This window comes from Cyanistes caeruleus, chromosome 17 (assembly GCF_971803275.1).
Source record: "Cyanistes caeruleus chromosome 17, bCyaCae1.hap1.1, whole genome shotgun sequence".
In the NCBI taxonomy this organism is placed as follows: Eukaryota; Metazoa; Chordata; class Aves; order Passeriformes; family Paridae; genus Cyanistes; species Cyanistes caeruleus.
Genome location: NC_141717.1, coordinates 2469504 through 2609801, shown reverse-complemented (window position 1 = coordinate 2609801; position 140298 = coordinate 2469504). Strand labels below are relative to the sequence as shown.

The 140298-nt window shown below is 48.7% G+C and overlaps 4 protein-coding genes and 2 long non-coding RNA genes across 29 annotated transcripts in view; 3 read left to right on the top strand and 3 right to left on the bottom strand.

Annotated features, from left to right (window-relative positions):
- IFT38 (intraflagellar transport 38) overlaps positions 1–13088 on the bottom strand; it is a 55291-nt gene extending 42203 nt beyond the window's left edge. For both annotated transcript variants that reach the window (XM_086854257.1, XM_086854258.1), the window contains exons 1-5: positions 12955–13088; positions 12387–12498; positions 11107–11191; positions 6935–7114; positions 5757–5852 (exon numbers count right to left, since the gene is read on the bottom strand). In XM_086854257.1, coding sequence (XP_086710383.1) covers positions 5757–5852; positions 6935–7114; positions 11107–11191; positions 12387–12498; positions 12955–12976 — 495 coding nt within the window. In that variant the 5' untranslated portion in view covers positions 12977–13088. The remainder of the gene's footprint in view (positions 1–5756; positions 5853–6934; positions 7115–11106; positions 11192–12386; positions 12499–12954) is intronic.
- Positions 13031–16730, top strand: LOC147650006 (uncharacterized). The gene is made up of 2 exons (XR_015277323.1): positions 13031–15892; positions 16491–16730. It is a non-coding gene; the product is annotated as an uncharacterized LOC147650006 (long non-coding RNA).
- Positions 16731–24735: 8005 nt separating this feature from the next.
- LOC111935888 (glucagon receptor-like) lies at positions 24736–32588 on the top strand. 4 transcript variants are annotated; one of them, XM_086854247.1, is made up of 14 exons: positions 24736–25054; positions 25693–25821; positions 26247–26343; positions 26626–26733; positions 26977–27098; positions 27193–27299; positions 27367–27527; positions 28039–28194; positions 28382–28442; positions 30000–30069; positions 30453–30541; positions 30696–30834; positions 31084–31125; positions 31249–32588. In XM_086854247.1, exons 2-14 carry the CDS (start codon positions 25744–25746, stop codon positions 31318–31320), a joined length of 1302 nt encoding a protein of 433 aa, XP_086710373.1. In that variant the 5' UTR covers positions 24736–25054; positions 25693–25743; the 3' UTR covers positions 31321–32588. The 4 variants fall into 4 exon arrangements, with proteins under 4 accessions (XP_086710373.1, XP_086710374.1, XP_086710375.1 ...); XM_086854248.1 differs by having other exon boundaries at positions 24749–25168; XM_086854249.1 differs by lacking the exon at positions 25693–25821 and having other exon boundaries at positions 24749–25168.
- Positions 32589–34783: 2195 nt separating this feature from the next.
- On the bottom strand, positions 34784–50624 carry ANKS3 (ankyrin repeat and sterile alpha motif domain containing 3). Of its 6 annotated transcripts, none has more exons than XR_015277319.1 (19): positions 50447–50624; positions 45608–45708; positions 45303–45478; positions 44730–44928; positions 44416–44537; positions 43671–43752; positions 42867–43002; positions 42396–42554; positions 41224–41433; positions 40696–40814; positions 40233–40400; positions 39668–39792; positions 39268–39409; positions 38559–38731; positions 37477–37627; positions 37292–37401; positions 36292–36375; positions 35801–35896; positions 34784–35589 (listed from the first exon to the last, which is right to left on the bottom strand). XR_015277319.1 is itself a non-coding variant. In XM_086854244.1 (18 exons), exons 1-17 carry the CDS (start codon positions 50541–50543, stop codon positions 35814–35816), a joined length of 2286 nt encoding a protein of 761 aa, XP_086710370.1. In that variant the 5' UTR covers positions 50544–50624; the 3' UTR covers positions 34784–35589; positions 35801–35813. The 6 variants fall into 6 exon arrangements, 3 of the variants coding, with proteins under 3 accessions (XP_086710370.1, XP_086710371.1, XP_086710372.1); XR_015277320.1 differs by having other exon boundaries at positions 50154–50524; XR_015277321.1 differs by having other exon boundaries at positions 50242–50516.
- Positions 50246–138476, top strand: DNAAF8 (dynein axonemal assembly factor 8). Of its 15 annotated transcripts, none has more exons than XR_015277316.1 (32): positions 50246–50456; positions 52406–52565; positions 55664–55777; positions 56429–56911; positions 58849–58945; positions 59286–59424; positions 60276–60422; positions 60807–60875; positions 62458–62811; positions 64631–64790; positions 78241–78432; positions 80840–80995; positions 85333–85527; positions 93752–93868; positions 96187–96331; positions 98860–99082; positions 100895–101001; positions 103880–104034; positions 105275–105419; positions 108161–108289; positions 109830–110027; positions 111248–111571; positions 113175–113249; positions 114681–114734; positions 116664–116833; positions 121849–122044; positions 125300–125394; positions 126312–126432; positions 128868–129217; positions 130931–131016; positions 135247–135316; positions 138291–138476. XR_015277316.1 is itself a non-coding variant. In XM_086854238.1 (32 exons), the coding sequence occupies exons 2-32, from the start codon at positions 52419–52421 to the stop codon at positions 138366–138368; spliced, it is 4959 nt and encodes a 1652-aa protein (XP_086710364.1). In that variant the 5' UTR covers positions 50252–50456; positions 52406–52418; the 3' UTR covers positions 138369–138476. The 15 variants fall into 15 exon arrangements, 10 of the variants coding, with proteins under 10 accessions (XP_086710364.1, XP_086710361.1, XP_086710367.1 ...); XM_086854238.1 differs by having other exon boundaries at positions 50252–50456; positions 128868–129085; XR_015277314.1 differs by having other exon boundaries at positions 50253–50456; positions 111245–111571.
- LOC111935872 (uncharacterized) lies at positions 73601–75014 on the bottom strand. Its single transcript, XR_002867890.2, has 2 exons — positions 74919–75014; positions 73601–74836 (listed from the first exon to the last, which is right to left on the bottom strand). It is a non-coding gene; the product is annotated as an uncharacterized LOC111935872 (long non-coding RNA).
- Positions 138477–140298: the final 1822 nt, after the last annotated feature.

The window sequence follows — 140298 nt, the reverse complement described above, 5'->3', positions numbered from 1 at the left end:
GGAAAGGGAACTTCAAAGCTTTCTGAGAGGGATGAATTTACACTGCTCTGTTCCCTCCCTCACCAGGTCCATCCATCTTCTGGCTCTGGAGCTGATGCCAATGATTCACCCTCAGCTCACAAACCTCAGGATGTGCCTCCTGTGATCTTTCCACGCCTTCATAATCCTCACCTTTCATTTACTCTGTGTAAGATGTGAGGCACTGGAAAAGTTTCTATCAGTCCTCAGGACTTTAGGGGTCACTTCATGGCTCCCTGGCCAGGAGCTGGCCTGGGATGTCTCCTCCAGACTGTGGAAGACAAGGAACTTCTTGCTCCAGAACAGAAGCTCTAAGCTTGTGAGTCAAATTCCAAATACAATCAGCTAGAAATGGCCTTGCATAGACATTGCTGGTTGGTTTACAAAGGAAAAAAAGAGCAGGGTTGGAAGACACCTGCAAGCTCACCTCATTTCAACTCCCTGCCATGGGCAGGGATGCCTTCCACTGGACATAACCAGTCCCAAAAATTCCAGGAGAAATGTGCCAACCACTACTTTACAGCTGATACTTTTTCTTCAAGCTGAACACTCTTGGGAAGGTCATACAAAATAATTTCTGACTTTAAACAATACACACAACTGCAGTTCTGGTTAAAGCAATCTAATATTGATTCAACACTTGGATCACAGGTGCAAGGGTTAATTTTGGCTTCCCAATTTGCAATAAGCCCTCTTCCTCAAAGTGCTAGGGTTGGCTTGGGTTAGAAGCAGGACTGCTCAATAAAACTGAAGCAAACCAAGTAATTCTCTAGAGTTGTGGCAATTTTAAGTTACACATTTCCACTAGAAGTTCTACGTGTGGCAGTTCTGTAACCAAAGCCCAGGAAATGAGAGAAATTAATTTTTCAGCCTCCCCCAGGCAGTGTCTCGTATCCAGAAGTAACATTTGGCAGGCGGAAAAATGCCTCCAACATTCCCAATAAAATGATTTTTTGCAGTTAAGTTCCAAAGAGCAGGGAGTGCTGCAGCCATCTCTGAAATCACATCTCCCTCTCCCCCCGAGCAGCAGCGGCAGGAGGGGGAAGGAAGGGAGGAAGGGCACTTTGATCCAAAAGCTGGGAATAAAGAGATCTAAGTGAAATGTCCTTAGTGGCAAGGCTTTGTGCTGAACTAACACTGCCTCAGTTCCACAGCTGGGTATAAATGCCTTTGGCTCTCTGAAGAGTTTAATTCCAGCCTTTCCCAGCTGAGTTGGTAACGAGATTCTCGGTGACTCCCATCAGTTTGGGAACAAACTGGTGCTGTGGGCATCCATAACAATAACAGGGAGCAGTGCCCTGGACTTGCTGCAGAATTTATCCTCCACAGAGTGGCAAACACTTCATGTGGCTGTTAAAAGCTTTAATCTACCAAATTCAGCAATTCTTTTATTTACAGGAGCGGATACAGGGAATAAACACTTTGTTCAAGGGCACAGATGGGGTAAGTGCCAAGAGGAGCAATGGAAAACAAACCCACTGCATTGTCTATCTTCAGCACAAGCGAAAAGCCTTAAAAGAAAATATTATTTTCATTTTTCTTCAGTTTTACAGGGCTTCTAGTTAATTAAGAGGTAAATAAAATTAAAACAAGCCTGAGAAAGTCAGAAATCTTTCTGCCTGCCAGCAGCACAGAGGCAGTTTTCTTCTGGGTTTTTTTTTTTTCTCCATTATCTTCCCATGTCCAATAATTCAGCAAGTCTGAGCAGGGCAGCTCAGGACAGGCTCCTGCTAGTGTGGCCCAGGACCTCTGGCAGAAGCAGACTGGGAGGCACTCAGAGTTATAAACAGCCAGGAATTTTTCCTTTTGGATTTCCCTTGTAGGATAATTCAAGAGAACCCTTCCTCAGCTGAGGACAACTGCCTTTGAAAGTCTCATTACTGCTTTATTTTGAGCTGGAGAGTGACTTGGACCAGCTCATCACCCCTCCCTTCCCCCAAAGGTTAATCTGGCCATTTCCCCCCTTTCTTGCCAAGTTTTTAGGATACAGAGCACCACTGGCTTTTCCAACATCTTTTTCCATGTACAGAATGACAGCTGTGTCATCCCAGAAAAAGGAATGCATAGGGAAGCAATGCTGCATTTTGCCTGAGTGCTGACATCAATTCTCTTGCTATTTCTCTTGATTTGGGGTTTGACAGCCGTAATCACAGACTGGTATTTTCAACTTCTTCTTTTCTCCATTCATTAAGTACCGTGTGGGAAGACAGAGAAAGAAATCCAAACAAAATCTCTCATCCCCATTTCAAATCCAAATCAACCCCACCTTCCCTGTGGAAAAAAAACCACCCAGAACTCAACTTGCCTGGTTACTCTTCCAAAGGTAACTGTAAATATTCTGAAAATTAAAGTTACATGGCAATGAAATGCAGAGAAAGTGCCCCTGGCAGGAAGGGAAACAATAAAAATGAAGATATATTTCTCCATGCATGGAATTTGCATGGAATTGGCTTTTCATTTAGGGATCTCACTGTGCAGTACCAAACTCATTCATCAGCTCCACTAAACTACAAATCCCAATTGCAATTTCTGTACTCCAAGATTAGACCAGCAAGACTGGAAGCTGTAAATTACCTTCCAGATGTAATGCTTAAAAGTGTTTTAAAATACAAATTCTGTGTCTGCAGCACTGCCACAGGACACCAATAACCTGCACTGTGCTCATCCACAGCTGGGCTAGAAACAACACAGCTCCCATGGAACTCAGTAATTGTATTTGGGATTTATCTCTGGAAATACAGCTTTGGGGGTTGTTTGGAATATTTTCTCCCACATAACACCACCATAATCTGAATTCAGCACACCCTGTAGGTTTTGTTTCTTCCTCTCCTATTAATTAAAGATTCTTTTTCAGCATTATAGATTAACTTGGGAAGCAGTTTAAATATACAGAAGAACTGTATATTCAGTCAGGGAATAAGGTATTTGCAAGGGATTCAGAAAGGCACAGAACCACATTTCCAAGAAATCAGACTTCAACTCTTTCCCAAAAATATGTACATACATTTGCAGCACTCTCTACCTCCAATAAATCTAAAGGAACCATTCCCCCAAATTCTTCTTTAGCTGAAATTTGTTTTTATTCAGAAAGTAATTTATTAAAAAAAGTGTTTCATGACTTGGAGCAATGAAATTTTTTCTAGTATATGAAGTTTCTCTACACAGTTTCTATACAAATTATGTGAAAAAAGACTCCAACAGAGAAGGTAAAGGTTGTGGAGCAAATTAGAGTCAACATTTCCAAACAAAATAATGAGTTTTACTTCACTTTTCCCCAATGTTCTTTCCCCAAAAGCTGCTCAGACTATGAAAACAGATCTAGTCAACCCATTAGTGCCAAATGCTGGCATTTCCTTTAGAGTTCCTGGAAAATGAAGCCATCTTCACTTAAGAGAAATAAGATTTATCATCAGCTGGTTGAAGCTTAGGTAGGAAGGGCTTTTATTTAAATATTTGGAAATGAATGGATTGGAAAAAGAAAGAGAAAAGAGATTCAGGGAACATAAAAACTCCCATGGTTTCAAATTCCTTTAAAAACTATGACAGCTGTTGATAGATTTTAGCACATGTAACATGTTTCAGGAGATAGTGGAATAAAAAATTTAAACCACACTGCTCCCCTGCCCTTCAACAGCACAAACCCTCTGGCAGTGCCACTTAGTGTGAGCATTAATTAGCCAGGCACTGCCAGAAGAAAATAACCAATGGAAATCAATAATCTGCACATTAAAAAGCAATAGAAGTAATCTTGGTTTAATGGCAGCTAATTTGGTGCTTACCAGCAAAGCTCTACTCCCCACCCAAAGCCAGAATGAACTTCAGTTCTTTCCCACCTGGAATGGGGTGGGAAGGGCAGGCAGAGGATGCCATTCCTGAGGTCTCCTGAGCACCTCTCCCTGAAGGATCCAGGGAGGTTGTGTAGATGAGGAAGGGCAATTCCTGACTGCCCTCAGCACTGACAAGAACCCCAGACCCAACAGTGATGAAAAAACCCAGCAGTGTTTGGCTTGAAGCCTCTCCTGTGATAGGCAAATTTCATCCTTTGAGTGAAAGGCAAAGTTGGGGGCTGATAATTAAAAACTACAAATTCTGCTGCAAAACAGGCTCCTACGACCTCCTAACTTTTAACCCGTTTGCTTTGCTACATGCTTAAGTCTCAGGTTTGTTGCATGTACCAAACTTGACATTTAACATGCCAGCCAAAACTGGGTCCTTCAGATTTAACAAATCACTGAAAAACCTTGGAACCAGCCTCAGATCATAAGGAATAGAGCTCAAAAGCCTCTTCTTCAGCTCTTTGGAGGCTCCCCCTGTGCTGCCACTGTTACCTGCTGTCTTTAGGCAATGCACTCAGAGTCACCTTTCCCAGGACAGCATTTCCTAAAGATAACAAATTCCATCTGCCAAACCTTTTTGCAAAACACAACCTGTGCACCCACACAGGATTAGCTGGCCCCATCTTGGGTACTCAGCCACAAAGAACACGTGCTCACTGCTCTCTCTAAGAAATCAAATCCTTTTAGAAATGGCACCTCTAAGTAGGCTCCCACTCCAGAGTTCTTAATGGCCTCACTGAGAAGTGGCTGCACTGAAGCACTTTCTCATCTCTCCATTTTTCAGCCCATGCTTTCAGCACACTCCACTTGTGCTGGGCCCTTTGCCAGGGCCCAGTTCTAAACTCTGTGTACTAAAAAACCCTTGATTTCAAGTGGCTAAACAACACCCAATTCAAACCAATGCTTGAGTACTTTTAAAAATGTCTGAACTGATCTCTATTTGACTTTTAGCAGTTACAGGGATGGGGTACTCAGAGCAAAAGGGTGCAATGCTCCACTAAAACAAATATTAACATATCACACAACAGCTGTGTGAAAACTCCTTCAAAACCAAGAAATTAGGCAAGAGTGCAAGAGGAGAAGTAACTGATTAACAGTTGTGTGACACTGGTGCATGTTGAGTTAAAGTGGATTATCACTTCTCCCTCTCTTTTGAGGTACAAACACCCTGCACAGCACAGTGAAGTATGGATCCAGCAGGAAAGGCAGTGCTCCATGGAGGAACTTCCCAGGGTATCAGCCACCCTTTGAAACACCTGTACCCCATCAAACAAGGCTCTGGGAGCATTAATTGTTGAGGCTCAGAGTTTACAGCTCTTAAGGGTGCACTCCCTACAGCTCAGACATCTGAACATTTCCAACACCATGCAGGGTCTCCCTCCTTTGAAGTCTCTTCTCAGAAAGTGAAGAATCTCCAGCATTGCAGATAAAGACACTGAAAAAAATAATGGCAAGACTTCCTGGCAGCGTGCACTGACTTCATACAACAGCTTTTGATTTTCCTTCTCCAGCTAAGCTCAGGAACATGTACCCTGCAGGCTGTGATGCCTCCAGCTCCTGCCACAGAAATAATGAGCCTTGCCCTTGGAAAACTAACAGCATCAATCATTTATCTGTTAGAATATCCATCCCCACCACCACAGCCTGCACATGTGCTTCCAAACAGAGAGTATTTCAGTTTTCTGCTGAAGAGAAAATGCCAAGCTGTTCTCTCAGGCTGCCTGCAGTCCAGCCATGAATAGGAGTAGGAAGGAAATGCAAACTGCCAGGCCCATTCCTTCAAACTCACAGAATATTCATGTCAGATGCAGATGTTAATATGAACTGAGACTTTTTTCCCCTTTTTTCCTTTGAGGCACTCAATGGACACAAGTTTTTCCAGGCTCTCCAGCATGTACTTACCCTCAGTTCCACCTCTTTGCCAAGTAAGTCGTACAGGACTGCTCCTTTGGAGGTGATTTCAGAAGCAAGCTGTCTAGCTGCCTTCAAGTCAGCAATCTGAGAACACAGCAACAGCACTGAATAGCAGGAGAATCCCCAACATCACAAAGAATACCCATGGTATTTCTCATTTTGGTGTCAAAATTGCACTGGAGGGCAAAACTCTGCCAGAGGTTGTGCTCTAGAATAAGTGGACAGAGCCTCTCTTGGCTTTGAAACGGTTCAGGTGAGGCCCTGTTGGGTACAGGTTTCTGAGAGAAACCCCAGATACTTTAGGCCAAGGAAAAAAAAAACCCAAAAATCTCCTCAGAACTGTGGCTCAGGCAGTTGTTGGTTCATGTGCTGCCCAGGACAAAGGGAAATATCACCTTTTTCATAGACAGAAGTAAAAACTTCATATACCAAAAGGAATGGGATGAGCCTGCAATGTAAGTAATGAAATTTTGAGCATCTACCAAGTGGTTTTTCCTTGTTTTTTCAGAGAGACACATCAGACTAACCCAGAGGAGAATCACTTGTGGGTCTGCCATTTTCTCAAAAATCACAGGAACTGAGAATCACAGAATGGTTTGTGTGGGAAGAGACCCTAAAGCCCATCCACTCCCGCCCGTGCCATGGGCAGGGACATCTTTACTTACAAAAGTAGTAACAGAAATTCCTCTTATTTAGCAAAGTGCTGGGTTATTGTTTTTTTGAAGTATTTAGAGAAGGTGCTTCTAAAATATCTAGAGATGGCTTTTCTTTTAAGGGCTGAAACAGCTTTGATGTCTGTTAGGGTCACAGGAAGACTTTCTTTCAATGCAAATGGGCTGAAAATCAACTTTCAGTCAGTATTTTGGAAGCTCCTTCTGTTGCAAAAGTTTAGTAGACAGAAAATAATTTTTATTCCAATGTAATCCAATATTTCTATGGTGTCCAAAGCATTTCAATACAAACAGAACCAATTTTGTGCCACTGTTGCCTTGTATTATGCTTCTGATTGAGAATTCAGAGATTAAAACAAATCACAGAACCCCACCAACTGGAAGTCTGATATAAAACCCTGCATACTGCCTTGCCAGAACATTCTCCATTTAAATTTCAGCCAGAAAACAGATGAGTTTTTCCCAAGTGAACACAAGAGTGCCAGTTTTGCTTACTTTTGAGCCCAGATCAAACTTGAACTTGGTGCTGTCCTCCTCGGGGAGGTCTGCACGCTCCCCTCCCTGGGTGTTCATGGCCCCGTAGAGCACCGAGGTGACCTTGAGCAGCTCCTTCACCGCGTATCCATCGGCCTGGTACAGCTTCTTCGTGTTCAGCTTGATGTGAGCCTTGGTAGCCTTGGGCAAGAAAGAAAGAATTCAGCAGTCACAAAGAAAACAATCCTCAGTTATCTGCACTCAAAGATCTTTCTGGGGGCACCAGGCTCTGCTGAACAGAATAATTCCTCCTGTTTGGACACCCAGTTTGCCTCATCATAATACTGGCATTACTAGAAGAATTTTTTTCTGAAAGCTGTGCGCTTTTTGCATGTCAGAACATTTGCAGAAAAACCCTCAAACTATCATTATTTCTTCCCTGAATAAAGATCTGCAAAAACCCTATGCACCACTTAAATTCAAATTAAGTTTAAGTGGAAGGTAAGTGCTGCCCAGGTCTTGTGATGATGCTGCAGAGAGGTAAATTTCACCCTTAATGAGTTGCAAGAATAAGATCAGTTATCCTAATTTAACTGTCTTATCTTCCATCAGCACCTTCCAAATGTTTTCTTGTTTCTCTCAATTTTTCCCCTGCTATGATATTAGTGATTTCATTCCCTTGCCTCCCATCTCTGGAAGGTACAGACAGAACAAAAATGAAAAAAACATTAAAAATTCTAAGATTATCTTTTTGTGCTTCAGTATAATAAAGAGGGAAAATTACTGTCTGTTACAAAAAGGGCATAAATGTCATTATTGAAATTCCTGGTAAGTTTATATTATAAATGAATAGCCACAAGGAGCCAACCACAAATTTCAGATTAAACTTCGAGGGAGTCTTTGTGGTGGCATAAATAAAGAAGGAAGCAAGAAAAAAAAAATTATGATCACTAGTTACAGATCCAAAAATTAAGCTTAAAAATGACACATGAAGCACAAAAGTGACTTAACATCTTATTTTCAGTAGATTTTTAAGATGAAAGTTCTGCTGAAATGTTTCTCCTTTGGGAAAGCTGTAGCAGATAGAGCCTATCCATGAGTCACTGGTGGTATTACACAGCTTTGGTTTTGCAGTGTTCCTGGAAGGAATTCACATTCCCTCAGGCTCTGACAGAGTAGGATCTTCAAGCTGGGGAAAGAGACTCAGATATTACAATATTTGATACAATACAATTAAAAGCTCTGCAAAGAGCTTCACTGAACGATGGACTGAAGGAAAAAATCCTATGAAACTAAAGAGAGAAAGCAGCACACTTCAAACCATGGATTTGGGTCCAGCCTTTCCAAAGAAACAAAGCAAATCCATATTGGCCCATGTTTATTCAGGTGTATTTTGTCAAAACTTTGTGACTTTAAAATCAGATTTTATTTTCCAACAAATATTTCCCCAAAATCTCAGCCCAGCAGAGGAAAATGACTCTTTGTATGTGTTTGCAGAGAAAGGACCCAGGGATTGGCTGGAGTTGTGTTAGGAGAGGGTCAGGTGGGATCTCAGGAAAAGATCCGTCCCCCAAAGTGGGGGGCACTGCCCCAAGGCTGCCAGAGCTCAAGGTCCCAACTCTTCTGTGATTCCTGAAAATTGAAGCCCAAACTTCCAGAACAGGCTCCTGATGCTGTGCACCCTAAGCCAGGGGAAAATGCGACTCACAGCACAAAAGATCCCTAATTCCTTTTGAAATGCTGGTCTCAGAATGTCCTCCAGTGAGCCAAGACACAAAGTGAAAAGCCAGGTATGTTCACCTCCCTTCCCTTGCAGTAGAAGCAATCTCAAAAATTAATTGCAGAAACAGCAAGTATTCCATTTTAGGAGAAGTGGTCATTAAATTGACAGAGTCTATTAAACATCCCCTATCCAAAGGGGACTGATGCACTAAATTATAAAGGATGTTGTTAGAAACAGGAGTTCCAATTTCTGCTTCATTCACCCTCAAGAGAGTAAAATCAATGTCTAGTAAGAGAAAAAAAAAGAGTTTTCATTCGAAGGCTACTTAAAAAGAGAAAAAATACACAGACAAATTTATTTTTCAGACTGGCACAACAGCACTGTGGAGTCAAGAAGACAACTTCATGTTTGGAAATACACCTCCATCACTTCATGTTTGAGACACCCACCTATTTGATTTGTTTTATTTTATAATGTATTTTTTCTAGTTTTACAGAACCATTAGAAACCACAGCTATTTATTCTGAAGATCAGATGGTTAAATGCAACAAAAAACCATAAATATACAACAAGAACAGTAGCAACAGCCAGAAAATTTGCTTAACTTCACAATCTGCTTCATTAATATCAAGAAGTCAAATCTGTCTGTGATGTCTGACTCTTGCAAAAGGTTTTGTGCCCTTGAGTTGCTGAATTTGTTTTCCTGAATGAATTTCTATGAGATGAACTCATATTTGTTGCACTCTACTTCAAATTTGGATCCAAGTGGGCTCAAGCAGAAGCCAGATATTGAGCCCCACTGATCAGGGCAGCTCTAGGGAGGGAGCTGATTAAAACCCCACCTAAGGTGACCTTGCAGGCACTTCAGAACTTTTGGGTCTGGGAAGGAGACATTTGGTAAATTCTCCAGCTGTCAGGAACACAGAGCAGTATCTAATTTGTGTGGAAAATTAACACCTCCCTCACTCCTTGTTCAGTAAAGCAGAGCAAGGCTCCTGTTACATTCCCTGGTGATTGATCTGTCCTGACATTCTCTTCTGAGGCAATTCTGTCTCCATCACATCTGCCCACGGATACATAAAGCCATTAACTCCTGGGGAAGATAATTGTGGATTGCATGGACAGTGAATTATTAAGGAAATGTCTACAAGCTTCTCTCATCCTGAAAATGCTGAAAACCTACAATAATGCCCACATTAACTTGTAATATTAACTGAGACTAAGTACAGGATGATCAAAGTAATTTCCATTCATTTCATTTTCTGAATCATATTATATAATTCTCCAAAACCCCTGGGATTTCTGACATGAAATCAGCTAGTGAAAAGCATTACATTATTTCTGCTTCCAGACTTGTGCTTGGAGGGGGAAATCCTTCCAAACAAAACAGACCTGTTCACTCCATCTCATGAAGCTCCAGGGCTCAAAAGTACATTCTAATATGTACAGGAATGTACCCTGCTCTGAACATGACAAAATTAAGAATTAAGAGAATTTATGGTGCACACTAGTCACAGATGACAAGGGAAATATTGTTAAAATGACACTTTAATATGTCTTAAGTTCTTAAAAAAAGTGTTGCAATTCATCTTTGGTATTAGCATAAAAACTTCCATTACTTCCAGATCCACCTGCAGCCCCAGAAAGCTCTTTTCACATCATGAAGAGTGTTAATCTAAGTGTGTGATAACATCATAGGCTCACACTGCTTCAAAATAACATGAATTATATGAAGAACAGTGTTGTTTTATTCCACAAGACTAAAAAAATTGATATCCCAACCTAAATATGCTCATGCATAAAAAAATTGATCTGAGAGAAGAACACATGCCTTGATCTATGGGAAATCTCATACAACATATACCATATATGCTATATCATAATGAAAACATCAGAAATTAGGATTATTCAAGCACAGGGAAGAATCAGGCATCCAAAGTTACCAATAACCATGGTGGGACCTCTTCTAAAACAATTTAAATAGTTTAAAAACATTTCCCATCTACAGCTGCGTCTTCCACTGTTACCTTTTATTTATAAATAAGGAGAGATAAGGGTGAGTATTGGTTTAAATCCCAATTTAGATGCCAATATTTAATTTAGATCCCAGTTCTGCAGAGAGAAGTACAGAATGTCAGTAACAGCATGCCCTGTCCTCTTCAAATTTCCACCAGCACAAGACACAGGATCACAGAAGCATGGAAGGGTTTGGGTTGGAAGGGACCCTAAAGCTCATCCAGTTCCACCCCTGCCATGGGACACCTTTCACTGTCCCAGGCTGCTCCAAGTCCTGTCCATCCTGGCATTGGACACTTCCAGGGATAAAGCAGCACCAGAATGTAACACAAACTCAGCCACCCCTTGCAGGGAAACTCTGTGGGGTTAAGAGAGAAAGCTCTAAAGCTGCCATGGAACCAGGATTTCAGGTTTTCAGGATTTCAGCCCAAGCACAGCTCCTGGGCAGACTCACCATGAACTGAGCCACGGCTTTAATGAAGAAAACCCGGTCCTGCTCCGTCTCCACATCTGCAGGAATGTCACTCTGAGGTTCATACCTGTGCAAACAACAGCTGGAGATTAGAACAGAAGAGCCTGGTTCAGCTGTGAGGCAAAAATCAAACACAAAGTAAGCACGGACAAGACTGGAAAATAAATGTGTAAATTCCTGCTGCAGACTGGGGCATCCAGAGCCTGGAATGGACACAGAAGGGTTGTACAAACTGCAAGAGCTGTAAAACCTGACACACTGCACGAGCTCATAGCCAGACATCAGTTCAAACACACTCCTCTCACAAGTAAAGGAAACTTATGGAAAAACAAACTGAAATCTGTGAAATGCTTAAGAAAATCCATGAGTGAAATGTAGAAACTTCTAGAAGTGGCCAGTCTGCAGGAACCAGGGAAGAATAAAAGGAAATTCAGTGATTTGGACCCTCAGTGTAATAACAGCATTTTAGAGACCATTTAGGCAACTTAATCCAAGTAATTTTGAATGCTTGTGAGTATATCCCTATTTCATTACAACTGCAGGAGTACTCTGCAAATTTCTAATGACTTGGTAATTAAGTTAATAGATATTAATTATTAATCTGGGCCAAAAAATAGTGATCAGGCAAACTGGTCAATGTTGGTTTCAATTATAATGTTCTACTGCATCATCTTAAAAAAAAACTCCATAATTTTACACTTAAATGGGAGAGAGAAGTATAACAAATAATACTTCAAGACACAGGAATATTTAACCAAAGTCAGTCAATGGGTTGAGTGGGTGTAAAACTGCAACTAGACAGTAGCAGATTAGAACCAAACCATTTTATTTCTTTTAAACATGTTCTGGATGCAGGACAATACCACAGTGAGCCAACACCTGTAGCAACAAGGCAAGAACTAGCTGGGTTTTGGTGAAGCTCCTACAACAGATCACTCTGTTTGGATAAAAGGTCAGACATGGACAGCATGGCTGTGGAACCTGGAGAATATGGGAGAGAGATAAAGCTACTTTTGATTTGAGTGTGCCCACCGTCAGAGTGCAACCTCTGCCAGCACTGTGTCACTGGGTTTGCTACTCCAGGCTGTGTCATTAAGCTACAAACCTGCAAGCTACCACATTTCTATTTGGTATTTCGAAGAGCAGTGCTCAAAGGGTGACTAAATATCACTGAGTTCCCTAATTTCACAGCACACCATCAGTTCCAAGCACACTCCCCACATCCCAGCATCAGCCCAAAATCTGTTGGCCTCATCACCAACCTTTTCACCAGCCACAGCAGCACTTCTGACACAAGCATGAAGTTTGGGGTGTGGAAATTCTCCATGGATATAAGTCGAGGATACCCCAGCGCCCTCATCATCTCAGTAAAATCTGAAAAATGAGGAAGAGCAGGGATTCCTTCTTATATATCCAATAAGGGCTTTGCCAAGATTGCCATCTCCTACAGAGTTATAGTTGCTGCTTAGTTACCATGAGATATGCCCGGTGCAAAATTAAACCTCAATAATTAACATAAATCATCTAATTTCAACAGAAAACACGCCGAAGTGAAAACAGGCATTTTTAAGGAGATTCACTGAGCTGAAACAAGGCGGGCACAGCCTCTCCCTGCAAACCCAGTATTTAATTGTGTTCGCCAGGGGCGGGGGGAATCCCGCCCGTGCAGGGCTGTGCCGCCCCCCGGCAGCGGGGACCCCCGGGTTCAGCCCCGCACCCCCGCCCGCCGGCAGTTCCATGTGCGGCCGAGCGGAGGCCCCCGGGAGGCCCAGCCGGGGGTGCCCCATCCCGCCCGGCCCGGCCCGGCCCCGCCGCCCCGGCCGCGCTCACTGCGGAGGTCGCGGAACGACATCGCCGGGACCCGCGGCCGCCGCGGCTCTGAGGCAACGCGCTACGGCGGCGCGGCGGGGCCAAACCCCGCGGGAAGCGAAGCGTGCGGCCAGATGGACACGGCATCACGGAATGGCGGGATAAACTGGGCTGGAGGAGCGCGCTGAGATCGGCGACTCAGCTGTGACCGATCGCCACCGTGGCAACCAGACCACAGCACTGAGTGCCACGTCCAGGCTTTCCTTAAACGCTTCTTGCCACAGCGCATCCACCACACGCACGGGCAGCCCATTCTAGTATCACCATTTCAGGGAAGAAATTCTTCCTAGCGTCCAACCTAACCCTTGCCTGGCACACTTGAGACTGTGTCCTCTCGTCCTGTCCCTTATTCCCTGGGAGCAGAGCCAGCCCCACTTGGCTGCAGCCTCCTGGCACGCAGCTGCCAGAGTGAGATCTGTCCTCCCCAGCTCCAGCATGAGCCCCCGGGCTCCCTCAGGCGCTCCACACAGGACATGTGCCCCACACCCTTCCCCAGCTCCCTTCCCTGCCCTGCATCTTCCCCAGCCCCTCAATGTCCCTCAGCAATGGAGGAGCCCTCAGCTGGACACAGCACTGGAGCTGTGGCTCCCCAGCGGCCAGCCCAGGACACAAACACTGTCACTCCCTGCTCCCCCGGCCTGGCTCTGCCCCGGCACTCGGCGGGTCCGGGCCCGTGTGCCGGGGGCTGTGGGGAGAGGCGGCGGCTGTGCCATGGCTGCGTGCCCTGCGCTGGGGACACCCCCGGGCTAAGCTGGGATGGAGTTTGTGACTCAGAGGGGAGGGCTGGGAGCCATCCCCGGGGGATTCTGAGGAAGCCGGGCCGTGTGTGCGGTGTGAGGGGAGCCAGTTCTGAGCATGGCTGGAGTGCCCCTGAGGCCCTTCCATGGGGCTCCCGCTGTTTGTGTTGCAGAAGAGCCGGAGCTCCTCGGCCTCTGCACGGCCGTGCTGCCGGGGCCTTGGCTGCTCTGAGGAGCTGCTGCTGGAGAACCGGGCCTGGATGAGGCACTGCCTGCACCAGAGCCCCGGCAGAGGCCGGTGCCCAGGGGGAAGAGGCCAAGGAACCCTGGCACTGGGAAGAGGAGGAGATTCCACCTCTCGCCTCTCCTGTGACTCCCCAGCCCCAGCTCGGCTCTGGGCTTGCTGGACACGGCAGGAAATGTGTGACCGAGCCCGGGCACTGGGACATTCCCACCCATAGGTGTTAGGAACCCTTTGTGTTACTAGGAAAAATAGGTTTCCCAGGAGTCTTCAGCAGCCCCAGTTAAAGTTCTTCAAAGCATTCAAGTTTAGGATTTTTAGGTGTAGGTTTCATGTTCTCAGCCCTTAGCTGAAGCTGGGAAGAGTAGTTAGTTCAGTAAAGCTCGTGTTTTTGATACATCGCTGTGTAGACTTCTTGTTGCCTGTGAGCTGCAGGGACACGGTGATGGATGGTTCTGCACAAGGGCTTCAGGGTATGAGTAAAGTTGAGCCTGAGTGTCCCAGCAGGGTTTGAGTGAGTATTGAGGGTAGCTGGAAGTCAGAGTGTGGGTGATGCTCTCCTGCCTGCATCTTCCAAAGAAGCTTTTCTTTCCCCCAACTCTGCACTGTGCCATGGGCTCCACAAAGGCCCAGAGTGGTTTCTGGGTGGCCCCAGAAGGCTCTTGCAGCCCCCTGGGGCAGCAGAGAAGGTGCAGGAGCATCCCTGGGGTGCTCAGACAGATCCACGGAATTGCTGGGCTGCAGAAGCTGCCACTGAAGGCACCCGAGGCCAACCAACATGGCTTTTGCGTCTTCTCATCTCCCACCTGCGTCTGTTGGTGACTGATCCTGGCAGTAGCTTCGAAATAAACTTCTTAAAGGGTGTTGATGTCCTGAGTTTGTCCCTACAGACACAACCCACAGCAGTTTCCATGTTGATGCATCAAGGAAGAACAGCGTGAGGGTTTCTGTGCTGACAGTGGTGATGTCCATGGACAAAGGAGCTGTGACCACAAATCTCTGCATTTACACTGGATGGAGCAGCCACAGCTCTTCCTCACAGGGTCATCTGTGTCTCAGGGTGGCTTGAACTGAAAATCATCTACATGTCAGGCTGATCTGTGGATGTCTGAGGACATTCTGCAGAGCAGTTCATGGTTTTTCACTTCTAACTGCCCATGCTTAGCAAACAGACAGATGTGGACTCTGTAGTGAGCAATACTTATGCACATGATTAAAAAAATAATCAAAAGTAAGGAAAGAGCAATAAATTCTGAAAGAATACTGAAATAGTTACATTAGAAAATAGGAAATGTGTTTAGAGACTCTTTCTTATGCCAGAAAGCCATGAGACCGCAAACTTCGAATAGTTCATCTGTTTAACAATATATCAGCAATCCCTCTTGTTCAGTGAGATCAAAGAAAGAAGGAACCATTCCCCTGCCCTGCTCTGAGTTACACTCAGTAATGATGAAATATGTGGGGGAAAGCTAAGGCTGTAAAATAAATAAAATAAATTCCACAACTGAAGTAAACACTACACTGAGACTCTAAGTAAATATAATTAATATTTATATATTACTGTTAGGCAGCTCACAGGTGCTGCTGGAGGTGGATGTAGCTTTGAAGCAAGCCAGGATCCAGAGAGGAGCAGCCTCTCTGGCAGGAGTTCAGACTCCATCCACAAAGGATCAACTTCTCTCCCTGCCCACTTCCCATTTCTGGCAACCCACACCTGATGGAAAACACCCCTCTGCTTATTCCCTTGCACATGAACTCACCTCCATGGAAACATCTCCCCCTTCCACAGCCCACACTTGAGGAACTGGCTTTTCTTCTGTTCATCTGTACAAAAGTGGAGATTTCCTTGGAAAGGAAAGAAAACTGGCAGTTTTGGTGCAGGTTTCAGTGGCCATGGACAAGCCATCAGCTGGGACTGCAGGTTTGGAGTACAGAACCTGTCAGGTTTTCAACCTAGAAATAATCAGCTCTATTCACCTCTCCCTCTGTTGGCCCTTCCAGCCACCAGACATCTTGCTGTAGATGAAATGCAACAAGTGGTTGGGAGTGTTTTTATTTGTTTTTTTTTGTTTGTTTGGTTGTTTTTTTCAATACATATATTTTCATTCTTCATGTTCTACTGTTCTTTCTCCAGAGGTTTTGGAGGTTTTTTTTTTAGCAGAGCTTGGCACTAAAGCTTCTATCACATATTTTAAAGTCAAATTCCCACATCCTTGTATTATCCTACCTGGCAGATGGACCTAAACCAAGTTTTTCCCCTGTGGTAACAAATAATTCAGGTTTGTGAGGAGTTGCTGCTTCATGAGATTCCCATGGGGTTATTTCGGATCAGGCTCACCTGGGTCAGGGTGTTATTTTACACCTTTGGCTTTCCCCAGGCTCATAAACACCAAGGGCTGGAGCAGCTGGAGCTGCTTTTCTCTGGTCTGGGGTATAAAAGTGCTGTTGAAAACATGATCAAGGAGTACACAAGTGATTTTTAACCTCATTTCTCTATTTTTTTTTTTTTTTTTAATTAGGAATAAAAAAAATAATCAAAAGAACAGACATTCTTCAGAGTCTTCAAGCACAAAAATCAGAAAACACTCATCTGTGCCTGCCCTGCTGGTGGAAAAATGGGTAAAAAGTCCTCAGGCTTCTTTTGCATCCCAGGAAAATCCTACTGTGAAGCTGCTGTACACTTCAATATACTCCAAGTCACCTTTCACATACTGTGGAAAGAAAGAAAATAAATGATGGTCATGATGGTGGAGAAAATACAACTTGGGTTGTTTCCCAGCCTACCTGTTCGACCAGGTTTTAGCTTTACAAATTGCTTGAAAGACTGGCAAAGGAATCTGCCAGATCCTTTGCTCAGAGAAGGGCAAAACTAAAAACCAGAACTAAAATCAGGCAGGGTAGGAAGTGATGAGGTTTTCATTTGGCTGGTTCATTGAATTGTACAGACACATCATGCTCAGCTTTTTGCATCTACTTTTGCCTTTTACTTACAAGTTGGGCACCAATTTTTGCTCTTTCAGTCAGAGCCTCCCTTATTTCCCACCTGGGACGTGAATTTTCACCGAAATTCTGTTTTCTTTCCTGGGCTGCTGCCTTATCCACAGGATCTGAGGTTTCTGTTTGCAGATTTCATGGTCTTTGAAGAGTTTCATGAGCAAACTTCTTCCTTCTCACTTTATTTAACATTAACCTCATCCCTCCAGGGGTGTGGAAGGGAAAGGAACCCATCCCAGGAGGAGGGGAAATGGCCAGGGAATCACTGGGGGAAGTGAAATGCTCTTTGTGCCTGGGGAAATCTGAAGGTCTGGGGAAGGGAAATAAGCAGGAATGTCACGTTTGCTGTAATTACAGTGCAGAGCAGCTCTCCCTGTTAATGGGCTGGCATTAGAGGAGGGCTGGGTGCCCAGGATAAGCCCAAGCCCATGGATCAAACACCAGGGGTAATAAATCAACAGCTGGCCTTTGGTGGCTCAGCAGATGAGCAGGAGAAGCTACTTAGGATGAAAAAACACTCCTGAGCAAGGAGATTTCCAGATCCATCTCCGTCTGTGTCTGACAGGTCAGGAGAAGAAATTGGCTTTTCATTTATATTCAGTGAAAAACAAAATTGCACACCCAACCTCCATCAGCTCCCTCCAAAGCAAAATGCCATTTGACCCACCCAAAGCCAGCACCAAGGGCTGATTTCTGAAAGTCTGCCTAATTCCTGGAGGTGCAACTTCAAATGGCAAGCACAGCTTGATTTAAAGCCAGCACAGCCCTCCCAGTGAGCCTGGGAGCTGCAAGTCCAGCTCATCCTCACCACAAGGCACAGGGGATCCAAAAATCCTTGTTTTCTCATCAAATATCCCAAATTGGAAAAGACCCATAATGATCACGAGATGCTTTGGTGTGTTTTTCACCAATATTTTGGCTCTTAGACTACCTGGAGGGAAAGGCACAGAGAACAACAGCCAGGGTGACAAGGATGAAGAAGGACAGGTCACAGTCACCCAAATTTACCCTTTTGGATAAAGATCACCCAGACAAACGCTGCCCATACAGGAGGAAACACAAAGCCCTGCTCAGCAAAAGGGTGAAACAAACCCTCCTGGGCCTCTTCTTCCCCAGGCTCCAAACATGGCACAACCTCTTTATTTAACTCATTGCAGCCACAGAATCATTAAGAATTCATTAAATTCATTAAATCATTGGAAAAGCCCTCCAAGACCACCGAGTCCAACCATTCCCCAACCATCCCAAGGCCACCACTAACTCATGTCCCCAAGGGCAACATCCATTGCATTAAAATGTCTAGGCTTGAGCACAATTCCAGAGGATTTCCCCAAAGTTAAGTATTTTATATCCACAATAATTTAGCGTAGTCAGCATTTGGGCACTGCCATCAAAACTAGGGACACAAATGGGTGGAAATGAGAGCTCTTCCAGGATTATCCCAAATATTCCTTCCCTGTGGAGGTGCTGCCTGGTTTTTCCCCCCTTTCTGAGAGGAGCTCTCAGGGCAGTTGGAGGCTTGGATGAACAGACCTTGGGCTGGACCACTGGGAATTTGCTGTTCCTGTGCTGGCAGAAACGTGTGATCTCAGCAGCAGAATTAAATGTTGCTCAGTTCTAAGGTGAGGAGAGCTGGTTTGTGTTCAGAACTCCTGAAAACAGGTTTGTGACAGGGAAAGGTTTGGAGTGGGAGCGATGGAGGGGCTTTGGGCAAACCATGAGCTGCAGGCAGTGGGGGCAGGGAGGGGATGGCACTGCTGAGCCCCCCTGTGGAACCTCAGCTGCCAGCACAGCCAAAGGGATCCCTGAATCCAGCTTCATCTCCTGGCAGGAATCCCAGCCACAGCAGCCACAGTCACAGGACCACACCTCACCTGGAATTAATCCCCTCCTTGGAACCTCCTTTTCCTCCTGCAGAACTTCTCCCAGCTGTGAAACTGAGCCCAGGGGAAGCCATTCCTTCTGGATGAATCCAGATGAATCAGCTCTGTCACCTCTGCCTGGTGGAGGGAGCCCTTACAACCTCCATGCCAGCTGTTGCACTGCAGTTCTTATGGGATTTGAGGAATTATTATCCCCCCTCAGTTGTGAGGTAATGAGGATCTCAGGCTCCCCAGGCAGGAGAGAGATTTTCCCTGCAGTGCCTTCATCAGTTGTTAAGCTGTTGGAAAATGTGTGGCCACATCAGAAAGACACCCCTGATGAGGATATCTGGGCATCTTTATGAGCAGAGCTGGCATGTTTGGCCACAAACCTCTCTTGACTTGACCTCCAGAAAATAAATCACACTGCCACTAAACCCAGGGCCCAGCCTGAGGTTTCATTACTAAGAGACAAGTGAATAACCCTCAAAAGCTTATCCAAAGCCTATTGGGGCTGGTCTCCAGGATGGGGAGGCTGCAGAGCAGGAGTTGGGGTGATGTCTGCCTGCAGCTCATCAGTAAATGTGTTTAATTGCACCCCATCCCTACATGGTGTGCAGCACCCTCTGTGCAAGTTGCTGCAGCTGGTTGTGCCCAGCAGAAGGAGCCCAAAATGAGGTTAAAAAATCTCAGTTCCATGGGGAAGATAGAAGTTGCTGAGGCAGGAGGCAGATGTGGTCCATGCTGCTGCTCCCAGAGCTTCCCTGCAACAGCAGGAGCAGGAGTGGGTGAGGGAGGAGCAATAACACAGCTTTGAATTGGATTTGAATTGGATTAACAGGCCCTTTTCCCATCAGAAGGAAAATCACACACAAGCAGCCCTGGCAGACACAACAATCCAACAGGTTTTTCAGCCCAGCTTGTGGCATCTATTGACACATTTATATACAACCCAACCCCCCATAATTTGGTGAAGACTTTGTAAATCTGCAGAAATCTGATGCCAGAAAAGCCCGAGGTGGGCAGGCCCTGGCACAGGGGGCTCAGAGAAACTGAGGCTGCCCCTGGATCTGTCCAAGGCTGGGCTGGACAGGGCTTGGAGCAACCTGGGACAGTGGAAGGTGTCCCTGCCATGGCAGGAGTGGCACTGGATGGGCTTTAAGGTCCTTTCCAACCCAAACCATTCCATGATTCTGTGACTGACATTTGGGCTCCAGTGTTTGAGCAGAGCCTGTCCCTGCAAGCACCACGAGAATCAGAAGGAGCAGCAGCCACTCCACCAGCCCCAGGTGCTGCCCAGCCCCAGATCCACTGCTCCAGCAGCTGACTGGGAATCTCCTGTAGGAACACATGCAAGGGACTGCTAAGAATTGTTCAAGTTGCTTTTTCACTTCATTTTGCCCAAAGTGAGGGGGAGGGAGCTTTCCCACCAAAGTGTTTGTGATCCTGCAATGTGCCTGGGGACTGTCAGCTCCCAAACCTGATTTGGTGATTCCAAATCACCCAAATAATGCTGGAGGAGGCACATTCTGTGGTAGCTGAGCTTCCAGCATCCAGCAGTCCCACCTGGAGCATCCTGAACCTGCAGTCTCAGTGCCTCCCCTTCCCAGCTCTGAGCCAGGTTTTATATCACGAGGTGCTGGCAAACTTGGGGGGAATTTTTCTGGAGCCTTCTCAGACCTTCTGGCAAGAGGGAAATGCAGAGCACATCTCTCACCTGGCAGTGACTTGAATGATTTGCTGAGCACAACAGATCAGTGCCAGTTACAGTGCAGGGTGAAAACACATTTTCATCCATCACACAATCCCAGAAGGTGGCAAACATCCAACACCTGGGACAGCTGGAAGGCTGGGAAAGACCCAGAGCAAGGCAAGGCAACTTCTTAATCCCTTGGTTTTACAGCATGGGATATTAAAGGTTTGAAAACACGTCTGTTCTCAGAGAGGCTGAGGGGCACCCCCACTTCTGGGGCACCCCAGACCCACACGGGCTGCTGACCCTGCCTCCTCTGCTTCCACAGGGTGGGTGGAGATGCCCCTGGGCTGGGAGGAGCAAGGGCTCAGCCCTCACACTCACAGCCACGTATTCCTCACAGTGACTGCAAATGTCAGTCCAAAGGAGATCTCCCAGCTTCCCCCTGCGAGTTCTGGGGAGCTGGCAAAGCACTGCCACAGCCCTGAGGAGCAGGTGAGCGGCTGCTGGGAGGCTCTGATGAAGATGTCCCCTAGTGATTCCACCTGGGGTTAACCCTGACCCTGCCCAATTTAATGAAAATTGAGCTAAATGACAATTAGTAGTGTTTTTACTTGGAGGGGGTCAGCAGGGACATCTTCCACCATCCCAGGCTGCTCCAGGCCCCATCCAGCCTGGCCTTGGACACTTGCAGGGATCCAGGGGCAGCCACAGCTTCTCTGGGCACCCTGTGCCAGGGCCTGCCCACCCTCCCAGGGAACAATTCCTTCCCAATATCCCATCCATCCCTGCCCTCTGGCACTGGAAGCCATTCCCTGTGTCCTGTCCCTCCATCCCTTGTCCCAAGTCCCTCTGCAGCTCTCCTGGAGCCCCTTTAGGCCCTGCAAGGGGCTCTGAGGTGTCCCTGGAGCCTTCTCCTCTCCAGGTGAGCACCCCCAGCTCTCCCAGCCTGGCTCCAGAGGGGCTCCAGCCCTTGGGACATCTCTGTGCCCTCCTCTGGATCATCTCCAGCAGCTCCAGCCAGGTTTTCCTTGTGCTGTTGCCCCAGAGTTGGTTATAGCAGAAGTGGCAACCAGAGTCCACCAAGCAGGGAGGAAATAAACGCTGCATCCTTTTATCTGCTCCTTGAATTCCTGAATCCAAACTTGGAATATGGAGGCTGCCCTGCCTGCCAGGGCTTAAACATGGCTGGGGAAGCCGTGCCCTTGGGCAGAGGATGAGCACAAAGAGCCCAGCCCCGGGGTAGGATGTGAACAGAGATGAATTTCAGAGAAGTTCTTGATCTTATAATTTAAACCTTCTGGCTTGAATTAGTCGAGAATCCACATGGAAACAGAGGAGACCTGGTTAGCTTTGAATCCAGGCTTGCATCCCAAGTGCCTGGAGGCTTGCTGGAGGGACGGCAGCTGCTGATGGCTCTGAGTGAGTGCCAAATCCAATAGAGCCTTTCTGAGCTGGGAACACTCATTTATCACAGGCATGTGCTGAAACACCGGCTGGAGTGACCTTTGCTGTGTGATGGAGTGAGGTCCCTGGCTGTCATCGCCTCAGGGGGCGGAAACAAGCTGGAAACAGGATGGAAATGGGATGGAAATGGGATGGAAATGGATGTTCCCGTTCTGTAAACGCTGACAAAACCCCAAGGGCTACCCCAGGGCAGCACTGGAGATGGTTCAGTCACACAGAACCTCACGCTGCTTCCTGGGCACTCACATGCTGATGGATTTCTCTACCTGGTAATGCTCCCACAGCCTTTTCTGGGAAGTTTGCTGCATTATTGGGAGTCAGGATGGGTTGATGAGCGTTTCTGTTCTGCAGACTGCTTCTGGATGGGGAGGAAAGCACCTTGATGAGCAGATCCTGCGATAATACACACGGATGAATTCCCCCATCAATAATGGATAGATAAAGTGAAAGCTGCCTTCAGGAGGTGTTGCTGCTGGTAACAGCTCTGGGGGAAGGGGTTTAGCCCTGCAGGGTTCTCTGGCTGGCTGTTTATCCCTTAGTGACCTCATGGAACCTCAGGGTTCCCAGGGAACATGGGACAGGACCAGAGGAAACAGCCTTCAGCTGCAGCAGAGGAAGTTTAGGTTGGATATTGAGAATGTTTCTTCATTAAAAGAGTGATGAGACATTGGAACAGGCTGCTGAGAGTGCTGGTGGAGTCTCCATCCATGGAAGTGTTCCAAAAGCTTGTAGACGTGGTGTTTTAGGGACTTGGGTTAATCATGGACCTGGCAGTGCTGCCACATTGGATTTAATGATCTCAGAAGTCTTTTCCAACCTAAACAATTCCATGATTTTCCCATGCAGGACCCTGAAGGTGCTCTCCTCTCCCTGAGCACCCCTGCAGCTCTCAGGCTGCCCAAGAAGCACCAGCAGCTTCATAGCCTGAGACCATTCTGGGACAATTTCCCAGCTCTGGTGGTGAACATCACCTTTAATAAATAAATTAATTTACCAGCCGCGTGTCCTCAGTCACAGCTGTGTCCCAAGCCCAGCCTGGCAGGACAGCAGCTGTTGGGAGTGGGGTGCTGTCCCAGCCCCTCTTCCCGTGGCTCCAGCTGGCTCTGAGCACCCCATGGATTGGGATCCAGCCCTGGCTGAGCCTCGAGCGCTGCAGTCGCTATGGAGACCCACCTGAAATGCATCAATATGGAGAGGAACAGCTCGTTCCTCATGTCCCCATTCAAGGGACATGGGAGAAAATCCCATCCAGATGAACCACACTGGACAAAAACGTCTGGAGTTGTGTGATTCCTCTCTAGGGAATGGCATCCATGTGCTGTAGCCCTGGGCTCTCCCCCAAATCCAACATCCTTGTGGGATGAGCCCACCCCAGGATGCTCCTGCTGCCATTAGATGGATTCACACAGGGAGATCTGTGGGGTGCAGATGTGCAGGGTTTGTCTGGGAAGGGGGACATGGCTGGAATCATCTTCCATGAGTGCCCCAGGCTGTGTTATCATGGAATCATGGAATGCTTTGGGTTGAAGGGACCTTAAAGCTCATCCAGTCCTACCCTTGCATGGGCAGGGACACCTCCCACCATCCCAGGCTGCTCCAAGCCCCATCCAGCCTGGCCTTGGACACTTCCAGGGATCCAGGGGCAGCCACAGCTTCTCTGGGCACCCTGTGCCAGGGCCTGCCCACCCTCCCAGGGAACAATTCCTTCCCAATATCCCATCCATCCCTGCCCTCTGGCAGTGGAAGCCATTCCCTGTGTCCTGTCCCTCCATCCCTTGTCCCAAGTTCATAATCTGTTAATGAGCAAATGCTCTGGTGTTTTCTCATCCTGGGGGAGGCACCTGAGGGTTCATTTTCCCCCTAAACAGCAAATCCTTACCCTGGGCTGCTCCTCCACGGCGTTTTTTGTCACTTGGAATAACCTGACACCGCTCGCATCACTGGAGCCACAGCTGTGACTCCTGTGGCTGCTCCCACTGCAGCAGCTTCGAGGCAAACATCTTATTTTTGCCAAATAAATGCATTTTCTGGTGCATTCAGGCAGGTTTGGGGGATGAGCCCCACGCTGCTGCACCAGGAGGGATGCACAGGCTGCACTGCTGTGATTTGGGGGGCCCCAGAGGAATCTCCCCTGCTCCACTGATGGCAAAATCACCTTCCCCAGCACAGACCCCTCCCTCCCTCCCCACTGCCAGGGTGTGGTGGGCAGGCAGCGTGACCAGGGCCACCAGGCTTGTCCCTGCCCCTGGGGTTCCCCTGGCTGGACGATGGGACCCGTGGATGTCACAGGCTGTCCCCAGGCCCTCCTGGTCCCCGTGGTAAGGGGGCGGCCCCCGCAGCCCACCCTGCCTGCACAGGGGCTGTCACCATGCCAGCACCAGCCCAGGGGACAGCAGAGGGACACTTTCCCTGGGGCTGTGTGATGGGAGGGACAGGGGCTCTGGGGAGGCTGAAGGAGTCTGGATCCTGTGACCCACAGCTCCAGGGCTGGACCCCCATCCCTGGCCCCGTGTGATGCAGCTGGGGACCCTCAGTGGGGCTGGACCTGGACCCCCATCCCTGGGTGACTCGGGGACCCCCGGCAGGGCTGGACGTGGATCCCATCCCCGTGGGATTCCGGGGGGCTCCGTGCTGGGGCTCCGCGGGGGCAGCGGCGCCGGGACCCCCGAGTCCCACCCGGCGTCCGCAGCCCCGGGGGGCGGGGCCGGCCCCGAACTCCCCCCTAAGCCCCCCCAAAAACCCCCTCCCGTCGGGGCACGGCGCTGGCAGGAGGCGGCTCCGCCGCAGACGCCGCTCGGTCACCGCCGCCTTCACCTCGCGGAGCGGGGGCTGCCCGTGACACCGGGACACCGGGACACCGGGACACCGGGAACAGCGGGAACAGCGGGACATCGGGAACAGCGGGAACAGCGGGACATCGGGAACAGCGGGACATCGGGAATACCGGGAATACCGGGAACAGCAGGAACAGTGGGAACAGCGGGGACAGCGGGAATACCGGGAACAGCGGGGACACCGGGAACAGCGGGACATCGGGACACCGGGATTGCCGGGCCCGCGGAGCCGGGTGAGCGGGCGGGGGAAGCGGCGGAGCCCCGGGACCCCCGCAGGGACCGAGCGGGACCGGCTGGGGACCCTCGAGGGGGACACACCGGGAGGTCCGGGAGGAGGAGGGGGCCGGGCTGGGGCGGTCCAGCCTGGAGCGATGGGGAGCCCCGGGAGCACCGGGGAGCCCCGGGGGTGACCGAGCTGTTCCTGCCCCGAGCCCCCGGGCGGGGTCTCTGCCGGCAGGATCGGGGCCCCAGCGGGACGTGATGGGGCACAGCCGGGGTGGGGGTCCCAGGCGGGCCGGGAGTGGGGGCCCAGCGGACCCCAGAGTGGTGTCGCTGCCTCCTGTCCCTGCAGCCCCTTCCCGGGTCACCCAGGGGTGCCAGCCCTGCCGGGGCTGTCACGATGGCGTTTGCTCCCCTCGGGGCTGGGTGGGAGCTGAGCAGGCTCATCCAGGACAAGTGGGATCCATCTACACCCTGCCTGCTCTGCCTGCTGCTCCCCGAGGTTTCGGCTCCATCAGGGAAGTGACCCGGGGCTGTGGCAGCCCGGGACATGCCCAGGATCTCCTCTGCTGCCTTGGGAAGCGCATCTCTGCCTGCAGCGGCTGGGGGTGGCTGGCAGAGCCAGCACCTCCATTCCTCCACCTCTCACCAGGATCGGGGTCCCCGGCCCAGCCTGAGGCGCACCCCGGCACTGGGAGCAGCCATGAGGGGCGTGCTTGGAGCCGGATCCCTGCGGAGCCTTGTCCAGCTTGCCTGGATGTGCCTGTTCTCCTCCGTGCCGGTGAGGGCCGGGCTGGGGCCGGGGGTGGCGGGGTTGGCACTGCCGGGCTCTGGCCCCTGAGAGGCGGCTCCATCCCGGCCCCATCCCGGCTCCATCCCGGGCTCCATCCCGGCCCCATCCCGGCTCCATCCCGGCTCCATCCCGGCCCCATCCCGGGCTCCATCCCGGGCTCCATCCCGGCTCCATCCCGGGCTCCATCCCGGCTCCATCCCGGGCTCCATCCCTGCTCCATCGCGGCCCCATCCCGGCCCCATCCCGGCTCCATCCCGGCCCCATCCCGGCTCCATCCCGGCTCCATCCCGGCTCCATCCCGGCTCCATCCCGGCTCCTCCCGGGCTCCTGCCCAGCCCCAGGCTGTGGCAGCGGCTCTTGGGGGCAGTCGAGGCTCTGGGGCTGGAGTTTCTGACCCAGCTCTGGGCTTGCAGCACGGCGGGGCCAAGGTGCTGGAGAAGACCTTCGAGGAGTGGCTGCGGTACCGTGACGAGTGCCTGAGGAGGATGGCGAGCGAGCCCTACCCAGCAGGTACCCGGCTGTGCTCGGGGGCACAGAGCCAGGGCTGGGGTTTGTCCCTTCTCCAGCGTCCTCTGCTCCGGTCACCCACGGGGAGTGAGCCCTGGGACTGACTCCACATCTCGGATGGGACACCCAGGGCTGGGATGTCCTGGGGGGCTGAGGCTGCTGTGGGGCACCTGGGTCCCTTTCAGGGTGGCATCAGCCCCCTCAGAGGTGCTGGGACAGCAGGGCTCGGTGTGTCTGTGCCACCAGCGTCTGAGCGCTGGCTTTGCCTGTCGCTGCCCTTGGAAGGGCTGTTCTGTAACAGGACATTTGACATGTACGCCTGCTGGCCCGACGGGAGCCCCGGCACCGCCGTCAACGTCTCCTGCCCCTTCTACCTGCCCTGGTTTGAGAAAGGTGAGGATCCCTCCTGCCATCCCGGGGCTGGAAGCCAGGGCTGAGCCGTTCTGGGGCTGCAGAGGCTCTCAGGGTTCCCCTGGCCTTGCCTGACAGGGGCAGAGAGCCCCATGAATGGATGTGGGGTGAGGGGGTGCCTGGGGCTCGGGGCAGAGGCAGCTCCCTGAGCAGGGTCAGATCCATCATCCCAGGAGAGGGGTTTGGGGGAGCCTGGGGGACTGTGCCGCTGCTCCGTGTCCGCAGTGAAACACGGGCTGGTGAGCCGCAGGTGTGGCACCGACGGCCAGTGGGTGACGGTGAACGGCAGCCAGCCCTGGAGGGACTACTCCCAGTGCGAGGATGAGCCGGAGGTCACTGCCGAGGAGGTGGGACCCTGGCTGGGACCCCAGGGATGGCCGGGGCAGCCTGGCCGGGGGTGGACGTGCACCCACCTGGGCTCCCTGCTGTGCTCGCCTGCAGGAAGGCGCCCGCCGGCTCATGGTGAGCTTCAAGGTGCTCTACACCGTGGGCTACTCTCTGTCACTGCTCACCCTCATCTCCGCCCTGCTCGTCCTCACCGTGTGCAGGTAGGACCCGGCCCCTCCCCTGCTCCCTCCCGGCTGGGCCGGCCCTGCCTGACCCCGGCTCCTGCAGGAACCTGCGCTGCACCAGGAATTACATCCACGCCAACCTGTTCGCCTCCTTCGGGCTGCGGGCGACCTCGGTGATGGTGAAGGACGCGCTGCTGGAGCGGCGCTGGGGCGTGGAGCTGCTGCAGGTGGCTGACTGGGAGGCTCTGCTGAGCCACGAGGCAAGTGCTGGGCTGGTGGCAGCGTGGGGACGCTCGCCCAGGAGGGGCCGTGGGGGGGTCGGTGCCCACGCAGCCCCAGACACTCGCTGGGTGAGTTCTTGGGGGCCGGTGGTGCCCGTGCTCCTGATGGGTGAGGTCTTGGGGTACCTGTGCACGGTCCTGGGGTGCCCATCCACACCCTGGCCACGCTTTTGGGGTGCCTGTGCTGCCCGGGACCCAGTGGGTGAACCCCTGGGATACCTGTGCAGCTGCTGGGTGAGCTCTGGGCCTGTGTGGCACCTGAGGGATGAGCCCTCGGTGCCACCCATGCCCCTGCTGGGTGAGCTCTGGGGGTGCCTGTGCAGCCTCTGGGGGAGCTCTCAGTGCACCCGTGGCCCCAGGAGGGAGCTCTCAGGGTTCTTGGGGTGCCTGTATAACACCATACCCCCGTGGATGAGCCCCTGCTCCCTGTGGGAGAGCCGTGGGGTGCCCCATGGGCACAGCCAGCCCCACGGTGGCTCTCCCGTGGCAGGCAGCGCTGGGGTGCCGCGCAGCGCAGGTGCTGATGCAGTACTGCATCCTGGCCAACCACTACTGGTTCCTGGTGGAAGCTGTCTACCTCTACAAGCTGCTCATCGGGGCCGTGTTCTCCGAGAAGAATTACTACAGGCTCTACCTCTACCTGGGCTGGGGTAGGGGCCACCCGGGAGCGCGGCGGGGACGGGGACAGTGCCTGGTGTCGGGGACACTGCGGTCCCAACGGTCCCAGGAGGGTGTGGGGTGGGGGCTCTGCCACCCCGGGTGTCCCCCCCAGCATGGGGGTGCTTTCTCAGCTCAGGAGGGTGCTTGGTTTTACAGGGTTTGCTGTGTGACTTGCAGGGACCCCCGTGGTGTTCGTGGTGCCCTGGATGGCCGCCAAGTACCTGAAGGAGAACGCGGAGTGAGTGAGGACGGAGGGGTGGAGGGAGGGATGGATGGATGGATGGATGGATGGATGATGGATAATGGATGGATGATGGATGATGGATGGATGGATGGATGATGGATGGATGATGGATGGATGGATGGATGGATGGATGGATGGATGGATGGATGGATGATGGATGGATGGATGGATGATGGATGGATGGATGGATGGATGATGGATGGATGATGGATGGATGGATGGATTGATGGATGGATGGATGGATGATGGATGGATGGATGATGGATGGATGGATGGATGGATGGATGGATGGATGGATGATGGATGGATGGATGATGGATGGATGATGGATGGATGGATGATGGATGGATGATGGATGGATGGATGATGGATGGATGGATGATGGATGGATGATGGATGGATGGATGGATGGATGGATGGATGATGGATGGATGGATGATGGATGGATGATGGATGGATGGATGGATGATGGATGGATGGATTGATGGATGGATGATGGATGGATGATGGATGGATGATGGATGATGGATGGATGGATGGATGATGGATGGATGATGGATGGATGGATGATGGATGGATGGATGGATGATGGATGGATGGATGGATGATGGATGGATGATGGATGGATGGATGGATGATGGATGGATGGATGATGGATGGATGGATGATGGATGGATGGATGGATGGATGGATGGATGATGAATGGATGGATGGAGATGGATGGATGATGGATGGATGATGGATGGATGATGGATGGATGGATGGATGATGGATGGATGGATTGATGGATTGATGGATTGACGGATTGATGGATGGATGGATGGATGGATGGATGGATGGATGATGGATGATGGATGGATTGATGGATGGATGGATGATGGATGGATGGATGGATGATGGATGGATGATGGATGGATGATGGATGGATGGATGGATGGATGGATGGATGGATGATGGATGGATGATGGATGGATGATGGATGGATGGATGGATGATGGATGGATGGATGGATGGATGATGGATGGATGATGGATGGATGGATGGATGGATGATGGATGGATGATGGATGGATGGATGGATGGATGGATGGATGGATTGATGGATGATGGATGGATGGATGGATGGATGGATGGATGGATGGATGATGGATGGATGGATGATGGATGGATGGATGATGGATGGATGATGGATGGATGATGGATGGATGGATGGATGATGGATGGATGGATGGATGGATGATGGATGGATGATGGATGGATGGATGATGGATGGATGGATGATGGATGATGGATGGATGGATGGATGGATGGATGATGGATGGATGATGGATGGATGGATGGATGGATGGATGGATGGATGATGGATGGATGGATGGATGGATGGATGGATGGATGGATGGAGATGGATGGATGGGGATGGATGGATGGGGAACCTACTGGGATGCTCAGAGACTGCAGAAGGTCTCTGAGGCACCTGGCTGGGGCTGGAAAGCTCTTGGACCATCCTGCCCCAGCACAGGGTGATGGTGCTGCTCTCGGTGCCCCCCGGCAGGTGCTGGGCGCTGAACGAGAACATGGCTTACTGGTGGATCATCCGCATCCCCATCCTGCTCGCCTCCCTGGTAGGGAACAGCTGCCAGCCCCGGGACTGTTTGGAGAGCAGCAGCTCAGCCCCCAGCAGGGCTGTGATCCCCAGGGAAGCTTCCAGCAGAGGCCAGGAGGGAGAGTTGGCCTGCAAGGACCAGCCAAATGCACAGGGGGCTCAGCAATTTGCTGACCCCCTGGTTCTGGGGGTTCATGGAGGAAGCTGGGGTGCTGAACCCCAGAGAAATGGGCTGGGAGTGGCCCCTGCTGGTTTCTAGCTGGGATTTTGGGATGGCAGGAGGGGAGGAAGGGCAGCAGCAGCCTTGGCAGCACTGGGGGTGCCATCTCCTGCTGGGTGAGTGTCACAGCCAGGGTGGGGGTGCTGGGCTCTGTGTGCCCCTGCCCTGTCTCCCCCTCCCAGATCAACCTGCTCATCTTCATGCGGATCCTCAAGGTGATCCTGGCCAAGCTCCGGGCCAACCAGAAGGGCTACGCCGACTACAAGCTGAGGTGGGCCAGGAGAGGGGCAGGGGCAGTCTGGGTTACCGGGATAACGCCACCTCCACACCCCCCAGCCCTCCCCACGCTCTCCTCCACCCTGCACATCCCTAAACACCACACTGGGGTTAACTGGGAGTTTTCCTGTCCCCTTACTCTCCCCCAGGCTGGCCAAAGCCACCCTGACCCTCATTCCCCTCTTTGGGATCCACGAGGTCGTTTTCATCTTCGCCACCGACGAGCAAACCACGGGCATCCTGCGCTACGTCAAGGTGTTCTTCACCCTCTTCCTCAACTCCTTCCAGGTGAGGTGGCAGTGAAAGCAGTCCTTGCTCCGGGCACACCACAGAGCAAAGATCAGGGGGGTCCCTCTCAGTTTGCTCTCCCTGTGGTGCTTCCATGGGAAGGGCGGCACCTCCCGGGCTCCCTGAGGCAGCGCTGCCATGGGGACCTCAGCCCTAAAAGCGCCCAGAAGTGACCTGGGGGGAGCCTAAGCCCATCCTGACCCCAGGAGAGGGACAGCGGGGTGGGCTCACTCCTGGCTGTCCCTGCAGGGCTTCCTGGTGGCTGTGCTGTACTGCTTTGCCAACAAAGAGGTAACGTCCCTGTCCCTGTCCTTGTCCCTGTCCCCCACCTCCTGCCCAGCGTCCCCACACCACGCTGTGCCTGCAGGAGGGCACAGCCAGGGATCAGCCCCTGCTCCCTCCCCTCCGTGGCAGGTGAAGTCTGAGATGAAGAAGAAGTGGCAGCTCTGGAAGCTCGACCACCCGGTGCTCTGCTGTGCCCAGTGAGGGGTGACCGGCCGGGGCACAGGGGCTGCTGGCCACAGTGGCCACAGCAGGGCCTGGCTGGAGGGCAGGAGGCTGCAGGAGGCTGTGCTGGGCAGTGCCCACCTGGGATGGCCAGGCTGGAGCTGCTGGAAGGGACATCCCTGCTGTGACCCGAGCGAGGTGGCACCCCTGGGCTCCTGCCAGGCGTCACTGTCCCCTCAGCAGGGCCTCACTGGGGCTGTGTGGGCAGCGCCTGCTGCCTTCTCCCGCTGCCTGAGCCCCAGCAGAACCCAGCAGCCTCCCCCAGGACACCAGGGACCACCACACCCACCTGGGCACCTGTGGGACCGCAGCAGCCGGGGGGAGCCCGATCCTCAGCAGTGGGAATGGGAGATGCTCCCCAAACCCTGGGTCATACCACAGCCAGGGCTTCCCTGTCCTCCCGTGTCCGAGCCCAGGACCATCTCACCAGCTCCCAGCCAGCCACCCTGCACAGCTCTTCATGGCAAGGGGCTGCTCCTGCGCCTCCTCCCCACCCTCATCACCCATCCATCCTCGCTGCTCTCCAGCTGCACAAACCCCCCGGTGCCCCTCACCATGGGCACAGCCAAGGATGGAACCTCAAAATCACTCGGGAGTGAAGGATTTGAGAGCAGCAGCTCACTGGGGCACAACCTCCCCCACGGCAGGTTCAGCATCCAGCCCAGCCTGCTCCTGATTTGTGGAGGGAATGCTGGATTTCCAGGCCTGGCAGGAGCTCAGGAACCATTTTGCTGGTCAAAGGTTGAAATCCTGGGAAGTTGGCTTTGCAGTGGGGGTGCCACAGCATCAGCCCCCCCCAGCCAGGCAGCCCGTGGCTCCCAGGAGGAAGGGAAGCAGCTGAGGCGGTGTGGTTTGAGCAGAGCTGCTGTGCTCTCAGAGCAGCTGCAGACACCCCCAGCCCCTCCCTCTGACCCGCAGGAGCAGCACAGACACGCTGCCACAGCTTGTCCCACCACATTCCTGCCTTTACCATGCACAAGTCCCCTCCAGGCCAAAGGAAGCAGCTGGAATGCTCCAGGAGATGCCCATGGACACAGGAGGCTCTCCAGGTCCTGCCCCTGCCCGGGTGGGCTGGGGGAGCCTCTCCCAGAGCCTCTTGGAGGGGCTGCCTCGAGCACACAAAGCAAAGAGGCTGCACCAGGCTGGAATCACACAAGAATGGGCCTGGATCGATGGGGAAGCCCCATGAGACCATTTTACACATTAACTCTCTTTTCAGATGTAAATAAATATTTATTTTTCAGCAAGCAGAGCCTGCTGCTTCTGTCTGCTCCCGGGGAGGGAAAGGGCTGCTGTGCACAGACAGCTGAAGCTCAGAAAGGACTGGGGTGGAAAGAACCTTAAAGACCATCCCAATTCCAGCCCCTGCCATGGGCAGGGACATCTTCCACCATCCCAGGCTGCTCCAGGCCCCATCCAGCCTGGCTTTGGACACTTGCAGGGATCCAGGGGCAGCCACAGCTTCTCTGGGCACCCTGTGCCAGAGCCTGCCCACCCTCCCAGGGAACAATTCCTTCCCAATATCCCATCCATCCCTGCCCTCTGGCAGTGGGAGCCATTCCCTGTGTCCTGTCCCTCCATCCCTTGTCCCAAGTCCCTCTGCAGCTCTCCTGGAGCCCCTTTAGGCCCTGGAAGGGGCTCTGAGGTATCCCTAGAGCCTCCTCTTCTCCAGGTGAACACAGGAGCCAGCTCTCTGAGCCTGGTTCCAGCCCTTGGAGCATCTCTGTGGCTTCCTCTGGCCTCACTCCCGCAGCTCCCCCTGGATCCCCCCATTCCCCACGCCGGCAGTGCTGGGTGGCAGGGATCAGGCACTGCAAGCTCCTGGCAGAGGAGGCTGGAAAGCCAAGTGTGGACTCCTACTTGTCCTGCAAGAACTCAGGGAAGGTGCTCACGCTGCCCCAGCTCCCTCCAGAGAAACCCACACACCACACACAGCATTCTCAGCTTTTATTCATGGATCCAAGTCAGCAGATGCTATTTTCCTTTGGACAGCTCACCTTAGGGTAGCACCAGACTCCTGCTGCCTGCACAGCCACCCTGGCTGCTGCTTCACATCCTGCAGTTAAGGAATTGCCTCCTCAGGGATACTCTGTTGTACAGGACCCGCCTCGCTCCTGGCCCCACGTGTGCTCTCACCTCCCTTAAGCCTTTACACCAGAGCTCCTGCAGCAGCTGTTTGGGGCCTTTTTCCTTCACAGACACACTGGCACATCTCCCTCATGCCAGGCAGTCTAAGCTATTGGATAGATCCTCTAAATCCTTCATTCCAGCCTCAGACTTAGCAAAGCCAGCCTGTAGTCACCTTCCAGCCACTGTTCTGAGGGCAATGCTGAGCCAGGGCTTCCTTGGCTCTCCAGGTGCCCCCAGGCCCTTTCCCTTCGCATTTTTTGCAGGGGGCTTTGCCTTAAATTCAAGGCAAACAGCACTAACAACCCTAGATTACTGCAGCCAGAGGCACCACCAAGGGCAGGGAGAGACCTTGGCACTCCCCACCCTTCCTCCAGTGCCAGGGAATGAGGGCCAAAGCCCTGAACACTCTGCCCAGCACAGCCTCAGCCCTCTGAGGATTTCCAGAGGTGCTGGATGAGGAGAATTCCCTCCACCTCATCCAAACTCTTCAGGGTGAAGTGGAAGAAGGCACAAGGTCACAGCTGAGAGGGCCATACCTGCCTGGCACAGACACCCCAAGCAGACCACTTGTCATCCCTGGCTCAAGGGACTCAGGCCTCATCAGAAGGTTGAGCAGCTGAAAAGATGAAGCTGGATAGGTTTTCATATTTGGGATCTGTACCCAAGGTCCAAAACCTAGAAGGAACACACAGTTCCATCCTCTCCCCAAAGGGACTCATCCTGATTCATCAAGGCCATCACTCAGATTTTGATTGTTGTGTTTTTGCCCCTTACAGGATTCAGGAATAAATGGGAACAGAGTCACTGGAAAATGATTCACACCAAGGTCCCTGGCACCAGACCCCTCACCCAATCCCAGGGGCATGGCAGCCTCTTCCTGCACTGTCTGTCCTTGGCAATGCCCACCCATGAATGCCCTGGCAGAACTATTTCCCAACACTAAAGCCTGTAAATCACAGGCAGCAGCAGTGAGGAGCAAAGCTTGGCACCACAGCTCGGGGCTGTGGCTCCTTTGCCCACCTCCCATGGGGCACAGAGCTATCCCTCCTCCTGCTCTGCTGCCCTGGCACTCCCCTGCTTGCCAGAGGCACGGGAAGCTCAACAGTCCCAGCTCTGCCTTCTCTCTCACCTGTCTTTCCAGGGAAATATCTGGGATCTTGGCCCTGGCAAACCAGAGCAGTGACCTCTGCCATAAAGCACTGACCAGAAAGCCAAGTTCTTGGGGATGTCCTGGTTCTGGCCAGGACAGGGTTCATTTCTGCAGGCCCAGCCCCGCTCCTGTACACTTTTGTTATTACTGTTCCTTATCTCATTGCTGTTTCCAGTAAATGCTTTTATTTCCACCAGTGATCTTCACCTTTTGTGCTTCCAGTTCTCTTCCCCAGCCCACCCCAGGGGAGGGGAGGGGAGGAAGGGGAGTGGGTGAGTAGGGAGTGTTTCAGTGAATGCCATTCCTTACCCACCACCGTGATCACACCTGGCCCCTGAGCACAGCAAAACCCAAAGTGAACCGAGTGGGCTGGTTGGAGGAACAGGCTTTGAAGCCCAGATCTGGGGTGGCAATAGAGCAGACATTCTAACTAGGAACAGGACTGCATTTTGAGCTCCACTGCAGCTCAAAGAGCCAGACATCACAAACTCCACTCCTTTCACCCCTCCGCAACAAATTGCCTTTTTATGGCCTCAGACCCATTCTCTGAGCCAATCCCCATGCCACAGGAGCCAGGCACATGTTTTAGAGGCTCTGGGGAGCTTGGGATGCAGAAAAGGAAAATGAATTGACTGCTGTGTGCAACTGCCACCTTTCTACCACCACCCAGACCTGAACAACAAGGGCTGCAGGAAACGTAAAGCAGATAAAACTTCCAGGCTTGGAGCTTCTCCTCCAAACCTAAACCTTTCAAACAAAAATCCTGGGAGCCTTGAGTCAGGCCCCAGGAGTGCTGATTATTGTCCTCTGCTGTCCCTCGTGCTCCCAGCTGTGTTTTCTGGAGCCTCTGAGCCCCGGCAGTTGCGGTGGCCCTCGGCAGAGCCGTGGTGCTGCCGGCACGGGCCCCGTGCTCCCTCTCCCAGGCACACTCAGCTTCCGGGTGGAACAGTCACCCGACGTCGGTATTCCTGCACCACCAGGAGAAAGGGGACAGTCACCCTCTGCTGGGACTAAGGGCAAGGGGGCTACACATTTTCCAAAGGGAGAACCAAAGAGAGGGCACTCAAGGATGAGTCAGAGCCCAGCCCTGGTGTGTGGGCTCTGAGCACACGGCACTGAGGGATGGTGGCCCCTCGGTGCCCCAGCCTGGGACTGGGCAGGGCAGTTGTTCCCACTCACCCTCCTGGCTTGGTTATGGCTTTGGCCAGCTCTGCCCGCTCTGCCCCAGAGCTTGGAGCCTTTGGAGGTTTTGAGTCACAGTCTGCAGAGCTTTTCCTGAGGACAAGCCAAAGGGAAAAAGCAGCATTAGGAAGGGGCCAGGAAGCAGGAAAGAACAGGCTGCACTCAGCCTCTGCTGTGCTGCCTTCCTGCTCTGAAAACAGGGGTGTCTCTGCTGTCTGCAAGCTGCTGGGACAATTTCCTGTCACCAGGAGAACAGGACAGTTCCCCAGCAGCTATCACCACTGAGCAGGAGATGCAGGGACCACCCCCCACCCCAGACCTGTCACCAGGGGATGATGCAGAGCCCAAGATCAGCAAGAACAGCACCAACTCCAGAGCCTGGAGACTTCCCTGAAGGAGCAGGGATTGTCCCAACACCCACTCCCAACCACGCCTCCCACAGCACAACAGTCCCTCCCTCCACATGCCCAGAGTCCTTCCCACCTTACCCATCTCTCCCACACACTTCTCCAGCACAGCTGACAGCTCAGGCAAGCTCAAGGACTTCAGGGAAGGCGGCCACCCTTCCAGCACTGCAAGGACAGGGACACAGTTAATCCATCTGCAGCTCTCTGGGACAGAGCACACAAGGGGCTGGTGTTGCTGGAAGCATCCCCAGCCAAAGGGATTCCAGTTAGGGGTTCTGAATCACATAGGAAGAGAGCTGGAGCTGCCTGTGCCAAACTGAGGAGTTTTCTGGCAATTCTACCTCTTAGGAATTTATGTTTTAAGACTGGCTGGGTTTTTTATTAAGAGACTTCCAAAGAGATTAAGTGTAGTGGACAGAAATCAACAGGATCTCTACTTGTCTCACTTCTAAGACACAAGCAGCAAAGAACAGGTCACTAGGAACATGTCACAGGCAGCAAGATGAGAGAATCCCAGAATCATGGAACAGTTTGGGTTGGAAAGGACCTTAAAGCCCATCCCATTCCACCCCCTGCCATGGACAGGGACACCTTCCACTAGACCTGGTTGCTCCAAGTTCCCTTCACCCTGGCCTTGAGCACTTTCAGGGAACATTTACCAATTGCTAGGGATAAGGAGCTGCTGGGTCAGCCCAGGCACAGAGGTTTGTCCCATGGATCCAACAGCAAAATCCCCAAAAACTAGATTAGGGAACCAACCACATCTCCTGGTTCAGACCCTGCTCCAGTGCACAGGGTGGTAACAAACCTGAGGTGCAGCCACAGGTCCCTGAAGCAGGGCTGTCACTGGGGCCTGTGCTGGCATTTTTAGCCACAAACACCTGCCAGACCCCAAAAGTTGCTGAAAAACTCTGCAAGTTCCACTCCCAGATGCCCTGAGAGCTTTACATGCTTCTCCCTGAGCAAGAATTAAACTCACTCAAAGAGTTTGGCTGCTCATCCATTCCCAACTGTCTGACTTTCAGCAAGGAAAGACAAGCAGGAGGTTTGTCCCAGGCTCTCCTCTGCAGCTGCTCCTCACCTGGGCGCTCCCCGGGCCGCTGGCTCTCCCCGGTGCCGTGCTGCTCCTGCGTGCCCGGCGCTCCATTGCCCGCCGGGGCCAGCCGGGAGGACAGCTCTGCCTGGCAGCTCCTGCCAAACCACACCAAAGCCATCAGCAGCACACAGGGACACGCTGGGAGTGACACTGCACACAGCCTGCAGTACCTGTGTGGGGTGACCCTGGGGTACAGCCTGCTCCTTGCTGCTTCCCAGACAGAGGAAGTGGTGCCGCAGCCCGAGCTCGGGGCGCTGGCACTGCTCAGCTCCCAGCCATTGCTCCCCATCTGCAGCCAGCTCTGCCCTGTTCACAGAGGAGCTGTGGGGGGACAAGACAAGGAGGGGCTGGGGTGAGCAGCAGGAAGCCCAAGCCAAGGGCTATGCCTGGTCTGTGTGAGAATCAGGTCAAATCCAAGCCTGCTTTGAAGGTAGAAGCATTAGCAGGTTTCTAACGGGCAAAGGAAAAGACCTCAGGACAGGCATGAGGGGCACCCAGGTTCTCAGGCTGTCATCACCATCCACCAATTCAAGCAGTGTATGTTCAGTGCAAGGCAGGGCCCTTCTACAGCAGCCTCAGCTCCTCAGGCAGAGGGAAAAGCCAGGCTCTGCCCCTTGCAGTGGGAATATTGCTCTGCTGAGCTTCTCAATGCAACTTCAGCTCACCCTGGCTTGGCAGCAAGCAGACCCCCATTCCCTTGGGTTAGGATCCACAAGCAGCAGTATTTATGCCACTTGCAGGGATATCCCTGTTGTATCACTGGACAGAACAAGGCCCATGACAGGAGTTCAACTGGGGCACAGAGAAAAACACCACAAAGGCAGTAAAAGGAGTGCAGGAGGTGGGACAGGGCACATTACTCTGCCAGTTGTCAGAGTGGCAAGAAAAGTATTCTTCACCTGAGAGTCACTGCACATCCTTTGATGGGGTATGGGTTAAAAACTCCTTTCTGTATTCACCTGACCACCAGTTTTACCCTTGGCACTGGGTAAGCACAGCCTCAGCCTTTTGGTTGCTTCTAGTTGAAACAGGAGCACCCCAGCACCCCCAAAAAGGCCACTTCCAGCTCATCCATCTGACCAAAGCTCCACATGTGCTCCCAGGGCTGTGGCTTTCCACCAGGGAGTCAGGCAGGATCCAAATGTGTTCAGGTGCCAGGTGAGCTCTGCTGCCTCACGCTGAGCATCATCTGTAAGGCTGCCAATATGACCCCAAATCCCATTTCCCAGCAGTCTCAGTGGGAATGACTTACTTGATCTGATCCAGCAGGACTCCAGCATCCTTGGTGATGGCCTGAGCCTCTCTGAGCCGGCACTGGATGGTATTCCAGGTCTCATCCCGCTCCATCAAACAGCTCTCAGCCACTGCACGCAGCTTCTGCTCCTGGCACACCTGGCCCTTCATCACCTGCACCTCTTGACATCTCTGCAGCAGAGCACACTGGGGATCAGGCTGGGAGCATTGAACATCTCACACCTGCTGCTCTTGAGTTTCTGCTATTTTAATGCCTTAGGCAGCCCAGCCAGAATGTTCCTTTGCAGTGGGAAAGGAAGTTGGACAAAGCTTTTACACTGAGTGCAGGTTCTCTCCAAACTGAGCACAGCTGCAGTTACAATACCCCCTTCCTCTCTGTTTACAAAGTTATTCATGAGTCCAGATCTCCCAAACCGACACAAGCCTTTTCACTGATGGCTGCACAATAAAAATGACACTGCTGGGAAAGAGTAGGGATTTGATTCCTGCCCCTGGCTCCTGTAGTTCTCAGCTGGATGGGAAACAGACACAAAGGAGCCCAAAGGATGAGGAGTGGGTAAGCTGCACTTGTGGTGTACTTGACACCAAGCACGTCCACTACAAGTCATGGCTTGACGTGAAGGAAAAACATCAGAGACACAACAAAAACACAGAATTGATCACTTCCTGCAGGGTGCAGGGCCCTGAGGAGCTCACAGCAGCCTCACCTTGTGCAGCTGGATGGCCAATTCCTGCATCTCTGCCTCCAGCCGATCGGCATAGGCCAACTCCAGCGCGTCGCTGGGCGGGCGGGCGCTGCTGTGCCAGCGCGCGATGGCCGAGGTCATCTTCCTCTTGGGGCCAAACAGCCTGGGGGGATGGAACCAACAGGGGTCAAGCCCTGCACAAGCTGTCCCTCAGCCCAGCAGCACACTGTGAGGACCTCTGCAGTGCCCTGGTCTCTCCAAGGTACCTCCAGAAGCAGGAGTGTGTTACAGCCAAGGACATGGGGATGTTAAGTTGTGTGGGAGGCAGCCAGAAGAGAGCAGCACTCCCCAGCTAAACCCTCCTGACCAGACTGAACATGGTCTGTAGGGGAAAGCTGGGAAGGACAGGGCAGACACTCACGTGATGCCTATTTCCTTCAGGTCACTCTCTGTGAGGGTCAGGAAGATCCGGAGGTCCACGTCTTGCTCCTCAAACACCTGCAGGTACTTCAGGCACCCAATCTCCTCAAGGAACGTTGCCAGGTCCTGCAGCCCAGACAAAACAAACTTATTAACACCCTCACAACAAAAGCATCACTGTTCCTACTAACCATAAATATCTGCTTCCTCATGCTGTTGTAACACCTTTCTGGGTTCCAGCAGCAACCACAGCTTCCCGTGGTTCCCTGCTCTTCTCCACAGTCACACACCAGGACTGGCTTCTGCTGCAGCCTCTTCTAACAAGTGCAGAGCAGAATGACACAGAACCAGCTCCCCCATCCCACTGCCAGGTTTGTTAGCCCATTCACAGGCCTGAAACCCCTGCAAGCAACAGCAACATCTCAGCAAACACCTCCTCTGCAAGAAATTGCTGTTTTACAAGTGTTTCTGGGAAGAGGTTTGCAATCCAAGGTGTTCTGGTGACTTTGGAAAAGCCTCCCACACCTGGTACAGAGAGAGGGCATGCAGGACAAGTCTGTGGTTACCTTGGGCCCTGTGTAGGCTGGGGGCTTAGGAAGGACCAGGTGCTGGCTGCAGCCCCCAGCCCTCCCCAGGCAGTGGCTCCACTGGCTGTCACTGCTGCTGTAGCGGGTCTTGATCTTAAAGCTCTTGGCTTGTTTCCGACTTGGGGGGCTGTTGGTGTGGTCAGAGTCCTGGAAAACAAAAAAAAAAACCCTCACAGAATGAATGACTGCAGAGATGTCAGGATCAGGGGGGCTAACAAGTGCAAACTCCTCTAAGACCTAAAGGCCCTTTTGTACTGTAGTCCCAGAGCTGCCTTGACCCACGTGAGCTGTGAGCAACCTCCAATCTCTTCCCCTTCCTCGGTTTTCCTGGCCCTGGAACAGCCTTTCCTCACCCAGCCTGGTCCTACAGGCTCCCACGGGAGTGGAGTCACCCAAGAGTGAAAGCACTGCTCAATCTGAAGGCAGAGAAAGGAAAATCCACCTCATTGCTTTCCAAGGAGCCTTCACTGCTGACTCCTGGGATTTTAAACAGGTATTCACTGCTGCTGCTGCTGTCGCTCCTGAGGGTTCCCAAGCTGCTGCTGGACAAAGCACTATCCTCTGGAAAGAACAGGGAAAAAAACATTGAAGCACAACTTCGTTACATTCTGGTTTTGTTACACAATTACCAGCAAAATCTCCGGGGGGTGTAAAGGAGGGGGAGATCCAGAACAAGGCTTCACTCGGGATACAAGATGACCCCGAGGCAGAGATTTCATGTCTGATCCCCAGCACTCATCTTTCCCCAAATCTGTTTACCACCAGAGACACTTCTGGAAACAGCCATGCTCTGTCTTCTTCCCACCCTCCTTCAGATTATTTTTACAAATTGATGAAATTGGGTAGCTAAAGCACCTCAGCCTTCCCTCAGGAGAGACATTCCAATCTCAGCATCTTAGCGGGAAAGGAAGCCAAGGCCTGGACTGACACCTAGGTGTGCCCTGTGAGCATTTGTGAGACAGTGACTTACCCCTGCTGCTGCTGGTCTCCAAGTCCAGCTCGTTGATGGGGGAGGTGACGTCCCTGTAGCGGAAGACACGCATCTCACAGCTGCCACAGTTGTTGAAGGTGACATAGCCCAGAGGGGGCGGCCGCGCTGAGTGCGCCAGTAAGGGAGAACCGACATTGGGATGAGAGTTAACCGTGGAGGGTCCTGCAGGAAATGTAACTGCTTCTGCATCTGAAAATAACCAAAAAGAGACTCTGCTCACAACTGACAAGTTTCATTCTAAAAAGCACAAGAGAGCACCTGAGAAATGCAGGTGCCTGCAGTCCCCTCACATGACCCCACAGCACATGTACTTCATTTACACGCTTACACTGAAAGAGAGTCAGAGAAAACACCTCATAGCAGAGATGTACCTTAAACAGCTGCTTTCAGCACTCCCTCTCCTCTTTATACGCAAATTATGGACAGGGAGAAACAGCTGCTAAAGAGAGCAGCCTTGCAAACCCTGCAGAACCAACCCCCTGCAGCTGTGCTAAAACACCAGAAGCATCCCACTGGCATTTAAGAAGTTGACAGTATCATTCCAATACAGCCTGGGGAATAACACAGACTTGTGTTTAACACAATGAACTGAGCTCTGAACATGCTTCCATGTCCATAATCTTGGTTATTCCAGTCTGAGAAATACTTAGACAGTAAAACAAACCTCCTAGCACTGCATCCAGGATGTCTGAACTGGGATCATCTTGCTCTTAGTATATTGCAAAGGTTTTGCAATTTAATTTTTAGAAGCATTTCAAGTATCAGGGAAGACAAAATTCACAAGTTCACTCTCATGATCAATGTTTTCTTGGCCACTGTGAGCAACTCCCTGTCATCAGCTTCAGAGGGGCTCTTAAACTTTTGAGCCTGCCTCAGAATAGGAAACTGAGTTGTTCTCAAGAGTCAGGGGAACAGTAATTGAGGTGAGAGCAGAAAAGTATCTCACTCATCAATATCCAGCCTTGACAAAAGAGTTCAGGAGGTTTTCTTTCTAACCCAGACACTGGATAGTGAACTCCTTCATACAAAGCTATCTTTGTTCTACATGAACCACATATGAATCTCAAACAAAATAAAAATGGATAGCAGGAACAGCTGCAGTGCATTTGAGGTCTCAGGGGATTGCCCCTCAGGCTCCCAACTCTCCTCACCATGGCAAAACTGCCTTCTTCCCCCAATCCCAACTGCTGTGATCTTGGCCAAGGCCTGGGGCCCCTCATGGATGCTGGGACCCTTGGTCCTACGAGCAGGTCTCTGTCTCTGGGGAGCAGAACATGATTCATCTGAAGAACTCAGCTCCTCATAGTTGCCTGCAGTTCAAACACAGGTTGTTAGCAGCACAGGAAGTCACTTGTCTGCTTTACTTGCTACTGGTCCTACAAATGCAGTGGAAAGAAAAAACGGAAATGTTAAAGAGTGAGGGTGAACAGTTAACCTAGGTCAGAAAGGGGCCAGCAGACAGGAGCTGTTGGATTCATGCCTCTTCTATCCTCAGAAATGCTGGAATTTCCAGGATAGACCAGGTAGCACTACCCCATCTACACAGTATAACATACTTTCAGACTATCAAACACCCCACTCCAGGTGCCAGCTTAAAATTAAGAAGGTCAAACATCTGTTACCTGGACCTCTGCAGAAGACCTTGGGCACTGGGGCTGCATGCAAATCTATCAGCCCCACAATCTTGGTGTGCCCATACTTCATGGCCAGGGTCCGTGCTGTGGCTCCAGTGTTATCTCTGACATCTGCCTTCACTCCCTGCAGGAGTGAATAAAATACCTGTTTAAGTGCACATGGCAGAGGGCAGTGTAAAAAATATATATGTATATAAAAAAAACCCCCAAAATTATCTTAGCTCCTCTATCAGCTCACCTCTGACAGACAGTTCAAGCTGCACTAATACCCCAAATACCTTTCTAGTTATTTCCAGTTTCTCCAGTTCCTGAATGCCAGATAGCCCAGGGCTCTTGTGCATTGCCACTGGGAACTGGTTTGATTGACCTGAAGTGTTTTGTATTGCTGCCTCCTTCTGGCAGTAAGCTGGACCAGTCAAATGGGATTAAAACTAAACTGTGTAAAAGCCCTGAATGCTCATGAACTTTTGGATCCACTAGCTTGAGCATGCATGCCTGTAAACACAATAGAAAAATTACAGCTTCAGCTGTCTTTTAATTCAGTCATTATTCAATTAAATCTGGATAGTCAGGCCTTACTTCTATTCCTGCAAGGCCTGTGTAAAATCATGGTACCAGCCTGCAGAAAGCAGATACTTTAGAACAGTCCTGAAAGTCTGGGACTTCAGAGGTGACTGTCATAGAGGAGCAAACAACACTGTCAAAAAAAGCATGGGGTCCAATTTGTGATAGTTCCTCTGAGGGCTGGAACCAGAGACTTTCAGCTACACAGAGAACTGTCAGGACACTTACATGATTGAGAAGGTACTGAACAATTATCTCATGGCCAGAAGCAGCTGCTTCCATCAGAGGTGTGTATCCATACACTGGCTCCCTGGGGAGAGAACACACGCATGGGCTGGTACAACCACAGCTGAACTGTGCCACAGTTTTGTCATTCCCTAAGAGAGCATTTCTACCCCTTAACCTTTGCTGGTCACAGACTATGATGCACTGGCTGTCCTGTTGCAGAATTCCCTGAGATCCAGTGATCCTAAATTGGCTGCACAGCAACAGATTACTCTTCCAGCTGCAGATCTGCCTTTAAGAGCCCAAATCAGTTTTGCAGGAGTGAATAAATCAAGAACCTCTTGCTGCCCTCAGGCAATTGCATGTGCATAAACATGTGGCAGTCCCCAAGGCATGGGAATGCAGAGCACACTTCAAACACCAACCTGAACTCCGAGTATATAAAATAATCAATAGAAAGACTTAAGAAGTACACTTGAGTTCAGAAGGTGTCAGTGTTTAGCTGATAATTAAACAAGCAGTAAATCCGATTTCCCTTGATCTTAGTTTAATAAACAGTGACAGAATGGGCAGACTTCAATTCAGTTTGCAGTCACCTGTCCCTGTATCAGCTGTGCCACACATCCTTAGGTACAGGGGGAAGACAAAAGCAGGTGTCTGTTGGAGTGTATTCATCTGCCACCTGTTGCTTTCATACTGAATGACAAATGACAATGAAATGACAATAAAATGACAGATTCCTCCTTACTTGCAGTTGGCATTTGCCCCATTCTCCAGTAAGAACTTGACCATCTGCTGGTGCCCAGCACTGGTGCAGTGGAACAAAGCAGTCCAGCCATGGATGTCCTTCATCTCCAGCTCTGCCCCTTGCTGCAAGAGAACAGACAATATTCCTTACTGCATCCGCTCTGTTCAGGTTTTCAGCCACTGCCCCTTTATGCTGGGTCACCAGGAGTTTGAATTCAATCCCACCAAGAAGCAGAACTCACGCCAGAACACAAAGTGGCAGCTTGTGGATAATCCCACCCTGAGCACAGCCCATGTTTTTTATGGGACACACACCTGTAGAAGGAAGTAAGCAACACTCTCATTGCCACAGCTGGAGGCCAGCATGAGGGGAGTCTGGCCCTCCAGGGTGGGGATGTTCACGTTCACTCCCGCTTCCAGCAGCAGGTGCACGATGTTGTCGTGGCCGATGTAGGAAGCGTACATGAGTGGGGTCCAGCCCCCACAGTTCCTCTTGTTCAAATCCATGTCTCCACTAAGGAACAGAGAAAAGAAGTCACATGAACTACTGTGCTGGAGCTGTGGACCACAGCTGGCTTCTGCAGACTCTCGTTATCATCTAACACTGAAGCCTGCGTGGGAATTTCTACCAGCTCCAGCACAACTCCCCCAGATTGCAGAATCACAAGAATGGTTTTGGGTAGAAGGGACCTTAAAGACCACCTCATTCCACTCCACCACCACGGGGGAACACACGTCCCACTAAAACACTGAAGAGGTAACTTATACCAGCAGATTTGCCCAGCAGGGCCCTCTGTGAGTCCCAGTGACATGTCCCTGTTCCCCAGACCAGTGTTGCACTGGTGACAGCCACACCTGCAGCAGGTGGCCCTCCCCAGCCCCTCTCACCGCTGGATGCACGCCTGCACCACTTCGTACTGCCCGATGGAGGAGGCCGTGTGCAGGTCCAGAGGCACGTCCAGCTCCTCCCAGCACAGCACTTGTCCCACCCCGTGCCACATGGAGAGGCTGTGGCTCAGCAGCTCCGACTCGCTGGCCTCGTCGCTCAGCTCCGACATCCCGCCCTGAGGAGCCAAAGCAGAGCACAGCACTCAGCTGCTGATCCCTGTTTTCCACAGAATTTCCACAGCTCCAAGCTGCCACAGGTTCGGAAGGCGAGGCCAGCCTGGATGTGTGGGGTTTCAAATTCTTACCTCAACTTTGTTTGACTCCTCAGCCTGAAGCAGTAACTGTTGCTGAGAAGATTTTGCTGGAAGTTTTCTCTTGCTGCAGGGAAGTCTGGGATTCCAATACACTGGAAAAATAAAAGGCAATAATGCTAAACCCCACATCTTTCAAATCTTAAGATTGCAGAAGCAGTGGCTTTATCTCCTCCCTGCCTAATCCAAACATGCCTAAGGCAGCTTTGAATAACCTCGGCAAGGGAAGACTAAACATCTATGTAAGAGCCAAAGGTAGGCTTAGTGTTATACAAAAGAATGTAATTCTTGATCTGCATATTGTATAATGCAGGGAGAGAATTAAGAATTCATGTGTCAGACATTCCTGGTCTTGTCCATATGTTGTGCCTCACAGGATGGCCCTGATTAAATTAAGACAGAGTCAATAATGACAGTGCCCACTGCTCCCAGAAACACACTGTCACCTGAAGAGGGTGCACCCTCCACTGCCATCAGGCTCTAAACAGATTGTTTCTACCATTTATTGTTTCAGCCCTTCAGAGGCAGCCCAGCCCCAACTCAGTGAATCCTGGGAAGTGCTGAAACCCTGGGAACAGCAGCACACCTGCCCATTCATTATCCAAGCACACTCCCCCACCTCCTGTAGACACAACTCAATCACACAGCTCCTCCAGCTCCAGGACTGCCTGAAAGGTTTATCCCAGCCCCAGCCTTAGGGAGCAACTGCAGACTAATCATTTGAACCTCTCACAGGATAGTGTTCTTGTCTGGCACTCTATGAAGAGCTGCATCCAGCAGCTGAGGGCTTCAGCTGCAGCTCCAGGACACTGAATCCAGCCCCCAGCACAGAATCCTGGAGTGATTCAGGTTGGAAGGGGCCACTGGTTGTCATCTCACCCAACCTCCCTGCTCAAGCACATTACACAGGGCTGCATCCAGGCAGGCTTTGAATACCTCCAGGGAAGGAGATCCATAGCCTCTCTGGACAGCTTGTTCCAGAAAATCCCATGGCAATTGCTTTCCCCTCCCTGTGGTCTCACTGCCCACCATGCAGCACTCCTGGGGTTTGCCTGGTCCCTCTACATAAGCTAAGCCAACAAAGTCTTTCTTTCCAGGTAACTTTTTATCAGTTTAATTCCTTTAATTCATTCAGAGGCAAAGCAAATACCAAATGTGGCAGTGGTGAGGAATAAAAGAGAGCAGGAACAGGCTTTTCAGGAACACTTGCTCCTCAAATTCCCTCAGCTGTAATATTTCAAGACCATACTCTTGTTTTCTGAGCAACTGGGAGTCTTTGCCTTGCAAGCACCAGCCCCTTATAAGAAAACACCTTTAATTCCTATCTCTTCACCCCCCAACCTGGATTCTTTTTCTCCCACCTTCCTTTTCTTCCTCTCCTTCATCCTCAGCTTGTTAAGACTACAAAAGCACCATCTATTCTACTTCATCAGTGGATAAGAAATTATTTCTCTTTAAAATTATCCATAAAAGCACTTACTTTGCCTGACAGCAGCAATTTGTATAGTGCAGTGGGAACCCAGAGGCCTCAGACAAGAATATGCAGAGCACAGGAGAAAGCCTGAACACCTCACAATCAAAACACAAGGAGAGCTAAGTGGATTGAAGTGGATCATAAGGGGGAAAGCAGGAGTTTCTCACTAAAACAGATTAAAGCTGCCCCAGGAAGGCAAAAAGGCAGTGAAAAGAGGTAAAAGCCAGGGCAGTTTGTAGAAGCACATTTAGGTGCAAGTGAAGCTCCTTGTTCTCTACCCTCCTTGTTAATTGGGTAGTTAATGATAACCCACTCAGGTGTTTGGTCTTTGTCAGAATTGGACACTCTCAGGTCCAAGTTACCAATGCAGCCTTGGGGAGGTGATCCACAGCCAGCAGGGCAATAAGGACAGGACAGAACACCCAGGACATTCAGCCTCAGTCCTACACCTGCCATGTGCTCTGCCTACATATTTTCTTCTTGATTTTTAGTTTTTTAAAGCTCTGAGATTTCCCCTCAGGCTGAACTCCAGCAGGTTGGCAGCTCTGTAAGCACCCAAGGACAGCTGCTCACAACCTCCAGGAAATCAAGAGTGATCAGAGCCCTCAGGAATGAAATGAAAAAAGACATGAATGAAAAAATTGGGGTTGTCTGGTGCAAAGAGGAGGAGCCTGGAGGGAATATCCAATACATAATAATCCATCATATCATAGAATACCAGGATTGGTATTTGGGTTTGGGTTGGAAGGGGCCTCCTGTCCCAGGCAGGGACACCTTCCACTGACCCAGGTTGCTCCAAGCCCCATCCAACCCAGCCTTGGACCCTTCCAGGGATGGGGCAGCCACAACAGAACCTAAGAAACTCAAGTCATAGCATTGAACATTTTAGATAAAGCCCACAAAAATCCCTGTAAAAGTAAACACAAGAGCACTGAGGGACATTGGGTTACTAAAAATAAGTTTGACAAAGGCCTCCTGAACATTTACATGCTGTTCCCCTGCTTTGGGACAGAGTGACCAATTTCACATTTGTTAGAGACCTCCCTCAGCTCTGCTGTCCTGCTTTCAGCTGGGATAGAGTTCATTGTCTTCCCAGCAGCTGGCACAGGCTGTTTTGGATTTAGGGTGAGAAGAATGCTGATAACACACTGATGCTTTGGTTGCTGCCATCCAGTGCTTACCCTAAATCAAGGACTTTGCAGTTTCCCATGCTCTGCTAGCAAGGAGGTGCCCAAGAAGCCTGGGGGGAGCTGACCCAAACAGGCCAGAGGGATATTCCATTGAACAAAACATCACTCCCAGTATATGAACTGAGGAATTTGGCTGGGAGGAGGCAGTCATAGCTTGCTACAGGGTGATAATCAGCAGGTGCAACCATGGTGCTTTTGAGTTCCTTTTGGGTTTATTATCTCATTATAATCATTATATTTTACTTTGCTTCAATAATTAAATTGTTCTTATCTCAAGCTGTGAGAGTTTTTACTTTCTTTTCTGACTCTCCTCTGCCTCCCACTGGGATGGAGCAGGAAAAAGCAGCAGCCTGGTACTTGGTAACCAGCTGGGCTCAAGCCATGACACCTGTGAGGCTGTTGGCATTATTATTATTAATAAATTTAATCCATCAGCACTCAGCTATTTGTCAGAGTCAGAGCTCTACAGTGCTGGGGCACAGAGTGGACAGCAAACCCCACACTGCCCTGGATTTGGAGTCTGCTGTTTGAGCAAACTAGAAGGCAGAGAAAAATAAACTTAGTATGAAAACTGAAGCAAAAAGCACCTTAGAGCCACACTACAATAAATGGGAGGTGACTTGAGAACCAACCAACCAGCCCCCAACACAGAACAAATCCAACACTGACCATTAATCACCCTCAGCAGGCACTGCTTAGCTCCAGGCTCTGCTCAATTAACTTTCTCACAAGCACAGGTGACATCCATACACATCCTTCCAAAATAGGGACACCCAAGGCAGCACAAATGTGGAGGTTGCTGGAGGTTCCAGCTGAGCCAGCAAACTGACAGGAGAGAGTCATGGAATATTTAGAGTGAGAAGGGACCCCCCAAGGATCACCCAGTCCAGCCCCTGGCCCTGCACAGACACCAAACAACCCCACCCTGTGCCTGAGCAGTGTCCAAACACTCCTGGAGCTCTGGCAGCCTCGGGGCTGTGCCCATTCCCTGGGCAGTGCCAGCACCTCTGGGGGAAGAACCTTTCCCTGATCTCCAGCCTGAGCCTGCCCTGGCCCAGCTCCAGCCGTTCCCTGCTCCTGTCCCTGTCCCAGAGACCGGAGCTGGCCCTCGGGAGGAGCTGCAGCCCCTGCTGAGCTCTGCCCTCAGTCTCCTTCTCCAGCTGAACAATCCCAGTGCCTCAGTTGCTCCTCAGAGCCTTCCCCATGCCCATGTCCCTTCTTTGGACACTCTCCAACTGCTTTAAAGACTTCTGATATAGTGGTTCCCCCCAGGACTCGAGATGAGGCCCCACCAGGGCACAGCAGAGCAAGAACACAGCCTCCTTCTGCTCCTAACTTAGTTCTATTTCCACTAAATCCAGCAACAACTTACTGGAGGGAGCAAAAAAAGCCTCATTACATCCCTTTTTAGGCGCAATTGTTACAAGCTCAGCCACAACAACAAACAGAACATTTCATTTCTGCAATGTATCATCCACTGACTGACTCAGCTGGCACAAATCACAGCTGCTGGAACCACACCAGGTTCCTGAGGTGGGCGAGAGAAAACCTTCCTGGACCCACAACACTCGAGTTCAATGTTAACCACGTCTCTAGAAAATACACAAAACACGCCAAGGTCTTCACCTTTTAACACTTGGACTCAATGATTTAAAGGTCCTTTCCAAGCCGAGCTATTCTACCAGGAGCCTGTCACTCTCAGGCACATTAAAGCACATCGAACAACCTCAGAAAAACGAGCTAAGAGGCACAAGAGCGCTTGAGCAGCCACATTAGGGAGCGCATTTCCCCTGTCAGGGGCTGTCCCCGCCAAGGCAGCCAGACACGGCACCCGCGGGGCTCGGCCCGAGCCCGCTCCGCTCACACAACAACGCACCTGAGGCGGACACAGCGCTCGGGTGCCGCCACACGGCCGCTACCGAACGCCTCACGGCGAGACGGCTCCGGGCCCGTTATCCCCGCACCTGCCTCCCTCGCGGCCCTGCTGACAACGCGGCCTCAGCATCGCAGACTGCAGCGAGCGCGCAGGAACGGCTGCGGCCACGGGCCCACCGAGGACGGAGAGTGGCCGGAGCCGGCTCCAGAGGCGAGCGCCGCCGCTACCGCTCCTCCCCGCCGGTCCCGGTGCTGCTGGTGCTGGTGCTGCTCCCAGCCCCGCCGCTCCCTCACCTGCGCCCCGGTGAGCGGCGCCGCCGGAACTAGTCCCGCCCGCGAAAGGCATGCCGGGAGCGCCCCGCCCACCCGCGCGGCGGACTACAACACCCATGAGACTCCGCGGCGCCAGGCCAATGGGAGGGGCTGTGTGAGGGGCGGGGCGAAGCGCAGCCAATGGGGTTGGGACTGGCGGTTGTGGCGAGCGGTCCCCGAGGACGCGGTCCCGCAGTGCTGGCCCTGAGCCCGCAGTGCTCGCTCGGGCCCTGCGCTCGTCGCGGTGCTGCCGGTTCTCTGTGCCCGCGGTGCGGCCCGGCCCGGCGCTGAGCGGGGCGGTGGGCGCCGTGAGTGAGGGCAGGGGAGCGGGGCGGGCCCGGGGGAGCGGGAGCCGCGTTGCCATGGGGACAGAGCGCGGCCGCCATGGCGGAGCTGTGAGCGGGGTCCCTCAGGCGAGCCCCGGTCCTGTCCCGGTGCTCAGCCCCGAAGCCCGGCTCTGTCTCCACCACTGCCGGTGCCTTCAGCGCTTCTCCTTCCCAACAAACGTCGGTTCTGGTGACACGGAGAAGCTCAGGGTTTCAGGTCTCAATCAGAGCCATGGAGTCTTTAAGGCTGGAAAAGATATCCAAGATCATCACGTCCAACCTTCAACCTGCCAGCTCCATGCCCAAGCTGTACAGAAAGTGCCTGTTGTGCTACTGCTAACAAGTGTTTGTTTTGGACACAGAGCACTCTTCGCTCCCACAGAGGATGCTGTTTCAGCTGACTGACAAGTCAGATCCAGTGTCCATCCATCACCTTGGGATGTTTATCTCAGAATTTGGCACAGGGAGCCATACCAGGCAGTTTGTTTTATCCCCATGAGGCTCCTCTGACCCTTGGCAAGCTCTGCTCAGTGTCAGAGCACAGTGCTCCAGCCATGAGGATTTCCCTCTTTTAAAATCTAAGTGAAATTCAGGGGTTGTCTCACACCAGCAAAACCACCATAGATGTGGCCTATAAAGTATCTGTAGAGGCACTTTGCCTCTTATAAACTTCCCAGGGAGTAAGTTGAGTTTAACTAAACATTTTGAGGAGTGTTACTGGCCAGTGCAGATAACAGTGACACTGTGATCCCTTGACAATTATTTCAGTCCTGAACAACACAGTCACCAACTTCTAATGGTCCTTGTGGGTCTCTTCCAACCCTGGGTGTTCTCTGAAACCTCTGAACCATAAATCATTTACTCTCTTGTTTGACTGCCCATAAAACCATGTGATTGTAGCATAAAATGTAAAGGTTTTCTGTGAGGGTGAATCATCTGACCTCCTAGTTCAGCTGCAGTTCCTACTGTGTTGTCTCAGTTCTCATGGACATCAAGGAACAGGAAGAAAGAATCTGCTTTAGAAACATTTTAAGAGGTCAAAATCCACAAATGTGCCTATTCTTGACTTTTTTTTGGTATAAAAATCCAGTGAAAACAAAGGTAAACATGAATCACATGGCAGGTTCCCTGCCCATGGCAGGTGGGTAGAATGAGATAATCTTTAAGCTCCATTCCAACCCAAACCATTATGAGATTCTATGACTTTGTGATCATTTTATCTATCCTTTGAGTAGTGGGAGGAGGGAAATTGGGAAGAGGAGTCAATCCAGCCAAGAGCAGAGGTGTCAGCCTGCCTTTGCTGTGTTCCTGTCCTGTCCCTGCAGGCAGAACATGGGAACATGCTTGGAGAGGACACAGTTACAGCACTCTGGCTAAGAGTCCCAAAAAAATACTTTATAAATGAGGGGCTAAACTGGCCCTGGGGTGTGTGTGGTGAGTAGGGCAGAAAGCTCTGCCCTTTCTCAACTCAGGTGGGAAGGAATAGCTCCAAAAATGCAGATTTTAACATTCCTTGCTGGGAGTGCTGGGAATTCCTCTGCCCTGACCTTGGTTTGGACTGATGTTATCTCATGTTTGGAGAGCTGTCCTTAAGCTCATCTTTCCTTGCTTGAAGGGGAGCTGTCCCAATGGCCTCAAAAGCACAAAGTGAGGATGCAGAACATGCAGCTGAGCCTCCTGCAGCTCCTGTGCAGAGGGACAGGACCTTCCAGTGGGGAGCCATCCTTGCTGCAGTGAAGGACCAGCTCCCATCCCTGGACTCTGACTCCTCCACAGTAAGCACTGAAAATTTGCCTTTCTTCCCTCTGGGTCATGGGAAAAAACTCTCAAAAGCAAGAGCAGGGGACCTTATCAGGCATTTTGGGGTGGCTGGTGTCCTGGGTGGGCTGCCTGTCCTGACTAGGGAACACTGTGTTAATCCACAGCCTTCTGGATTATCCTTAATTATCAGAGTGTAATTACCACCTCCTCTCCCTCTGTTCTTTGGATTCTGCCCCTCTGCTCAGCTCAGGTGCTGCCTCCAGTCCTGGGGCCCAGCACAGATTTGGAGCTGCTGGAGTGAGTCCAGAGGAGGCACCAGGATGACCAGAGGGATGGAGCAGCTCTGCTGTGAGCCAGGCTGAGACAACTGGGATTGTTCAGTTTAGAAAAGAGAAGCTTCAGGGTGATCTCATTGTGGCCTTCCAGTGTTCCAGGGGCTCCAGGAGAGCTGCAGAGGGACTTGGGACAAGGGATGGAGGGACAGGACACAGGGAATGGCTTCCACTGCCAGAGGGCAGGGATGGATGGGATATTGGGAAGGAATTGTTCCCTGGGAGGGTGGGCAGGCCCTGGCACAGGGTGCCCAGAGAAGCTGTGGCTGCCCCTGGATCCCTGGGAGTGTCCAAGGCCAGGCTGGATGGGGCTTGGAGCAGCCTGGGATAGGGGAAGGTGTCCCTGCCATGGCAGGAGATGGGACAAGATGGGCTTTGAGGTCCCTTCCCAGCCCATCCATCCTGGTATTCCATGATATTATGGATTATTCTGTATTTGAGGCTGGTATCACCTGTCCTCTCCACAAGGCATGTTACTTTTTTGTGCTTTTTACCTTCCAAAGAAGCCTAATTGCAGAAACCTTTTAATATGAAGTGTGAGACTGAGAGATGGCGTGCAGCATTCTTGACTGGTGCAGGTTTTTCACTTGCTGGGTCTGGGCCAGGCTGTTCTTGGCTGCTGAACATCTCTGTTCACAGGACAGCATTGCTCTGCTGCTCCTCTCTAGTCTAAGATGCTCTGGCATTGACTTTTCTGAGGGGATAATATGTCTCAAGGTTTGATTATTAGTAGCATTTTGTCCAAATCACAACACTGTGTTAATTTTCAAACATGTATAAACTTGAAAAACGTCTTGAACACACAAAGGATATATTTTATCCCAATTTAGTGTAGCCATTAATGGTACAGGGGGAGATTGTGAGACGTGAAAGAGCCAGAAATGCCTCCAGTGGGTATTTATTTATTATTTGTTAATCAATGACCCAAAGCAGTGTGATCTGGTGGATAAAGTGTTGATGGGGATGACTTGGGTTCTGTACCTGGATCTCTCACTCTCATGCTGGGCAAGCCACATTCCCTCACTTCCCTCTACCTTCACTGTCTTAATTGTTCAGAACAACCCTTGTATGTTAACATGTGTCTCTGTAGTACAGAGGAAGGCCCAACAATGAAATTATTTGTTGGTTTTCTTGTTGAGTAAATTACATCCAGGCTAAGCCACAGGAGCAGCTCCAGATTTTGGTGCTAAACACCATTGTAAAACCCCAAATCATGCTGAACATTTTTTTCACTCTTTACAATCTCCAAATTCTCTGTTTCTATCCCACGTGGAAAAGATTTTCTGCAGAAGGAACTCAGGCAATCTATCTGGCACTTCATTTGCATTCAAAAGATCTGGTTGTGTAATCCCTGTCCTGCTGAGGCTGCAGTTCCAGGGCTGCACCTTTGTCCAAGGAGTTTCCACCCGTGGAAAGATCCATTTGTGCATCCTAGAGCTGTCACCTGAACGTGCTCTGCTCCCACCTCCAAAAAATGACATTCACAAATGTGTTTTATGCCCTGAAGCCCTTTCATTACCCTCATATGCAATTTAGTAAGAGGAAAGGTGTTCTGTTGCAGTTGGCTTTGTGTTAAGTTAATGACACCAGAAAGGATTCTGTGCACTGTGAGTTCCCAAAAATGCACACTTGCAAAACAAAGGGTCAAGCAGGAAAGCTGTGTCCTGACTGCTGAGGAGGTGCTTAATCTCCCTTTGGTGTCCATGCATAAGGATTCATCTCCAGTGCATATCTGATGTTTAAGAAAGGGATTTTTGGAGCTATCTGACTGCTGCCCAACCAAACACAGACGTTGTTTGCATTCTGAACAGGAATCAGGGTCCTAAGGACAATAAAAAGCCTGCCTGGCCCTGCCTGGCCTCACCTGGGGCTCCCAGCAGCTCTATTTAAGCTCATCTCTGGCCCATCACTCCCTCTTTGAGCTCTTTAGGGGAGTTTTGGGTTCTAGTTATGGTCTTGCCTGAGCCAGACTTTCACCTGTGAATTGATTTTCAGTCTTGATCTCTGACCAGCCTCCTCACTCCAATATTGCCCAAGGAGCTGGAGTTGTGCCTCAGCCTGGTTGCTCCCCCTGGTCTGTCCTGCTTGTTCTTCTTGAGTGCTGTGGTACTGGGCTTTGCCTGGTGAGGCCTTGCCTTTCCAGTCCCTGAGAATCTCAGAATGGTTTGGGTTGGAGGGATCTTAAAGCTCATCCCGTTCCACCCCTGCCATGGGCAGGGACACCTTCCACTGTCCCAGGCTGCTCCAAGCCCCATCCAACCTGGCCTTGGACACTTCCAGGGATCCAGGGGCAGCCACAGCTTCTCTGGGCACCCTGTGCCAGGGCCTGCCCACCCTCCCAGGGAACAATTCCTTCCCAATATCCCATCCATCCCTGCCCTCTGGCAGTGGGAAGCCATTCCTCTTTGTCCTGACACTCCAGGCCCCCTGTAAATATTGAGCAGCTCTGCTCTTGCCTCTCTGATGGTGAATGAGGCAGTGCAGAGAATCACTGGGAACTTCCCACACTTTCCATTGCTTTTTTTCAGCAGGATGTTTGCAGTCAGCCTTCATGGGAATTCAATGTTTTACATGTTTTTTACATTTGCAGCTTGCTGAAATGGGGGGTTAGTGATTCCTGGGCTACCAGACTGTCTGTAAAGGTGTGACTGCAAGGAAACTTCTTGTCTCTGCACTTCAAGAGGTGCCAACATGGGAGTTGTCACTGCAAACCAGATATTCCAATATCAGTGAGTATTGCAGTTTCCTGTTTAATTTCTCTTTTTTTTTCCTGTTTGCAGTCTGATTGTGAGAGTGATGAGGAGCTTTTCATCTTCCAGCGGGACCTGCCAAACTTAATTCCGGACCTGTCAGAAGAACTGATGATGTTTTCCCTGGAAGACTCCCAGGAGCAGGTTGGGACTGTTGTGTGTGGGCTGTACTGTCACCCCTCTCTTCTGGCTGTCCCCAGTGTGGGCAGCTGCTGATGTCTGACCTATTTGTCTGAACAGAAAAAGCTTAGTCCTCAGTATTTTCTCCCACTAGAAAACAGAAGTTCTTTTCTCTTTCTGCAGTGACCCTTTAAAGTTTTCTCTGTTCTTGAGATTTTGGACCTTTTTTTCCCATCTCCTGGAAGTTTTTATTGTCCCTTCACTGTTTTTCTTTCCTGTGCACTCATTAACACTGTGAAATCTAGAATATGAATTAGGACAATGCAGGAAGGAGGAAAAGTATGACATTTACTCATTGAACAGCTTTTCTGGGATAAAATAATCACATTGTTCCTTCAGTGAAGATAAATCCTTGGAATCACAGAATGGTTTGGGTTGAAATAACGAGGACATGTAAGAAAAAGTAATTTAAAGGATGTTCAGCAGCTCCTGAAGGAAAAGTTTCTGGAAAGTAAACAGTCTCAGTGTTTCCCATGCGGGATATGGTGTGGGCTGTTTCCATATGGTGTCTGAGTTGGAGCTGTTGCCTTCCTATCACTCTGTTTTGGTTTATTATCAACTTCCAAAGCTCAGGGAAATTGACTTTCTGTGTGTTTGTGCTTTCTCTAACTGTAGCAAATCCAGGAGACAGAAAGGCTTTCATGGGAGATCTGGAACGGAGACCTGGAAAGTTTTGACTTTCAGGAAGAAACAGATGGTGCCCAAATCATTGCAAAAGAAGATGTACAAGTGATTAAAGATGAAGCTCCTGAACCTGCCAGCCAGACTGAAGAAATGCCAAGCCAAAAGAGAGCTGTTCTTGAAGAGTCTCCCTCAGATTCCACAGATCACCTTGAGGGGAAAGAAATTGGCAGGACACAGGCCAAGGAAAAGGGGAACTCCTGGCTTAATACAGCAGTGTCTGTGGAAGAGCTGTTCAGTAAAAAGGAGAGAAAAAAGCTGATAGAGACAAAAATACTCTCCAAGGTCATTGTGAAGCCATCCCCAAAGCAGGATGTCAAGCCTCCCTCCCATGGTATCAACAATGGTCTAGGAAGTCTTGCAAAGGAAGAAACCTCAGCTGAGCGTCTTGGAGAAGCCACCCATTTGTCACTGCAGGCAAGTGGCCCTAAAATAAAGCTTTGGGGGGTGCTGCAGGAGGGGTGGGGACACAGTGCAGTGCCTGCACAGTCCCACTGCAGTGAGGAAATGAAGTGCCCAGTTCTGACACACCACAGGGGCTGTTTGGTTCCACAAGCACCAAAAGCTGTCCCAGAGCTGTCAGTGCAAGCCCAAGCAAAAGCTGTGGATCAACAGCAAGGAACTGTGAACTGTTCAGGGAAGCCAACCATAGCATCTGTCCCTGGGAAGGCAAGGAGTTTTCCCAGGCAGACTTTGCAATAACAGGGAGTTTTCTGGCCTTCCAATGGAATGCTGGAGGTGAGGAGGTGTTTAGGGTTGTTCCTGGAGTCCTAAATCTCACCCACCTAAGGCAGATGGGATGGGCAGCTCAGTGTTAACTGTGGCCCAGAGTGGGGGGGTGGTTCTCTTCAGCACCGAGTTACAGATCTGCCTGTATTGATTTTTAAGTTCATTAGGACTTAATCAGCACAGAACAGGTCCTGATCTTCCTGTTCAAAGCCTTCCACAGGTCAGAGTACAGACATTTCCATTCCCCTTTCATGTATTCACAGAAATGAACTTTTTGATGTTAGAGCTGTTCGAGTCCAGGCAAATCATGCAGTTTCTGGCCTGAGTTAAATTGTGCTGCATCATTGAAGGACATCTTTTTCATCTGGGTCTGGATGTAATTCCTAGCTCACCTCATAGAATTCAATCTCTGTTAATTCAGGAGCGCTATTTGCCTTTCAGAACCTGTTTGATATCAGTGACTTCAGTGAGCTGAAGTCTGGTGCTTTGGGGTGAGTTCTGAGACCAGGCTCAGTGTGTTCTCACTTTCATTTGGAAGGGGGTTGTTGCTCCCCAGCTCAGCCAGGCACCTCAGTTTGTGTCAAGTTGCTAAACCTAATATACAGTGTCTTGTTGATTCCTATCAGTTCATTTGAATTTTTTTTCCCCTTAAGTTCCTTTCTGTATTAGAAATGGAATTGTGCAAACCTTCCTTTCCTTCTGGACCTTCTGGAACTTAAACCAGTGCTGCAGTGTTAGAATAGATCTAATCAAGGTTCAGATATGTGTGAAGATTTATTGCTCAGGAAGGAGGGAGAACCTTCTCTCCAACAAGAGGGGCAGATGCTGGAGGTTTTACAAGGTGAAACTGCTGGGTTTGGAGGCTGCTGCTGCTTTTTTAAAGGCCATGAGTGGTTGTGTTAAATGCATGTTTGTGGCAGTGGTGTCATTGTCATGACTCACAGCCCCCTTCCTTCCAATGAAACTTGTGAGCACTTCTAATTCCTGGTGATGATATTTCACATGGGTGTGGATTCTTTCCATCAAAACTTCAGTTTCAAATAATGCTCAGAGGGGAAAGCAATGAGTGCTTTGAATGCATGTGGACTTTTGTGGCAGCCTCTTGTACCTGAGTCAGGTGAGTGTGCCCTCAGCCAGGGATTGAGAGCAAGGAGATGGATGATCCTCTCTTCAGGGTGGGGTGGGCAGCTGAGATATCATCTGATACTGACTGTACCCAGAGCAATGGGAATCCACCCTGCTCAGAAGCTGGAGGGGGAGGAAAGGGCTCATCTCAAAAAAACTGAAGAGCCACAAGTTCTCCTGTGGGTGGCAGTGAGAAGTTCTCACATTATTCAGGATCAGAATGCACATGCTTGACCTTGTATCAGGTCACTTTTTTATCTGTTCCACTGTCTCCAGTGATTTTTTGGAGTCTTATCACAAGGGTTCATTATTCTCAGAGAAAAAGCCTCAGCAGAAGTAGCTGAAGCAGCTGGAGGGATGCAGTGTCTGAAGGGATGTAATAAATGCATTCCTTTCCTTACAGCACTTCCTGTGGAATTGCTGAAAGCAAGCTGGCACTGAAATTAAGGGTGGTCTTTTGGGAGTAAACTTTCCATCACATTTCTTTTGTCTCTTTTCAGAATATTGAGAAATGGGATGTGGACAAGAATCTTGAGGAGCTGGAGCAGCAGGGAGATAAAACTTGTTCAGAAGTTGCTTTCTTCCCAGCAGATTATGGTAATATCACTAGTTGAAAGTGCATAAAAGTAAATAAAACTCAGGTTCCTGTATTTAAGTCATTCCCTGCAGCATAATTTTGAATGCAGAAATCACAGTGGGTTTTTTAAATGCTTCTAAAACATGTTTAATTTGCTTGCCTCAAGATTTCATCTAGGTTTCTTAGCCTGAAGCCAGTGCTTCACAGCCTGCCATGGGCCAGACAAGCCAGTTACAATATTATCTTTATCCTTCCCCTGCTGGCAGGCTGTAGGAGAAGGAACAAGGTGAACATGGGGAATATTGGGTGATTCCATGGCAGAAGACCACAAGTGATGATTATTTTGTTGCTCTTCCACAGAGACTTTGAGGAGGAAGTCTGAATATGAGCTCATGGAAAGGCTGGGAGAGCTGTGTGCCAGGCAGTCCAGGGCAGCATCCCCTCCCTGTGGGAGGCCACCAGCCAAGCTCTGCTCCTTCCAGGGACAGCAGGACAATAAGTAGGTTCTTTTCTGTCACATATCCCAGCTAATCCTGGATGCCAGAATGGATTCTGGGGAACTCCTGGTCTTCCATAGGGGTTTTTCTCCATAGCCTTGCAGAAAGCTGATATTGGAGTTGGAATATTCAGCCATTCATTTCCATTTGATGATAAACACCTTGGCATTCTCCATCAACCTTTGTCTAACCCTTACCAGACACTTGGGATAAATGGGAAAGGCAGAAAAACGAGGCTAAGCCAATTGTCCTGCTCACCCATTTTTGTCATCTAGGGTACCAGTTTCTCTTACTGGTACCTCAACTGAGCAAAAATACACAGGATGATTTTCTGTGGGTATCAGTGAAGATGTCAGTGCTTCTTGGGGGTTTCTGTGTGAAGGAAGAGCATTTTCAGGCTGTTCAGAGGGAACAACATCAAGGGTAGCAGCACAGAGGAAATAATGAGTGAAAAAGTGGAGGGGAACTCTCATTGCCAGAGCAGGGAGAGCCACTAGGATGATTTGCACTTTGTATGCCTGGGAAGATAAAATGGAATTGCCAGAAGAGGAAAGGGGAACTTGTTCTTACACTGAGATGTTAAAAGCTGGTGCCTGCCTTTGTTCTCCAGAACAATTTGGTGGTGTCACATTTTGAGAACTAAATATCCCTCTTCATCCTGCCTGTGATGTGTGTTCCTGGGGGAAGCTGGATCCTTGAATTTTGATAGCAGGCAGAAGCAGAGTTGGAATCTGTGTGGTAGCCAAGCACAAAGCTCCTTTCTCAGTCCAGTGTTGATCCTAACCCCATCCCTGCAGGATTCCTTGGGTGGATAAGGCAGAGGATATGCTGAGATGGTGTTTTCTGTGTCTAGGGATGTTGCCTTGCTGTCATCCCCACCAAGTTCTCTGAGGATGGACAGGATGAATTTCCAGGGCCTGCCAAAACCTGCAACTGTGTTCATTGATTTGAGAGATGCTGAGCCACAAAAGTTAGTGACAATCCCTGAAGAGGAACAAAGGTAAATCCTGGCTGTAGTGGGAGTGAGAAATAAGTAATAAAAAGTGAGAAACTTAAACCTTTCTGTATCTCATACTTGTGAAATGTAACTTTAAAAATGTTCTTTCACACCTCTGTCATAAGAAGAGCCCTTGTAGTTAATAAACAGATAATAAAGAGGTAAACATTTTGGTCTAGTTGCTTAAATATTTGAATTTTCTTTTTGCTGGAGTAATAGTGGTGAAGAACTTTCCACAACACTGGAGATCTTCCCTGGAAATCTCTCTTCCTTCTTCCTAATTTTCTAAATTTTTTCAAAATGTTTTTCTAAATCCTAGAAATGACCAAGAGCCAACACTCAACTGGAACAGGGTTAATTAATTAATATGGTCTGATTGTTTCACAGTGCAAGTGACAGCTCCTCCTCTGAAGAAGAAGAGACTCTGATAATTAAGGATGAAGCAGAAAGGAGAATGTAAGATTCCTTACCAGGACTGTGTTTCAAGTGATATGATGTTCATTTTTTTCTGAAACTCAAATAATTGCCCTGACAGTGATCAGAGTGAAAGTTTGTGTACTTAAATATTTCCATTCCTGATCTTCACAGCAAAAAAACCAAAAATATGTAAAAGCCCAGTATAATGGAAGTGCTCCAGTGTTGGCCCCAGGAGTTCACTCTTTTCCTGTTGCAGGGCAAAGCTACCAAAACTAGAGAGTTGTTGATCCTTGAGGCAATATTTGCACCTGTCCAGCTGTTTGGGACAGCTCAAAACACAGCCAGAGGTGCCCTGGGGGCTGGAAAATGTGAGTTTTTCTCCAACCCTGTGTCAGTGACACCAGAACTGTGTTTGACATGACACAGTACCAAGCTTTGGAAATGTAGGGAGTTGACTCAGACAAACCTTTATTTTTGGAAATAATAAAATAGCCTAGAATGGATAGAGATTTAAAGAGAATATTGACTACATTGTATGGGCAGAGACCCTCCCAATTCTCCTTAATTGGAGGGGAAAGGGGAGAGAGTGTGATGGGTGGAATCCTAAAGTGTAAATTCCTCAGCAGGCACAGATGTCAGCCTTTTATTGCTAAACTCCTGGATTGATATCCATTAGAAATTTGTTTAATGTGAAGCAAAGATGTCAAATTGAACCATCTTCCTGCACTCATGCTCTGGCTTCCATTTGGAATTCTGCAGCCTGGAAGTTCAAACCACAGCAGGGCAGGGGACAAGCAGAGCATGTGTCTTCTTGTGCCAGCCTCTTACACTTCTCTAATGGTTTGGGAGAAGAGGTGATTTGTCAAGGAACAGAGCCCAAACAATGTAATTTAGAACATCCAATCCAAAAGCAGTAAAAAGCAGGGACAAGGGGATGTTTGGGGAACTCTCCCTGGCACTGACACAAGTTCAGTGTAAATCTGCAGAGAAGAAGAGCAGAGCTTGGATTTTGATTCACCTTAATGTTGCACAAATGTAATGCCTGGCAAATGCTGCTCAGTTCTGGTTTTAAATACAAAAATCCTCTTGGTCTCAGCAGGGCAGGATTCTGATCTCATTCAGCCTATCCAGTTTCATTTTTATCTGGAACAAATCGTTTAACAGATTATGTCATGACAGGACCTTCCACTACCACAGTAATGTGCTTGCTGACAGTTCAGCAGTCTCATTGAGGAAATTAAGCCAAACATTCAAAAATTGTAATAATTATTGGAAACACTTTGTGCCTGCATGCACATGAACCCCAACCCCTGTATTCAAAGGGGACAAAAATCTATAGGCTCTGATTTCCATGCCAACCATACATTTGTTCAGGGCTCTTCTGGAAGGTGTTTGTGTTGTGCCTGAATACAGAAGAGGTAAAATTGCCAGGAAGATCAATTTTGTGTTCTGGCTCTGTTTGTGTCACCTGAGTGCTGGTGCTGCTGTCACCCCCAGTTATTATTCCTGTAGGTGCCCAGTCCTTGTTTTGAGCTCTCATTGTATGAGAAGTTCCTCAGAGATTGTGTTTATTCCTATAATGCTTTATCTTGATGAAATCAGGTTTTTATTTCCTTTGCAGGAGGAATTGCTCAGGGAAGAGCCTGTTACTGCAACAACTCCAAGCAGCCCGTAAGGAGGCCTTGGAGCATCTTCATAAAGCGTCTGCTCCAGCTGAGAAACTGCATCCAGAAAGGCTGGAAGACAGAGGTTCCTCTAATAAAAGTCAAAACCAATCTTGTAAAGTGAGGCAAGAGATAAATGAGCTGGTTCCCAGGAAACTGATGAGACTGGAACCAGGCAAGGAAAGTTCCTCCTTTTCAAGCTGTGGGGACAACAGAGCTCACACAGGGAAAGAGAACAAAATGGGAGCTGAGAAGATTCAAAATGCAGCAAATGCTCCAGAGTGTCATCTAATTACAGCAGAATTGCCAAGGTATCCCACAGGAAAAGTAATCAGTGGGTTTGGATGTGGCTTCTCTAATTGTCCAGGATTAAAGAAAATTGCTTCCCTGGGCTGTGAGTTGGAGCAAGAGGGTGTCTGGTTTTGTTACCTGGGAAGAACAACAGGCCTGGCAGAGTCTGCTGGAAGGTTCAGAGGCAGCCTCAGTGGGGCCTGCCATCAGATGAGCTATGGCACTTCTGACACTGGAAACTGAGCCTTTTTCTTTAGCTTTTATTCTACAGAAGAGGAGGATAACTCAGTATTGATCTCCTTTAGGAACAACAGCACTGAGATTTCCTAAGCACAGCTTCCTAGAGAATAGGTCTGGAAGGGTCAGTCTCCCTGTGCCAATAAAGAGTGAGGTAAAATCTAATATCTCCTGGCAGATCTTGATAGAACTTGGTCTTGAAATCCTCAATGGTGAGGATTCCTTGACTCCCAGGTAGTACATTTTGCTGTTTAATTATCTTTAGAGTTGTAAAGCTTTTCATTAAGTCTAATTTAAATTATCCCCTCTCCAATTTAAGCTTATTTTTGTTGTGTTCCCAGAAGGGATGGAAAATTGTTTATTCTCTGTCTCAGTTTAAAATACCTCCTACAAACTGGAAGATGTTTTAGTCCTCTCTTGTAATTTTTTTCTTCCAAACAAAGGAATTCTGACTCTTTGCCAAAAAGAAAAATGCAAGATCTTGGAATTACAAAGTGCACCCATGAGGAATGCCGCAGGAATATCTTGGAAAGCTTTAACAAATAGAAATAAGAGTGATATCAATTGAGGAAATTGCAGAGTTATTTGGGCCTTTGCCTCCCTGGGCTTAGTTAAATGTAGTATATTCTGCAGAAGGTCTAATTTCAAAGTGAAATCAGGTGGTTGCCTTGTGCACCTGCCCAACTGTTTGGGAGAGCTCCATTATGCTCCCTTTTCAAAGGTTATATCCTGCTATTTTCAGAGTGAAATTTAACATTCTGACTTTGACATATGAGCCCTGGAAAGAATCAGGATCTGCCTGCTCTGGAGACTATTACTGTGTCAGAGTTAAACACCTGCCTGCCCTGCCACTTAGACACCTCAGCTCCTGTGTGCCTCCTTTCAGTGGCAGGTGGTTGGTTGCAGGGTTTTTTCCCTCTGGAATTCCTGACATTAAGCTCATTGCTTCCATCAGGAACACAAAACTCCATTTTGATTACCTGTTAGCCTGAGATGGCAGCCCATGGCCAGGCAAGAATGTGGGTTATTTACTTTTTCTGAGTGATTTTAACTGATTTCAGTTTTCTCTCTTGCTATTCTAATTATTGCTGGGGCACGTGGGGCTGGAAGGATTCAGAAGAAATTGAACTTTGTGTTTGCCATGGAAATGGCAGATGAAATCTTTCTGCAGTCATCCAGCTGTAGAAAGATGGGAGGTCTCAGGGTCAGGGGAACTTTATCTCTGTTGTATCCTATAGCAGATAGGAAAGGAAATGGGTCTAGACTGGGAATCTCGGTGTGGAGACGGGGAGTGACACATCACAAACACATCTCTGCTTACAGGAGTTCTGATCTCCAGATAGATCATCACCACTTATCAGAAGTTTGATCTCTGCTCCTTTTCTTTGAGTTTTTTTTCTTTTTAGAGAGATTATTTCATTCACTGACAAGTTCTCATGTCCCCACACAAACACCAGAATTGCTTTCTAAATCTATTTTAGCCTTTCATGTCATGATTCCCCCTCAAGTATGTGTTGTAAATAGGAGAAGAAAAAGAAATGCAACCAGATGAACAAGGGGCTTTTCTTCCCAAGTGAAAAGCTTAATCTGTGTATTTTTCAGGAGAGAAGGAAGTGAAAGAGAGCTATCCCAAAAGGAAGAGGAGATGAAGGAGAGGCAGAGGAGGTGCAGATTGCAGGAGCAGCTGGAGCAGTGGCAGCCTCAGCGCTCGGTGTGTGGGAAGCAGCCCATGGCAGAGAACACCCCGCTCCTGTTCCACATGGTCAGTGGCTCAGGGTAGGCTGGACCTGAGGGGCTCCCTGGGAGCAAAATATCATTTTTATTGCATTGTTTCAAATCTGTTGGTTATGGAGCACCATTAGCTGAGGAGAGGAGCAGCCCTACAGCTCTTCTCTCACACTGAGGGAAAAGAATTCCCCACTTTCCTGTGCAGGGAGAGCTCTCCAAGCAGCTGCCCTCCAGTTCTGACCTGTCAGGGTTTGCTGGAATTAATGGCCTCAGTGTCATCTACTTCACACCAGCCAGAGTCTCCCACATGATTTTTCATAACTTTTCCTAAAAAAAGTGAAATCATTTGACTGTCTCTGCGGAGTTCTGTCTTCTTGTCTGCCCCCAGCAGCTTTAGAGTTCACTTTTGTCAATTGGTTTTGAGGACTGTGGGTTTAATAACAGGATTTACTTCTGATTAAGGGGTATGAGGTGATCCTGATTTTAGCCAAAGCCTACCTATGGCTTGGAGGACAGGGCTGTTGTTACTCCTCAGAAGATTTATCTCTGTCCCAGCCCTTAGCAGGGGGGTTGGAATGAGATGAGCTTTGGGATCACTCCCAACCCAACCCATTCCATCATTCTATGACAGGCAGTCCTGCTTCATCCATGCACTTCTGCTGAACACAAGGCCAGGTGAGGAGGTCAGAGGAGGTGAGAAACTGCAGAATCATCATGAATCCACCATAATGATTTATTTGGGCTAATGCTAGTAATAAAGCTCTTTTGTCAGTACAAAAGTTGAAAGACTTCACAGTCCCAGATTTGGGGCTGGACCATTTGGGTTTGTTTTGTAAATTGATTGCTGTGGTTGTGGAGATTTGAAAGCTCATTTTATTTAGCACTGGATTTGTCATTGAGGAGGAGTAAAGGACTAAAAAGCTCCCAGATGAGTTTCCCTCTGCCAGTCAGCTTTGACAAGGACAGCACAGTGCCCAGAGCTCTGATTTGGAGTGTAAAGGTTGTGGATCCTCTGGATTTGCTCCTCCCTGGCTGCTGGCAGGTGCCACCCAATTCCAGTTAGCTCTTATTAAGATGCAGACACTCACTTGCTCCTCAGAAATCCACGTGGGCCTTGCTCTCTCCTTCCTGACAATGCACCAGGCAATACAGAATTACTCTGTGTTTGGTCATTTCCCATATTTGCTGTGCTGATGCCAATAAAATGAGGATGGGCTTGGTCTGGAGCAGAGCTCAGGGTGGATCTGTGCTGGAACTGGAGTTGTAATTATTCCCCTAAGGGATGGGATGATGTTCCAGTCGTGGCAGCAGGGACAGGAGCATTTCTCACCAGCCCAGGCTCCTGCTGCTGTGCAAACAGGTCTCAGTGCCCAGAAACAGGGGCTTGTTACACACTGACAGGACAAGGGACAGCAGGCTTTAACCTGGCAGAGGGCAGGGCTAAGGTGGGATTTTGGGGACAAATTGTTCCCTGGGAGGGTGGGCAGGCCCTGGCACAGGGTGCCCAGAGAAGCTGTGGCTGCCCCTGGATCCCTGGAAGTGGCCAAGGCCAGGCTGGAGCAGCCTGGGACAGTGGGAGGTGTCCCTGCCCATGGCAGGGGGTGGAATGAGATGATCTTTATGGTCCTTCCCACCCAAACCATTCCATGATCCAAACAAAGTGCCAACCTGCTCCGGGGGAACCTGCCCAACCTCGCCAGGCACTGATGGTAAAAGCAAATCATCACAACCCATAATAACCATGTTGTCTGGGCAACTCTGCTCTCAGTTCTTATTCAGAAATATTAATTATTAAAATTAAGACTAAAAAAATGTATCAACATCATCTATCAAATACAACAGTCCTTTATAACATTACTTGAAACTCGCTTTGATAGCAGCATTTTTTTCTTTGAGTTTGAACAGGGTTTTCTTTTCTTTCTTTTTTTATGAACACAGACAGAAAAACTTGACTGTTTTGACATTTAAAACTAAAAGCCCCTGTAATTTGGCAGCTATGTCTCATTGAAAATATCTAATATCTATATATAAACACACATTCAAAGGATAAGCCCCAGTGTTTGACAGAGTAGCACACTTGCAAATTTGTTTTCTAAACCCTTTGTTTTGGCAGTGATAGATGTTCAGATCTGGAACACTTGTCACAGTTTCCAGAATTCCTCTGACCATTTATAATGTACATAAATAATTGAATTGAATAATAATCAGAGGGAAAGTTTAGAAAGTCTGCAATTACTGTAGCTGAGGTGCTGGGAAAGATTGGCAAAGGAAATTTAAAAAGCTGCATTAGGGTTACATTAGAGTTCTTGTCTAAAATGTAAAAGCAGATTTAATGTGCTGTCTCCTTTCTCTTAACCCAGTTCAGTCAAACTCTGTCCTCAGCTTCACTCTGAGAGTCAGGGTTGGGGAGAGGTAACTTGAGAGACTGAGAATTCACTTCCAGGGGCACTTCAGCTGCTGAAGAAGGGGCTGAGATCCAGTGGATTTTCAAGACATGCAGGTGCCAATTTCCTGGGAAATCCATGGGTTCTTGCTAAGAATTCTGCCTGTCAGGTCCATGTCTGTAGATGTCTGAATACTTGGGCAATTTGGCTCACCTCTTAGTTTTAAAAATAATGCAGGGAAATACCTGATTTTTTTTTTTTTAATGCTATGTTTTGGTTTTAGTTTTGTTTGTTTTTATTTTCCTTCTCTGCACCACCCAAACTTTTGGTGAAATTTAAGTCTGGCATGAGTTGATTTCTTTTGAAATTGGGCCCCCAACCACATTTTAACCTTTGGATCTGGTTCAGAACTGATGAAGCACCTAGGGTTCTGTGAAAGCCAGCAGAGTGGTGGTGGGATCCTTGCTGTAGGGTCAGGATGAATTAGTAGTTTAGAGGAACAGCAGAGGGTTTGTTTCATTATTTGAGCGGGGTTATTGATGAGGGAGACAGAAGGAATGCTCACAGGATGTAAAGCAGTTAAATGGAGGATGTAAAATGAAATGGGTTTGATCTGTCACTTCATTCATCTTGCTTATTATGATAAGTAACTCAGTGCTGGTGTTGTTTTCCTGTCCCACTCCCATTAGGTGGGATCCAGATAATGGAGGTAACTTTTGCCAGACTCAGAGCTGAGGAGCAGCACAAGCAGGTTATTCTGAGGATATCACAGCATCCCAGACTGGGAAGGAACCTTAAATCCCATCCTGTCCCACCCCCTGCCATGGGCAGGGACATCTTCCACTCTCCCAACCTGGCCTTGGACACTTCCAGGGATCCAGAGGCAGCCTGTGCCCAGGCCCTCGCACCCTCACAGAGAACAATTTCTCCCCAGTATCCCATCTAACCCTGCCCTCTGGCAGTGGGAAGCCTCTGGGGGACACAAAGCAGGACCTGCAGGTACAAGGCAGGGCAGTCCTTGCCAGCAGGGAGGGCAGTGCCATGGTCCCAGAGGAGCAGCAGAGCAGCTCCACTGAGGGTGGCAGGTTGGCCAATGTGTGGGAATGAGGAAGGTCCAGCATGAAGGGCAGAAAGCCAAAGCAGGGACAGGATCCAGGGGCAGCCCAGTGATCATCCAGGGGGCCTGGAGTGATGGAACAGGGCTGAGCTGGAGCCACAGAGCCACAGCAGTCAGTGCAGGTGAGGGAGGTGAGGCCAGGCAGAGGTAGAGCTGCTCTGCAGCTTGTCCAGGACCAAGGGAAATGTCTCTGCTGAAAGAGCAGCTTCACAGAGCTCCTTTCCCAGCAGCCCCATCTGGAGTGAAAATCTGAGCTTGTGTCAGACCTGGCCTTGAACACTGCAGCCAAACCCCTGCATGGCACATCCAGCCCTGGAATTCATTTACCACAGAGCAACTGGAATTTAGCTTGTACTCATCTCTTTTATTATTAGGACGAAGTAGGTGTTTTCAGCAGGGCTTCAGCTTGATTCTCCACTTATTGCTTTATCATGATATGGCAGAACAAGATAATGCTGTTGGAGAGCTATTAGGAGCCACCTTGTAAGCAGCCCCTTATAAACACAGTTTTATCTCCCTTACACAGCCAGAGTGGCTGGGAAATGAATGTGTTGATTCATACTGAGACATCTCATTTTTCTTGGCATTCACAATCACTTGGGCTAACCTTGTATGAGTAATTATGTTACCATGATCCTCATCTCATTGCAGCTTAGCCTTACAGCTGCCTTACAAAACAAAAACATCCAGGCACAACAGAGTCATTCTACCTTAACAAACAGATGATGTGGGTACTTTCCTTTTCCATCTTGTAAACACAGGCTCCATCACCTTTTTGTCAAAATCAGCAGGTTCTTTATGTTAATGTGCTGTTGATTCAGCTCCCTGGTGTCAGGGAGAATGCTCAACCACAAGATGTTCTATTTGCATTGCCACAAAATTACCAATATATTATGGTCAAATCCTTCCTCGCCCTTTGATGGCCTTGTTCTCTCTTTGATTTGATATTTCTTCAGGGGAAAATCCCCGACAAAATCCATATTTACCATCCAGAATGATGCTGAAGTGCTGTACATTCTGCTGCTGGGACAGTTGCCCTGCATCAGCACGGTCTGCCTGAAAGCAGGGATTGATTTCCAAAACTTGTACAAGTATTTTTAGTTCAGTTACTGGCCCCAGAAGTTATTTTTAAGTAGGAGGTGCCTTGATCTGCAAATTGTCAGTGAAATTCTTTTGATTCTTTACCTGTCTTCCTTAAATAGGTGCCTGTGATTGCCATTGCTGTTCCATGGGTGTTTTGATCTTTTTAAGGCAATGCTGCTGACATCAACATTGGAAATTGCCCTTTCCTTCCATCTCTGGGTTGTTCAAGGACATTGTGGATCCTGGGATCCCAACCCAGCTCCTCACCTGCTGGACCTGGGCTCCTCCTCAGCTCCACTGGAGCTGCTCACATGGCTGCACTGAGGTGATGGCCTCAGCACTATTCAAAAATACACCACTTTTATTGCTGGGTGGAAAATGAATAAAGGAAAAGGACTATAATAAAGTCCAGTTAATGTCTCCACTTAAAGAATGGACAAAGGCCTGATTAACCACTTATGAAGGAATAGTTTTTGTGCCACTTCCTCACAGAAATGCCAATTTATCCCCCAAAATGTGGTGCAGTACATCTATTTGGAGAAGCTGAGGAAACCTATAAAATCTTTTTATGATTATAACGATTTTGGGGCACAGGAGTTGAATTTTTCTATTATCTGTATTACTCTAAAGGTGATCCTGGTAGTATAAATCACCTGTGATCAAATGTTTTCATTGACTCCAGACCAAAGCAACTGCATCTGTGTGAATGTACTTATAACAGCATTTAGCCTTTACTATTATTTTAATATAGCTTTAAAAAAACCCATTAATTGTAAAAATCACCAGTTTACAATTTCCTACACTAATTTTTTTCGGACACCAGAGCTGAGTTTGGGTTTTCCTTGGCTCCAGGGGCTCTCCCTGTTGGGCTGATGCCAAGGTTGTGGCCAGCAGTGCTGTGCCCAACAGCCACCAGATGGCCCCTGAATTCCTCCTTTTTTTTTTTTTCCCTGCCAGGCATTTAATGAGTTCCTGAAACAAGATTAAAATCTCTTGTACTTAATGAACCCTCTGCCTCGACTCAAGAAAGGCTTAAAAATAAACTAAGGCAATTAGAGATGGAGTTAAACTTAGCACACAGAGACAGAAGGCCAAGATTCCTGTTTGTGCCACCAGCCCAGCACACAGCATTTGGAATAGATGGAGGATCCCAAGGAAATGTTTTCCTAGCATGGGTGGCTGGCACAGGGCCTGTGTTTCTGGCCTCCTCTTCATCTCCCACATGGTGCCAGGGAAAGCAAACGGGGGGATTTGCTGGCACAGCACTTTGGTGGAGTAGCTGCTTCCTGGCTGTGGGAACAAATCCCAGGAGCTGAGGCTCAGGATGGCACAGATCTGACCTAAGGATTTGCCTGGATAGACAAGCAGAGTGCAGGCCTTATCTGTCTGTGTTGTAAACACCTCCCTCCACACAGGAGGAGTTTGCTCTCCATGTTCCCAGAGTCAGGAATGTTATGGAAGTGCCCAGGCATGTCTCTCTACTGGGAACAGCGAGAAGAACGACACAGACTCTCTTGTGAGTTGAACAGGAGAGTTCTTTCTCTCTTTCTCTTTTTCTCTTAAGGTTTATTACCTCAGGTCTTTTTTATAGACCGATACATGAAAGTACAGAAAAGTAAAACTCTTATTGGTTAGTGAACTAACACATCACCATCATTGGTCAGTGGGGTTCACCACCCCTCCACCTTCTCTTGCAAGAATACAAGGAACAGACCAACAGCACCTGCAAGGCTGTCTTCTATCTCTGAGGATGGTTTTAATTCCTCCTTATGACTTCCCAGGCCACTTTCTCAGGTGAGACTGAGAAAGCTCTGCGGCCAGCAATTTCCACAGGCACCGTGCTCCTGCTTCACAGTTAGCATCCATACAGGCACTCTTAGGGCAGCCTGTGCTTCCCTTCCTCAAGGCTCCTCTCCCCAGTTCTGCTCACACCACCAGAGCAGGCCCAAGAGCCACACAGGAAAGCTGCTTTCATAACTTTTGGCTGCTTTAAGAGGTTTTCCAGCCAAATTGCTGTAGAAATGCTCAGAACCAGGAAATTCACCTGTGCTGAATCCAACAGGATCACCAAAAAACCCTGGAGACCCTTCCATGTAAACCTGGAGAGCCACTCTGATGGCTCCCAGGGGCTCCCACATTTGTGCTTTTTCCAGCTGTGGAAGGAACTGAAGAACCAGGGCTTTACAAAGCAATGAGATCTTGCAGTGCTCTTTCCCTGACTGCAGTTTGAAAAGGCCCCAGGATAATGTGAGATATTTAATCCTTTATATTCCTCGCCATATCTTGGAAGTGATTAAAATGAGTTTAGGCTTATTCTTCAATACACTCCTGCCTGAGTTTGACAGATGGGAACATTTGTTGCTGTTGCTTAAGGGAAAGGTTAATACAAGGAAAAGGAGCAGAGTTTCCAGGATTCCACACATGAACTTGCTGCCAGTAGAGGTCCTGAATACTCCTCCATTCACATTAGCAGGATGTTCACATTAAACTTGAAGACAATAATGTAAAATGTCTGTGAGCCAAATTCTATTTCTCATCTCAGTGAGGGCAGGAGGGCACAAAACCATCTCTGGGCTTTTTGTCTCCTCAGGTGCAGCTCCGTGCCAGGCCCTGTGCTGGCAGCAGGAAGAGCTGCCCTGGCTTTGCAGTGGCTCTGAACAAGTGCCAGTCACGTTTAATTACACAGAGAAACAAACACTTTCTGCCGTGATTCTTTCTCTTGGAATCAAAATAGAATTCCCAACTCCTGGCCTTACCTCAAGGCTGTGATCACTGATGCTATTTGTAGATGAAAGGAAGCTGAACCTGTCCCTCTGTTTTTCCAAGGGGATGTACAGGCTTGTCTGTTAAAGGAACTGCAGGATTTAAACTGTGCTCCTGGTTTTTCTCATGCCTTCTTGTTCAACATGGACTTAGTCTGGGCTCATGTTCCAAATCTCAGCACACAGGGGGATAAGCTTGGTCACAACTTGTAAACACATTATTCCACAAATACTCATTATGGGGCATTATTCTCAGTGGCAGGGAATGGAATTCAGGGCTTTATCTGAGATTATGGAGTGGAAGAATCGTGCAGTTATTTTTATTTTGCAAACATAGAGCTCTACCCAGCCCTGTGCCAAGCACCTGGAGTTCCCAGCAGCTTCAGGGAACACTGTAAGCACTTAGCAGTTCTCAGGTTCACAAAGCCCCAAATTCACTGGTCTGAAGGGTTGTCTGGAGAGTGTTTTATAGCTGGAGGGAAGAGCACAGAGCTTGGGACAAACTGGATACAATCCATTTTAACTGGAAGCTGACAGCCTGTAAAACAAGCACTTTAGCTCTGCTAAAACTTCATGATAAAGCAACTGAGCAGAGTTTCCTCCCCCAGACCCTTTATTTTCCTTAATTTCTTTGGGGATTTCCGTAGAGTATCAGAAGAAATACATGAAAAAGATAAATAGATGGGAAGAAAAAACAAGTCTTTCCCCAAGCTGATATATATATGGTGAATCACAGAACCAATCCCAAATGGTTTTTGTTGGAAGGGACCTTAAAGATGGTGTCCTTCCAACCCCCTGGGAATCTCCTGGAGTATCCAAGTAGAGCCATTTCTGTAGGATTTAAACCCAGCTTGGAGCATGTGCCAAATACCAGCCTAAATTTCACATGGCTGAGGACCAATTCCATAATCTGTCCCAGCATTTCCAAGTGACCACATGCAATTCCCTTCCCTTTGGAGGGTCTGGAAGTCCTGACACATTTTATGTCTGAGGCTGGAATCTTTTGAAGAGCAAGTTGTGGAAGATGCAGATACAATCACACTGAGGGGGCTGAGAGGCCACAACACTTCCAGGAGCAGGAGAAGGAACAGAGGTTAATTTTGAAAGTTTGTTGATGATCTTACACTCTTCCTCTTCAGAGCACTTTACAGAGTCTTGAGAATTAATCCAAGTAGACAGGGACCAAGATAAGGAAATATTATCCTCACTTTACAGTTCCACAGAGAAATACTCCATTCCAGAGCCAGGACTGAGGCACAAGTTCCCGATTCCCAGTCTTGTGCTCACATGAAATGTGTAAGTAATTAAACTTCCTTTACTCATTTCAGCTGCTTCTCATTAACCAGGAGTACAAACTCATTAGAGGAGGAACTTTTTGTTACATGTGCTCAGAACACCAGCACAATGAGGCTGGGAATCCTTCTGAGCCTCTCCAAGTGTTACTGGAGTGTAAACACCAATCATGGAAAAGGCACTTCTCATTTTTAATGATTATGTCTCAGAAAGCAAACAAACTCAAATAAAACTCAGTATTACTTTGGTTTAAATTTTAATGCATTTCTCAGGTCAGTGTTTACCTGAGCTGAGCATTTTTCAGAAAATTTTCTCACTTCTAAAAAATAAAGAAGACATTGTATGCAGGAAAAAAACCTGCTTGTTACCAGTTATTTGAATTTTTTTTAAAATTTGTTGAATTTGAACCAAAAATATTTTGATCCTGTGAGATCCACAGCATCTCTCTGCTAACAAATCCTATGGACCAGATCCTTGCCTGCCATGGAAGAAGGTTTATCCACATCTTTGATAGATGAGCCATTAACTCCAGTGAAGCAGCTGAGAATTCCCTTAGTGCAGTTAAGAGGTTTTATTCTTCATAGCAAGACTAAGAATAATTGTCCAGAGCAAGAAAATATTCAGCAAAGACATTTTCTTTATTATTATATTTTTAACTTAAACTCTCATGATCTGGAGTGCCCTGAGTGAATTGAAAACTATGGAGATCAGAGCAAATAATGCTCCATTACACAGCTCCCTGAGTCCCTGCAATCTCCCTTGGCAGAGTTATCTGCTTTGGAGCATCATAATTCCTCCATTTGAGCAATCTGAGGCTCATCCACATGAGAAATTTCAATGCCATCTTGCCCCCATCATGTTTTTTAGATCCATAACCTCAGCGTGATGCTCAGAAGGGCAGTGATGCCACAGAATGACTCTGGTACAGAAATGCATTTACAGAGAGACCATTCAGACCATTAAACATCCACTGCACTCTCCTTCTTGTCAGGAAAAGTCAACTTCCTAATTCCAGAGTGTTCTGCCAGTTGCAAGCAGGAACTGCAGTTCCTCCTTTCGTCATTCTCACCCGTTGCTCCCACTTTGCAGTGATAAAGCAGTTTTTTGAATGGTTTCAGGGTTTATTCCATGCTTTAATGTGGAGTTTCAAATCATTTACCAGATGGCATTGTCATCATTTTTCCTTCCCCACAGAATGAAAATGAACAAACACTTGACATTTCCAATATGTCTTCATCTAAAGCAAGAATTTTTAGAAGCCGTGGAATAGTGATAATCTGCTTTGCCCTAGATGGCCAGAATTGTTAAATGTGCCCTAAAAATCCTACATTTCCCACATGACTTTGTGGAAAACAGGGATAAAACCACACAATCATCATGGTTATGCCTTGTACCACGAGCTCTGTGCACGGCAGAGCAGGAACATGGAATACCAGAGCAGCTGTGGAATGAGAGGGGAAGGTTCATTAGAGAAATTAGCTCGAGCTGCTCCAGCACTTAGAAATCAGCTCACATTTACAAACCCACGGCAGATGCATCGTTTGGCAAAAAGAGTTCTGCAGTCAGTAATTTGCCATTCATCAGGGATTGCCTCTTAAATCTGGGATCCAAGCTAGGGTGCAGATGACATAGGAGGATAAATTTAGATGGGGCTGAAAACAATTATTTTGATTAAACCTCCAGCCAATGAGAGTGACAGTCTTCCTATTCCTCCCCTTTCCCCTCACTCACCCCTCTGAGGTGGAGATTGTGTGAGTTTAACCTCCTTTCCATGCAGGGATTTTTGGATGGAGCTTTTGCTGCTGCAGACTCTGTCCAGTGGAGTAGGGAGGGTATTTGGATGGAATGTGCTGCCTTGCTTCCATGTTAGTGTTGGAAAAAGTGCTGGGAGGGAAATATTGAAGTTTTATTTACCTGAAAAGGGGAGATTGTATCTATTAAAATAAAAAATTGTTTTTTCCCTTGCCTATCCTGCCACTGGTGTGACTCCTGAGACTGGATGAGTTGATTCTGCTGGGAAATCTTGGTGAAGTTTGGCTCCTAAACTTCTCCTTGGCCATTCCAGCCTCTCACAGCTTTGACATGAATGTTTCTCAGTCTTTGAAGCTCTTTGTCCAATCTAACCTGGATCTGTAGGAAGAGTAATGCTAACTATTTTAAAAAGCATCAACAAAAGCATCATTTAACCACTCAGAGCTATTTTATTAGAAATAAAACTATGTTAATCTTGGCTGGCAATCTTGTGCCCACCAGGCCTTGGCTTGCTGTCATCATAAACAGCTCTGGTTTAAAATTATAATAGTAATAATATTATGGATGTAAACTGCCACTTTTAAAAATGAGTTTTTAATGAATAATAGTTTTTAATTAATAATAGTTTTGAATCATCCTTTGGGATTATAATGGAATCACAGAATGGTTTGAGCTGGAAGAGACCTTAAAGCCCATCCAGTGCCACCTCCTGCCCTGGTCAGGGACACCTTCCACCATCCCAGGCTGCTCCAAGTCCTGTCCAGCCTGGCCTTGGACACTTCCAGGGATCCAGGGGCAGCCACAGCTTCTCTGTGCCAGGGAACAACCCCTTCCCAATATCCCACTTCACCCTCCCTCCCTCAGCCTGGGGTCACTGTGCCTCTGTGGAGGTTCAGCACCACTGTCACTGCAGGCTGGGTTGTGTGGCTGCCCCAGAATTACCTTGCAATTCCTTTTTTATTCCTCATTTCCCTGTGGTGTGGATTTGGGCAGGGGTCACTCCTTGGCTGCTCAGTGTGGCTGCTGCTCCTCCTTGCATTGTAGTCCTGTGAGAGTGGGGGAAAAAAGGCCAGAGATGGGGATGGAGGGTGGTTTTGAAACTGAGCTGAGGGGCTGGAACTTGTAATGGCATAAACTGTAATTGCAAAATAAAATAACAAGAATTTGGGAAGAGGAAATTTTTATCTTATTTACTCTTTGGTAATTGTTGGCACTTGACTGCAGTCAGCTGCAAGCCTATCTCTGAGTGACAGCACAATTCCAACCAGAGCAACCAAAAATAGTCCAGCATTTGAGTAACTTTAGGTTTCTTAATAACCTAATATTGTCACAAATAAAAGCCAGTGTAACAGGGGCAGATTGAACTCTCCTCTGCAGACTGGGGTAAACTGGGCAGTGCTGTGGGAAGCTGTACCCAGAAAGCAGCAGTTGTATCTTTCTTCAGCTATTCTTGCCCAGAATTAAACTGGATTAGCTCATTTTTTGTTCATCAGTCTCAACATTTCAGAAGTTATTTAAGTTCTACACTTAGATTCTTACTGAGGTGAGGAGGATGGCAGAGGGAGGAGAGGGAAGGTCCAACCTTCACCAAAACTTCAGTCAGAAAGAACTTTAATAAGCAAACTTACCTGATTCTGGTCAGAAAACCCACAGAGACTTCCCCTGCTGCTGTGCCAAGAAGTTTGGAATAATTGGAGATCCCCTCACCCTTGTTGGGGAGGAAGGAAAAATCCTTTCTCCAACACAGGAGGTGGGAGAAGGTCACTTTTCCCTCATGGTTTATCCCAAGGCCTCTTCCTCAGGGGATTTCAGTGGAGGGGTCAAAGCCCTGAAGAATTCTGTTGGCACCCCAGGACTACAGTAACATTAATTAATACAAATCTGCAGCATCACACATATTTGCATGGCTCTTTTGCCTTTATTACTAATTGCAGTTTTTTTGGTACCAAAACACAGGGTGACACAGTAGAGCTGCTTTCATTTTTTTCCTTATTAAACCATTTTTAAGAAGTTGTCTGTTTTGAGGACCAGCACAACAGTCGAGCTACATTAACTTGTCAAGTGGATTAGTCATGAAACACCTTTTTGGACCTTTTAATTCAGAATTAAAGTGGCTGTAATTTGATTTTAGCTTACTTTGCTTTCAGAGTAAATTCAGGTAAATCAAATTAAGGTTCATTCAGTGTAGAGGTGTGGGCAGAAATCCTCATTATGGGCTACATGGAGCAACTGAAAACATGAGGCCAGGTTGGATGGGGCTTGGAGCAGCCTGGTTCAGTGGAAGTTGTCCCTGCCTGTAGGAGGAGGTGGAAGAAGATGAGTTTTAAGGCTCCTTCCAAGCCAAACCCTCCCATGATTCTGTGATTGTAACTATTGAGGAGCAGTACTGGAGAATCTTTTGGATTTTAGGGACTTGCTGGTTAATTTACCAAAGAAATGTCAGGGGCAGCAAGTTGAATATAGATAGGAAGAACAAGCCAGCCAATAATTACAGCTGCTGCATCTGTGGAAGGAAAAAAAGTTGTAAGTACCACAGTTCAAGCTTGAAGTTGTGTCTTGAACAGTTCTCTTAAAGGAGAGGGAATTTGCATCCCAAATAACCTAAATAACTAATTCAGTACTATCAATGCTGAAGTAAAGAAAGGAGGTGAGTTCCCTTAACTGTGACATCATCTCTGAAATGAGGGATGTTAGGTGAAGCAGAAAATAATGAGCTTTCACACTATCAGGCTTGTTTGAAGGCTTTTCAGTGATTAAAAAAAAAACCCCAAACACTGAGTCTTGAATACAGAATAAATTCAATCACACTTTTCCAGCTGTGACTGTGTTAACCTTCCATTCACCAGGCAGTGTGTGACTAAATGAGGACCCAGGTGACAGCTGTCCAAGAAAACCTGCAGTGCTCAGGCAGGTGTCACTGATGGAACAACCTGGCTTTTATGGCTCATTCTCCCTCTTTGATAAATGCTCTCTGGGTGTTAAATGCCCCTCCTGTGATGGCAATGAATGTAATTAATTCCTGATGATGAATACACTTCCAGTAATCCGAGTGACTTTCATTTTAATACTATCTTTTTTTTTTTTTCTTGACAGGAAGCCTCTTTTTTGCCAGCTATTGACACATTGCCTGGATCCCACAGAGTGCAGAAGGAGGTGCTGCTGATGACCATTTGGCTGGCAAGCTGTGGCCAAGTGGCCACAGATCAGTGTGAGGGGCAGCTGCTTGACAAGGTGCTGGGAGCAGCCAACATCTACCAGGCCCTGGTGGCGTGGCTGCTGTCCCTGGTGAGTGCAGTGACCTGGCACAAAAGGTGATGAGGGCTGTGTTTGGACCTCCAGTGAATACACAATCACTCTTGAAATCTCCTTTTCCCCCTCTAACAGCTACAAAACTGTGGCTGAACAAAGTGGAAATGATGTTCTAATTCACCTCAGAGTCTGTAAATAAAAGTCTCGCTGGAGTCAGTGGAGCTGGGTTGTGCCTGTAGTTTATGTGAAGTGAAAAAGAAGTGAAAAATTGTTGAGCCAGATTTTCAGTTGTTGAGAGTGGCTGCTGGGTGTTAGGTTTTGTCCTTGGCAATGGACACAGGTTCCTGTTTTTCACCACTTTTGGGTAAGAATAGACCCTTCCTGATAGTCAAGAGTGCTGTGAACAAGTGAGGGGCTGCCTTCATTGTCCTTTGGTTCACGTGTTTTTCTCCTCTAAAGAAATCACCCCATCCTCTTTCCTTCCCATCCATATTACCCTTTATTCCCTAGGGAAAACAGTGTATTTTTCTTCCCCAATGTATATTTTTCCTTCCCACCCTGCTCAGTGGCCTTATTCTGTTCCCTGGCAAAGGCTCTGGAATACCAATACTGATCCACGCAGTCAAGGTAGATTTCACTCTGAGCAGCCAGGCTTTTAAATCACTTAAACTCCACTTAAACACAATTAATTGTTAATGATGTTCGTGCTTGCATTAAAACATTGCTAACATTCTTTAGTGTTAGTTCAGTGCTAATGAAAATTGCCACTGGAACAGCCCTGAATCCTGAATTTTCCATTCAGACTCGTTAGCTTGTGACCAGCTGCAGTGTGAGCTCTCTTCCCTTGTGTTATCCCCATTAAAGAAACCACAAAAACCTGAGCTCTGACTTGTAGCAGTTCTTTCAGAGCCTGAAAGGGTACCTCAGCTTCCAGGGCTGAGTCACTCTGCTGGGTGTGGGGTCAGATCAACTTTGTGCCCAAGAAAAACTGGGGTAAAATCCACCAATTTATTCTGCACAGGCTCTGAAATGGCTGTTGGATAGCAATGAAAAAGTTTGCATTTCTTTCACTGAAAGAATTGGAAATGTCAAGGCATTTTTAGACCAAATTCTCATCTGGTTATCCATGCAATTCCATTGGCTGGCTTGTGTAAATCAGCATATCCTTACTGATTCCATTGGAGATGTGATGGATGCTGCCAGGTGGGAGCAGTGGTCCTCTGGATGGTGCAGAATTCCCCATGGGAATCAAGCAGGAGGACTTGGTGCTGGTGTTTTGAGTGATCCAGCTGAGCTGTGAAGCAGCTTCAAAGTCCAGCCTTGGCCCTGTGTTAAAAACAAGTTTTTAAAGGCCTTTATCTGCCTGTAAATGGTTTGGGGCTATGTGCAGTAAATAGAGCTGATGATGAGACTGGTGATGGAAAACCAGCAGAACAAGACTTGGAGTTTCTGTATCCACCAGAACCCTGGGAGGGAATTACAGTCCTGTAGCTCAGACTTGCTTTTCTCTCCATCCAGAGCGTGTTCTGGATCAGGTGCCTCTGCTTTTCCTTTCTCCTGGATTTGCTGATTCCCTGTGTCTGACTGTCCCAGAATTTTCTGCCCCTTTTCACCAGCTGCCCTGGACATTTTGCAGCATCCCAGGGCCTTCCCAGGCTGTTTCAAGTGTCTCTACTCTCTCTTTTCTGATTTATAATCAAGATTTTAAAGTATTCTGCATGTTAAAGTGGATTATGTTTCATCTGACTTTGAGCAACCTAAAGAGCCAAGGCAGAGTCTGTCCTACTGGAACCTTCTCCCTGGATCCAAACTGATATTCACAAAAATAATTTATGTCTTGGGGTTGCAGAAGTCACTTTTTACCCTTTTTGGTTTAAATCAGATCTATAAACTGGAAAATAGAATGTTTGCCTCCCACACATATGTGCACAAAAAAAAATCCATGAAAAAGAAATCACCTCAGCCCAAATAAAAGGGGATTCACAGGATGGGGATTGATGGGGTTTGGGCTATTAGTGAAGGGCTTCTTAGGGAAGCCTGCAGCAGCCTCTTGGAATGGCATCATCCCTTTGGATGGATTTGTGAGCTGAGATTGGGTTGATCTCACTGTCACTGATAAAGGCACACACGGTGCTGCTGTGACAGGAACATTCTGGGCAGCCTTGACAGGAAATAATGTGAATTCCTGCTTCAAACTGGTGGAAGTCAGAGCTTGCAAGTCCTCATTGAGAAAATAAATCCTATGGCTTATCAAAAGCAATGTGTTATTCCTATTTAATTTGATCTTTATTGATTTTTCTACTGGCTAAACCACAGCTAATCTACTAATCAAAGCAGAGTGCTCCCTGGGTTGTTGTGGGGCTCTACTCAAAAGCAACAGAGTAAGATAAAGGTTTTTTTTCAGTCCATCTAAAAATAGAATTGTGTTCCAATGAATTTCCAGGTGCCTCCTGTGAAGAGGAAGGATGGCCCAAAAGCTCCATTTGAGGTGGTGGGGCTGCAGCAGGTCTGGAGAGAGGAAGGCTTGGCCCTGCACGCCTGCCTGGTGGCACCAGAGGAACCTTCAGCCCAGAGCTGCCCCTGGAGCCACGAGTCACCAGTGAGTAGCAGCATTTACACCTGGTAGCTGTGCAGGCAGGGCAGGCTGTGTGCTGAGGCCTGGATGTGCCAATGGCAGCTGAAATGGCAGCGAGGCAGGACAGAGCAGTGTCAGAGCTGCCCAGATGGGGATGGGGAACAGCCCAGCCTGTGGAACTGAAGGATTGCTTACAGCTGATTGCCAGCCCAAGCTGTCCTCAGTTATGCTGCATTTAGATTATGTGCACACCAGAAACCAGATCTCTGTTGCATCATTTTTTCTCAATTGCTCATTAGCTGGAACCTCACACTGCACAAATTTGGCTAGATTTGGAGGGGACACATCTTTTGGCACCTATTACAGTTTTTCCTCCTTTATTTTAACCATGCAAAGAGTTTGGCACAGGAGGAAGAGTTATTTTTATTTGAGTACCAGGAGCTGAGGTCTGGAAGCAGGACCTGAGCCTGAACCCTCCATTTTGGTGGGTCCTTGAGCCTGAGCTGTGCAATAAAACTGGAAGGTCCTGCACACAGGCTGGAAATTTTGCACATGCAGGTGGCACATGTGATGTAAGACATGATATGAACTCCTGTCCTGAACACAGCAGAGCTCTGAAATTGCAGCTCTGAGCTCTGCTCTGTTGGTTCTGTCTTTCACAGAGCTGATTTGATACAGGTTGGAATATCTTCCACCTCTGTCTTTTTTGGAGAAAAATAAAAAAATATTCTTTTTTTTTTCTTTCTTTTTTTGGAGACACCTTTTTAGGCAGTATTGCTACTCTTGCCTGGTGTAAATACCTATTTTACCTGAGCAATGTGGGTGACTCTTGCTGGGAAGTGAGGCCAGGTGGATGTGGAGAGCCAGATCCCCCAGATCTTCTGAGAGTCACTTGCTTGAATAATTGTTCTGTGGCTGAGGAGCCTTTGAGGTGCTGCCCTGGGCTCTCCTGAGGCTGCTGAATTCCTCTCAGGTGGCTCAAAGCAGCTTTTGTGGTTTCAGTGAGCTGGTAGTGGATTTTCTACTCCATTTTTGCCTACTTTATCCCCATCTGTCTGTATTATACCTGCTGGCCACACTGTGGGGAGCCTAAATAGAACAGGATGTGTGAACATGTTTTTAAAACACACTTCAGCATCCCCTCCTCAGCTGCAGCAAGTGTTCTCCACTTGCAGCTGCTGCCTGGGAGCAGCAAAGATTGCGTCGCCCATGTTGTATCACAAAACCTGGAGTCTGACAGCTCCAGAGCTCCTGAAGATAAATGATGGATGCTGGCACCAAATGTCATGATTAAAACACTACCAAAACAATCCAGCCCAAAACAATGAGCAGCTTCTGCATTGGTGCTTGAGCAGCCCCGGGCAGAGGCTGATGAGACCAGGCTCTGCTGGACTGGACAAGGACTTGGTGTTGGTTCCTGCCCAAGGCAACTGAACTCAAGGTGTTTCCTCTGTGGAGCAAAACAAGTGAGGGACAGAGCCTGACCTGCTCTCTGCTGATTCCAGCTGAGGGCTTGGCCAAAGCACCAAAATTACTGAGCACTGATGATGCTCAAAATATGTCCCCAGGGTTACAGAATTGAATGAACTTTTGGAATTGTGGGCTCAGGCTGCCCTGAGTGGAGCTGGGAAGGGTTAAACGACAACCTGGTGGAACCAACTGAGCTCTTTTTCCAGTAGGACTGGAAATCACATGGAATCACCATGGAATCACAGAATGGTTTGGATTGGAAGAGGCCATTCAAGGCCATCCAGTGCAAATCCCTGCAAGAAGCCAGGGACACCTTCCACTATCCCAGGCTGCTCCAAGCCCCGTCCAGCCTGGCCTTGGACACTTGCAGGGATCCAGGGGCAGCCACAGCTGCTCTGGGCACCCTGTGCCAGGGCCTGCCCACCCTCATCATGAAAAATTTCTGAGCTCAGCTCTGTTGCCCAGCAGTGACATTTCAGGTGTTGGGGCAGCTCTTCCAAGCAGGACTTAGATTTCCTCTCCCTCATTAGAGGCTCTGCCTTTGTGGTGGCACTGACTTGTGTCAATCTTTCTTTCCTGAGGCATTTGTAGAGCTGCTGCTTCCCCCAGCAGAGATCAGAGCTGGGAGGACCAACAAAAGTTGGGATGTCAGCCCCAGCAGAGAGAAGGAAAATGACAGCAAATCTCTCCCTGTTCCTGCCCTTGGGCAGCTTCAGCTACTGTGGAGAGAAATGTGGACTTTACTCTTCACACTGCAGGCCTCAGTCTCTCACTGTCCTGTCAATGTGCAAGTTCTCAGTGGCTGAATTGAAAAACAAAACCCTGTTTGGGCTCTTACTCGTTCTGGTTCCAGTTGTCTCCTGTGGGCACAAAGAGACACTTTTCAGGGCTTACCTTTAAAATATGATTTGGTTTCCAGGTGCCTTTGTTGCATCTGTTTGCCATAAGAATTTAGGGAGACTTTAAGTTACTTTTTTTGGATTATGCAAAAAAGACCAGGTATGTGTAAATGTTAACCATGATGACAAATGATATTTTAATATTAATGTGTAGAGCCCAGAGTCCATTTTCAGTCCCAAAGGGGGGCTCTGAGCCATCAGTTTCTTATTTATTGGCCATTTCACTGTTATCTGTGTATCTTTTATTATTTATCACACTCTAGTTCTTTCCCAAGGTGTAATAGTTATAACTAGACTAATAATAGTGGCTTCTCCAGACAAAAGCTCCTGTTCTTAGCACATCAAGAAGTCTTTTGGCTTATTCAGTTGGGATGGCATCTATTCCTATATCCAGTGGATCTGCTATGTTTCCTCTCATTTTTATCAGTTTTTTTGGGGGTAGTTTAGGGTGGTTTTATTTCTGTCCTCCTCCAAACAGCTGCTAGAAGTGAGGCAGATTTCAGCATCCCTGCCTGGTTTTGGTTTCTTGTTATCAGAACAAATGCTGGAACACTCAGCTCCTGTAATCCCTGTGTGCTGATGGACAGGCTGCAGTTCCAGGCATGTCTGATGGGAATTAGATTTGTACAGCCTCTGCTCTAACAATCTCCCAGGCATTCCCAGTTATCCCACTGGCCCTGTGTGGAGCTCTGGGGCTCCTCTCTCTGCACCTCCATCACTTCATTCTCCTGTGGCTCAGAGGAGCTCCCAGTCTCTGTCCTTTGATTTGGGGTTTTCCTCCTTGAGCTTCACTTTTTAGGTGCAGTAATCACAGAATGATGGAATATCCTGAGCGGGGAGGGACCCACAGGGATCATCCAGTCCAGCCCCTGGCCCTGCACAGACACCAAACAACCCCACCCTGGGCATCCCTGGCAGCCTCGGGGCTGTGCCCATTCCCTGGGCAGTGCCAGCACCTCTGGGGGAAGAACCTTTCCCTGATCTCCAGCCTGAGCCTGCCCTGGCCCAGCTCCAGCCGTTCCCTGCTCCTGTCCCTGTCCCAGAGACTGGAGCTGCCCCTCGGGAGGAGCTGCAGCCCCCACTGAGCCCTGCCCTCAGTCTCCTTCTCCAGCTGAACAATCCCAGTGCCTCAGCTGCTCCTCAGAGCCTTCCCCGTGCCCATGTCCCTCCTCTGGACACTCTCCAACAGCTTTAGATCCTTCTGATGATGTGGCACCCACAACTGCCCCAGACCCGAGGTGAGGCCTCACCAGGGCAGAGCAGGACCTTCACTTCCCTCGAGTGACTGGTGGAGAGAAGATGTTCTGCACAATTGCTGAGTCTGTTAATATGAGATTAAGTCTCCTTGAGGTCACTGGTTTTGTTCTCTGAAAGTCTTGCTAATTAAGAATCAACCTAAAGAACAATGAGGGGAGGTTAAATGATGGAAAATTGTGGTTTAGCAGTGCAGTGGTCAATATTAATGTATCAGTATTAATATTAGCCTCAGTCTTAAAAAAATCACAGAATGGTTTGGGTTGGAAGGAACCTTAAAAGTCGTCTGATTTCAACCCTCTGCCATGGGCAGGGACAGCTTCCACTAGACCAGATTGCTCAGTGTTCTCTGCACCCTGGCATTGAACACTTCCAGGGATGGGGCACTAACAACTGTTTTCATTTAGATCCCTAAGAGATCCTTTGGCAGTTAAGTCTCATTGTATTGAGCTGGATTAGGGTTCTGTTTATGGGCTTTCCTTCCCCTCTGAGCGTGGTGGGATGTGCTTTGGAGCAGGGTTTGTGAGCTGATGGATGGCATGAGCATGGGCTGAAGGCTGTGGGGGTTTGGGAGGGGCAGGGTGCCACACCAGGGGTTGGTTTGGAGAATCTGAGGGCAGCTGTGTGGAACTGGAGTCTGGGATGGCCATGGACAGAGGAGGAGCTGCTGCAGGTGCAAGGTACAGACAGAGTTTCTGAAACCTTCACCAAAGCTTTTTAACCACTGGCTCTTTACAGGCTGCAGAGCATCTCCAGGGAGCATCCAGGTTTTACCAGACAGTTTCTGCATTTCTGACCTCTACGTGGCTTCCAGATCTTATTTGGTGGAAAGATGAACTGGCCAGTCACTTCCAAAACCAGCTGTGCCCACTTCTTCCTGGAATTCCCTCTGTCCTGCTCAGTAACATCACTGCTGTTAATCCTGACCCGCAGGTACTGTACAGAAATGCTTGGACTTCTGGTCATTTTTTGATCAGGTCCAGTAAAAGTTGTTTTTCCAGTGTTAACAGATATTCTCATTGGCTTTAGCACAGGATTTAAACAGAGTTTGAAAACAAATGCTTCCAATATCAGAATATTCTGTTCTGTGATTTTAATATTTGTGGATATACACAGGGAATTGTGTGAGCTACAAGGACACAGCACCTCTCCAAATCAAGAGTGTCTTGCCTGCCTGGAAATGTCTGCAGGAGCACTCACTGCTGTCTATAAGCAGAATAATAATTAACCTTTCACTTCTGTCAGATTAGCAAGTGCTCCATAACAAATGAATGAAATGTTGCAAGAATTCTTTATACTAACTGGGGGAATTTATTCCTTGAGGGCATCCAATGCTGCTTTTAGGCCTCTACCAGCCTTTCCTACCTTGGTGTAAATATTTAGAGTGGATTTTCAAACCAGCACAGAATATGACCTGATTTCAATACCTTTTGGGGGAATGTTTTGTTTATTTCTTTCTCACAACAGCATCAGCCTTTGGACAATATTTGGTCTTTTCCCAATATTTTTAGATGAACAAAACCCTTGAAACACAATTCATGGGAATAGCAAAGCCTGTAATTTTTGTTCACAATGAAGTTTTAATTTTGAAAATGATGCAGCATGAGAACTTTTCTGCCATTTCAACCAGATTTGGGGATTACTATGACTCTGAGAATCAATGCCATGAAAGCTTAGGGGTTTAGCAGTGCACTTAGCAATTTGCCTAAAGGTTTATCCCACTTGTGTGCAGGAAAAGGAGGCTTAATATTGTTGATTTGCAGTCACTGTGGCTTTCAAGCAGAAGCAGGAGCTGTAAAGAGTCTGACGTACTCGTAAAAGATAAATCTGCTCTGTGCTTTTAAGGCATAAAATAAGACATCATTTGAAAGAGCCAGGGCTTTTATGCAAATCCCTTATTAGGGGAATTATAAATCATTAGGATTGAACAGCATGATAGCAGGTGCTTTCTGGGGGTGGATCTTTGCCTTGATGCCGTGGAAAACATGATGTCAATTTTAAAACCACATTCTCTTCCCAAGTTCAAGTGCTCTTTGCCCCCCAGACCTGAGTGAGGCTGAGACCCCTGTGTGTTGTGGCTTTTTCACAGTTATGGAATCACAGCATGGTTTGGGTGGGGAGGGACCTCAAAACCCATCCAGTGCCACCCCCTGCCGTGGACAGAGACACCTTCCACTGTCCCAGGCTGCTCCAAGCCCTGTCCAGCCTGGCCTTGGACACTTCCAGGGTGGGACAGCCACATTTTCACAGCTGGTTAGGCAGCAAGGCTGATTTCCAGAGCAAGGCTCAATGAGCCACGCTCTCAGCAGGCAGCAGCTCACCCTGATGTCTGCCCTGGAGCTCTGCAAAGTGCTACCAACAGAGAATGTTCCCAAGTGTCATTAAAATACAGCCAAAAAGTGCAGCTTAGAAAACTCAGTATCACATTCTTTTAACTTCTTTGGTCTGAAGGTTTGGTACAAGGCCAGTGATCCATGCTTTGCTCGTTGTACATTTGTATTTCTTTTGAGCAGTGTGTACAAGACTAAGCAGCTCAAAGAACCCAAGTGTTGGAGGAGCATGCAGTGAATCCCTGCCTTTGCTCCAGGTAGATCAGGGTCTGAGAGAGAAATCCTGGCAGGATGGTGGAAAAATTGGGTAGAAATGGAGGGAGAGGGAAGCTGTTGTGTACTAAGCAGCTCTGTGTGTGATCAGGGGAGCAATCGCCAACAGTAGTTGTAATAACCTTTATGCTTTTTGTTTATTAGTGCATGAGCCAATGTCTTGTTTTCAGTCAATTTGTCTGCTGGATTTTCTGCCTGTTCTGGACCCCAAACAGATTGCTTTGCCTGTGCTGGTTTTTGGAGGTATTTTTATGAGTGCTGTGCAACCAGGCTATTAACCTGCAGCAATTCACTCCTGATAGGAGCAGCAGATCACAATGCAGTCATTAAAGCCCAGCTTGGGCTGGGAGTGACAACATCCCTGTGGAAGCTGTTAACTGCAAGGTCCCCTGTCAGCAGAAAGAGGATTTCTTCATTTTAGCATAAAATAAAAGTGCTTTCTGCTGCCAAGCCACAGGATGCAAACATTCACCTGAGGGATACAGAAGACACACACAGAGCCAGTGTTGATGCTGCTTTTCCTCAGTCTCTTTGGTCCAGTTCTGGGATTCTTTTCCTCTCCCTCAGTTTTTCTGGGTGTTGGGACATTTTCCCAAAAGGTGAAGCCCCAACCTGTGCAGGTGCCAGGACACAGGAGTCAGGGCGTAGCAACATTTTCAGGGAGGTTTTTAGGAAGAAGGGAAACCTCCATCCCTCCTCCTCTGTCCACAGACGTCCCTAAGCCAAGGTGAAGAAGATTTTTTTTACATTCAGTTCCAGAAAATTTAATTTTTTTTGCACCTCCTGGTGATCAGCTCCCCTTGTGCTGCTCCTTTAGCAGCTCCCCTGCTCTGACACAAAATTTGTGTAGGTTTTTGAAATAGTAGTGATTAAAGCAAGTCTACACAAAGTTTCCTCCTTACTTTTTGCTTAAGCAAAGCACTGTTTGTTTTGTTTTGTTTTGTTTTCTGGCTAATTGTGGGTAAGAATTCCAGAACTGGGTTCAGGGAATTGAATTTTCCCTGATATTGTTCCCCAATCCTGCTAAAAATGTCCAGCAGCACAGACTGACCTAACAGCAAGGTGGATGTGTGTCAGGGGCTGGCAGAAAGTAGAGCAGCTCTTTCATGTGGAATTTCAGATTTTTGGGCTTTTCCTGCTGGAGTTGGTGTTAACTGTGTGCCATAGGAGCTCTCACACACACAAGCTTTGAAAGTTGAATATTTTATTTCAAATTCTGAACTAACCATGTTGGATACATGAAGAGCTGGACATTGCTGCTGAAGTTTGAAGTCCCTGTGGAGAAGCAGCCCCGGATGCAGCACTTGTTGTTCTGTTGCACTTGAGGCACAGATTTAGAGCTGAGATTCCCAGGCTGTGTGTGCAGCCTCTGAAGAGGGAGTGGGAGGCATTTCCAGAGGATCTTTCCATGTCTGTGAGTCTGTGTTTCAGCATGAGCTCAGTGAGAACGCTGTGAGCTCTCTGAGTTCAGACTCTGAGTGCTGTGACATTATTTCACTGACAAGCACCATGGCCTTGGCCCTGCTGAGTTGCCTTCAGCATCTTCCACTCTCTTTTGCTGTAACTTCTTTTAATTTCAGTGCTGAGGGAGGCGTGCTCAGTGAATGCTGCTCATTGCCACATCAGCCTTTCACCCAGCTCTCCAGGCCCGTGGCTGTGTGGGCATTGCCTTTCACACAGCCCAAACTGCAGAACTGGGGTTTGCTGTGCTTCAGGGGCTGTGCTGCTTTGATCTGGGGTTATTGCCCCTTGTGTTCTTTCTCATTTCATGCTGTGTGAGTTGGGCCATGGTTTGGGATGGAGGTGCTGCCAGAGCTCCCTGCAGAGCAGCACAATTTGCTCAGCTCCCAGACCTGATCCCCACATTGCTGTGAGCTCCCAGATTTAGTTCACGGCCCAGGGCTGTGCTTTCCTCCTCCAAAGCTTGAAGGATTTGATTGTTGTGCAGCTGAAATGGGCTTAGGGAGGGATAAAACACCCAGGACAGCTCCTCCTCATGGGCACACCAAAGCAGCCCTGGCAGGATGAGTCCTGCAGCACTGGCAGTGCCAGCCACGGAGCCCAGAACTCTGCTCTGGGACATCCAGGCTGAAGCTGTAGAGCAGAAGGTTCAAAAGGACAGGTTCATCCTGCCCTTTGCTTTCAAATCTTGCCTGTGGCTTGTCTTTATCTGAGTTAGTGAAAAGAGTCAGGTCTTGCCTGGCTGGCACCCTGAGCCTGCTGTGCAGCCTGCTCGAGTTGTACCAACAGCTTGGGTGAGAGCACATGGGGCTGGTGATTCCACATGGATAAGGCTTGTCTGGGGGAGAAATGTTTGTCCTGGGACTTCATCTATTTACATTTATAGAAAATAATCCATAGCTGCAGCCCAGAATAGCTGCATGGCTGTATCTTCAGGAGGCAGAAGGTGACATCCTGGCCCTGGCTGAATGAATCCTGCTGGAGTCTGGCATTTATTTTCATGGAGCCAGGAGTTCAGGCAGCCACTGGCATTTGTAAATAAAAAAACCTTGACCTTTAGAAGGAGGAAGGACCACGCTGATGTCTACCAGAGCTGGCACAGAGATGAAGGCACAGCTTGAAGGGGAATAAAACATTACAGGTTTTCATTCTTCCTAAAATTGGACAGCTCACATTTAGATTGTGTCCATCACTTTTATCATCCATTATTCCTGAAAAGAGCAGCTTTAAAGAATTCTCGAGCTCCTGTGCTTTGCCATTAGTGCTGATGGGCACAAAGGCTGGGAGCTACTCTCTCATTCTGTGGTTTAAGATATCCCCTTCCCAATCCAGAAGGGGAACAAGGAGAAGTGAGATCCATTTCAAACTGCCTGCAATAGTCACCAGAACTGCATGTCTTCCTTGATGAGCCCTCTTTATCCCAGACTTTTTTGCTGCCTGGCTCCTCCTGTGGTGCCTCCACTTTCCTGTACTAAATTCTGTAGCCATCTGAAGAGAACATGCACAGTGGGGAGGGAAGATGTGCAGGGAACACACTCAACATTGTGTTAATCTGGATTTTACCAGGAAAACTGCTCCTGCACACAGCAGCAGCGAGAGAAGAGTTTGAGAGTGATGCTGCCTCATTCAAGGGCAGGATTTGGTGAATCACATCAGACATGAGCCTTGCTGAGAGTGAGAGAGAGAGAGAAGTGCTTTCCCTGCTGCCCCTGATGTGCTCAGCAGGGCTGGCAGCGAGAGGTGACCTCAGCACAGAGCTCCCTCCTGGCTCTGCAGCTCCTGGGAGTGCAGAATCCTTCTCCAGGAGTCTGGTGTTGTCTCAGAGAGATAATGGCTGAGCAGATCTTTGCCTTGTGTGTGAGGAGATGAGATTGTGGAGTACATGGGGATGCTTCCTGCAGTTTCTGTTTTTCCTGCTGGGGCTGGGAACAGCCTGGAAGAATCCTTGCAACTTAAAAGACTCTCTCAGATCACCTGACAGCAAAAGCTCTTCCTTTGTTGACAGAGATGGGAACAGAAAACTCTGTAAGCACGAAGAGGGGATGACGGGCTTGGTCATATTTCTGTGTGACAGTTAAATATTCATGGCTTTGCTGCAGCTCCAGTCTCTGAAATGTGCTTATTCTTCTTTCTGCTGAGGATTTTATGGCACATTTTTGTTCTCCTGTGAGTCTCCTTCCCGGAACTGTCTGCCTGCATCTGGGTGATATTATCTGAAACTAAGCAGGAGCTTGGGGTTTCTTTTAAATGCTTTTGGAAAAATTGGTGTGTGTTCAGTCCCAGCTGTGGCACAAAGTAGTCTTTTCCAGTGTCTTAAGGTAGCAGAAGCTGGAATTTGTCACCCAAACCAAAGAAGGATAAATTGGCAAAGAGGAATAACTAAAACCTGGAGTTTATGGATGTGTCCTCCCTCCCTGCTCATCCTGATCATGGCAGTGTGGATGGAGAGGATGGCAGTGCTGTTAGAAGCCCTGCAGACACACATGGGGATGGTTTTGGTTCCATGAGTCTGGGGTTCGAAACGTGTCACAGCAAAGGTCAAGATATCCCTGGGGCTGTGCAGCTGCTGCTGGCTGAGTGCAGGGATCTTCCTCCCTGGGATAAGGCTTTTCCCAGGAGATGGGAGGTTGGTACAGGCTCAGAGCCTCACTGGAGAAGTGTTTTCAGCTCAGGATCAAAGGCTGGGCTGCCTCTCCACCATTCTGCAGGGTTTGGGGAGTGTCCTCTCCTCCCACCAGGGGACAGGTCAGCACTCAGGGCTGATGCTTCCATAGGCTTGGGAAAGATTTTCAGCTGCTGTGATGTTGGAGGAGTGAGAGGAACCAGCCCTGAGGTGAAACCAATACAATTCTCACACTACCCTTTTGTAGAACATTCAAAGTAGCACTGAAGTATCATAAACAGAAATGTGTCCAAGTTATTTCAGTAGGAGAAAGGCTCCTGCAGAGGGTCCCTCTCTCTTTTTGTGTCCAAAAGGGCTCAGCTCAGTATTAGAACAACTGGCTCCATGCAATTCTCTCCTACATCACAGGGAAAGTGCCTTTCTCCCTGTTTTTTCCTGCTGATGGCATAGGAGGGCTGTGTCAGGAGCTCTCCACTGGGATGTTTTAGCCGGGCTGGACAAAGCAGGGTGCTCATCCTGCAGTCTGTTTTCTAATTCATGAGAAGAAGCATTCCCTGGGAGAAATACAACTTTTCAAGCTCCATTTTCTGTTGGTTTGTGAACTCCCATTCAGGTTGGCTGTTGGAAAATAAATGTGGCAGGTGACAGGAACAATTCCCACAGGCTTTGCTTCCCAGGTGTGGCCACACCCCTGCTGTGGCTCTTGGAGCAGCATCCTGGGGTCACCATGGAGCCACAGCTTACACCAGGGTGCTCCCCTTGGATTTTCCACCCTGTGTCCTGGAGCTGGATGATTATCCTGAAGGTTTCTATGGAAATAGAGGCTGGTGTTGATTTGACCACATTTGTCCCTTCTTTTCCTTCTTGAACATTCACAGACATGAGGTTTGTTCAAGGAACAGCTGGAAGAAATAGGAAACTGGGATTTTGCTGCATTCCCTCTTTGTGGGGCCTGTCTGGGCTCATTGCACTGTGCCACTGTTGCAGATGGGAGCTGGCATCATGCACTGGCAATGGGGAAGATCCCTTTCCCTTAAATCTCCTTTTCCTCTGATGATATTTTCCACAGCAAACAAATGTAATATCAGCAGTGGAGGCTGGGGAATGATGGATTGCAGGACAGAATGGACAGATCCACTGGGAGATGCCAAAGCCCTTGGTTTGGTGCAGTTGATTGGACTGAAATGGGGTGGAAAGTGAAATCCCCAGTTCTGCTTTCGGGCAAATATCTCATGAAGCACAGGAAACAGAGGAAGGACACAACACAAAAGGTTACTGAAGTGGAAAGGCAGTTGTCAGAGGGGTTTTAATACTGAAATGAATTTCATTTTCTGGTCGTTACTTTGAAACATTTGTGGAATGCTCTGAAGTGCCTATCATTTGCTAAGCAGCACACCCAAAATCTCTCAGGTGATTACACAATTAAACAGCATTATATGGAGCTCATAATGCAGAGTGGATGCTTCTCCATGCAGGGTTAGCCCCTTTTCTCTCCATCATAAAAGTCCTGATGAGACCACGTTGAAAATTAATTTCTTTTTCTGTTTTTGAAAAGGTCAGTCCACATGAGCTGAGGACAAATTAACACCTGCTGTAAATCAAAGTAGAGCCTTTAAAAGTAGTGAAGCCTCTTTGAGCTACACCTGAGCCTGTGTTTTAAAAGTGACTATTTTTTTTTCCTTCGTCCCTGGGATGATTCCCACCCACTGTGAACTCTGCCTAAATGCATCCATATTTCTGGAATGTTCAAACCAAACAAACATGACTTTCAAGAGTTGCTTTTGTCCCTGGCCTTGCTTACAGAGCGTGCAAGCACAGCACATTCTCCTGAGTGACACATCCTTACACTTGCACTTGTACAAGTTGCTTGCTTGGCTGCCCAGAAAATGGATGAGAAACAAAATAAGGTGCTGAGCCTGGGAAATGCTGTGCTTGTGTCCAGCTGTGGCCTAAAATGCAGTTTTTTGCCTATCCATGAGGATGTGGCATGATGAGCCTTACAGCTATATGTCACTTGTGGTGACATGAGCACAGGAGAAATGTGCTATTTTGGCTACAGGCATGTAGAAGTTCATGCAACCCCTTCCCTACCCTTCCATTTGGTTGGTTAATTAGAGCATTGCTTTCACAAAGCCCTTTTCTGCTGAGTGCTCAGCACAGTCGTGGAGAATTGAGGTCTCAGCTGATGGATGCAGCTCCTGGTGATGTCCCTGGGTGCTCTGCATGTTGGGGTTGGACCCTGGGAATGCTCAGGCTCTTGGGAAGCAGTTTCACATTCATGTTCTTGGGATGTCAATTAAATGGAGCTACTGGAAGAGTTGCAAGAAAGAAAATTATATAAATTAACAACACTGGGCTGAGTTTAGTCCATCAGCTGCATCCTGGTGTGCTCTGTGGCTGTAAGATCCTGGTTTGTCCTGCTTTATTTTAGGATAACATGGAAGTGAGAGCTGTCCTTTGTGCATTTCAGGCAGTGGAGAAGGCGTTTGCAGTGCCAAAGGGATTTTATTGGCAGACAGTTGAGAGTGATGACAAACACTTCCCTGACAGCAGTGCCATGGAGGCTTGCAGAGACACAGACACCGAGGTAAAGAACAACAAACAACCCCCTCCTTCCTCACCTGGGGGCTGAGGGGGGACACTGAGAGACAATTAAGTGCCCTGGAATATTTCAGTCTAGAGCTTTGATACAAATACTGATCTTGAAGTATTTTTCACTCAGACCTAAATATATCAGCTGAGTATTTTATGTCATCAGTATTGATGTGCTGATTGCTCTGAGCTGCAGAAGATTAAACTTTGAAATGTGTGGGTTGGAGAAATTGCTACCAACCAGGTGCAAATCTGTAAGAGTAGACAAAATGTTGATAACCTGAAACCACTCGACTGTAAGTCAGCAAACAGCACAACTTTGATTAAACTTGGGCTCAGAAACATTCTAAGGAATTTCTGAAGGTTCTGGTGCTGCCCAGCCTTCAGTAACTGTGTGTGCTTTGTGAACAAGTAGGGAGTAATTGTATTATTCCACCCCAGGAGAAGAGAAGGTTAAAGTGACTCCAGTTAGCTCTTGGTTAGGAGTGCAGCACAAAATGTTCAGGACCTCACCCCTGTGAAATGAGTTGTTGGGAGGAGCAGGACAGGGCCAGCAGCACTAATGGGGATCAGCCAAGGGTCACAAAGCCACAGATTGGTTTGGGTTGGAAGGGACCTCAAAGCCCATCCAGTGCCACCTCCTGCCATGGGCAGAGACACCTCCACTGTCCCAGGCTGCTCCAAGCTCCATCCAGCCTGGCCTTGGACACTCCCAGGGATCCAGGGGCAGCCACAGCTTCTCTGGGCACCCTGTGCCAGGGCCTGCCCACCCTCCCAGGGAACAATTCCTTCCCAATATCCCATCCATCCCTGCCCTCTGGCACTGGAAGCCATTCCCTGTGTCCTGTCCCTCCATCCCTTGTCCCAAGTCCCTCTGCAGCTCTCCTGGAGCCCCTTTAGGCCCTGCAAGGGGCTCTGAGGTGTCCCTGGAGCCTTCTCCTCTCCAGGTGAGCACCCCCAGCTCTCCCAGCCTGGCTCCAGAGGGGCTCCAGCCCTTGGGGCATCTCCATGCCTTCCTCTGGACTCTCTCCAGCCGGCCAACATCTCTCCTGTGTGGGTGGCCCCAGAACTGGGCCCAGCACTGCAGGTGAGAGTCCCCAGTGACAAGACCAATGGTTCAGGCAGTGGCCAGAATTGGTGATGTCTGAGATCAGGCACAACTCAACCAAGTTTCAGTGGAGAGCAAAGCCAAGTGCCAGGCTCCTGAGGAAGGGGGAGACTGGCACTCCTGAGGCTTCCCTGTGCTGGATGGCTCTGTTACCACAGCTGGCCCCAAGCCCAGGCAGCCCCAGGGACTCAGAGCAGCTACAGGAAAATCCTTCCTTACTGGCTGCTGGGAGTACTGGGTTAATAGCAGGAGAGCTTGAGCTAGACAAACACAAAGAAATGGAGCTTTTATTCCTAATTAGACCACTTTTATATGATTTGAGTAAATTTCTATCTTTATTTATCATGATGCTAAAGCCTCATAATGTCTTTATGGGGCAGTAGCTTTTCATTTCAAGTGTCCAGTAGTGATGGATTCATTTGGCGTTTGCTGCAGCCATAAACCTTGAGCTGGGGAAATCCTTGAGCTGCTCAACATCCAAGACAACCATGCCCAAATTTGGGGCCAGAAAATCAGCTTGTCTGATCCCCAGCTAGACAATTTATTATCCACAGAGCCACACAACTCCCTGTCATAAAGCCCTTGCTTTTTAAATCAATTTGTTTCTCTGATGGGGGAAATGATAATAATCTACTTCCCTTTGGGGCATAAACATTCAGAACGGGTTGGTGTGAGTCTTCCTACATGCCAGGATGGGCTGAAGTGGATTAGGCTGGTAAAGAAGATTCTGAAATGTAAATTTGGGGCAGTACCAGTGATGTGTTTGCCTTTTGATATTTTTTTAGTGTTGATTTTGATGCTGTTAAAGGTTTAGACACACAACCAGTTGGTCTATTAATATTGAGTCATCCAGAAAGATGGGCAAATGGTACTGCACAAAGTTAACAGCAGAAGGGATGCACTGTGGGCTCTGCCCCAGAGGCCTTGCAGTTTTTTACTAGTAGGTTTATGTGACAAAAGGCAGAGTTATATCAGCAGAAATAGCTTAAATTCAAGTTATCATTGCTAGTTGGGGTTTAGCCCAAAGCCAAGAGCCTTCTGTGTAAACTGCACACGAACACAAACCAAACCCAAGCCTCTCTGTAGCTCTGGCAGTGCAGAGCCATCCTGGGAACTGCAGGAGAGCAGCAGGGCTGCAGCTCTGAGCTTGTGGTGGGCTTGGGAGCATTTCCCTCATTTTCCCATGTTTTCCTCTGGCTGTCCAGGTTGCCATGGTGTTGGTGTTTGAGGATCTCTTCCGAAGCCCCCTGGAGACCCATCACACTCTGCAGCTGCTGCTGGGCTCTGGGCTGGATGTCTGCGGCCTCCGCCTGCTCTACCCCGGGCAGGAGCTGCTGCTCTCCAGCTCAGGTGAGCTCTGCTTCTCCTCCAGAGCTCCCATGGTGCTGAGGAAGGCACAGATCTGTAAATGCACTGAGGGGAAGGGTGGGGAGAGTCAGATTTGCATGAGGGTTGCTTTATCAGTTCCCCTATCTTCCCCAAAAGAAATTATAGAATAGCTTTGATTGTTTCTTTCTATTCCCGGTGTTGAATGTCCATGAGCTGAATTTTTAACCCTTGATATGTTTCTGGGTCTCAAACTTTAGCTGTTGTTCCTTTGATGTGAGCTTTCACACATTTCAGTGCCCTGAGCTCCAGGGATGGGCTCACTTGAGTTAAATATAATAATTTAGTTTCTCACTGATACTCCTGAAGGTTTTAGCTGCAGAAAACCCAGCCTCCCTTTTCCACAATTCCCCCATCTCATTGCCTCTGGGACTTCAGGAGTACTGATTTATCTGTCCTGTAATTGCATTGGCTGATAAACCATCACCAAAATGTCACATTATTTAGTAGAATCCCATCTGAGGTGGGAGACCAGCAGGATAAGGTAAACAAACACGATCTGGAGCTCTGAACTCAAATCACAAAGTCTTGAACATCAGACACCAATGTGTCAAATACTGACATTTACCACTCAAGTCTTTATTTTTTCCCATTTGAGAAACAGAGATGATGAAGCCTGTCTTAAAGCATTATGGAATATTATTGGTTGCTACTGCAGCACAACTCCAGAGCAACAGTTGTTCCCTTAGCTGCAGAGTTTAGAGATTGCTGATGCCTTGTGCTTCCTTTTAAGCCAGAAGGTTCTTCTGGAAGATTCAGATGTGCCACCATCTCACCCAGACAATCCATTTCTCTTGACAAAAGCACAGGCAGGCTGAGAGGGAGAGAAATGGGCTTCCTTCTCCTCTGGCAGAAGGGGAATGAAGACCAACTTAATCAGAGAAAATCCCCCAGTCTCCTTTCCCTTTCTGCATTAGAAAGCAATAGGAGCAGGCTGCCTTAGCACTGGGATTGCAGGTGCAGCTGTCTGGGTGCTGTGCACAGAACACATTCCTGGTGAGAGCTGGAGAGATGGAGGAGGGCTCCAGAAATGAATAAGAAAACCATAAAAGCAGCAGTCATTAGGAGCTGACAGGCAGCAGATCTGCTTCAATGCTCTGTACCATGCACCATTATTTAAGAACATTTTGTATGAAGAGACAATTCATTTGAGCTGAGAACTGTTGTGCAAGTTTGTAAATTAGATTTTTACCCTTAGCTTGGTAACTCTAAAATTATTATTTTAAATACTTACAGCCAGTTCCTCCATTATCTACCTGCTCTGGAGATTTGTGTTCTGCTTTCTGATTCTTATGCAAGAAATCAGAAAGCAGAACATTTGAATATGTTTTTAAACCTAAGGGAAGGAAATCACACACCTTGCTACTTTTGCTGACATCTGCAGCAAGAACTGGAAATGAGGAAAATCTGCTTTTTCTGGGGTTACTTCCTGGGCCCCAACTATGGTGGAGAAATAGATAGTCATAGGGAAGAGTTGTTGAAGAAAATAAAGGAAGTCAGAGTTCAAATCCTGGCAGAAAATTAAAGGTGGCAAATCAAATATTTGCCTGGATTTTACAGCATTGTACAAAATCTGTATTTAATGCAGAAGGAAATAATGTAAAAAAGAAGTCCCCAGATTTCCAGTTTATGATCCCCTTCAGAAACATCCCTTTCCTCAGGCCCCCGTTCTTGTCCTGTACTTCAATCCCCCAGCCTTGTGGTCATGAGCAAGAGAAACCTGAAGTGCTGTCTTAGAGTCACAGTTTGGGCTGAAAAGACCCTAAAGACCACCAATTCCAACCCTGCCATGGACAGGGACACTTCCAGTGCATCACCTGCTCTGGAATAGCTTTTAACAGCAAACACAAGACAGCCAATTCCTCTTTCCTCAGCAGACGTCCTTGAATAACCTCGGGTTTGCTATTGGGTAAAAGTGTGCAGGTGCTGCCAGCATCTCTCCCCCAGGACAGGTAACTGGGTGATTGATTGATTGATTGATTGATTCCCAGGGCAGGTAACCAGGTGATTGATTGATTCCCAGGACAAGTAACCAGGTGATTGATTGATTCCTAGGACAGGTAATCAGGTGATTGACTGATTGATAGATAGATAGATAGATAGATAGATAGATAGATAGATAGATAGATAGATAGATTGATTCCCAGGACAGGTAATCAGGTGATTGATTGATTGATTGATCAATTGATTGATTGATTGATTCCCAGGACAGGTCATCAGGTGATTGATTGATTGATTGATTGATTGATTGATTCCCAGGGCAGGTAACCAGATGATTGATTGATTGATCGATCGATTGATTGATTGATTCTCAGAACAGGTAATCAGGTGGTTGATTGATTGATTGATTGATTGATTCCCAGGACAGGTAACCAGGTGGTTCCTCTGTTCAAGTCTGGCTCTGACAGATCTGAGAAGAGCCCTTGAGTGGAGTGAGTGACTTTGGGGTGGGTTGTTCCATGTTTTACTCACACCTGTGTTTGTTTCCACAGAAAAGCTGCCTTCCTCCTACACTTCAGAGCCTGGCAAGGTGTCCCCAGTGCTGGCATTATGTGTGAGGGGGCCCAAAGCCCATGGCATCCTGCAGGACATCACCCAGATGTCCCAGAGCCAAGCGGAGCCTCTCGTGTCCCTGCCCCTGCCCAGCCGGGTGCACAGGGAGCTGTGCCTCTGGTTTGGAGGGAGAGCTGCTGGAATCCTGCCCCCAGCTTGCAGGTGATGGTCCCAGATGTTTGGAGCTGTTGTTGCAGGGGCAGTGAGCCCTGGAGGCAGGCAGGCACTCGGAGATCTCAGTGTCAGCCTCCCAAAGGTCCTGCAGCACAGGAGTGCGGGGGGAGCAATCCCTCTACTTTTGTATTTCCAAACCAGTTATGCAGTCTGCAGAAATCCTTCTCTCTTCTGCAGCAGATCGTGGAATCATGGAATATCCTGAGTGGGAATGGTCCCACAGGGATCATCCAGTCCAGCTCCCAGCCCTGCACAGACCCCCAACAACCCCACCCTGGGCATCCCTGGCAGCCTCGGGGCTGTGCCCATTCCCTGGGGAGCCTGGGCAGTGCCAGCACCTCAGGGGGAAGAACCTTTCCCTGATCTCCAAGCTGACCCTCCCTGACACAGCTCCAGCTCCTGTTCTCTCACTTCCTACGTGTGTCAGGCGTGGGACAGTTGCAGTTGCTTCCCATTCCCCATTCCCTGCTATCCAGACCTGTAATTCCCACCCTTGCTGCAAGATTTGGGAAGCTGGTGCTGGAGAAGCGCTGCAAGGCCGTGTGTCAGTGACTGACCCTCTCCTAGGAAACCTCTGGCTTTGCCCTGTACATCAACTGATAAAGGGATTCTGTAGGAAAAGGTTCTTGGAGGATGATGAGAGGAGTGTGTGAAAATGAAGGGTGGCTTATAAACCTTGAACTGCATTAGAAACTGTTGCAGAAAGCTCAGACCTGCAGGTTCTGGAGAGGTTTTTAGGGATCCTGCCTGATCCTGGGGGCAGGGTGGCACAGTCAGAGGCAGCAGGCTGGAGGTGAGATCTCTGCACTGCTGTCAGTGCTTTCTGTGAGTGACAAAGCTCAGCCATGTGGAATCAACCTATGGATTGCTGTGGAGGATTATGTGTCAGAGTTCAGCTCTGTTCAGCCACAACCAGCAACTTTTTTATGTTTAAGTTGTGAAAAAAGAAAAATCAATTTGGCCAAGTTTCATTCTCTTTATTTGTTTATTTTCCTCAGGGATGCCTTTTTCCTCTTACAAAGATGATGAATTCTGATCCTCTGGTATAACTCAGTCCGGAGCAGTGCTACATCCTAAATAATGCACTTGTCTTTCTCCTAATGCTGGTAATTTGGTCTGTTGGGAGACAGGAATACAAACTGCAGCTCAGATTGCCCTTTTCAGATTAGACTTGCAAATGCTGTGGGCTCCTGGGAGTGAGCAAGCAGGATGTGTTCCAGCCAGCTCCGTGGTGGTGGCAAGGGATGAGGCAGGTTTGCCTGAGCTCACAGTCCCAGCCAAAACTGTTCCCAGTCAGTCCCTGGCTTTCAAGCACACCTTCTGTTCACCCTGCCCTGATTGGGTCCTTTTGGATGTGCAGGAATGGTGTGGAAGTTTCGCTGGCATGAACATCCCTGCCAGACTGGATCGTGCTTGTTGCCTAACACGAACCCTTCAGACTGGTTAAACTCAGCCTAAAGAACCCAAAGTGAATAGCAACTAGGATGTGTCTGTGGGTGGGAAAAGCTCTGCTGGTGCAGCCTGACATATTTCTTGATTCCCAGATTTCTTTGCCAAGCTGGCTACTTTGCATTAGCTACTTTTAATTGAACACAGAGAGCCTCAGGGGGAGTATTATGAAAAGATGTTCAGTCAGAGAGACCTTGATGCAGCTCATGTCATGGACAAGGGATTGGAATGGCTTTTCCAGTAAAGCAGTTTTACCAGAGAAGCTTCTGTGGCCTTGGATTTGCCACAGAAAGTAGGTTTGAGTCAGAACCTTTTAATATTTTTTATTTAATACTTACCATTTTTCTGCAGCTCTCAGAGTCCTTCACCAGCTGGGGCAGGAGCAGATGAAGCAAAAGTTGACCTCCAGGGCTTGATGCTGCCTCCACCTCCAGCCATGCTTGTCTCAACTACCAAAGGTCAGTGTTAGGAAATTAAATTTGAGGGTTTATGGTCTCCTTCCCTGATAACATCACTTTACTCCAGCCCACCTAAGGCAATTCTGCCTCTCTGGATCGCTCAGGGCTGTGACCTGGGCAGTTCTGGAGCCAGGAATGGATTTCTAGTGGGACACTCATCCTCCTCGTGGGAGCAGCTGCTGGAGTCCTGGGGGCTGCTCAGATGTCACTGAAGGGGAAAAAAGAAACAAAAAACCACTTCTCAGGAAATCTCTGCACAAAGAAATGTTCATCTGTTCCTGTTCATCACAGAAACAGTCACATGAAGACCTAACAGAGTCCTTAACCTGCTTGTTTATTGATCAGAGATCATCTGCCTCTCCTGCTGGAGACTGAATATAATTAGGGGAATTAAATGGTTAAGGCTTCATTTAGGGCAGGACTGACCACACAGTCAGAAAGGAAAGCATTTTGGGATTAATATCAACATATTATCACCTGGTTCCACTCACATCCCCATTTTCCCTTTGTAGGAGCAGTATTCAGCTGAATTTGTACCTAACCAGCCACAAACTGTGTCCAGGGAACACCTGCCAAGGCCCTGCCTGGATAAAAGGTGTTGGGTCCTGCTGTAAAGGCCAGCATCCCCTGCAGTGGGGCGGGCACAGCACACGTGGGGTGCAGGGGGGTTTGAACAATGCTCCTGGAGCTCTTGGCTGGTTTCTACTGCCCCAGCTGAGGGTGGTTTCACAGGAATGAAGCCTGAGGGGAGCAGAAGTTCAGCAGCTGTCAGAGGGGGAAATGGCAAAAGGAAAGCAGGAGTGGAGTGACAGAGGAAAAGACTGAGAATTACATTGCCAAAGGAAAGAATCCATGAGAAAAGGATGAAAACATAAGGCAAAAAGATGAAAAAGGAGTGGAAGGAAAATAGAGAAGGGGGAAAGGAAAAAACCAATTTTGAGACAGTTTTTCGTCTTTTGGCTCATGTTAACTCAGGTAGTTTGGCAGCCAGCCCTTGGCTCTGTTATTTGGGATTGGGATTGATGGCAGCTGGTGGCTACTGATGGAATGAGTCACATTTGCTGCCTCCCCTTCCTTTTATGGCCATTAATGATTCACATTTGCTGTGGGCTGCTGAGTTCCACCACACCACGTTCCATCTGCATTGAGCCTCAGAAGTCACTGTCAAGCTTTGCTCCTCAGATAACTGCTCTGGCAAGAGGAGCTGAAACTCTGCTCTGAGAGCAGACACCCTTGGGATTTTCAGGAAAAGAAACATTCACTGACTCCTTCCCTCTGGTCTCCAGCAGCTCCTGTAGATGACAGGAATATTTACCCATGCAGAACAGAGGTACTGCAGTTGGGCAGAGCTGTCCCTTCTCAGTAATCAGAGTTTTGGAGACCCAAGCAGATACTCCTGTCGATTTGGGATATGTGCAGGCAAAAAAAATGTTTCTTAAAGTGTTCTCAGCTGGAGAGGAACCAAAATGTTCCAACCAACAAAGTTAGATTTTGACAGTTCCCATATTGTGAATATTGGCTAAAAGCCAGTGTTAAAGCCATAAAGCCAAACTGAGATTTTAGGCAAAGAACACCCTGCCTGTCCCATCCTTAGTGATAAATACAAGGTTTCCAGTACTTTGGTGCTGTTACTTTGAACTACCAGGCTGAGCCTTGGCAGGTCAGATATCCATATCACAAAGTCTAGAATAAAAAGAAATATTCACTGTCCTACCCTCAGAATCAATTGGGAGACAATGAAAAATCCTCCACTCTCATTAAATCGCTTGGTTAAAGCTACGAGAAATTACTGAGGCAGTGTAGAGGAAACCCATATAGAAATGGTACTGAAGATTTGTCTTCAGAGCTCACTCTTGGCAGCTTGTGGAGATCTGAATATGCATTTTGAGGGATAAAAAAGCTGTGTTAGGACTGAGAAAGTGTAATAATGGAGGCCATGGTAAAAACAGAGAGCTCAGGCAGATCAGGGGCTTCAGGGAAAAGTCTTGAGCTTGTCTCACAGTGCTTAAGATGTGGGGGCTGCTCAGGAGGCCTTGGAGGCTCTTTCTCCTGAGCTTGCTCAAGGCTGGCAGTGAGCCTGGGATTCAACTCAGAAAACAGGAGTCTAAAAACTCAAGGTTCTAACCCGAGGTCAATTCCAGCTGTGTGTTTGATCTTCTGTACTGGGATGAGGGATTCAGGGAGAGCTCCAGCAGCCAGACCTGCTGGAAGGGGATCAGGTAGGAAAAGGCAGGCTGGTACCATTCCTGTGATGTCCAAAGAACCTGTGAAGCCCCAGAGGGCACCAAACCAAAGGTGAGATCCAGAGCTTCAGGAGCTTGTGCCACCATACAGGTCTGGGGTGAAGGTTAAAGGCAAGAACAAAGGAGGGACAATGGGAAGCAGAAGTGGGTGCTGAGCAGGATTGCTGAGACCACCAGTAACAGCAGAGAGCAATGGCCAGAGCTTCTTCATGCTCTTTGGAGTGGACAAATTGATCAAGAACAAGTTCTTGTTGCCCTGTTTGGTCACTCAGAGTGTGGTCAGGCCTACAAAGCCTCAGTGCTGCCCTGGGTGCTGGGGCTGTGCAGGGACAGCTCCCACAGCCCGGCCAGCACAGACACACCGCCTGTGAGCAGCTCCCAGACCTGGGGAGACACACTGCCTCCTCTCCTCTGATGATTCATAAAGACATTACTGATGATGCCATAAGCTTTCCCACTCTAGGCTGGCCTTGGATTGCAGTCATGATGAGCTGGATGCAGCAAACAAGCCGTAAAACACAGGCTCGCTACTCAGGATGCAGCTGTTTGCTCCCAGCGGTGGGACCTGCCCTGCATTGATACCACAGCTCCTGTGACAATAACATGCTGGTTTTCTTGCCCTTTCTTTGATCTAGGGGACATCATTCTGCTGGTGTCACCTGTGGTACCTCCACGTGCCTATGGGGCTGTGCTTTCGACCTGTGCCCGCCGGGGCTTTGTGCTGCAAGGACTGCGGCAGCTGCAGCTCTCAGCACAGCAAGGCCTTGTGCTGGGCATGACAGCAGGGCAGGTACTGTGCCCTTTGTGCCCTGGCTTACCCCTTGCTCTGCAGCTGATTGTGCCAGCACTCCTCCAGTGAGTGCTTGAGGACATCCATTCTCTCTTTTCTAGCTCTCCGTGTTCCTGTGCTGCTCTGGCTGTTTTCAGTGCTGGCTTTTTTCCTAGTAGGAAAATCCCAAAAAGCCTTAACCTCTCATGGAGAACAGGAGTGTAAAATCATCCTGCTCCTGCTAAAACAAACGTGAATTTTGCCATTGATGTCAGAATAAGCAAGAGCTGGCAGTAGCTCCATGAACCAAAATACTGCAGAGGTGGTTCAGGAGAAGAGGCTTCACTAACAGACTGATATTTAGTGATGTACTTCACAGTCCCTCTGGGCCCTTCAGCATGAAGTCCCCAACTTCAGTGCATTCCAGATGGGTTTCAAAAAGAGCTTTCAGAAATTATTCTTTTTTTCCTTTGAAGCTCTGCCTAACGTGGTGATAGGTTTGAGGTAAAGTGCACTTGGCATTTTGACAAGTCAGCCTAAGGAAACAGCAATAATCACAAATGCAAGGTTGCAGTCAAACTTAACATATGCAAGAAGTCCAGTGCTGCACTTCTTACATTATAAATCCCACAGGAATCATATGACACCTTCTCTCACAAAGGAGTGGGCTACACACTTCAAATCATCGTGCTGAGGGTTCTCAGTCAGGAAATGCATCATTTTGCAAGTCAAACTCTACAAATCCCCTCTTTTCTGCTTGTTCTGTGATCAGGCCTGAGGAATAACAATGTCCCTGCCCATAATATTTTGTAGAATTAATATAACCTATTTATGGAATACTATAGCCCAAATAGCCAGATATTTGGGGCATGTTAAATGGCCCTTAAAGAGTTAACAGCAGCAACCATTGCTCCAATGTGCTGTTTGCAGCTACAGTTTCTCAAAATCATCCCTTCATTTGGGACTCCAGATAATCTTTGAGTGACTTAGGATGGTGCCACCTATCAGCTGAATTACAACTGCTGTGGTTTTAGCCCAGCCCAGCTGCAGGGCAGAATGATTTTGTGTTAAGCCTCTTCCCTGAGTTTAAATTAAGTTTCTCTGTCTCAGGAAAAGATGACGCAGAACACCCAGATATTGAAGTTCCTATGGCTCAGTGGTGAGCTGTATTTTGTTATGCCATTGTAATTTATCTATTTGCTTGAGCCCTATAGTAATTACATCTGGATTTAGCAGTCTAATCTGCCCCTCATTATTTCAGATTGCTGTCTTTTGCCCTGGCAAGAGTTCAAGCTCACCTGATGGTCCTGCAGGAGGAGAAATCCCTGCTGGAGCCCGCAGGCGCTGCCTGGTGCTGCTGCTGAGGAAGGAGAACGCCAGGCATCACATCCCTGCCTTGGTGACAGGTAATGCTTGCCCTGCCCAGCAGCCTGGGAGGGAGGGTTTGCATCTCAGTGTGTGTGAGTCCACATTAGCAATCCAACCACAGCTGTACACTGCAGGGAATATTTATTGGGAATATCAAGGTCTGCTCATGTTGCTGTAGGAACCTCCAGACCAACATGTGAATCAGTCACTGCTACACATCCAACAGAGCTGCCTGACCTCTGCCAGTTGTTTGATGTTTAGCTCTGGAGTCCTCTTGAACTTGGAATCACCGAGCAGTTCCTCGTGGAAGGGGCCTCAGAAGGCCTCTCATCCAGCATCCTGCTCAGCAGAGCATCAGCAATGAATTCCCTCAGGATGCTCAGTGCTTTTTTTCTGTCAGGTCTTGAAAATCTGCAAGGACAGAGATTCTCCTGCCTCCCTGGGCCTTTGTTCCATCATTATGGGAAATGTTTGTCCTTTATGTGAAATTGTAACCTCCTGTTTGGATTTGTGAGCTTTGTGCCTGGACACTTCAAAGCTGGGCCTTGACTTTGGCACCTCACACCCAACACATGGAGGTGTTGTTGGGGCTGTCCTGTTCAGGGCCAGCAGTTGGATTTCAAGGATCCTTGTGGATCCCTCCCAGCTCAGGATTTGCTGGGATTTTATGGCCTCAATCACCTCCTCTCAGAAACTCTTTTTGCCCAGAGAGGTAGGGTAGCCCAAATACAGCTGTGCCACTGGGCCTGAGGGCAGCGTCTGATCCTGTCAGCCTCAAGCCCTGCATCCTTGTGACTTCCAAGCACCCCAAAGACAACTCATTTTGTACACAGGAACTGCCAAAACCCAGCCAAGTTGCTGCCTTAAATCTTCTTACTTGAGTTTCTATTTTCTTGAGGATCAGTTGACATCAGCCTCAAGTGGGGAAAATCAGAGGCAAAAGCAGTGGTCAGGAGGGAACAGAAATCCTGCCCTGCTTGGCTCTTCCCAACAAGGGTCACTGTGGGTGACCCTTCCATTAACACCATCCCACACAGCCCAATTGTTTCCTTTAATTTATCCACAATAGCAAAGAACATTTAGAGGTTGGGGGGGATGGGGGGTGGGGAGAACAATGACAATTGAAATAGTCCTGGGCTTTTTCTCCTGAGACTATCACAGAATGTTCTGAAAACATGTGCAGACACAGAGGATTAATCATGGCACAGTAATTACAGCCCCATGTCACCTGCTGCCTCTGCACCCAGGGAAAGTTGCTCATTAAAAAGTGCAGTTTCTGCTGCTTCCCTCAGTGCCACAGATGATGTTTTGTGTTCATGTTTTGCACGGGGAAATTTCCACTAGAAATATATAGGTGGGGCTGGAACAAAGGGTTGTCTGGAAAGGCAAAATATTTTCCCTCATGCTGGAGAACTCAGGGTTTCTCCCTTTGGTTGTGACAGATTTTGCAAATGCCTCTTTCCATGTGTTCTGTGCTATTTTCATCAGTCCTGTACTGCAGAAAGACACCTTAGTCCATATTCCAGAGCCCTGGAGAAGGGAAGCTGATATTCTTCACAAGCCTGGGTTTGGCCTCTGGGAAGTGGAGAATAACACTAAGATTGGAGTAGAGTAAATACCTCACCAAGAAGTTTTGCATTTGTAATCAATATGAAAGCAGTTGCACCTTCAAGGTCTTGAACACTGTTCAATTTTCAAAGCCAGTTAAAATTTTTCAATTACTCCTGAAACAGCAGATAAATAGATGGGTAAGGATCTCTGTCCTGAGGTTCAGACACCACACACTTTTTGTCCAAGCTTTACTTTCTGCCCTACCCTGAGTTTGAATAAACAACAGGCAATGCTGCTGGGACAGTGATGGCCCATTTTTGGTGCCTCACACCTTTTGAATTTTGAGAAGCAAGTGATTGTCAGTGGTAAATTTGACATCCAAGCTTTGCCATCAGCCTCTAGCACCAATAATCCATTTCCCATGCTCCACTACAGTGAATTTTTGACAGGCTTGTACGGTAGGAAGCAATCAAATGTGTACAAAGTAATTTAAAAAATAACAAGCCTTTAAAAGTGTGGCCTGAAACATTATTACAGAAGGCTGAACTAATTGTTGTGGAAATGTACTGTATGCAACACCTTAATGCACTGCCTGTGCATAACCCAGCTCTTTGGAGAGAGAATGGGAGCCAAGAGATTGTGGCTTTAAGCACTTAGTGTCTGTAAAAGTGGTGTGGAATGGGAGATTTTCCAGGCTGGAAATCACAGGAGCAGAACATGATGTCTCTGTTCAGGTCTGTCACCCCAGCAACACCTCCCTGCACACGAGGGCCCTGCGGGATGCAGGATTTTGGCCTCATGTCTGGAAGTGTGAGACACCTTGAGGGCCTCCACGTGAGCACTGGGCTCAGATGTGGGACCCTTCCTAGGAGACACCACCTTATTTAAGATATGTATTCTAATTCAGGAGCTCTGTGGCAGCATCCGTGCACTTGTCCCACCTTTCAGTTTCCAGCAGGGGTTAGAAGGGGATGGAAACAACTGGGTGCTGATGAAAAAGCCAGAGAAAGCTGTGAGCCAGCCTCAGTTTTCAACAGCTCCTTGCCCTTTTTTAAGTGGTCCATGTGATTTGGGGCAGAGGGGATGGCTCAGTTGCCTTTGGTGTCTCGGTGAGCTCAGTCTGTACAGGAGCTGTGGCCAGTGACTCCAGCGTTTGAGAGCAGAGTGTTTTCATGTCAGGCTGAGCAGAGCTCTGCATTCCTCACATTTCCTGCTGTTCTGAGCACAGGGCTGATGGATGAGCTGGCAGAGGCAGGCCTGAGCATCGGGTACAGCATCCTCCCTGCAGCTGCTGGAGCAGCCCCGTCCCTCTGCTTCCACGGGGCTCCGTACACCGCGGCCACGCTGCACAGCCTGGGTAGGTCAGGGTGGGTGGGGAACTGCTCTGGCCTGGCCTTTGCAGGATCAGACACACAGGGACTGCTTTGGGTTGGGAGGGACCTCAAAACTCATCCCATTCCACCCCTGCCAAGGGCAGGGACACCTGCCACTACCCCAGGTTGCTCCAAGCACCATCCAGCCTGGCCTGGGATACTTGCAGAGATGGAGCAGCCACATTAACAATGGATTTTCCTGAATAAAAGCATTAGGAATATGTTTTTATCTGTAGCATCTCATGCACTGTTCTGCCAGTCAATCACTGTGACTCTCATGGAATAATCAATGGAAATGAAAATGAAAATACCTTTTTAAAGTAAATTAAAAGATGCATGCAAAAAGAAGTTACTGAAACTTGACACAGTAACATCCAATTAAGTCTTAATTAAGATGATTAAAGATTAATAGCCAATCAATACATATTTATTGCCATAGTTTCAAGATAAGTCAAAACATTAAAATGAGATAAATTGGTTGTTGTGTGTAAAACTGAAATGTGCTGAAGTGATAAATGCTGGCAGCTGTAGTTCTGTAGGTGCAGAAAAGGCACTTTCCAATTTCATTTTACTCAGATATTCTAGATTTCAGTTTGTACAGTTGTATTCACTTTGGTAACTCATTCATTCAAAGCTGGGAGACTGATAGGATTTCAAACAGCAAGGAAATGGCTTTTTTGTTCTTAATCTATGACTCACATGGGTGAGTCTTAAACCTTCTAGTTCTGTACACTTTGGGTAAAAAAATCCAATGTTTATTTCTCTAACTACAGGTTGGTGGGTTTTATGTGTTCAGCAAGTTAATTTAGTTTAATTTCATTTAATTGTTTGAAAATTTGGATGCCAGGACTTTTGAGTTAAAATATATTGCTCTCCAAAATCAAACTGACACTAAATCCTAAGGAAAAATGAAAATTAAATGCGTGTCATTCACCATTCTCTAGCATTATGAAAAGTTATGACGTAGGAATAAGTAAGTAAATAAATATTTATTGCTAAAATTTCTAAAATAAGCATGTAGTGAATCAGTATGGAACAAAGAGGGATTTCTGATGGGCCAGGGATTCTCCAGGCTGTGTTGTTCCCAACAGGACTGTGGATACAAGCACAGTGTTACAGCAGACCCCAAATTAGCTCCCAGTTGTGTGGCCTGCACAATGTCCTAGAGAGAAAAATGAGGTATTGATTTAATGTGAAGTCAGTCATTAGTTATCAACCCAAAACTGGTGCCTTAAATCATTTTGGTACAGATCTATCAACTCTGCCTAATGGTGTGAATAAGGATATCAAAATTACAAGGGAATGTATTTGCTTTACACAGCAAAATGTAATTCCAGGGAAGGACTGGGACTAATTAGAGGGGGTTTGCTGAGTTAATATTCCTCACTCAGGAGGCTTTTCCTGAGCTGCAGTGTGAGGAGACAGTGAAATGCTGGTTGGGATTTATGCAATTCCTCCACAGCAAAAGGATTGAGATGTGTTTTCATGGGGTAACAGTTTTGTTTTGATGCTCTCCCTGGGCAGGAGGAAACCTCAGCGCGGTGCCAGAGCCCCATCACATCCCTCTGGATTTTCTGTGCCACCGAGTTTACGCTGCTGAGCCCGGGATGGAGCAAGTGGTGATGCTGACAGTGGTGGGGATGCAGGCTCTGAAGAGTGCTGGAGAGCTCCTCCAGCAGATCCTGCAGATCCCTTCCCTCAGGGATCAGTCTCGGAGTGCAGGTGATCCCGGCTCCGGGGCAGGGCTGGAGACCTTGGGCAGAGAAGTTTATCCTGGTAGCTCTTTTTAGCATAGCAGGAACATGGTGGGAAATGTGGTGAAGGGACCTCAGGAAGAACGTGTTTGCTTGTTACCCCCCCTAAAGAGCTGCAGAATTCATCTCAGTTTGTTATGGGCAATCACAAACTGCTCAGGTGGGCATAATTTGCTTCAGAGAGCATCAAATGAGTTCCAAGAAGTGCTTGGGCTTGCAGAGCTTTTATGTAACACAGAGCATTTTGTCCCTCCCTGAGCACTGGGAGGTAAGGCTCGGCTGGAACTGGGGCAGGAATTTGGGAGTCACAGGCTGTGTTCTGTCCAGTGACAGCCTTGGTGAGCAGAAGCAAGGCACTTGAGGGCCTCACGCTCCGCTTCCCCCGCAGGAGCAGCGGCGATGCCATCCCCACGCTGGCTGCTCACATGTGCATGAAAAGGGCTGTCAAGCCCCAGGCAGGACAGGGAGTTTATGTCATTTCATGTGCAGGTTGCACTCAAGTGTGATAACACAGGAGGTGTAGGCACAAAGGGCACAAGTCACACTCTGTTGTATTCAGCTCTCCCAAAACTATGTTGAAATCCTGACTTGAAATCCTGTGAAGTTCTCTATCCAAGATCTGGACCAACAGAAACTTCCAGCACTCATGGATTGAGCCCTAAATGCCTTCCTACATAGTCAGAAGACAACTTTACAAACCCAGCAACATTGAAACTACTTTAGAGACAAGTCAGCATTCTGCTGTAGTTTGTTACAATGATGAACATTGCTTAAAGTGTTATGAGGGGTGCTAAAGAATCCATAATTATGGATTATGCTGTGCCAAGCCTCATCGTTGTTATGTACTCTCAGTGATTCCCTTTCAACTCTCCTCCATTAGCTGTGCTCTCTAATCAAATCATGGCAATTGCTCTCTGTGGCTCCCTCTTGATTTCCCAGATAACCCTTTTTTTTTTGTTCACTCTAATGGTATTTCTTAGAATTTGCATCTTGTGGGTTTTCCCAGTATATTCCTACATTTGCATTACAGTCCATCCTGGATGAAACAAAAGTCAAAACAGCACTGGAACTTGTGCAGGGAAAAACAATCAGTGTGAAATAAAATGTTTGTGTCCAAAACAAAGCAGAGCATCTATGAAACACAAACTGCTGTCTGCTTCTAAAAACATTTTTCTTGACTTGCAGCAGAGCCTGATTCAGGATTTGAGCTCCTAGGCCTGAAGTGGCTGCCCCACCTCACTCGGTGTCAGGCCAGGGAAATAACCCCTTTTGAGGCTGGGGACACTCAGTGGCAGAGCAGCCTGGACGCGCTGATGTCCAAGCCCGTCCTGCTGTGCGCGCTCCGCGGCGTCGACGCCTTCCGAGCCCTGGGAGCTGCCCTGAAGGGATGGACACAGGGCAGGGACAGGCTCAGCACGGGTGACAGCCTCCCACAGGCAATAATGGCCTTGACCCCAGAGGTGACCTTCAGACAAGCCATCCTCTTCTTCACAGAGGCAGATTTGGTACCTGGTAAGGCTCGTTTTTATTGTTTGTGTTATCCTCAGCTCTGGGGTGTGTGGGGATTGATTGAACCTGGACAAAGGAATCCAGTGCTGGGGGTTTTCTCAGGCACAGAAAAACGTAATGATGTGGGGGTAAATTCTGTGCTTGGCTGAATTAAGATGAGGCAATGAAACCAGCAGGAGCCAGCTGAGGTCATCTACAAGGTGGCCTATTTAATTAATGTGGCTGTGCTTGGCCTGGTGCCCTTTCTGATGATCTTGAGGTACTCCATAAGTACTAATTAGATATCAGATCAATTGGCAGGATCAGTAAATAATACCATGCATTTTAAACCTTCTCTACAAGAGAAACTGAAGAACAGAGCCCAAGAGCTCGCCCACCTAAATGTGGGTCCCTAATTGTGGTGCCAGATTTCAGCTTGATGCCTCAGCCTTGCCCCATGCTCAGGGAGATGAAGGTGTGACCAATCTGCAAGAGCCAAAGAAAACAGGTTTCTTGAGAATTTCTTTTTATCCTGGAGGAGAATGAAGAGAGGAATGGAGACCTTTGCTGTCAAAAGCTTCTCAGAGTTCAGTGATGTGTGCCAGCATCGATCTTCCAGCACAGTAAATTTGATAGTTTCCTTCTGTACCAGGAAATGTACAGCCATGCCTCTTAAAACTAAATCACTGTGCAGACTCTGGGGTTATTGATACTGCTTGGTTTAGAGCAGCAGACTACAAGCTCCCACTGTTTTCTTTTAATGTGAAATATTCAGAGAAGAATTGGAGCTGCCTGACTCCTCACACCCAGAGTGAAACAGTTCTGAGCCCTGACAGTTTCTGGCAGGGAATTGGAACAAGATGGTCCCTTCCAACCCAAGCCATTGTGGGATTTTATGATTACTCAGGAGCAGAGAGAAATCAAAGACTGTAGTAACACCATGTATCAGCTGAGGGGGAGTGATGCAGTCCCATAAGTGCTTTCGTGCTTTGAATTTACAGCCCTTCCTTTATCTTTCCTTGGGTAAGAAAAGTCCTTTGTCATCAACACAAACTTAGACACTTGTGTCAAACCCACTGTGCCTGTGTAGTGTGCAGTAACAAATTGGCTTTGCTGAATACCAAGAGGAAAGATTTGTCTGGGAAAAGATCCTGGGTTTAGGCTCACAGCAAGTTTGATTTGTCAGTGAACTCTGGGGGTGTTCTCTGTGAGACTGGTGAGCAAGAAGAGGAGCCTTCAGAAGAGAAGGCATCAGACATCCCAAAGTGGTGTCTAAAAGGCAAGGTAAGAGGAAAGCAGAGCTGTGAGCTCAGTTTATTGAGGAAGGTTGCAATGGCAATGCCAGCCTTGTGCACCAAAGCCACTGTGAGGAACAAAGGAGCACAGCTGAGGCACAGCTTCAGCATCCTGCACTATCTCTTTTATAAGGTAATTCCATTTTTAATTTGTGTTTTTATTGTTGTGGGAGGAATGGAGAGGCCTCCTGCTCAAGAACAGCTTTTCAATATTTTGTAGCAGGTTGAACATCTGCCCTGCTAAATCAAATTACCTTTGTCACCCTCCAGCCCCAGACAGTGAAGGTTTCCCATCTGTGAATCCATAAAAGTACCTGTCCTTCCTTTTCCAGATCCTGAACACCGCCCTGCTATGAAATACCTTCCACCCCCTGGCAGGAGCTCCAGGACTGAAGGGAAGACCACAGGTAAGAAAAAAAACAACAAGTTATTTTAGACTCTTAAATAGATTGAAAAGAACTGCATGTCCTGTGTCAGAGCCATTGAAATGGGATTAGTAAACCCTTGGTTAGACATCCTAATCCCAGGCAATTGGGAAGGAAAGGCCAGTGCTGGGGGAATGTGTGAGTATTGTCACATCATCTCTTCTCCACAGTCCTGAGAACGACCTGCTGAGGAATGGTGTGGAAAGTCAGCTGGAAAAGTAATTAATGTCAGCTCTTTAGCGGCCTTTTTCAGGTGTAGATCCCAGAAATGACAATTTTCATCATGTTTTAGAGGGGTGAAATCAGAGCAGAAGGTGAATTTCCTATGTCTCAGGTGAGATGTCTGTCATTTACATCCCAGTGCTGCCAGGTCACCATGGGATTCACACATCCTGAAATTCCTTTCAGATAACCCCAGCACTAAGGAAAAAAGCTTGTGCTGGGAGGATGAGCTAAAAAGTTATGAGACAAGGCAAGGACCTTAGGGCTGGTTCCACCTGCAATTTGTGCTCTTATTAGTGCAACAAAGATGTGGAAAGAGAAAGAGGAAATTAGGAATTAGGAAAAAAACAACTTTGGCTAAATACCTTCCAGATACATAACCCTGGAAAATAGATATACATGGATTTGGATAGTTATAAATACAAATAAGAAGAAAAGGTAATTCTGTTCTGACAAACAGATTTTAGTTTTTTCTTATCTACCTTGCACGTCACAGTGGCTAAACTTGCCAGTCATTGGAAAAGGAAGTCATTTATCAATCTGATGCAGGATTCCCCTCACTGTGCCCTAGATCTAGATAACTTCTCAATTCTCATGTGCCTGAAGTGCCTTAATTTTCCTCATCTCCAGGTCACTGCAGGTTTTACATTAGACTGAAGAGAACATTTTTCTATTGGCTTCTGTACTAATCTCTGATTCCCCAGACTCCTTTCATCCTGCTCTGCTCTCCTGAAGAACCACTGGAGCAGTCACTCCTGGCTGCCTGGGGAATGCCAGGGAGGTTTTATCAGCAGCACTTCTTTGTTTCTGAGAGAACATCAAGCAAAACACCTGAGATCTGGGAACACCAGAAACAGGGCAGCATCTGACTTGACTGGAATATTTGGAACACAGATGGGTTTAAAATCACTGTTAACCACTCCTGAAATCCCAGAAAAAGTAACCAAGATCCAACATGATTTAGGACTTGCAGTTCTGATCAGCCTGTGCTCCTGGGATTACCAGAGAAGGGGGAAACACCCTCCAGGGTGTCCCAGGACATCTGGAATCAATCCACCCATGTCCCAGTGTAACACCCTAAAATGCCAGTGTCACACTGTAATATTGGCTGCTTTATGTAGAGGTGATAGCACAATTCTCACATTGTCTCAGAACACACAGAACTCACTCAAATCTGCTTCTCTCCTTTAGTGGGTGACAGCTGGAGGTGCCAAGCAGAATCCCTGTTTTCCTACCTGCAAGCAGGTGAGAGGAGAGCAAATGGAAAAACGTGGCTTGACCAGGACTTGGTAGAACTGAATCATCTGGATGTAGCAGCCCAAAATAAGCAGAAGAATGACAGCAGCATTTTCCTTAGGCTGGAATCCAGGCAGTGATGCACCCTGAGCATGCCAGGAGATGTGGTGGGATCTGCTTGTCTTGAGCTCCCACTTATTTGAAGTCACACCTATCTGAACAATAACCTATAAATAGCATATAAACTAAACTCTATTTTCACTGTTAAGCTATGAAATCAAAACCTATGTAATAATTTTATGGGGAGGCAAAAAGGAAAGGATTGTGAGGAATGGATCTAAAAATATTTCAAAGTAGGGAAATGTAATAAAGACCGGGAAAGGCTCTGAGCAGCCAGAACTGGAAATCAGACAGGTTTGAGCATTGCCAAACAGGTAACTCTGGTAATTCATGATCAGCAGAGATTGTTCCATTGGTAATTAGTGGTATTTTCTCTAATTCTTGTTACTTATAATTGCTGAGGAGAGAAAGGCAGCTGTGAGTCACAAGGTGTCTTTGACCAAACCAAGCTGGAAATCATCCTGAAGTGTCTAAAGTCCCTAAACATGCAGCAGGTAGTGACTCACACAGCAGAAAAATGAGAATATCTGCCCAAAAACGTGGCAGATGGTGAGGAAAACATCTGGAGGCCACTGAGTGCTTACATAACACACACAGGTGAGGTTGCTGAGGTGGAGCCCAGCAGCTTCCTGCACTTCCAGGCTGTTGCTATGGAACCCTTCCTGTTCAGGAATGATGTGAGGAAACAGCACATCTGTAACAGGAGGGCTGCCTGTGGCACAAAGATTAAGTTTCCTTATCAAGTGGGAAGGAAATCATCTTTCTTATGGTTTTTATTTTGATTTTTGATCCTGTGTTTCTGTGCCATGTCCTGCTTGTCACCTGGAAATAACAGCATTAAGTTCCAGGTAGCCTCATTGCTACTTTGCTGCACTGACATCTGTGTAATTAGTACTGGGGTGTACAGGAAACAGAAAATGACATTTTGGTACCCAAACAGATCAGCTTTAGCAGCCTGTAGGATGCTCCCCTGTGCTCATGCTGATTGATGTGGTTCAGCACCAGCAGTTCCTGGGCTTCTCAGACTGGTTCTGACACTGCATTTGCCAATAAATCTCCAAAAGATGTTATAAGGATAAAATATTAACTATACTCTTAGTAGCAAGTACTTTAGCAAGACTAAAAATTTGAAAATGCTGTCATTTAGAAATGGAATTTATGTATTTTTCTACCATTAAATCCATTTTCATCAGACAGCAAAGCTTTCTTACTCCTGTTTGTTTTCTGTTCCTCAGAGTGCTGCACCTTCCTGGCAGCTCTGCTGGGAGAGCTGTGTCAGAAGCAGAAAGTTTTTTCTGGAATGTCAGTTTTGGTAAAGACAATTCAGTTAATTAGTGGTTTATGACATTAATTGGGACCTGTCAGGGTTGATAGTCCCTCTCTGAAACAGAGCTCTAAAATATACAGAGCACCAGAGTAAGAATGTAATAGTTGCTCAAGGATTACATCACATACTCACCACCATTCCCATGAAAAATGTAAAAGGGAATATTTTACCTCTCTTAAAACATTAATCTGTAATATAAAGGTTTGAGCCTTATCCGACAGAGCTGCCACAAAAACTTTTTGGACCTGGAGCAGATTTCCTTGATGGAGAAACCTCCAAGATTAGACTGTTTCATATACATTTTTAATCTGAAAACCCAGCAAAGCAAACCCAAATAAATAAATAAATGATCCTGTATGCCCAGGATTGTTATGAACTTGTTTTGTTGGTGTTTTTGTGAACTTCCTGCCAGCTTTCCGCTGCCCCCATCCCCAGCTGTGTGCCTGGGGTAGCAAACAGACCTGACTGTGTTTCACCCTGCTTTGTTCCAGGGGCACAGGTTCTGTGCACGCTGCTGCTCATCAAACCCGGTGTCTGGAGCCGCGGGTTGCCGAGGATCCTCCGGAATTTACACCTGGAAAAATTCAGCGTGGTCGGAATGAAACACCTGGACCTGGACGCGGCCGCTGCCTCCGCACTCCTGCCCTGGGAGGTGCAGCAGGTTGGTGAAGGGAACCAGATCTGTGGTGCCTGGGGAGGGGGAAAAGGGATGATGAGCTGTGGATAATCCATTCCTGAAAGCCCCAGCAGCTCCCAGCCGGGATTTTGGAGCTGTTGCTGGGAGCTATATGGAACAATCAGATCTGTACCTTATCAGCACAAAGAGAGCTCAGTGCTGGGGGTTTCTTTTATCACATGCCATAAAGACAGCTCTGCTTTCTCCCAAACGAAACTTTGGGGAGGAAATGGGCAATACAGACCTCAAAGGAATCTGCTCAGCTCTTCCTCTTTCCCTGCCAAACAGGTGTCCTCTGTCCCAGGTCATTCCAGGTAGGGCACAGGGAGCACGTGTGCCTGGGTTTATTCCATGTGCTTACAGCTGGGGAAGCCTCCTGCCCTGCCAGGGAATGAATGCACATCTCTGGGGTGCTGTTACCTGAGATTACACTGCACACACAGCTGAACCCTGGGACCCAGGCTGGAAAAATCACCTGCAAGGAGAGGAAACTGTCCTTGCTCATGTCTAATAGGCAATAAAGAGGGTTCTTAAATCTTAGGGCATTGTGGGGTTGATTAGCTAAAAATAGATGTTTGTTTCTGCTCTTTCATGGCATCAAAAACCTTTTCTTTCCCCAACCTGACATACCCAGAGTGTAAGAATGCTGTGAAAGCCAGGGAACTGAACTCTGGGCATTTGAGGGGAGCTGGATTATTATTTTTTTACTTCCCTTGGGGAAAAACAATCTGTGTTATTTGATTGCTTTCTGAAGACATTTAACCACTTGACTTTATAAAAAATAATTGATGTTGCACTTGGGTTAAGCTTGGAGAGTTTCTAACATGTTCTCCTTGAAATTCTGGGTAGAGGATTCCAGAAGAAAACAGGTACATGCCAAGGCAGTGCTCTGGAACAATTAATACCTGCATGGTAGCAGTGAGGACAAACATCTGAGTTTTAAATATTTACACTGGCAAGAGAGATACAGTGGCCATCAGGGCTGATGTACTTCCCAATGTTATTAAATCACAGAACTAAATACAAAATGCCTTTTTGTTCATCTGAAACAGAAAACATCTTAAAAAACCCCAAACATCCTCAGGAAGCAATGCAGATGCATGTGGGGTAAATGCGAGGAGAGGTTGCTTCCTGAAAATTTCCTTGATTTTGGAGTTCTCCAACACACCAGAGCAGCTGTTGAGCACTGATTCAGTTGCCTTGAAGAGCTGGTGATTAATGAGTATAAAAATTACAGACTGTTGGGGTTTTGTTCATGAGGAGAAAAGCAGGGTTTGAAAGTGAGGAAGCAAAGAGAACAGTCTGCCTTTGCTTAGGGGGAGCAGACAGTGGGAAATGCTGTCCAGGAGCCCCTGCTCCTTTCAGAACAGCAGGAATGGCTCTCACAGGGGAGGGCTGGGAAAGGCTGAGCTCCCAAGATAAGTAGGGAGATTTTGAAAAGCCTCAGCAGGCTCCAGGGACTTGGTTATTTGGAAAATCCGGTGGGTAAGTGGCTCAGTGACAGCCGTGGGGGCTGGGCTGTTTCTCCCAGCTCAGTTCCATGAACAGCATTTGGATGGGAGGAATGTTCATGATGGATCTGCTCCTCAGCCTATGGCACAACCCCTGACATTTAGCAGGTCACAGAATCCCAGCTGGGATAATCCCAGTTGGGTTTGGAAGTGACCTCTGGAGATCATCCAGTGCCACCCCCCTGCTGGGCAGGGTCACTCAGAGCAGGTGACACAGGGATATATCCAGGTGGGTTTGGGATGTCTCCAGAGAGACATCTTCACAGCTCTGCCATCCTCCATGGAAGGAATATCTTCCTCAGGTGGAGGTGGAATTTCTTGTGTTTCAGTTTCTGACCATCACTGCTCGTCCTGTTGCTGAGCACTGCTGGAAAGAGCCTGGCACTACCCCCTGACACCCTTGGAGATATTTATATGGATTGATAAGATCCATGATGAAATGTCATGTTGAAGATAGAGCCAGTGTGTCTGTCCCTTCTAGAAGTTCTGTCCAGGGCTTTTTTCTCACTTTACCTGCTCCAAAATCCATCTCTGGAGAACCCCCAAGCACTGGGATGTGCTGGTTTGTTGTGTGTACATAGCACTTGAGATCAAATCTGGGTTTATTCACTGCCAGCAAGACAACCTCACATCTCCTTTTCCTTTCTAATGTATTATTTACATGCACTTGACAAATATCCTTGGCAGCACGAGCTCAGCTCCGTGATTGCTTTTCCAACTGAAATAGTCCCCCCGAGCTCGGAGCGGCGTGTGGCCTTTGGAGCACGAGAAAAAAACAGCTGCTCTGCTCTTTGCTGAGGTTATCATATCACAGGAGCCACAACAAGATGTTTTATTCACAGTTTAATAGTGATTACAGAAAATAAAGGTCATGTAAAAGAGCTGACATTGTCTCCCCAGCTTCCAGCGTGAGCTGCTGGTGTTGAGCCAGCGAGGAGCGCCCGTTCCCGGGGGATTCTGCCCAGGGAGCTCAGATCTCCCTTCACTGCTCATCCAGCACATCCAGCCGGTTGGGCTTTATCTTTCCAGTGGGCCCTGATGTCTCTGTGGAGGATTACCTGCTCTGGTTGCCTGCAGTAGCAGGTCACTGGACTCAGTAACCCCACGCTTCCCTCCAGCCCCATCCTGGCATTCCAGCGCTGAAGGCAGCCGGAGATCTCGGCTGCTCTTTAATCCTGTTAGTCCTCCCAAAACAGCACAGCTGGAACTTCCTCTCAACCAAATCACTCCCTTAATTCCAGGCAGCTGCACAGGGGCAGCCCCAGCAGGGCTGCACAAGGACAGGGAGACAGGATGGGAATGGAGGGAATGAAGGCAGCACTGCCCTGGTGGAGTCTGGAGCGTGTGTGAGGAGTAAGAGGAGCTGCCAGAAGCTCCCTGACACCATCAGTAACCACTAGAAACAACATCATCTTCAACCCCAGGCCCGTGGATTTGCTGGGGAACAACCAGAAGACAGAAGGGTTTTGTTATTTAGATCTAAAATCACTGGTTAGAAGCTCTGAAACAAAATACTTTCATTTATTCTGGTCAGTTTAACAGAAACTGAATGTATTCTTTGCAGCTGTTTCCAACCTGGATGAATATTGATATGTTTGATCAGTCCTTTTGAAAGTTGTCATGAAAAACATCACTGTTTTTTCATTCCCAAAGAGAAAACCCATAAAAAAAAGTGGATTGATTAAATAATTTTTTTTTTAACTAACAAAAATTTTCAAGCAGGAAGGGATTATTTTGTATTATACAGAACTGAATGAATGTCACCATTTCTCAGTACACTGTGACAAGCTGAAATTCTTCATCCTCATGCAAGCAGAGCTCTTGTCACCAGAGAGCCCCCGAGAGATGCACGGGGCAGGAGCATTGACAAACACCACACCCAGCCCCTAAATTACCAATTCAAGCAATTATTAAATGATAATTAAATAATCAAATCACCAGTTTAAGCACAGGGGGCTTTCTCATGGAATATTTTGCCTTTGCAAATCGAGGGGGGAATATCAGGCTTGAGCCTGTGGTTGTCAATTCATAACCTACTTCTCAGAGATGCAATTTAGGAGGCAGGCGAGTGTGAGAAGATTTGGGTCAAAGGCAGTGAATGGTTGCACGTGACTGAAAAGCAGGGAGGCCTTGAAGTGTTTTATCTCCATATTTTTAAATGAATTGATAGGATTTGCTTTTAGAAATGCTTCATCTTGAGAATTGATATCCTCTGCTGCTTTTAGAAGGTTAAAAAATAGAGGAATTAAAATCTATGTGAATGACGTGATTCAGCTGAATCAAATGGTGGTTTTCCCTCCCCCCCCTCTTGTTTTTATTTCCTCAAAAACTGGGAAAAAAGGGTAAATAGCCATGGGTTGATTCTGGCAGGGAGCTGGAAATGCCCTTGTTTTTTAAGCTGGAGAGAACATCCAGCCCTGTGGGGTGCAGGGAGGCACAGCTGGATGTTCCTGACACCTTGTTCAGATGGAGGGGGAGTGAGAACTGGATGCTCCTGCCATGTTATTTAGGTGGAGGGGCAGGATGAGGCACAGCTGGATGTTCCTGCCACATTATTCAGATGGAAGGGCAGGAAGAGGCAGAACTGGATGCTCCAGCCATGTTATTCAGATGGAGAATTGAGGATGTAGAGCTGCAGCTGCTGTGGGCAGCCTGACCTTGTGCTCAGCCCAGACATCTGCAGCAGGCCTGGCTTCCCGAGCTTCTCCTTGATTACAGCAGGCAGCAAGGCCAGAGAGCTCTGCCACCCGCCTGCCCCCAGCTCTGCTGCCTTTCCCAGGGTCCCAGAACTGTCAGTCTGTCTGTCTGTCTGTCCCCAGCCCTCAGAGCAGCCTCTCCTCACCAGTGCAGTGGCTGCTTCTCATCATTCCCTCTCATCCTTCCTCAGTGTATGACCCCAGGGTGTTGTGACCTCACAGCTCTGCTCAGGAGTGGCCTTGGGCTGAGTTGAGTGTGCTTGGAAAAGAAGCAAAGGTGGAGAAATTTGCTGTGGAGCAAAGGGCAGGAGAACAAACTGATTTCTTGCAGCCCCTGGTGACCTTCTTACTTTAAAGTTCTGTAGTCCTGATCCTGACTAGTGTCTGGAATTTACTCTTCAGGAAAAGCAGGAGGGGGTGTTGCCTTCTGTGAATGCAAAAAGCAAAGCTCTGGCATTTGTGATCCATCCTTTTCTAGCAGCTGAAGAATTAAATGTGCTTCCTCATCCCAGAGTATTTATGACCCTGCTGTTCTTGCTTGTGCCCTGATCTGGATGTCACCCTGAAGGAGCAGCACTCCTGTGACCTGCTGGATGTCACAGGAACTGCTTGGTGTCTGAGCTCTAGGTTTTGGAATCTTTAGTACAGCAGCAGTGTATTAAAGAGGAGAGAAAACAAGGAGCAACAGCAGGTTTGCTTACTCACAACTTTCCTTCCTAGCCAAAGGAAAGCTGGGATGTTCCCAGTGCTCACCAGCTCCTCATAACCTGTTCCACCTCTGATTTCTCCTCAGGATCCAGCTGCTGTAGAAGCTCACTGTACCTACCTCACCTCGGGCACTGCCCTCGTGCTGTGCCTGCAGAGGCCCAATGCTGTGAAGAAGCTGATGGATCTCCTGGGACCAGAGGATCCTCAACTGGCCCAAGCACTGGATCCATGCCTCTGGAGGGCTCAGTATGGCACCAGCACGGTCCAGAATGGATTTTATGGTAGGTTTTTGTAAAAGAAAACTCCAAATAGACAATATTTTATGTATTGTTCCCTCCTGTACTGTCACTACAGAGCCAGCACTGGAGACCATTATCCCCTAGAAAGGTTTCCCTGTGTTCTTGTGGCTGAGCTGAGTGTGTCTCAAGCAATGAAATATTCCCCCACAAGATATATTCCAAAAGGGTTCTTCCCAGAGCAGCCTTAGCTCTGGTTTTATCAGAACAGATTTCCTTTGATCTCTTCCCTTCTTGGTCATTTTGTACTTTTAGTTTGGTTAATTTGGAATTATCCCCAAGAACCCATCTGTCTTCCCTGCTTGTGTGTCCCTTCCTGATGTCTCCATTACCCATTGGCCAATTCCAAGATTCCACAAAGACTGCAGGACCCTGAGTTCCTGTCACATCTCACAATGCTGATGGCTGCCTGGAGAGAGGAGATCCAAACCTGCTCTGGCTGAGGCAAGCTGAGGGAAACTCAGCTGCTTCTCATCTGGAAAGGCTCTTTCCAGCTGGCACATGGGCAGAGGCACAAGTCAGCATCCTTGGAATGCTGAACCATCCCAGCTCCTCTGCCAGCAGGGAAGCACAGGGATGTTGCAGAGTGTGTGTGGTGGGGGTGAAGGATGGGAAAATGGGAATTATCCCTGGAGAGAGCAGCCTGTGGAGACCCCAACATTATTGCCACAAGGAAGGAAGGATGTAATTCCAAAATTCACATGGAATTAAGTGTGGTTAGCTCCCTGCCTGTGTTTCTCCTCAGTGTTTCACTGATTTTGCACCAATACTTAAAGGAATATAAAAACAATAAAGTGATAAATTCTGTAAACTCAGGTGAGCTGGCAGGCACTGAGAAGAACTTTCCTGACAAGATCCATTGGATTATTTGGCTCTTCCCATTGCACCCTGGGCTGTGAAATCACTCCCCTTTTCATCCATATTGAGTGGGCTGCTGAGAGCTGGCAGGGAGTGAAGGAGCCACAGCTTGGGAAGGAGAACTAACCCCTTGCTGCAGGACCTTCTTTAACCCTGAGGACCTGGACTCAGGCAGGAGAGATCTCTCAGCATGATCCCACAGGATCCCACAGCATTTGGGAGTGACTGAAGAGCAGGATCTACTTACACAAAAAAAGTGCTCAGGGCTCTCCAATGCTTTTCCATTGTCAGCCCCTGCTTCTCTTGCTCTTGAGATGAATGGATTGTGTATCCAGATTGCTCTGAAACTCCTCAGTCATGGCTAACAATGGCTAATAAATATCCCAAATTTCAGATGTTTGCTACAGTTGGAGCATCCCCAGCACAACTCAGTGAAAATGAGCAAGGGAAGCTGAGTCTCATCCCATTTTTGTTGGGAGGTACAGGGAGCTCATTCACAAATGGCCCACAAAGCCCTCCCTGCACACATTCCAGGAGCAGGGATGCAGCTGTAGCTGACCCTGATGGATCTGGCCCAGCTGCTCTGCTCTGGAGCCATCTATCCATAAGGAAAGGAGTGTTCCTAACCCCCTGCACCTCCCAGAGCTTGTCCTCCAGCACAGGTGAAACATTTACCTACAAGTTAAACTGGAAGAACCTTCAGTGAGTAACTGGGGGACTGTGCAAGCCCATCTTCCTTTCCTAGGAGGGAACACCAAGCTTTCCTAGTTTTTCTCCAGCTGGGGAAGAACTTCAGTTAATGCCTGAAGCAGAGCAAGCTCTCACTTTTCCTCCCAAAGTGACAGGGGAAATGCAATTTAGATGAAGATGGGGTTCCAGTGAAACTGGTGAACCAAGAAATGCAGCTTTAATCCTCTGGGGCTCAGCTGCAAAGGTGAACCTGCACCCTCTCATCTCTTCTGGGGCTTGGGAAGGCATTGGATTGTACTTTTTCTTGCATCCAAAGAGCTCTTACATGTGCACCCTACACTGTCTTGTACCTTGAGCAAAGTGAGGATAAAATGCTCATTTGGGGAGTGTTTGTGTTCTCTGTAATGCCACAAATAAGGGAAGCACAGAAGGTTTGGTGTGGAGGCATGGAAAGGATCGAGCCCAGCTCATACCCTGGGATTTACACAACCTCAGGATTGTAAACTGCTGCCTTAAGGGCTATACAAAACCTGGAATTATGGAGCTCCAACAGGGCTGAGTGCTCTCAGGTGGGATCCTTTGAATGAGTAGCCTCAAAGGTGCTAATATTTCAGAGGATATTTGTATCCCACGACCATGGGTCTGTGCCAGCACACTGACAATCTAGCTAAACTCCAATAGAAATAGCTTTTCCCTCTCTAATATTTTCCATCCACAAATCTCCAAACATTCTGAGGAATGCTTTATAACACTGTTGCTTTATAGGGAAATATTCAGCTGCTAAGCCTGGAGGGACCTCTGGAGTCACTGAGTTCAGTTAATTCCCTCACAGACAGCCCCATCACGTTTTTCCTTCCATAAGCACCCACCCCAACTGGATGGATGTCACAGAGCTTTGAGACCTAAAAATCTTCTTACATTTTCAAACTTAAATATAGCCACATATACTTTGTGCCCATTTATTCCTGTGCCATTATCTGGACTTTATTTTAAGTAGCTCTTTTTACACCTCTGACCTTTTCTACCCTGAAGTATTTATCAGAAACCAGATTTGTTTCTCAGCTGTGGGTCGTGTTGGGTCAAACAAGCCAAGGTCTGGTTTAACTCTTTAGATGATTCTCCATTTCCCCAGTCATCCTCATGTCATTTCTCTGACTGTTCCAGTCTCAGTTTACCTTTCTTGGCCAGAGGTGAACAGAAAAATGGACTTTCATCAGCAATGCCTCGTTCTAATTCTGGTTTTCATGGTCAGTCAGAGTTCCCAGCATATGTGGAACCTACATTATTGTTCCTAAGTACATTTGTTTTACTAACCAGTAGCTCTCCCCCTTCAGTGAGGGCAGCCTGGTGTGATCCAGAAGCAAGGGAACAACAGATTTAGAGCTGGAATTGGAAGGTTTCACAGCCTCCTTAACATTCCCTCAGCTCCTCTGTTAGGAAATAGAAGGAGTCTTGTTTACACGAGGAGGCTGCTGAGTGATAGTAGGACAGAATCAAAATACCAAGGATGCAGTGGAATTATTCTAAATATAATGGTTTAAAATGTTTGCTATTACTGTACAGAACAGCTGGCCTTTAAAGCAATTACTGCAGTGAGTTGCACATCATCAATCTCTCCAAAAGATGAGTGTGAGTCTAGAGAATGTTTAATTCATGGCCTGAGAGAATCTTCTCATTGTATTTATCTCTCAGGCTCCAGATCCTATCCAATGGCTGTCCGGGATGTGAAGCTGTTTTTCCCAGAAGGGCTGTGCTGTGCCCAGTGTCAGACAGGGCAGGAACAGGAGGTAGGAATCTGCCCTTTCCTGAGCTTTATCCTGCTGTGCCAGAGCAGCAGCTTTGGCCCTGCTATCCCGTGATTTCTCTCCTATTGTGCTTTAGATAATGCAGCTCTGGATGTGTTTCCTGAGCTGATTCTGGGGATGTTCCTCCCTCTGCACTGACCCAGCAGCCTCGGTGGGGAAGAGCTGCTGCAGATCTGTTTGTTCAGCAAGCTCTGCTGTAAATTTGGGAGGGCTCAGGGCTGGTGCTCCTAAATGATCAACACAGCTTTGGAAGCAGGGACAGCAGCCTCACCCTGACTGCTAAACCACGCTTGACCCAGGAGCTGCTTTTTTACCTGCTCTGTGTCATTCAGGGATGGGATGGCTGATGATGTGAAAAGGATTGGGATGTGCTCAGCCAAGGCATGGAAATGTTTGAGCTTTGCTGTGGCCCAGAGGTGATCCAGCTGAGATGGTCTTGTCAGGAGATTAGCTCTGGAAATGGCCACATCTCATGTGGGTGAGCAGCTCAGTGCTGGGCATCCTGGCTGTGCCAGTTCCTTCAGGGACACAGGGAGCTGCTACACCCCAGCGTGGCACTGGGTAAAGCTGTCACACTCTCACAGGTCTGGTTTGAGCTCCTGGCCTTGAAAAGCTGAGAGCAGAGACCTTAGAATGATGTGTCTGGATATGGGACCTTGCAAAGGATGATGAGATGCTGCACTGAATTAAGCCTCAATTAAAAAGAAGAATGCATGCAAAATGTTCTTGTATCTCCAGACAAGCAGGTGTTTTCTAGGCTGGCAATTACAGAAATACACGACAGCAACAAAAGCTTTACAGCTTGCCTGGATCAGTACTTGAGGAGTGTTATCTCTCCTCATTAGGTAATGTGTTCACATGACTTGCTTCTCTCTCCTTCCCTCCCTTCCCTCCCGCAGATCCATAACCTGAAACATGACCCCATCCTCAGCCTGGGAGTCAGGAAGCAGCGCAAGATCCTAACCCGTGACCCGGGGAGACATCCCAGTGTCCTGGGCTCCGAGCAGCCAGGCAGTCCTGGTAAGGAAATGTAACTCCTCTTAGAGATTGGGACTGCTATTGATTAATTGGACAGCAAGACAAACCATCTGGTGTCAGCAAGAGTGGGTATTGATGTCCTCTCAGAAGGGAGAGACAGCTCTGAGCTGCAGAGAGCAGCTCCAGGGAAGTCCAGCCTTTAACTGTTCATCTGCCAGCACTTCAGGGGTTTTTTACACACAGCTGCCCACGAGAGCTGACCTTAACAGCAGCAGCAGCAGAACAAGCACTGACAACACAGCTGCTGTCAGACCAGCACATGTTCCTCTCTGAACCCTTCCCAGGTGTCTCAGCACAACCCTGGTGGTTGGTGTCCATTCAGAGCCTCCCCTGGACAGGCAGGAGCGGAGGGCTGGGCAGTGTGAGCTGTTCTGTGCTCTGAGTAGATAAATATCACTTGGTGCAGGGAGTGCTGCTGGCAGCGTGGCCAGAGGCCTCTCCTGAGCTGGGCTGAGAGCTCCTTCAGCTCCCACTGCTGCTGAGCAGCTGCCAGCTCCAAACAGCTCCCAGCTATGGCCAGGCTGACTTTGATTGGGAGTGAAGCCTCAGCCAGGCTGACACTTCCTGGGAAGCAGCAGCTTCTCAGGGCCTTTCCTGCTGATTTGACTTGATAGACATGTGTAAACACAGCTGTGCAGCAGGGGCAGGAGATGGCACTGACACGAGGGGATGCTCCCACCTTGGGATGTTGTGGATTGATCCCAAGCCTTTATAAACAAGCAGGGACCAGGTGAAGCATCACTGTGGTGCTCCCTGGGGAACAGAATTGTTTAGGACCAGGCTGCTCCCATTCCTGTAGCTTCAGTTCTGATGTGACTGATGTGGGCAGCTCAGAGAATGTTCCTGTGCTACACCTGATCACTGCAGTCCTTAATCCCAGCAGTGCAACCACAGGATTGTTGTGGCTGGGAGAGCAGCAGGATAAAAAATGACAGAATCACCCAGCCCTGCCTGACACAGGACTTTGGGGGGGCATTGGTCACACACCAGCAGGTGCAGAAGTGCAAGGAGGGTGTGGTAAATCAAGTCCTCTGCTCCTGGGGTGAACACCAAGTCACTTTTGTGCAAGGGGTCCCTGAAGGAGGATTTGTCCCAAGGGATTTGGAAAGGATGTTTTCCCATCATCTTAGTGCACACTGGGAAAGGAGCAGGTTTCCTGTGAATCACTAGATTTGTAGAAGAGATTGCATCAAATAAAATAACAAAATGGCTTGTTGTGGAGAGAGCACAGGTATTCTGCAGGCTTTTCATGGCTCAGTGTCGGGAGCTAATCTCAAAATACATGCCCCTAATTTCCTGCTGCACGGGGATATCTTAGCTTTGAAGATGCCTAAGCAGAATAAAAAGGAAAGCAGTGTACAGCCCTGATGTGTTTATGTCTCAGAAAATGTATTTCAAAGAGTTACTGCCCTGGAAAAGCAAGTCCACGTGATCTCTGAACTGTCAGGCACGATCTCGTAAGTGCCTCCAGCAAAGCAGACACATCACTCACGTTCTGGGCTCATCTTGGACACTAGAGGAAGCTCTTGCACACAAGGAAACCTCCTTCCAGCAAATAATTATCACAAAGCTGCTGCCTAATGGACAGACAGATTTATCATGAGGAAAATATGAAGTACATTAAGCCTCACGTATGCTGAGCAGAATTACATTTGGGATTATAAAAGCAGCTGGATTAGCAGCTTTCTCTGCTTGGAAAAAATGAAAATGGAATAGTATCTCCTGTAGCAAACCAGCAGCTGTCCTTGTCTGACTCCTGAAATGGGGTCACTCCTGCTGTCTTGTGATCTCCAGACAGGGACACAAAGGCATGCAGCAGCTCAGGATGAGCATCCCAGGGCACAGCCCAGGAGAGAGCCCAGGGCACAGCCCAGGCACAGCCCAGGGCACAGCCCAGGAGAGATCCCAGGGCACAGCCCAGGAGAGATCCCAGGGCACAGCCCAGGAGAGAGCCCAGGGCACATCCCAGGGCACATCCCAGGGCACATCCCAGGACAGATCCCAGGGCACATCCCAGGACAGATACCAGAGCACATCCCAGGGCACATCCCAGGACAGATACCAGAGCACATCCCAATGGCACATCCCAGGGCACAGCCCAGGGCACATCCCAGGGCACAGCCCAGGAGAGATCCCAGGACAGATCCCAGGGCACAGCCCAGGAGAGATCCCAGGGCACATCCCAGGGCACAGCCCAGGCACAGCCCAGGACAGATCCCAGGACAGATCCCAGGACAGATACCAGAGCACATCCCAGGGCACAGCCCAGGAGAGATCCCAGGACAGATCCCAGGGCACATCCCAACCCCACAGTGCCTCTGACTGCCCCGGACGTGTCTGTGCCACACAGAGGCACTGAGAGGGCTCAGAGGTGCTGGGGGAGAGACCAAATAAGTGTTTTGTTCTTTTGCCATCAGATCAGGCATTGCTGGAGAAGCTCTGCCAAAGCACCTGCCTGGTGCTGCCTGGGATAATCCTGCAGGGTTCGGAGCCCCCCCCGTACGTGGAGCTGCTGGAGGAGCTCGTGGGCAGCGGCTTTGTGGTGACTGGAGCTCGCCTGGCTGTGCTGGACTCACCTCAGGCTCTCTGCATCTCCCAGATGCTCAGCAGGGCCAAGGGCAGTGTTGCAGCAAAGGTATGGAACAGCTGGAGCTGGGCTTTGCTTCCTCAGCATAAAAGAAGAGCCTTGTAATGCCTTGCTCTGGTGTGCTGCCCCGAGGCTTTGGTGGCACGATTGCAACACTGCCTCTGAGCCCTGGCACCTCTGGTGAGTAATGTGGGCACTGGGGACACTTCCTGGAGTTCCTGCATCCCTGGGAGCCCTCAGCACCATCCCATGGGAATGGCCTATCCATCACTCATTCATTGAATGTTTCATTCCAGTCAGCCATCCCCTTGTTCTGTGTGCTGCTGCTGTCTCCTGTCTTGTTTCTCCATATAAATACAGTTCCTATTTCCCTCTCTGTAATCACACCCCTTTAATCCTCTTCTACAATGCTAAAAACCCTTCCTCTTCTTCTTCTTGGCCTGTGTCCTGGAGCCTGAGGCAGATTTCCCACCTGCAGTGTTGCCTCCAGCTCTGGGGTTCCCAGCACAGGAAGGACCTGGAGCTGCTGGAGCCAGTCCAGGGGAGGCACCAGGATGATCAGAGGGATGGAGCAGCTCTGCTGTGAGGAGAGGCTGAGGGAATTGTGATTGTTCACCAGGAGAAGAAAAGGCTTTGGGGTGACCTAAATGTAGCCTTTATGTGATGGAGCTACAAGTTGGGAGAGACTATTTACAAGGGATGGAGGGACAGGACACAAGGAATGGCTTCCCCTGGCAGAGGGCAGGGATGGATGGGATATTGGGAAGGAATTGTTCCCTGGGAGGGTGGGCAGGCCCTGGCACAGGGTGCCCAGAGAAGCTGTGGCTGCCCCTGGATCCCTGGAAGTGTCCAAGTGGGACAGTGGAAGGTGTCCCTGCCATGGCAGGGGTGGCACTGGATGGGTTTGGAGGTCCCTTCCCACCCAGGCCATTCTGTAGCTCTCAGTAGGTCCAGCCCAGCCTGAAGTTTGGACACAGGATGTGCTGCTGGCCTGAGCTGACATTGCTCCACAGCAACACAATACCAGGCCCAGACTGCTTTCCTCTTGGTGTAGGAGAAACCCACCCAGTCAGGAACCTTGCCTGGGCAAAGCTGGGAGGTGGAATGTGCAGGAAAGTGCTGTCAGCAGCAGGGTAAACAAGGGGGAAAAGTAATTACAGTGGCAGTAGCAAACCAAGAGTCACCTGAGGGCTGTCAGACCACAGCAGGCCCTTCACAAAACACAAACATTTGGGCTTCCAGCTCTCAGCTCTAAGTCTTGGGTGTTATCTGTAATAGGAACATGTAAGATCTTTTCAGGTTGTGCTTTTTAAAACTGACAGCATCCCTTTGAAGTACATCTGTATGGAACAGCAATTACATCTAGCAGCCAATTAGTGTAAGCACTGCTTGCCTGTCCCCTGAATCCCCTGAGGATCCATCCCTCTGCACATGGAATGTGCACAGCTCTCTAGGAAGGACAAATCCGTGCTGGGGGAGCAGAGCCATCCCTCCTTCCTCCTGCCAGAGATAAATGGCCCTGGCAGAGCTGGCGTGTTTCCAGAAGGATCTGTCACTGCTGAGCCAAAGGTGAATGTTACAGCCTTTGCTCTCCCTCTAGAAGGGAGATGGGCTGCTCCAAGTAACGAGTGTTTCTGCTGCAGTATCTCAGTATTTACCTGGATTGGTGTTCCTGCTTCCAGCAGAGCTAGGGACTGAATAACACAGCCAGACACTGCTGGTTTTCATTCTGAGGGCAGCAGCAGCACCGGTGGGCTCTGGGGATCACAGCTCAGCCATGGCACTGGCTCTGCCTGGAAGGATCTCTGCCTCCTCTTCCTCACCCATCAGGCAGACTTAGAGACTTGTTCAAGTGCAGAGCAGCACCAAAGCTCTGTTCTCCCTCTCTTGCAGTGCTCCCTGTTGAAGGATGGGTTGTGCCTGGTGCTGGCAGCACAGTGGGACAGCGCTGTCACCTCGCTGGGCTCTCTGCTGGACAGGTAAGGAGCAGCTCCTGCCCTCCTCAGGGCACCTCTCTTTTCTGTGCTGCTGCTCAGGGCAGCTGCCACTCAAGGGCAGCCCAGTGAGCACAGTTACCTTGTTCATGGGTCAGTCACTGAGTCATGGAATGGATCAGGTTGGAAAAGATCAAATCCAGCCAGGAACCCAGTACCACCCACGTTCACCATGAAACCAGGCCCTCAAGTGCCACATCCACACATTTTAACACTTCCAGGGATGGGGATCCCATCAGTGCCCTGGGCAGCTGTGCCAGTGCCTGGCCACCCTTCCTATGAAGAAATATTCCCAATATCCAGCCTAGACCTCCCCTGGCCCAGCCTGAGGCTGTTCCCTCTCCTCCTGTCCCTGTTCCCTGGGAGCAGAGCCCAACTCCCCCCGGCTGTCCCCTCCTGTCAGGGAGTTGTGCAGAGCCACAAGGGCCCCCTGAGCCTCCTTTTCTCCAGGCTGAGCCCCTTTCCCAGCTCCCTCAGCTGCTCCTGCTGCTCCAGCCCCTTCCCAGCTCTGTTCCCTTCCCTGGACACGCTCCAGCCCCTCAGTGCCTGCCTTGTGAGGGGCCCAATACCTGAGAGTGTCCCCCAGTGTCCTGTGTCCTCTACTCCTTTAAAAACCCAGTTGTGTTCTTTGTTAAGGACCTGTGGTGTCCATAAGGCTCAGCAGCATGGTTCCATGAATACAGGGAATTCTCTGAAATAAGGACTCACATTGGGAATAGACCTGCTGATTCAATAAAATTCCTAGGAGAAATATCTTAGCAGATTTTATGTTTGCTGTGAAGAAAAAAACACCCAAAAAACCAAACCTTAAAATAAATGCCAGAAAGCAAAATCAAAAATTTGCCTCTTAAATAAATCACCATTAACGCTGGGTAGAGGATGTATAAGCCTGGAAAAACAAACAGAACCCCTCTGCAGGGACTGATTAGTGAAACAGAGTGATTAGCAGGGCAATTAACCCTGTGTTCCCCAGAGGGAAGGGCTCCCTGCATGAGGCTGGTATTTGGCAGTGGCATGTGCAGCTCTGCACATGGCTCCTCTGGCACAGGAACCAAGAGTCACATTTGTGCCACATCCCATGTGGAGCAGCCCAGCAGCCATGCCAAAAAGCCCATCCTGACTTTGGCTGTAGCCTCTGGAGCACTTCCAGAAAGTGCTGCCAGTGGGACAGGAGTCAGGGGTTCAGGGATGCTGGAGTTTGCAGGCACCAAGGGATCAGAGCTCAGCACCCACCTCAGAGTTCTCATTCTTTGCAGAAATGTTCTCAGGGCCACACCTTGGAGGAATGGTTGGAATTTCATTGGTAACTTCTCATAAATGTTTTTAAGCTACTGACAACATTTGACTTTGATTCCATTAATTTAAAATCACACCCTTGGAAGCCACATCTCAAACCTTCTGCTCTGCAAGGGGAGAAAAATAGCAAATTACCCAAGACCTTTGTGGTGAGATTTCTCCCACTCTTTCTCTTGTTGACAATGAAAAAAAATAAAAAGTAAACTTTAGGGAGGCCTGGAGGTCACTGCTGGAGGTTGTTCTGGGAGAGTCACTCAAGATCCCCTCCCAATCTTTATTTTCCCCGTGGCTGCTGTTGAACAGGATGAGCTGCAGCATTTCCCTCTCCTTCAGGCTGGAGGGGCCAGTCCCTTCCAGAGGCAGCTCTTGTGGCTACTCCTGGCTCTCAGGGAGCCAAGGGGCTGAGCAGGGAGTGGGCAGGAACAGGTGCCAATCTCTGCACCTTCACCCACCTCCTGTTCTGTACAAAGGATGGACTGCTGAGCTCCAAAACACAAGTGTGTAACTTATGGGGGTCAGGAGGCACTTCCAAAGTGCAGGATCCAGCCCCAAACAACAGGATCTACCCTCAAACAGCAGGGTCCACTCCCAAATAACAAGATCTACCCCCAAAAAGCAGGATCCAAACTGCAGGGTCCACTCTGCCTGTCCCCCCAGTGCCAGAACCAATGATCACAGAGCCTTTTCAAACCAGCTCTACAAAAAAAAACAACAAAAAAACCCAAACCACACCAACATTTTTTGCCTTCATGACAGAAAATACCTGTGGAAGGGAGGGGCAGCAAGGTGTGCCCGAGGGTGGGAGGAGGGAGGGCTCTCATGCTCAGGGAGATCAGGAGCTCACACCCTTATTGTCTCCCAAGCCCTCGAACTTTTTTAAATCAGCCTGACTTCACTGGTGCCTCCCAAGGACACTTCATGCCAAGACATCTTCAATTTAAATAACGCCAGAGGTTAATTACTCTTACAGCTCCATCAGCCCTTCCTGTCCCGGATAAATCACTGGATATTTATCTCCCTCCTCTGCCAGGGCCCAGGATTCCAATACCTGCCCAATTCCCTCAATTTCAGCTGCACTGCTGGAGCCTCTCCTCGGTGAAGGGATTATTTTCCAGCCCTGGGGCTTGAGTCACAGCTGAGCCACATTTCTCTGGTTCTGTGCCATGGGGAGGGACGTTCCCATGGGTATGGAAGCCTGGCTGTGATGTCAGAGATGGGATAAGGAGGAATCAGGTGTTGAGAGGAACAATGTGGGCTCTGCCAGTGTAACTGCTCCTAGTCCTGAGCTTATTAAAGCTTTGCTAAGGCAGCTCTGGCAAGGAGAAACATTCAGAACATTTGGGGGGTTTGGAGACAGCCCCAGACCCTCCTTGCTGTGGTTGTTGAGCAGCAGGGCCCGCTCTGGCTGCTCTCTGGACATCCAGGGCATTATTTCTGCACCAAAAACCAGCGAGCACAGAAAAAGGGACACGAACAATGCAGGTGTGGGCACAAAAGCAGCCTGGGAGTTTGGTTGCCTGCCAAAAGTGGAGCCAAAGCAGGAATCTGGGAGAGTCTGGGAGTGTTCCAAGGGGAGCTCACAGGGCACAGGGAGGTGTTTGGAAGAGGTGAAGGAGCAGGGGGTACCCCAGAGAGGGAAAATGCCACCATCCTATCCACAGACAAGGGAAAACGATGTGGCACTTACCTTTCTTGTTCTGTCAGCATCCAGCTGCTTGGATGGCTCGGGATAAAGCATCTGAATTTTCCCTGTCATAACTTGTTTTCACAGCCACATTTCCTGGCTGCAGGGTGGCAGAGGCAAGAATTTACAGCAGTAGATTCAAAGCAACTCCTGGAAGGAAGGCATGCTCTGCTTTTTATGCATGACAAACCAGATTTAGCAGCCTTAAGAGGTGATGCTGATTCCACAGTGATTACTCCTCTATGGTTTAAGCATTTAAAAAGCACTTTAAGATTGTCAGGACCTGTGTTGTGCACAGACTTAGCAGCTCACCTGGTTCATTCAGCTCACTAGTTTAGCTAAAGCACCCCCAAAACCAACCTGCAGCAGGAGAAAATTACAGTTTAGGCCAGGCTTTGTGCCTTCCTGCCTTTAAGCCAGGGACTTCAATCAGAGCAGAAGCCAAGTGCTGAGGAACTTAGCTGGATGTTTTTCTCTCTGATGAAACATTCTTACCAAGTGTTAATTGCAGCTGGCAGGGAGCGATGTTATCCCTATAGGAAGCTCATCCTGGGGAGCTTTGGAGGGGAAGGAGGTGTGGAAATTAAAAAAAAAAAAAAAAGAAAAAAAAAGAGAAAGAAATAAATGAATATTCGGAGCTGTTGAAAACCAGTGAAGGGAAAACTGTTGCCAAGTACAATACCTGGATATGGGGGCAGGGAGCAGGGAGTGGTTTCCAGAGCCTAGGGAGAGTTTTCAAGCCTGAGGCTCTGAGTGTGCACAGACTCTGTTTAAAAGGCACTTCTGAAATTGGTACCTTGCCTTTCCATTTCTCTGGAATGATTTTGTGGTCAGCTCATGTGTGGCTTGAGGAGGGCCAGAGCAAAACCAGGACTGGTGAAGCTGCTCCAGGCAGTTCAGTAAATCCTGGGACTGGGGGAAAACACCCAGATTATCTCAGTGGGGAAAAAGCCCCTTGCCCAGAGCGAAATACTCACATTTCTGTGCATTTCCCACTGCTCCAGAGCCATCGTTGTGCAGCTGGACATGGCTGTTTGTTTGAAGGTTTGTATTTAAATAGTGCAAGGCCATTTACACAAAGCTTTGTAAAACCCAGGATTTAGCTGTGTAAAGAGGAGCAGAAACAGATGCCCGTGGCTGGAGCTGCTGGCACAGAGCTCAGACCTCACCAGAGCTGGGTCATCCCCCAGCTGACACAGCAAACTAACCCTGCTTCCCTTTCTCTTTGCCCCCAGTGCCTGCTGGCAGAACCACTCAGCCCTGGACACTGCAGAGCATCTCCTTTATCCCCAAAATGAGAATCAGGCAAGTAGAGAAGTTTATGGTGTGGATATGTGTTCTTTGTGCTCCTGTGATGAAGGAAAATTGTTAATATTGGTTGAAATTTCAAAGAAAATGATAACTTTTGTGAGTCAGAGGTGGTGACAGCCCCAAGCCTTGGAAGAACTTGGGGAAGGTGGGACCAAAATCCTGTCAAACTGTCTCCCACATTGCAGTGGTGACACAGTTTAGAATCAAAACATTTGGAGATATTGATAAAGGTTCTATCTTTTCCATAGAAATTCTGTTACTTTTTGTGAAAAATCAACACTGAGAAAAATATCACAGAATCATGGAATGGTTTGGGTTGGCAGGGACCTTAAAGCTCGTCCAGTCCCACCCTTGTCATGGTAGGGACACCTTCCACCATCCCAGGCTGCTCCAAGCCCCATCCAGCCTGGCCTTGGACATTTCCAGGGATCCAGGGGCAGCCACAGCTTCTCTGGGCACCCTGTGCCAGGGCCTGCCCACCCTCACAATTTCAAATGTCTGTGATATTTGTCAAAAATAGTGACAGGAATTGTTCATTCAGCCCTATGGCCAAGCTGGCACAGGTCCTGTGTTCTGAAAATTGCATTTCAGAAGCCCAAATCCAAGTGGAAGAGGAGGAGTGAAGCCATTTGCCATTCCAGGGATGGTCTAGCTGAATATTTTCTCGGTAATTCATCCCAAGAAAGGAAACACTGAGCTCCAGACATGTGGGCAGCTAATGGGAATAAACTGCATAAATACATTCAAAATTCGGGCTGTAATCATCAAAGTTTAGTTCCAAACAAATGAGAAGTTTGGATGGAGGAGGCAGAGCCTGAGGAGTTGGAATCAGGAGATGTAAAGTCCTGGTGGAGGTGTCCCTGCCCATGCCAGGGGGGTGGAGTGACATGAGCTTTAAGGTCCCTTCCAGCCCAAACCATTCCGTGATTCTGTGATAAAAGACTTGTGGAGAGTGAGAAATGATAGCAAGTGGACAAACCTCTCCTCTGGATCCCTTTTTATTCCCAATAAAAGCTCAGCAGGGGAGCGAGATGTGTTTGTAACCTCATCTAACGCATCAGAGCTTCTGCCTTCAAGCACCAGTGCTCTAAGGATTGAGCCTTAAAAGACACCGAGCCCTCTTTGAAGCGTGCATTCCTGCTTTTAACACATCCCAAAGTACCCCAACTTCCCCAAAGTCACTGAGCTGCCGTTTCCAGCAGTGGGATCCCCTGTGCTGCAGTGCCCTGCACGGCTCTGCAGGGCTGTCACAGCCCAGTGCTGCCTGCTGCCAGCCTGCCAGGCTGTTGCCAAGGAATGTGACAGGGCAGCAAGTCCAGGCTGTCTCCTGATTTGCTTTGAAAGGACATTACATCTCTGTGCCTGACACAAAATCCCTTCTGCTTCCCGGCGCAGGGGAACGAGCCTATCAGAGAGAGGCTTAGAGAGGGGTTTTGTGCCAGAGAGGAGGAAAGGCAAATATGTTCAGCTCTTCTCCCTGCTCCTGGCAGCCTGGGATGCACAATCTAATCCCTCTGGAAGCTGGGGCTGCTCGCAGAGCTCGGAGTTTGGGGCAGGAATGCAGTCCTGGGACAGCAGCACATCTCCCTGGGGGTACAAACAGCACAGCAGCAGCAGCTCCTGTTGGTTTTCCAGTGAGCCTGTCCCTCCCAAGTTCAGGGTAGGTTCAGGAACCAGAGTGAGATCTGAGGAGCAAACACACCACAGAATCTGTTCCTCAAAGGATGGCCCCAGGAATGATGTTTGAGCCTCTGATCTCCTGCTAATGAGTTTATGAAATGTCAGCCAGGCTTTGCAGGGCAAAACTAATGAGCAACAACACGATATCAGGCAAAGTTCAGGAGGGTTAAATGAACATGGGTTCCAAATCCTCAAGGTCTGAGCAGAGCTGTAGCATTTCCTGGTGGAGTCAAGCCACAGAAGTGAGATGGAATATCATCCTCGCTCCCAGTGTGATTTGGGATTAGGCAATAGGATGAGAAATCAGCTTTCCAAATGTGGCCTGACATCTGTGCCTGGGCTGGTTGTGTGCCTGCTTCTGCTGCATTCCTGGAGCACCTTCCCCTGCCCAGGGAGCAGACAAATCCAGCCTTTGGGAGTTCCTCGTTCTCCCCAGTGACCCTGCAAGTGCCAGGCACACTCAGCTCACATTTGGGAGTGACAGAGCCACGGTTTGTTGGTGCCACCATTAGGGGCTGGTGACCTTCCACAGGGGTGTCCCAGATGTTCCTGCAGCTGCTCCATGCCCAGACTGGGATGTCCCCAGTGGTCAGGGAGTGCCTGGGTTGGACACTTGCCCTCACCTGCAGCAGGACATGGCTGTCCCTCAGTGACATCACTGACCTGCCACCATCAGAGCAGCAGGGTGACAGTCTCTGTCCCTCAGTGAGAGCCCACACGGAGCAGTTCAGCCTCCCCTGGCAGCACCAAGCCCTCCACCCTCCCTGCAGACACCTGAAACGTGGAACTGGAGCAGAGCAACAGGGGAAACACCTCCCAGCCCCTCTTGGCATGAGCCCCTCAGCAGGAGGCAGAAGGGCTGCGGTCCCAGAAAAGAGACTGAAAAGCTGTGAGGAGAGGCAGGGCTGGCAGGAGGGCCTGGGGGCTGGCTGGGGTGGCAGCACAGCATCCCCAGTGCTCTGGGGCTGTGCTGCAGACTGGGCTGCAGCCCTTGGCAGCACATTGGCCTCTCCAGCTCGGAGAGAGCCGTGCCAGGCTGCTCCAGGGCTGGGCTCGGGAAGGACAGGCAGAGCAGCCAGGGAAGGAGGAGATTTCCCACTTAGCACCTTGCTTGTTGTTGTTTTTCTTCACTTCCTTGAAAACAAAACTCCTGAGTGTCACAAGCAGCAGGGGACACTCACAGCCACCTCCGTGCTGGGACTAATCCAGCCTGGGAGCAGCCTCTGCACAGGAAACCATGCACAGAACTCACAGCTCTCCTCCAACCCTTTCCTTGTTTTCTCCCCAGGCCCAGGAGCTGCTCTGCTGCCTTTTTGACTCCCTGACATCAGAGAGCATCCACCAAATTGAATGCCAGGATTGCTAGCAGAGATGGGCAGTCCCCCAGGCAGTCCTTGGATCTCTGTGGAGATGGACACACAGCACAACCAGCTCTGAGAGCACTTTTGTTTGGAATTAAAACACAGAGTCTGAAGTGTGGCATTAGCATGGGTCAGAGAAATGAGAGTGGTGGAGGAAGGCTTAGCACCCTAAAACAAACCCCTCTGAAGTGTGGCCGTGCTTCCCACTGGAGTTCATCCAGAGACAATCTGCTTGTGTCCATCAGCAAGGCTTGGAGCACTCCTCTGGCTGGGAAAACCTGGGGAAGCAAATACTGGGGCAGGTGTTCACTGCTGTGTCTCTCAGGAGCCTGGGGACTCCACCTCCCCCAGGACTCAAAGACTGCATGGAGAGACTCCTCTTGCTGCTGCTCCTGTGATCTTTGAACCAAGGACAAACCCACAGCAAATGAAATGGAAATAGTCAGAGGGAGAGCTGGATCCCTGGAGGTTCAGCACACCAGGACGAGCTGTTCAATAAGATTAAAAGCTGGACAGCTCAATGTTCACCTGCCTCTGCTGCAGCAGCCCTGTCAGGGGCTGTGCCAGCCCACATCCTGCTCCCTCCCCACAGCCCTGCCTCCTCTTCCTCCTCCTCCAGCAGCTGCTGATCCTCTCATCCTTCCTAGGAGCCTGGAGGAAAGGGAAGCTGGTGTTAGCAGAAAGGCCCTCAGCATTCCTGGGACCCACTGGGGTCTTTTTCCTTCTTTTCTTTAGGAAAGACTCTTCTCTGAGCCCAGGAGCCTCCAGTTCCCACCTGCCCTGCTCAGGCACACTCAGACTCTGCCCTGGTGAGGCCTCACCTCGGGTCTGGGGCAGTTGTGGGTGCTACATCATCAGAAGGATCTAAAGCTGTTGGAGAGTGTCCAGAGGAGGGACATGGGCACGGGGAAGGCTCTGAGGAGCAACTGAGGCACTGGGATTGTTCAGCTGGAGAAGGAGACTGAGGGCAGGGCTCAGCAGGGGCTGCAGCTCCTCCCGAGGGGCAGCTCCGGTCTCTGGGACAGGGACAGGAGCAGGGAACGGCTGGAGCTGGGCCAGGGCAGGCTCAGGCTGGAGATCAGGGAAAGGTTCTTCCCCCTGAGGTGCTGGCACTGCCCAGGGAATGGGCACAGCCCCGAGGCTGCCAGGGATGCCCAGGGTGGGGTTTTGGGGTGTCTGTGCAGAGCAGGAGCTGGATCCATGATCCTTTTGGGTGCCTAAGGACATTCTGTCATTCTGTGCATGCTTCCAGTTCCAGGCATGGCAGAGGTGGCCGGGACAGTCCCTGTGAGTGTCCCAGAGGTGAGGGCAGAGCAGTGTGGCCAGCCCAGCTCTGGGGGCTGTGGACATCTGAGCCCCTTCTTCACACGACCTTGGCCTCTGGAAGAGCCTGGGGTGAGCCCTCCTCCTCCCCAGCTCACACACACTGAGGAGGTGACACCTCTGAGATCTGTGCCTTTGCAGGTGAGATCAAAGTGCCCAGTAAATCCTGGAGCTGTCAGAGGTGTGGCCCTGCTCTGCTTCCTCAGCAGGGACCAGCCCTAGCACAGCCCCTGCCCTTCTCTGAACTACCTTGGAACAGACATTGTCACAGTGAGGGGGGACACACTGACCTGGCCTGGCCTCACACAGCATTTCAGTGTCAGAATCACAGAAACCCAGACTGCTTTGTGTTGGAACAAACCTTAAAACTCATCCAGTGCCACCCCCTGCTGTGGCCAGGGACACTTTCCACTATCCCACCTTGCTCCAAGCCCTGCCCAGTCTTGAAAGTTTCTCCCAACCTCTGCTCCCCAGCACTGTTCCGCTTGCATGGGCTCTCTGGGCTTTGTGGTAGGACCAAACAGGAAGGAGCTGGAGAGGGAAGCAGGGAGCTGCCTGGTCCCTGGGGAGGATGAGGTCCTTGGAGTCAGCGTGCTGGAGGAGCCTGCTCTG

What these genes read in the sequence shown, in the direction of transcription:
- LOC111935888 (XM_086854247.1), top strand. Translation starts at nt 25,744, where the DNA reads ATGAGGGGCGTGCTTGGAGCCGGATCCCTGCGGAGCCTTGTCCAGCTT. An exon ending in CTACCTCTACCTGGGCTGGG is followed by an intron (nt 28,195 to 28,381) that starts GTAGGGGCCACC and finishes TGTGACTTGCAG; the next exon opens with GGACCCCCGTGGTGTTCGTG. An exon ending in CCATCCTGCTCGCCTCCCTG is followed by an intron (nt 30,070 to 30,452) that starts GTAGGGAACAGC and finishes TCCCCCTCCCAG; the next exon opens with ATCAACCTGCTCATCTTCAT.
- ANKS3 (XM_086854244.1), bottom strand. Translation starts at nt 50,543, where the DNA reads ATGGGTGTTGTAGTCCGCCGCGCGGGTGGGCGGGGCGCTCCCGGCATG. An exon ending in AAGAAGGCAGTTTTGCCATG is followed by an intron (nt 41,434 to 42,395) that starts GTGAGGAGAGTT and finishes GGTTATTTTCAG; the next exon opens with ATGCAGAAGCAGTTACATTT. An exon ending in GCTCCTTGGAAAGCAATGAG is followed by an intron (nt 40,401 to 40,695) that starts GTGGATTTTCCT and finishes TTTGTTTTCCAG; the next exon opens with GACTCTGACCACACCAACAG.
- DNAAF8 (XM_086854235.1), top strand. Translation starts at nt 52,419, where the DNA reads ATGGCCTCAAAAGCACAAAGTGAGGATGCAGAACATGCAGCTGAGCCT. An exon ending in TGGCGTGGCTGCTGTCCCTG is followed by an intron (nt 78,433 to 80,839) that starts GTGAGTGCAGTG and finishes ATGAATTTCCAG; the next exon opens with GTGCCTCCTGTGAAGAGGAA. An exon ending in CTGTTAATCCTGACCCGCAG is followed by an intron (nt 85,528 to 93,751) that starts GTACTGTACAGA and finishes TGTGCATTTCAG; the next exon opens with GCAGTGGAGAAGGCGTTTGC.